The sequence below is a fragment of the Ranitomeya variabilis genome, chromosome 1 (genome assembly GCF_051348905.1).
Source record: "Ranitomeya variabilis isolate aRanVar5 chromosome 1, aRanVar5.hap1, whole genome shotgun sequence".
Taxonomy (NCBI): domain Eukaryota; kingdom Metazoa; phylum Chordata; class Amphibia; order Anura; family Dendrobatidae; genus Ranitomeya; species Ranitomeya variabilis.
Window position 1 is genome coordinate 1,107,924,811 of NC_135232.1, and position 144,179 is coordinate 1,108,068,989.

Here is a 144,179-nt window from a genome sequence, read left to right on the forward strand (position 1 = left end):
TTGTGCAATTTCTCCTGAGTAGGCCGATACCCCATATATGAGGGAAAGCCACTGTTTGGGCGTAATACAGGGCTCAGAAGGGAGGGAGCATCATTTGTCTTTTTGAATGCAAAATTGTCTGGAATCAATGGTGACACCATGACATGTTTGGAGACCCCGTGAAATACCTAAACAGTGGAACTCCCCAATTCTAACTCCAACCATAACCCCAACACAATCCCAACCTTCACCACAAACCTAACCCTAACACACCCCTAACCCTAATCCCAACCATAACCACAACCCTAACCCTAGCCCAACCCTAACTTTAGCTCAACCCTAACTTTAGCCCCAACCCTAACCCTAGCCTCAACCCTAACCCTACCCTAACTTTAGCTCAACCCTAACTTTAATCCAACCCTAACATTAGCCCAACTCTATCCCTAATGGGAAAATGGAAATAAATACTTTTTTATTTTATTATTTTTAAATAACTAAGGAAGTGATAAAGGGGGGTTTGATTTACTATTTTCTTTATTTTGTTCAATGTGATAGGGTGTATCACAGTGATCAAAATGAACCAATAGGAAAAATTTCCTATTCTTGCTAGGTGCCAGGTGGCAAATCTCAGTGGGCACACTGCACATGCGCCCGACATTTTCTTCTCAGAAGGAGACGCTGCTGGCAGGGGGACTTCACAAGGGGTTGCAGGGACTCCGGTGGTACCAGGGGGATCGGAAAATTCAATTTCTTTCTCCTCTGATGTGCAATCACATCAGAGGAGAGAGAAATTAAAATGGAAATTGAACTTTTTTTGTGGTCACCATTATTCCGTTAATAACGGCGATCGCAATATTGGGGTTTGTTAAAACCAACCCAAATCATGTTCTCTTGGGTCTCAGCTACCCCCAGTAGCCGAGACCCCGAAGAAATTCTGACGCTGGGGGCGCTATACACTTATTTCTCAGCGCCATTAAAAAGCTGCGCTTAGGCATAAGTACCCTTAACTGCCTCCATTAAAAGGCGTATCGGCGGTTGTTAATGGATTAATAAATCAATATTACACATGATAATAAGAAATTTTGTAATATATCTTATCAGGGAATTCTGGACAGATTGTTACATTACTGAGACAGAGGACTAGACAGATTGTTACATTATTGAGATCGGAGATGACAGCTGCGACTGATAAGATTCTATGTAGATGGGAAGAGGAAGAAGAGTACAGGCAGAGCTCTAACTGGATACCATCTACATAGAATCTCATCTGTAGCACCTGCCATCTCCTATCTCAGAAATGTAACAATCTGTCCAGTCCTCGGTGGTAAGAACAAGTGACGAGGACCGGAGCGTGAACATTGAGCAGCGGGACTGGCTAGAGAGGTGAATATTGGTTTTAATTTATTTTTCTACATCTAAATTGGCGGAGAATAAATTCCTTGCAAATGGAATTTCCCAGTAAAATCCGGACAATTTGACGAATTTAAATCTTTGCAGATTGGATGATCTCCAGCAGAGATTAGTGTTGAGCAGTCCGATACCGCAAGTATCGGGTATCGGCCGATACTTGCGGGTATCGGAATTCCGATACCGAGATCCGATACTTTTGTGGTATCGGGTATCGGTATCAAAACAACATTAATGTGTAAAATAAAGAATTAAAATAAAAAATATTGCTATACTCACCTCTCCGACGCAGCCTGGATCTCACCGAGGGAACCGGCAGCGTTCTTTGCTTAAAATGCGCGCGTTTACTTCCTTCCGTGACGTCACGGCTTCTGATTGGTCACGTGCCGCCCATGTGGCCACGACGCGACCAATCACAGCAAGCCGTGACGTAATTTTCAGGTCCTCAATGCCTAATTCTAGGCATTCAGGATTTTAAAATTACGTTCCGGCTTGTGATTGGTCGCGTCGCGGTCACATGGGCGACGCGACCAATCACAAGCCATGACGTCACGGGAGGCAGGAAACGTGCACATTTTAAAATTACGTCACGGCTTGTGATTGGTTGCGTGCCGCCCATGTGACCGCGACGCGACCAATCACAGCAAGCCGTGACGTAATTTCAGGTCCTGAATGCCTAATTCTGCATTCAGGACCTGAAATTACGTCACGGCTTGCTGTGATTGGTCGCGTCGCGGTCACATGGGCGGCACGCAACCAATCACAAGCCGTGACATAATTTTAAAATGCGCGCGTTTCCTGCCTCCCGTGACGTCACGGCTTGTGATTGGTCGCGTCGCCCATGTGACCGCGACGCGACCAATCACAAGCCGGAACGTAATTTTAAAATCCTGAATGCCTAGAATTAGGCATTGAGGACCTGAAAATTACGTCACGGCTTGCTGTGATTGGTCGCGTCGCGGCCACATGGGCGGCACGCGACCAATCAGAAGCCGTGACATCACGGAAGGAAGTAAACGCGCGCATTTTAAGCAAAGAACGCTGCCGGTTCCCTCGGTGAGGTCCAGGCTGCGTCGGAGAGGTGAGTATAGCAATATTTTTTATTTTAATTCTTTATTTTACACATTGATATGGATCCCAGGGCCAGAAGGAGAGTTTCCTCTCCTTCAGACCCTGGGAACCATCAGGAATACCGTCCGATACTTGAGTCCCATTGACTTGTATTGGTATCGGGTATCGGTATCGGATTAGATCCGATACTTTGCCGGTATCGGCCGATACTTTCCGATACCGATACTTTCAAGTATCGGATGGTATCGCTCAACACTAGCAGAGATACATTCTATATCTTTTTTTGTTAACATTTAATTTTGAAAAAGGCAAAAAAGTTTTCTACCGATCGTGTTTTCCTCTGTACAGTTCTGAATGTGCATTTATCTCTTGTAGTTATTCCTGTCCTTTATTGTTATTTTCAGTCATCGAGAGAACCTTGATTTTTTGTGATGTCTATACTCGCCTTGAATATTACATGTAAATGTAACCTTTCCTTTTCTTCTGCTCATAACGATTTTTTCTATTTATTTCTAGAGAAAATGTAATTATGCCATTTTCCTTACATCTCACAGTCGTTAACCCCGTCTTCACAAGAGGATCGGAATCTTATGTGTTTTTTTGTTTTCTGATTGTTTAATGTTTAGATAAAAGATAATGCCTTTTGTTACAAAGTACAAATGCTATTACTTAGAAGAATAACGGGATAATGGGCTATATGCTGTGTATTGTATATTTTATATTAGAATTTTTGCTCATTTCTTCCCCTTAACTTTAGGATAAATCTTTCAAAGTAAAGGCAAAGTGTAACTCTCATTTTCTAAAAGTTTTTTCACATTACTTTTACTGCACAAGATTTTTGATCAGTAGTGATCTGGGTCCTAAGACCCACCACCGATAACTCAAAATACCTCTCTAAACCCAGCAGCTCCTCCATGAGGTATGCACATGGAATGGTGCATGGGCTCAATAGGGTTCGTACACAGTTCTGTGAGAGTCAGAAGCATAAGTATAGTAGGTGCTGAGGATGCAATCGGACCCAGTTCCTGTAGCTTAGGGGGATCCAAATGGTCGCTTTGGCTCATATGAAATGACTATTAAAGATCAGTGATAGTTGGGGGCCCTGTTGGAGATTTTTCATTGGGGTCTACGACTTTCAAGATACGCTACTGGTGAGAGTGAATGCACGGACCCATAGACATTATTGAGCTCGAACATCGTTCTGTGAACATAGCTCATTTACAAACTTCAGAGTTGTGTTTTGAGTGATTGATGAGGGTCTCAGGACCCAGACCCCCACTGATAGAAACTCTATGAGGCACCTGTCATTTACAAATACTTTTTGAAACTTATTGATACCCTTTAACAAGAAACCAACACAAAGATAATTTGCATTGGTCCCGTGCCTCCTACTCCTCCTAGCTAACCAATGTGTGGCAAGCATAGCTAAGTCTTTTTTCTTTGCAGTGCTAATATCTTCACTTTTTAAGAACTTAATGGGGGTAACTGGCCCTCCTTAATGATATCTGCTTAGTATGGAGTCTTATTGGCAAATACATGTAAATTAGCTCTTTCTATGGAAAAGAGGAAACAATCTCATTAGACCCATTCTAGTAGAAGGTAAATACTTCATAACTTGCAACATGATTAGAAATATAAGCCAACCCAGACACCAATGTACAGAGAGCTGCTTCGAGGTATTTGCCCCTCATCAGTGCAGACCAAGGTTTGGCTGCCTGCATAAGATGCTCTTGATGGAGCCTTGATGGTTGGATGGGGTTGCCTCACCTTAACGGAGGTTATTTCCTTTCAGATCCTGCTCGACCCCTGCTGCAGGTTGTTAAAACATTTTTTACGAATCGCGCTGAACTCACCTTTCCCAAGGCCACTGTCAAGTTTCCACTGCTGTTTGTGCTGTCAATCATTGGCTGTGGCTCTGAAGTCACATGGTCACAATGAGAAGAGTTTTTCCATCTTCATCGGCAGATGCGCCATTGGGCAGAGTTTCTTTACACTTGTTTCTGGGCAATGCATGTTACTGATGAAGGTCTATTGTTTGGCCTGAAATGTTTGATTTTGGATTACTATCATAAATAAAGACATAATCAATTATTCTTCTGAGTGGAAAGTTCTACATTTACTTCTTATAAACATTTGGCATATTTGAAATTACACAGCTAAGTAAAGACGCTCGAAGGACAACACTTAAACAAAGTTGTTTTTAAGGACATTCTGTCTAAAAATAATTATTTTCTAATAACAAAGTGATTTTTTTCAGGCTCAAAACCTGTGTGCACCCACCCTTAAATGCTTATAGGGAACATGTCACCAGGTTTTCCTAATAAAAAGAATGACAACCACCTTTAAGACTTCTTGTACTGCATTCTAGTAAGCTGTATGTAAGTCCCTAATCCCCTCTGGATATCAAAAAGAAATTCCTTTTATTATGCCCCCATATAGTACGGTCTGGTTCGATGGGCGTCACTGGTCTGGCTTCTGTGCCGCCTCCTCTTCTTCCGCAATCATCGTCCTCCTGAAGGCTGGCTCCGGGCCAGTGCTGTGGGCCATTTCTGACATCTCTTCACCCTGAAACCCCACTTGTGGATGGATATTTTTTCCATGTGTGTTTTGCTCATTCAGCACTTACTTGTGGGCTGGAAGCCTCTGCTACATCTTTGTCCTCAGGACCGGGATTAGTAACACACCCACCAGGAAACCTTGGGTCCATTTCAATAGGTTCGGTTTTACTGTCACATTCCTGCACAGGCGTACTTATTTCTGCCCTGCGGAGGACAAAGGAAAATACTGTAAAGCGCATGCGCCGGCATATTTACGAATCATTGAGGCTTTTTGGCCTTTTCCTGCACATGTATCAACCGCTATCGACAAGTACAGGAGGAGAATCTGTATTTATATATATATATATATATATATATATATTAGTAAATGGCACAAAATGACGTGCCCAACACATTTATTAACCTAAAAATAGAGAGGACAACCCTTTAAGTGTGTCTCATATATCCAATGTGAGAGTATTTTTTACTATAGTGATCAATGTTGCACAGTTTGAAAAAAAATTCAGACTAGATTTGCTTTGAAAGCATTAGCGATAAATTTCACCGGGGTTAGCAGTTTTTGTATGAAGGAATGTAATGGTGGATGTACTTAAACATTTTCGTGTCCAATTGCATGTGTTACTTTACATACTATAGCATTTGATCCATAGATTCCGGATATATTCCCCATTGCTTTGGTGCCCAATGGCAGAAGGAGTTCCAAAATGAATCTATATTTGCCTCTTTATAAAATCATAGGCTTAGAGAGGTAAGACCTTATGATATCCCAATTTTTGGTGCTGAAATGGGCAGAAATATGCTCTATGCATCTCAAACGCCTCAAAAGACACAGAGGAGAATTTCCATACAAATGGTCCCATAAATTAAATAGAAATCAAGTGTCTGTTTTGTAAAAGAAGAACATAAAAAACCTCATCCGGCTTCATTATAATTACCACTAAGTAATCGCTCCTATGAGAATTAAGGGATGTAATTAAAAGATGACACAGTTGGAATAAATGTTAATATAATTTCTACTAATAACGATTTTATGCCTGGTTAGCGGGAGTGAAATGTTTGTAAAATGAAAAATTTAGCAACGTGACAGCTTCAAAGCTAAACCCCTGAGTAAATGACGGCATCTCGTTTATTTCGAGATGAACAGTTACATTTGTTTCCACTTCTCTCTAATCGAGTGTTTGGCGTCTAATCTGCAAGAAAACAATTACATCTGAAACAATAGAGAAACCCGCACTGACTCAAGTGCAACGTCTTCTTCCGATATGAGAGAGCCTCTGGTGATTTTGCTTCATGATCTGTTTGGGGTGTTTAGAACAAAGAGGTGTTTTGCAGAACACATTTTTTGGTTACAGATTGGCTGTACTGACTTTAATAGAAAGAACTACAATATGGAAAAAAATAACCTACAGTATACCTATGAGTATCAAATGTCCATTTATAATATTTCACCAACCTCAAAAGAGTCATAATCAAGCCAAAACCCCAAAGGGTAAATGGGGATAAAAAGGCATGGGCGACAAAATATTTAAAATTATATAAAAGAAGTAACAGGAAGTTTCTCAAACAGGTATTTAGGGACTGGAGAGACAGGAACCAGTGTTGGTGAAAAAATAAAAGTAGCAAATGAAACAATATACTGTATTATATCATTTAAAGTTAAATCCCAAAAGATTATAAGCAGCAATATTCAATGAATTGCCTAGTGCCCAACTATTGCAGAAAAGTATCCATCACATAGGCTAAATGCTCATCCATAACACAGTACATATAATAGTTCATAGTGTAAAGTGCATAAATGCTTTTAAATTATAGCTACTTAATAAAGATTTATTGTTACCTACATCAATGTCTCTTCTTGTTTCCAGGTGCCCACAGTCTAACCCCGTCAGCGCCGTTTCGCCTGAGTGGCTTCCTCAAAATGGTTTGGACACATGCCTCCATTTTGAGGAAGCCAGTCAGGTGAAACGGCGCTGTCGGAGTTGGACTGTGGGCACCTGGAAACCAGGAGATACATATCTTTATTAAGTAGCCATAATTTAAAAGCACTTATGCACTTTACGCTATGAACTATTATATGTAACGTGTTATGGATGAGCATTCAGACTATATGGTGGATACTTTGCTGCAATAGTTGGGCACTAGGCAATTTACTGAATATTGCTGCTTATTATCATTTGGGAATTAACTTTCAATGATATAATACAGCATATTGTTTCATTTGCTACTTTTATTTCTTCACCAACACTGGTTCCTGTCTCCCCAGTCCCTAAATACCTGCTTGAAAAACTTCCTGTGTTACTTGTTTTATATAATTTTAATTATTATTAATAAATATGTAGTTTTATTCAATTTCTCGCCCATGCCTTTTATCCCCATTTACCTTTTGGGGTTTTTGCTTGAATACTACAGTATACCTAGTTCATCGTGAATACTGGTAACCCATTTTGAACAGATGCCACTGAACGTTTAGTCCCAGCAACGCCATACAGTCTCATTGATGCTTTTACAACAGTATAGAATTTTAAACCAAGGCTGATTTTAGACATAGTGTGGCTCCGGGCAAAATTAAAAGTGGTGCCCCAAATGCTAATGTTTTGCACCTCATACAGGAATATTTGGTGTCCAACCACACTTGGGTGTTCCGGTCATTAAATGATCACTGATTGACAATATTCAAGTTGGTCCTTTATTGAAGGCGGACAGATGTCCCAGGAACTAGTAGGAGGTGATTCCCTGGGAAATTGCCCACATTTCTCCTCCCCATCATACCGCCAGAGCTGGCTGTACATGTATGCTCTATGATGGAAGCATGTTTAGAAGCAAATCAATTCATAATTAATAAAATTCAATGAGTTTCCAGGAAATTTTGCAATCAGGCACATCTGGCATTTTTGGGATTCAGTTCACACAAACTAACAAAATAACAACTAACCGACCATCATTTTTACAGGATTTTTTGAGGATCAGGACGGAGTAATAATAATAATAATAATAATTTTTATTTATATAGCGCCAACATATTCCGCAGCACTTTACAATTAAGCGGGGACATGTACAGACAATAAATTCAGTACAAGTTAAGACAATTTAAAAATTTAAACAGTGACATTAGGAGTGAGGTCCCTGCTCGCAAGCTTACAACCTACAAGGAGTATATATATTAAGTAAAAAGTTATACTCACCTCTAAAGGTACCTTCACACTAAACGATTTACAAACGATCACGACCAGCGATACGACCTGGCCGTGATCGTTGGTAAGTCGTTGTGTGGTCACTGGGGAGCTGTCACACAGACAGCTCTCCAGCGACCAACGATGCCGAAGTCCCCGGGTAACCAGGGTAAACATCGGGTTACTAAGCACAGGGCCGCGCTTAGTAACCCGATGTTTACCCTGGTTACCATTGTAAATGTAAATAAAAAAAACACTACATACTTACATTCCGGTGTCCGTCAGGTCCCTCGCCATCTGCTTCCCGCACTGACTGTGTCAGTGCCGGCCGTAAAGCACAGCACAGCGGTGACATCACCGCTGTGCTCTGCTTTTACTTTACGGCCGGCACTCACAGTCAGTGCGGGAAGCGGACGGCGGGGGACGTGTGACAGACACCGGAATGTGAGTATGTACTGTTTGTTTTTTTTACTTTTACAATGGTAACCACAGGGTAAATATCGGGTTACTAAGCGCGGCCCTGCGCTTAGTAACCCGATATTTACCCTGGTTACCATTGTAAAACATCGCTGGCATCGTTGCTTTTGCTGTCAAACACAACGATACACGCCGATCTGACGACCAAATAAAGTTCTGAACTTTCAGCAACGACCAGCGATATCACAGCAGGATCCAGATCGCTGCTACCTGTCAAACACAACGATATCGCTATCCAGGACGCTGCAACGTCACGGATCGCCATCGTTATCGTTGCAAAGTCGCTTAGTGTGAAGGTACCTTTAGTTCTCACCTAACACCTTATGCCGCCTCTGTTTCCTTGTTTTAAAAAAGAAAAAAAAATCACAAAAAGATATTTATTTCTTGCAATGAAGTGAAAAAGAGAAAATGCCCTGAAGACAAAAAAATTGACAAAAAAGACACTTCAGGAACAAAAAACACCCAAATTTCCTGAAGCGTCTTCTGCTTGAGTTTAAGGACGCTTGCAGATCTGATTTTTATGTCCATGCATCAAAAGACATCATGTGCACAAGCCTTGGGTATGTGCACACGTTTTGCATTTTCAATACAAAATGCTTTTAGAGTTCAAAACATCCCGTTCCAATTCTGCAAATTAAATACTGTAGTAACTACATTTTCGTACTGTAAATGCTGTTATAGCATAAAATTTCCAAAGTTGCATTTTGTTTTCAATTTTCTTACATTTCATTTTGAGTAGATTATAATGTAAATTAAACGGTGGTATTAAAAATTACAACTATCTAAAAATAAACTTTCATATGGTAGCAAGTAGGGATTAGGCCGGGGTCACACTTGTGAGTGCAATGCGAGAATCTTGCATCAAGACCCGGCACTGCCGCCGGCACTCTGGACCAGAGCGTTCAGCTGCATGTATTGCTATGCAGCCGCACACTCCGATCCCAAGTGCCGGTGGCAGTGCCGGGTATTGAGGCAAGAGACTCGCATGAGTTTCTCGCATTGCACACTCAAGTGTGACCCCGGCCTTAGGCAACGTTCCCAAGATGAGATTTTGGTGAGTTTTTGATGTTGCAGATTTTCTGCGCCATTTCTGCACCCATTAAGTAAAATAGGTTTCTTGCATTTTTCAAAAATATACAGAGTGGAAAACTCAACAAAAGCTCATCGTGGGAACATAGCTAAGGGTTCATACTGAAGTGTAGTATGGTTCTGTACAAATTCCAAGTCACACAAAGTCACATAGACCCATAGAAACTTATTGGGCCTATATTGTTACATTTACTATTGAAATTTTGCTGTTGGACTCCTGGAATCTGGCATAAAATAATTTGGTGATATTCCATTTCAAGAAACATTTCTTCTAGGGAGGAATACTATTGTAACGCAGTAAAATGTGTGCCATGTGCAAGATTTTTTAACCAATTTGGGACTGGCTGATTTTTTTTTTTTGCTCTTTCGTTTTTCCCTCACCTTCTTCCAAAAGCCTTACCTTTTTTGCTTTTCCATCAATATAAGAATATGAGGGCTTGTTCTTTGCAGTACGAGTTGTTGTTTCGAGTGACACTTTTCATTTTACCATATAAGCTATTGAAAAAAAGAATACATTCCAACTGTGAAATTGTGAAAAAACTTTTGCTTTGCTTTTATAATTATTCTCTAAGGCAGTACAAGTACCATGATACCAAACACTTTTTTGAAAAATGTGTAAAAGTAAGAAAAAAATTTTGATATTTGCATCTAAAAAAAAATTGTTTCCCTCCAATGTGAGGTTTTCTTTTTTTTCCATCAATGAAACTATGTCAAGACTTGTTTGTGCAAAGCAATCTGCAGTTTTCATTGATACCATTTGGGCATTACCGTATGTGACCTATTTATAATTTTTTTTGCATTTTTTGGGGACTATGGTAGCTGAAAAACTCAGTCTTTTATTTTGTTTATATGGTTTTCAACATATTTTTAAAATATGGAAAAAATATATATGAAACTTACCTAGGCACGACTAAGAAATGGTTTGGACTCTACACATGTATTATTTGATTAACATTTTATGATATTTTAAATCTCACATCTCTTTCCATAGTTTAAAAATTGAGGCGTGGATACCAAATAACGATTTGTCAGATGTTTTTGCCTTTTTAATTTAATATAATAATCTTTTATGTATGACTCAAGTACTTAAGAGACCTATGACTACAGGCTTGAATGTTCTAAGTGCCATTTAATATCAAAGGCATTGCCAAACCCACAATGGGCAAGTATTTAATTCACTGACCTTCAATGTTTGAACTTTGCAACCATTCTATGAAGTGATTGGCACAAAGTGAAATACTTGTAGAGAATGTACTGTACTGCTGAGGCTCTTCATCTGCTTGTCTAACATTGCTGGATTGCATGAATTTCAATTTTTCGTGACATTTTTTCATTGAGTGCAGTAATCTTTTTGACTTTTAGGTTATAAATCAATCTATTTCTGTAAAAGTTTAGCTCCTTTTCTGTCTATTATATGAATTTTGAGACAATGTGAAGTTATGCATTTGCTCATGGCCTTTCCATAAGTTTCAGAAAAGATTAGAAGAGTAGATTGTTTGGAAATTGACTATAATGAAAGGCTAATTCTGCATAGTATTATATATTGCAGAACTTTTTGGTTGCCACTCAAAGTAACCAAAAAGTAATTGCTGGTAAATCTAAAGACCCCAGAACATATTTAATGGAGGGGTGACAAACTATACCTCTCCCTTTTCCTGCCTTGACGCTTCAGCTCCATGCCTAGTTCTTTGTTGGCTTGATTCCTCCTTCCAACTCCAACCTTTTCTCTATCTTCAGTCTTCTTCACTCTTTGTCGCCTCTGGACCTCACTCTTCTTCACGAGATGGCATATCGTTCATTAACCCAAGATGGAATGCCCGCCAAGGCCGTGGGGTACTCGGTACCGGATCTGAAACTTAAAGGGATGTGTCATGGCGGCGGCGACCCATTCCGTGGCCCTGGGCTCCCATGTTAAAGGGACAGTCTTTAAAGGGGTTTGTAATATAATAAAAGTTTGTGACGCCACCTGTGGTATCCGGTCAGAGATGACCAACGCTGCTTAAAGGTGTCCACTGGGGTGATGTTATGGCAGCTGGGATGGTGTAGCTTCCCACAGGTGAAGCTGGGTCCCCAGGGCTCCCATGTAGTAGATGAAGATGGTGTAGTAAGAAACAGAGGACATAAGGTTGCAGTCTCTTTACCTCTTTACTTGCATTAAGGCAGCCACAGTCCAGGGTCCTGGATCATGGATGCTGGTGTGGTCTGGCCAGCTTGGAAGCGAATTAGGAATCCCTCTAACCAGGTGGGGTTGGAAGCCTTCCTTCTAGCGCTGTGTTGTTTTAGTCCCTTGCTGCCTTAGGCTTCACACAAGGTCCTCACGTTCTCTCTGTCCCCCTTTAAGTAGGACACTAACCCGTACCACAGGTAACTCGAGCCTTTTTACAGGATCTCTATCACGACCCATGCTCTATGAAATCTAGCTGTCTGCCGGTTTCTGCTGTGGGGCATGAAGTTACCCCCACAACCTCGGTCTTCCGGCTACCGGTATATGTGTTCAGCGTGGAGGAAGCTCTGTCGCAGCTTCTCTCTCCAGCTCTGAAGAATTAACAGGTCCCTAGCAAACAGTTCTAGATTCAGGGATCACTTACACTTGTGTATAATTAATTTGCTCTCACTCTCCTCCAGGAGAATGGAACTTTTTATTCTCCTTTGTCATCCGTGTGCTGTCTTTATACAATCAGTTATTTTACTCAGCAGCTATTAATCTTTTACAGGACCTTTTACAGTTTCCTATACTACAAAACTGTAATGTATTCCTCGCACCCATCCGATATTGGAGTGAAATCGAGTATTTTTTCCTCATGCCAAATACACCATAGAAAAAATATTCAGATCTGCACTGCCGCATTGAATAACATTAGTCACAAGTGTGAGTGAACCCTAAAGCTCAGACACGGGAGTCTATCCAAGATGGTCTAGGTAGATTATGTCATGGCGACATGCCGGGTCACTTGTAAAATCCCACGTGGAATGCAGCCAAAGGCAGTGGCCATAGGAGAATGGGGAAGAGCCCAACCGAGCCAAGACAGGAGCATGTCACCCACAATGGGAGCAGATGTAATGAAGTTCAAGAGATCACCTCACATTATATATTTATTACTTTAAAAGGTTTGTCTGAAATAGAAATTCATTTTCATTCTAAATCTCTCTTTATTTATTGCTCATGAGAAAAAGAATCGGGCAGTTTTGTAGTTGCAAGAAATTTTTGGTTTTAATGAGAATTACAATGCAAAAAGTGAAATTGGTGACGTTTCGGTCAACAAGACCTTCTTCAGATGGATTACATTCAGAGAATTGTAAGGATTAGTATTATGTGGTATATGAGGATTTTGGAGAATGCCTGCTTCAAAAAATGTTTTGAAAACTGGTTAAAAAAACCTCCTTAAATACTCTTTGTGAACAAGAGAACATAGCCTAATATTTATAACCTTTTGCTCTCACCTTAACCGGTAATACTTATAAAGTATTACCATGACCTTTATGATAATGTTAACACATTATTTAAATTGTGCCGTCATCAAGTAAATACATAAATTGATTTGCTTCTGTTTCCTATCTCCCACTTAAAAAAAAAATTCTATTAAAAATATCTTTCATACCCCAGTCCCCTATGAAAACAAATGCTGCAATGGCAACATTTTTGCTAAGGGGCCAAACTTTTTCTATTTACTTCCTGGTATAAATGAAATGGAAAAAAATTTATGTATCAAACAGTTATTAAAATTAAGTACATGCATTATCTATGTAAACATGTCACTTCAATTATATTTACTGTAATAAAATTGTTGCTTGTGATTCACTTAGTAGCGTTCTCAAGTAATTGCATACTATCAGTGTCACATCAATCGTAGGAGAAATATATTTAAATTATTACGACTCTCAAAAATCTAAATTGCCTATATGAAAATATCAGATGAAATAACATCTGGATGGAAGGAATTTAAAGAAAAAAGCTTGCTTTAATTTAATTTCCTACTGTCTTAATATCTCAGGGTTACATATTTTCATATTATACTTGAGATACCGCATTGTAAATGTCTTATTTCTGCTGTTAAGTACCAGTGCAATCTAGATATGGCTCATATTACTCAAAGCATTATTATTATGATCTTCTCTCATCTCCGGATAGATAGAAATTAATGTGTTTACACAAAAAAAAGACTTACCCTGAAAATAAGCCCATAGAGTTGAGCGACTTTTACTTTTTTCAGATCGAGTCGGGTTTCGGGAAACCTGACTTTGTCAAAAGTCGGGTCGGGTGAAATCTGCCGATCATTGCGAAAAGTCGGTGGCCGACTGAAACACGAAACACAATGCAAGTCAATGGGGAATCAAAGTCGGCAGTGAGTGGAGGACAGGAAAACACCTACAGTGCCCATTTTAATGCCAAAAACATCAATTCTTATTACTTAAGCTTGTCAATCTTAATTTACTTTATAATATAGTTAGGCATTGAAAACTGGGGTCATTTGGCATTTGGGGGGGTAGGGCTGGCTCAAGATTTTCGTGGGCCCAGGAAACGCGGAATACGTCACGGCGGTGGAGCAGGGAGAGGTAATTATTTCAACTTTGCAAGTGCTGTGATCCTGAGCAAGCAGGGGGTTGCCCACTCATTGGCACTGGCACAGGGCCCCTCATAGTACGGAGGTGTGTTTGACGGCGGGTGGCGCCTCTGTTGTGAATTCCGTTCTTGGGCTCCCTCCGGTGGTTGTAAATGGCACTTTTGTGAATTCTGCCCTTGGGCTACCTCCGGTGGTTTTAAGTGGAACTGCTGCTCCTTGGATTTAGCTTAGCAGCTGCTTCCACTGATCGTCTCTCCTGCTCTGCTATTTAGCCTGGCACTGATCTTCAGCCAGTGCCAGCTGTCAATGTTTCTTGGTTGGATTCAGATCTCTCCTTGGATTTCCTTGATAGTCGGTCCTGTGCAGCAAAGATAAGTCCTTGCATGTTCATTTGTTTGTTGTGAATTAGACTTTTTTGGCTCCCTCTAGTGGTTACTAGTGATATGACTCTGGGATTTCCTTCCCTCTGTTTGCACCCAGCTGGGTCGTTACTTTAGGGGTGTTGCTATATAAACCTCCTGGAACCTTAGTCCAGTGCCTGGCATCGGTGTTATCAGACACATTCTGTTTGCTCCTGTTTGCTGGTCCTGGTTCGTGCTAAATTAAGCTAAGTCTTGCTTCTTTGTTTTTTGGGTTATTTGTTTGCTATCATTTTTGTCCAGCTTGTACTAAATGTGATTCCTGACCTTGCTGGAAGCTCTAGGGGGCTGGTGTTCTCCCCCCGGGCCGTTAGACGGTTTGGGGGTTCTTGAATTTCCAGTGTGGATATTTTTGATAGGATTTTTTGCTGACCATATAAGTTATCTTTCTATATTCTGCTATTAGCTAGTGGGCCTCTCTTTGCTAAATTCCTAGCTCATTCTTATGTTTGTCTTTTCCTCTTACCTCACCGTTATTATTTGTGGGGGGCTTCTATCCAACTTTTTGGGGTATTTCCTCTGGAGGCAAGAAAGGTCTTTCTTTTCCCTTCTAGGGGTAGTTAGCTCTCCGGCTGGCGTGAGACGTCTAGGATCAATGTAGGAACGTTCCCCGGCTGCTGGTATTTGTGGTGCTAGGATTAGTTATATGGTCAGCCCAGTTACCACTGCCCTATGAGCTGGTTTTCAATATTTACTGACTTAGCATTATTCCTGAGACCCTCTGCCATTGGGGTCATAACAGTATGCCAGGCCAATATTGAATGTTTAAAGCATTGCAGAAGTGGGATAATAAGAAAGGAAATTCTGAGTTGTTTTTTTTTCCCTTCCTTCTCTTCCTGCCCTTTACCTTTGAGTGGCGTGTGCTTGCTGCAGACATGAATGTGCAGACCTTGATTACAAGTGTTGACCAGCTGGCAGCTCGTGTGCAGGGTATACAAGATTTTGTTACCAGTAGTCCTATGTCTGAACCTAAAATACCTATTCTGGAATTGTTTTCTGGAGATCGATTTAGGTTTAGGAATTTCAAGAATAATTGTAAATTGTTTCTTTCTCTGAGACCCCGTTCATCTGGAGATTCTGCTCAGCAAGTTAAAGTTGTTATTTCTTTTTTGCGGGGCGACCCTCAGGATTGGGCTTTCTCGCTAGCACCAGGAGATCCGGCATTGGCGAATATTGATGCGTTTTTTCTGGCGCTCGGATTGCTTTACGAGGAACCCAATCTTGAAATTCAGGCTGAAAAAGCCTTGCTGGCTATTTCTCAGGGTCAGGATGAAGCTGAAGTGTATTGCCAAAAATTTTGGAAATGGTCCGTGCTTACTCAGTGGAATGAGTGTGCGCTGGCCGCAAATTTCAGAAATGGCCTTTCTGAAGCCATTAGGAATGTAATGGTGGGTTTCCCCATTCCTACAAGTCTGAATGATTCTATGGCGCTTGCTGTTCAAATTGACCGGCGTTTGCGGGAGCGCAAAACCGCTAATCCTCTGGTGGTGTTGTCTGAACAAACACCTGATTTAATGCAATGTGATAGAATTCAGACTAGAAATGAACGGAAAAATCATAGACGTCAGAATGGGTTGTGTTTTTACTGTGGTGATTCTACACATGTTATATCAGCATGCTCTAAACGCCTAACAAGGGTTGTTAGTCCTGTCGCCATTGGTAATTTGCAACCTAAATGTATTTTGTCTGTGACTTTAATTTGCTCTTTGTCTTCTTACCCTGTTATGGCGTTTGTGGATTCAGGTGCCGCCCTGAGTCTTATGGATCTGTCATTTGCCAAGCGCTGTGGTTTTGTTCTTGAACCGTTAGTAAATCCTATTCCTCTTAGAGGTATTGATGCTACGCCATTGGCGGAAAATAAACCGCAGTTTTGGACGCAGGTGACCATGTGCATGACTCCTGAACATCGGGAGGTGATTCGTTTTCTTGTTCTGCATAAAATGCATGATTTGGTCGTTTTGGGTCTGCCATGGTTACAGACCCACAATCCAGTCCTGGATTGGAAGGCAATGTCTGTGTCAAGTTGGGGCTGTCAGGGAATTCATGCTGATTCCCCGCCGGTGTCTATTGCTTCCTCTACTCCTTCGGAAGTTCCTGAGTATTTGTCTGATTATCAGGATGTATTCAGTGAGTCCAGATCCAGTGCTCTGCCTCCTCATAGGGACTGTGACTGCGCCATAGATTTGATTCCAGGTAGTAAATTTCCTAAGGGAAGATTATTTAATCTGTCAGTACCTGAGCATGCCGCAATGCGTTCATATATCAAGGAGTCTCTGGAGAAGGGGCATATCCGTCCATCCTCTTCCCCTCTTGGTGCGGGATTCTTTTTTGTGGCTAAGAAGGACGGATCTTTGAGACCTTGTATTGACTATCGGCTACTGAATAAAATCACTGTAAAATTTCAGTATCCTTTGCCTCTCTTGTCGGACTTGTTTGCCCGGATTAAGGGTGCCAAGTGGTTCACCAAGATAGATCTTCGTGGTGCATACAACCTTGTGCGCATTAAGCAAGGTGATGAATGGAAGACTGCATTTAATACGCCCGAAGGTCATTTTGAGTACTTGGTGATGCCTTTTGGGCTTTCTAATGCTCCCTCAGTATTTCAGTCCTTTATGCATGATATTTTCCGGAAGTATCTGGATAAATTTATGATTGTTTATCTGGACGATATTCTGGTTTTCTCTGAAGATTGGGACTCACATGTGGAGCAGGTCAGGATGGTGTTTCAGGTTTTGCGTGAGAATGCCTTGTTTGTTAAAGGCTCAAAGTGTCTCTTTGGAGTACTGTTGTGAATTTACCTTTTGGCTCCCTCTAGTGGCTACTAGTGATTTGACTCTGGGTATGTCATTCATCCCTTGTATGCTCACCTGGGTCATTAGGTCAGGGGTGTTGCTATATAAGCTCCCTGGACCTTCAGTTCTATGCCTGGCAACGTTGATATCAGAGCTAATCTGTAGTGCTCTTGTCTACTGATCCTGGTTCCTGCTTGATTAAGCTAAGTCTGCTTTCTTGCTTTTTGCTATTTGTTTTTGTTTGCATTTTTGTCCAGCTTGCATATTATCTGTTTCCTGACCTTGCTGGAAGCTCTAGGGTGGCTGGTGTTCTCCCCCCGGGCCGTTAGACGGTTCGGGGGTTCTTGAATCTCCAGCGTGGATTTTGATAGGGTTTTTGTTGACCATATAAGTTATCTTACTACATTCTGCTATTAGTAAAGTGGGCCTCTCTTTGCTAAAATCTAGTTCATCTCTGTGTTTGTCATTTCCTCTTACCTCACCGTTATTATTTGTGGGGGGCTACTATCCTACTTTTGGGGTCTATTCTCTGGAGGCAAGAGAGGTCTTTGTTTTCCTCTTCTAGGGGTAGTTAGTCCTCCGGCTGGCGCGAGACATCTAGCGACCAACGTAGGCATGTTCCCCGGCTACTGCTAGTGTTGGCGTTAGGAGTAGATATATGGTCAACCAGTTACCACTGCCCTATGAGCTGGATTTTTGTACATCGCAGACTTACTTGTTTCTCTGAGACCCTCGCCATTGGGGTCATAATAGTTTGCCAGGCCCGTATTAAATGTTAAATGCATTGCAGAAGCGGGATTATAAGAAAGAAAGTTCTGAGTTTTTTTTTTCTCTCTCTCATTTATTTTTCTTTTCCCCTTTACCTCTGAGTGGCTTGTGTTTGCTGCAGACATGAATGTCCAGACCTTGATTACAAGTGTGGACCAGCTTGCTGCTCGTGTGCAGGGCATACAAGATTATGTTATCAGAAGTCCTATGTCAGAACCTAAGATACCGATTCCTGAACCGTTTTCCGGAGACCGATTTAAATTTAGAAATTTCAGGAATAATTGTAAATTGTTTTTGTCCCTGAAACCCTGTTCATCTGGAGACTCCGCTCAGCAAGTAAAAATTGTTATTTCTTTTTTACGGGGCGACCCTCAGGATTGGGCCTTCTCGCTGGCGCCAGGAGATCCGGCATTGGCTGACATTGATGCGTTTTTTCTGGCGCTCGGTTTGCTTTATGAGGAACCTAATCTTGAGATTCAGGCAGAAAAGGCCTTGCTGGCTATGTCTCAGGGCCAGGACGAGGCTGAAGTGTATTGCCAAAAATTTCGGAAATGGTCCGTGCTGACCCAGTGGAACGAGTGTGCATTGGCTGCTAATTTTAGAAATGGCCTTTCTGAAGCCATTAAGAATGTGATGGTGGGTTTTCCCATTCCCACAGGTCTGAATGATTCTATGGCCCTGGCTATTCAAATCGACCGGAGGTTGTGGGAGCGCAAAACCGCTAATTCCCTCATGGTGTTGTCTGAACAGACACCTGATTTAATGCAATGTGATAGAATCCTGACTAGAAATGAGCGGAAAATTCATAGACGCCAGAATGGCTTGTGTTACTACTGTGGTGATTCTACACATGTTATCTCAGCATGCTCTAAACATCTTACTAAGGTTGTTAGTCCGGTCGCCATTGGTAATTTGCAACCTAAATTTATTCTATCTGTAACTTTGATTTGCTCACTGTCATCGTATCCTGTCATGGCATTTGTGGACTCGGGTGCTGCTCTGAGCCTTATGGATCTATCATTTGCCAAGCGCTGCGGATTTGTTCTTGAGCCATTGGAAAATCCTATCCCTCTTAGGGGTATTGATTCTACGCCATTGGCAAAAAATAAACCGCAGTTTTGGACACAGGTTACCATGTGCATGACTCCCGAACATCGGGAGGTAATACGTTTTCTTGTTCTGCATAAAATGCATGATTTGGTTGTTTTGGGTTTGCCATGGTTACAGACCCATAATCCAGTCTTGGACTGGAAGGCTATGTCAGTGTCAAGTTGGGGCTGCCATGGAATTCATGGAGATTCCCTGCCCTTGTCTATTGCTTCTTCTACGCCTTCGGAAGTTCCGGCGTATTTGTCTGATTATCAGGATGTCTTCAGCGAGTCTAAGTCCAGTGCACTGCCTCCTCATAGGGAATGTGACTGTGCAATAGATTTGATTCCTGGCAGTAAGTTTCCTAAGGGGAGACTGTTTAATCTGTCGGTACCTGAACATACCGCGATGCGTTCATATATCAAGGAGTCTCTTGAGAAGGGGCATATCCGTCCTTCTTCTTCCCCTCTTGGTGCGGGATTCTTTTTTGTGGCCAAAAAGGACGGATCTTTGAGGCCTTGTATTGACTATCGGCTTTTAAATAAGATCACTGTCAAATTTCAGTATCCTTTGCCGCTGTTGTCAGATTTGTTTGCCCGGATTAAAGGTGCCAAGTGGTTCACCAAGATAGACCTTCGTGGTGCGTACAACCTTGTGCGCATTAGGCAGGGCGATGAATGGAAAACCGCATTCAATACGCCCGAAGGTCATTTTGAGTACTTGGTGATGCCATTCGGTCTCTCTAATGCACCTTCAGTTTTTCAGTCCTTCATGCATGACATTTTCCGGAAGTATCTGGATAAATTTTTGATTGTTTATCTGGATGATATTCTGGTTTTTTCTGATGATTGGGACTCGCATGTGGAGCAGGTCAGGATGGTTTTTGAGATTCTGCGTGAAAATTCTTTGTTTGTAAAAGGCTCAAAGTGTCTCTTTGGTGTACAGAAGGTTCCCTTTTTGGGGTTCATTTTTTCCCCTTCTGCTGTGGAGATGGATCCAGTCAAGGTCCGAGCTATTCATGATTGGACTCAACCCTCGTCAGTTAAGAGTCTTCAGAAGTTCTTGGGTTTTGCTAACTTCTACCGTCGTTTTATCGCAAATTTCTCTAGTGTTGTTAAACCGCTGACGGATATGACCAAGAAAGGCTCTGATGTAGCTAACTGGGCTCCTGCTGCCGTGGAGGCTTTCCAGGAGTTAAAACGCTGGTTTACTTCGGCGCCTGTTTTGTGCCAGCCTGACATCTCACTTCCTTTTCAGGTTGAGGTGGATGCTTCGGAGATTGGGGCAGGGGCCGTTTTGTCACAGAGAGGCCCTGGTTGTTCTACTATGAGACCTTGTGCCTTTTTCTCTAGGAAGTTTTCGCCGGCAGAGCGAAATTATGATGTGGGCAATCGGGAGTTGTTGGCCATGAAGTGGGCATTTGAGGAGTGGAGTCATTGGCTCGAGGGTGCTAAGCATCGTGTGGTGGTCTTGACTGATCACAAAAATCTGATGTATCTCGAGTCTGCTAAACGCCTGAATCCTAGACAGGCCCGCTGGTCATTGTTTTTCTCCCGTTTTGACTTTGTGGTCTCGTATTTGCCAGGGTCTAAGAATGTGAAAGCCGACGCTCTGTCTAGGAGCTTTGTGCCTGATGCTCCTGGAGTCGCTGAACCTGTGGGTATTCTTAAGGAAGGAGTTATCGTGTCTGCTATTTCTCCAGATCTGCGACGTGTGTTGCAGAGATTTCAGGCTGGTTGGCCTGACTCTTGTCCACCTGACAGATTGTTTGTGCCTGCTAGATGGACCAGCAGAGTCATTTCCGAGGTTCATTCCTCGGTGTTGGCAGGGCACCCGGGAATTTTTGGCACCAGAGATCTGGTGGCCAGGTCCTTTTGGTGGCCTTCCTTGTCAAGGGATGTGCGGTCATTTGTACAGTCCTGTGGTACTTGTGCTCGAGCTAAGCCTTGCTGCTCTCGTGCCAGCGGGTTGCTCTTGCCCTTGCCTGTCCCGAAGAGACCTTGGACACACATCTCTATGGATTTCATTTCTGATCTTCCGGTGTCTCAGGGCATGTCTGTCATCTGGGTGATATGTGATCGTTTCTCCAAGATGGTCCATTTGGTTCCTTTGCCTAAGCTGCCCTCTTCTTCTGATCTGGTTCCTGTGTTCTTCCAGAACGTGGTTCGTTTGCACGGCATTCCTGAGAATATTGTGTCGGACAGAGGATCCCAGTTTGTTTCCAGGTTCTGGCGATCCTTTTGTGGTAGGATGGGCATTGAGTTGTCGTTTTCATCCGCTTTCCATCCCCAGACTAACGGACAAACGGAGCGAACTAATCAGACTCCGGAGGCTTATTTGAGGTGTTTTGTCTCTTCTGATCAGGATGATTGGGTGACCTTCTTGCCGTTGGCTGAATTTGCCCTTAATAATCGGGCTAGTTCCGCCACCTTGGTTTCGCCATTTTTCTGCAACTCTGGTTTCCATCCTCGTTTTTCCTCGGGACATGTGGAGCCTTCTGACTGTCCTGGGGTGGATTCCGTGGTGGATAGGTTGCAGCGGATCTGGGGGCATGTGGTGGACAACTTGAAGTTGTCACAGGAGAAGGCTCAGCGTTTTGCCAACCGCCGCCGCGGTGTGGGTCCCCGACTTCGCGTTGGGGATTTGGTATGGCTGTCTTCTCGATTTGTTCCTATGAAGGTCTCCTCTCCCAAATTTAAGCCTTGCTTCATTGGTCCTTACAAGATATTGGAAATCATTAATCCTGTATCCTTTCGCTTGGATCTTCCGGTGTCGTTTGCCATCCACAACGTATTTCATAGGTCCTTGTTGCGGCGGTACGTTGTGCCTGTGGTTCCTTCTGCTGAGCCTCCTGCTCCGGTGTTGGTTGAGGGCGAGTTGGAGTACGTGGTGGAGAAGATCTTGGATTCTCGTCTCTCCAGGCGGAGGCTTCAGTACCTGGTCAAGTGGAAGGGATATGGTCAGGAGGATAATTCCTGGGTGGTTGCCTCTGATGTGCATGCGGCCGATTTAGTTCGTGCCTTTCACGCCGCTCATCCTGATCGCCCTGGTGGTCTTGGTGAGGGTTCGGTGACCCCTCACTAAGGGGGGGGGGTACTGTTGTGAATTTACCTTTTGGCTCCCTCTAGTGGCTACTAGTGATTTGACTCTGGGTATGTCATTCATCCCTTGTATGCTCACCTGGGTCGTTAGGTCAGGGGTGTTGCTATATAAGCTCCCTGGACCTTCAGTTCTATGCCTGGCAACGTTGATATCAGAGCTAATCTGTAGTGCTCTTGTCTACTGATCCTGGTTCCTGCTTGATTAAGCTAAGTCTGCTTTCTTGCTTTTTGCTATTTGTTTTTGTTTGCATTTTTGTCCAGCTTGCATATTATCTGACCTTGCTGGAAGCTCTAGGGTGGCTGGTGTTCTCCCCCCGGGCCGTTAGATGGTTCGGGGGTTCTTGAATCTCCAGCGTGGATTTTGATAGGGTTTTTGTTGACCATATAAGTTATCTTACTACATTCTGCTATTAGTAAAGTGGGCCTCTCTTTGCTAAAATCTAGTTCATCTCTGTGTTTGTCATTTCCTCTTACCTCACCGTTATTATTTGTGGGGGGCTACTATCCTACTTTTGGGGTCTATTCTCTGGAGGCAAGAGAGGTCTTTGTTTTCCTCTTCTAGGGGTAGTTAGTCCTCCGGCTGGCGCGAGACATCTAGCGACCAACGTAGGCATGTTCCCCGGCTACTGCTAGTGTTGGCGTTAGGAGTAGATATATGGTCAACCAGTTACCACTGCCCTATGAGCTGGATTTTTGTACGTCGCAGACTTACTTGTTTCTCTGAGACCCTCGCCATTGGGGTCATAACAGAGTACAGAAAGTTCACTTTTTGGGGTTTATTTTTTCCCCTTCTGCTGTGGAGATGGACCCAGTCAAGGTCCGAGCTATTCATGAGTGGACTCAACCCACGTCAGTTAAGAGTCTTCAGAAGTTCTTGGGTTTTGCTAACTTCTACCGTCGTTTTATCGCTAATTTTTCTAGCGTTGTTAAACCTTTGACGGATATGACCAAGAAAGGTTCTGATGTTGCTAACTGGGCTCCTGCAGCCGTGGAGGCGTTCCAGGAGTTGAAGCGCCGGTTTACTTCGGTGCCTGTTTTGTGCCAGCCTGATGTCTCACTTCCCTTTCAGGTCGAGGTGGATGCTTCTGAGATTGGGGCAGGGGCCGTTCTGTCACAGAGAGGCCCTGGTTGCTCGGTAATGAGACCATGTGCTTTCTTCTCTAGGAAGTTTTCTCCTGCTGAGCGGAATTATGATGTGGGCAATCAGGAATTACTGGCCATGAAGTGGGCATTTGAGGAGTGGCGTCATTGGCTCGAGGGTGCTAAGCATCGTGTGGTGGTCTTGACTGATCACAAAAATTTGATGTATCTCGAGTCTGCTAAACGCTTGAATCCTAGACAGGCCCGCTGGTCATTGTTTTTCTCCCGTTTTGACTTTGTGGTCTCATATTTACCAGGTTCAAAGAATGTGAAAGCTGATGCTCTTTCAAGGAGCTTTGTGCCTGACTCTCCTGGAGTCACAGAACCTGTTGGTATTCTTAAAGAAGGAGTTATTTTGTCAGCCATTTCTCCTGATTTGCGACGTGTGTTGCAGAGATTTCAAGCTGGTAGACCTGACTCTTGTCCACCTGACAGACTGTTTGTTCCTGATAAGTGGACCAGCAGAGTCATTTCCGAGGTTCATTCCTCGGTGTTGGCAGGTCATCCGGGAATTTTTGGCACCAGAGATCTGGTGGCTAGGTCATTTTGGTGGCCTTCCTTGTCACGGGATGTGCGGTCATTTGTGCAGTCCTGTGGGACTTGTGCTCGAGCTAAGCCTTGCTGTTCCCGTGCCAGCGGGTTGCTCTTGCCCTTGCCTGTCCCGAAGAGGCCTTGGACACATATTTCCATGGATTTCATTGGAAGCTTACTTGAGGTGTTTTGTTTCGGCAGATCAGGATGATTGGGTGACCTTCTTGCCGTTGGCTGAGTTTGCCCTAAATAATCGGGCTAGTTCCGCTACTTTGGTTTCGCCATTTTTCTGCAACTCTGGTTTCCATCCTCGTTTTTCCTCGGGACATGTGGAGCCTTCTGACTGTCCTGGAGTGGATTCTGTGGTGGATAGGTTGCAGCAGATCTGGAATCATGTGGTGGACAACTTGAAGTTGTCACAGGAGAAGGCTCAGCATTTTGCCAACCGCCGCCGCGGTGTGGGTCCCCGACTTCGTGTTGGGGATTTGGTGTGGCTGTCTTCTCGATTTGTTCCTATGAAGGTCTCCTCTCCTAAATTTAAGCCTCGCTTCATCGGTCCTTACAAGATATTGGAAATCCTTAATCCTGTGTCCTTTCGCTTGGATCTTCCGGTTTCGTTTGCCATTCACAACGTGTTCCATAGGTCTTTGTTACGACGCTACGTTGTGCCTGTGGTTCCTTCTGCTGAGCCTCCTGCTCCGGTGTTGGTTGAGGGCGAGTTGGAGTACGTGGTGGAGAAGATCTTGGATTCTCGTCTCTCCAGGCGGAGGCTTCAGTATTTGGTCAAGTGGAAGGGTTATGGTCAGGAGGATAATTCCTGGGTGGTTGCCTCTGATGTGCATGCGGCCGATTTGGTTCGTGCCTTTCACGCTTCTCATCCTGATCGCCCTGGTGGTCTTGGTGAGGGTTCGGTGACCCCTCCTTAAGGGGGGGGTACTGTTGTGAATTAGACTTTTTTGGCTCCCTCTAGTGGTTACTAGTGATATGACTCTGGGATTTCCTTCCCTCTGTTTGCACCCAGCTGGGTCGTTACTTCAGGGGTGTTGCTATATAAACCTCCTGGAACCTTAGTCCAGTGCCTGGCATCGGTGTTATCAGACACATTCTGTTTGCTCCTGTTTGCTGGTCCTGGTTCGTGCTAAATTAAGCTAAGTCTTGCTTCTTTGTTTTTTGGGTTATTTGTTTGCTATCATTTTTGTCCAGCTTGTACTAAATGTGATTCCTGACCTTGCTGGAAGCTCTAGGGGGCTGGTGTTCTCCCCCCGGGCCGTTAGACGGTTTGGGGGTTCTTGAATTTCCAGTGTGGATATTTTTGATAGGATTTTTTGCTGACCATATAAGTTATCTTTCTATATTCTGCTATTAGCTAGTGGGCCTCTCTTTGCTAAATTCCTAGCTCATTCTTATGTTTGTCTTTTCCTCTTACCTCACCGTTATTATTTGTGGGGGGCTTCTATCCAACTTTTTGGGGTATTTCCTCTGGAGGCAAGAAAGGTCTTTCTTTTCCCTTCTAGGGGTAGTTAGCTCTCCGGCTGGCGTGAGACGTCTAGGATCAACGTAGGAACGTTCCCCGGCTGCTGGTATTTGTGGTGCTAGGATTAGTTATATGGTCAGCCCAGTTACCACTGCCCTATGAGCTGGTTTTCTGTATTTACTGACTTAGCATTATTCCTGAGACCCTCTGCCATTGGGGTCATAACATTGTTGTCCTCTTGCTGTGGACTTAATCATTCAGCTCATTTTATGTTTGCTCTAGTCCAGCTTGTCAGTATTCAATATTCAGTTAAGCTGGAAGCTCTGGGGAAGCAGATTTGCCCTCCACACTGTTAGTCAGGTGTGGAGATTTTTTTGTAAACTCTGTGATGGCTTTTTTTGCTTTTAATACTGACCGCACAGTATTCTTTCCTATTCTGTCTATCTAGTTAGAAGTGGCCTCCTTTGCTAAATCCTGGTTTCATTCTGTGTATGTCATTTCCCTCTCCACTCACAGTCCATATTTGTGGGGGGCTGTCTGTCCTTTGGGAATTTTCTCTGAGGCAAGATAGCTTTCCTGTTTTCATCTTTAGGGGTAGTTAGTTCTCCGGCTGTGACGAGATGTCTAGGGAGTGACAGGAACATTCCACAGCTACTTCTAGTGTTGTGTTAGGTTCAGGAACTGCGGTCAGTAAAGATACCATCTCCTCAGAGCTCGTCCCATGTTGCTCCTTAACCACCAGGTCATAACACGCCTCCCACTGGCAGATACACTTTTGCGTACTATGAGGGGCCCTGTGCCAGTGATGTCGCCAATGAGTATGACCCCCACCTGATGAAGGAACCTGCACTTTCATCTGCACCTTCCCCTTTTGTCCCCGTGTAAGGTGGTATAGTATGCAGGAAGGGGAACCTGACTTCCAGCAGGGTCAGATTCTGGCTGTGTAGAGTGCAAGGGGAATTTAGTGGTCTGGGTCAATATACCAGCAGACTCATCTAGCAGTGGCTGGGCAATGGGCAGGATGAGGAGGAAACACAGATATAGGCCCAAATAACAAAGTAGGCTAAATGTAGTTCAAATGTGGTAACAGGACTAAACAGGCGGCATTGCTTTGTTCAGTGGAGGAAAACTGTAATGAGTGGCAGACACAGTTAGCAGGCCGAAATAATAAAGTAGGCTAATTGCAGTTCAAATGTGGTAACAGGACTAAACGGGCGGCATTGCTTTTTTCAGTGGAGGAAAACTGTAATGAGTGGCAGACACATATAGTAGGCCCAAATAATAAAGTAGGCTAAATGCAGTTCAAATGTGGTAACAGGACTAAACAGGCGGCATTGCTTTGTTCAGTGGAGGAAAACTGTAATGAGTGGCAGACACAGTTAGTAGGCCAAAATAATAAAGTGGGCTAAATGTCTGCCAAAAAAATTGTTCATAAATAAACAGGTGGCATAGCTAGGTACAGGGGTGGGCTCCTCTTCTGAGTAGCAGACAGTGGTTGTAGGTGCAAAATATTAGCTGGTCTAAATGGAGGCCAGGGCCCCTGTATATTTTAACTGTCATCTATAATTTCAACAAATTTGTATTGGCAGTGCCATTGAAGGATTTAACAGCACAGACTACACAGTGGTGGAGCAGGGAGAGGTAAGTATTGCAAGTGGTAGAGCACTGTTCGAGCTGGGGGGAACACTCTCTCGTGGGTGGCGGTACTGGCACAGGGCCCCTCATATTATGATGGTGTGTGACGTTGGTTGTGCACCACCACCGTCAGAGACACTTCATTGTACTATGAGGGACCCTGTGCCAGTGCCGTTGCCCAAGAGAGGGCCCACCCACCTGTCCAGGCAAACGGCACTCGCACGGATGCTTGCGCCAGGTGGTGACCACGGCCCTGTGGGGGGAGTCAGCCCATTTAGGGAGGTATAAAAATGGCCTATGGTGGACATTCAGCAGCTGCAAATGGAGGAATTGGAGAAGTTAGTAAGAGGAGGCCAAAAGCAAGACATTTTTCAGGCAAGCTACGTGTCATAATCATACTACCCCGACCCTTAAACCCTAAACGGGAATGGGCCACACTTCGTCATACTAATCTAACATAACAATCCTTATCACAGGATCAAGAAGTGCTACCAAACACAATTTGTAAAATATAACAATTTCTTTATTTTAATATAAATAACATAAACATTAAAATTGGTGCCTCAAACCAAACAAACCAGAGACCAGGCAGGCAAAGTGGAATGTAATTAGAATTTTCAATAAATAGTAAAATTTATAGGGACATATACATTATAAGTCTAATACCTGACATATTGCAATCTTAATAAATAGTGAGATACTACGCCAAACACATTGACCATATAGCTATTATAGGGAAGGAAAGCACTAGACCCTGAACTTCTGTCCACAAATTATAGCAGGTGCTGAGGTTATAATTAACCTATATCAACCAGACACCCCTCATTAGTCTGTGTTCTCCCTTCAACCACTCACAAAGTATACAGTGCATAGAGTCAGATCCTCCTCATATTACCTCACAGTGAGTCCCACAACCGATTCCACTGCCAAATGACTAGCCGTGCCTCCGGTCCCCTATGCATGTTTCGCTGTTGCTTCTTCCTGGGGGTGTGTCTATGGGCAGGCGTCATGTGAATTTATATAATCCCACAGCCAATCCACTTGACCAGGGAGGAGTTTTATCATCAGGGAACCAATGCATATACAAAAAGGCTGGTATATGGGCGGGGTTTAGATATTAAGGCCGATGTACGGACAAACAAATTAAAATAATCCTCAATAAATATAAGCCACACACCCATAAGAACAGGTGAATATAAGTAGATTTGAATGGCTGCAAGTGCAACGGCACTCACATGTGAGCACATGAATGGTTATAGATGCCCAAAGGCGTTGTACACCAGCGCCGTAGCACAGCCAATCACTACAAGGTAGGCGGAGCCACCAGACTACACCCGCACGGCTGAATGCTTCAGAGTGGGGAGAACCTTCAGCCCACAATGCAGCCAATCAGATCAAAACCGCCCACAAATAGGGCCGAGTGGCTGTCAGCAGGTAAATATCAGATGAATAAATACAGACCCCACAATACCCGGGAAACCAAAAAACCCTCCGGTGGTATATACCACCAACATAAGAGCAAGCCGCTCGTTATAAATAGCTGGGAGAGTGGCGTTGTAATGCAACCAACCAATTACCCAGATGAATTGTACTCCAGTGCCGTAGTACAGTTAATCAATACAGGGTGGGTGGAGCCAAACATTCACACCCACAACATCGCAAGGCCAATTGCTTCAAAGTGGGAAGGACTATAGACCACAGCACGATCGATCCAAAAGTAATCCCAATTCAAGTGCGGCCAATCAGATTAAAATCAAAAGCACCTCGCCACACTAAACATAGCCTACCTAAAAAATGAGCAACCCAGGGAGCTAACCTAAAAATTACCACCGGGGGAACCACATACAGATTGTCTTAAAAATATTTTTCTGCATATTATATAACTCCTATATCCAGGGTGAAATCCATTAAAGTGACACGTGCTTACAGTAAAAAATCCAAAATACTGTACGAATCAGTGACATATATATCTAGAGTGCATAAGGTGATATATCGTGCAGGAAGTGCCCAAACAATGGAACACCACATATGAAAAGTGAGCTTATACCGACATCAAGCTAAAAGGCGAGAACCATCTGCCATCCCCACCTGCAGGATAGGGGACAGCAAAAGGAACACCACCCTGCGAGACATGGCAAAGACAAATAAACAATAACATAATAATAATATAATATAAAAAGTGCCTTATTTATAAAACAAATACAAGTAATCAATCTTTGCATGAAACAACAGTGTAAAAACCCACATCTTTACAACAGTCTCCAACCCTCCCATGGTTGATTATGTGAGTGAATAAATTACTAATGATCATAATGGATTTAACCCTGAAAAGATACAAGAAAATATCCACAATATGTGTAAAATTAATCATTATGATGATCTTCCTCCTTATTTCATTTTTTTATTTCCACTTCTCATTAACCAATAGCCGAAGGATCCATCCTAAGTGGAGCCGAGTCCCCATATCACAGTCCTCCGAAGAAATTCCTCTCAATACCAGATTTGATCGATTCAGCTTACCAGGGCCGGACTGGGACTGAAATTCAGCCCTGGCATTTGAAGTCACACAGGCCCACTTGTCACAAGGTGACTGTATAATATCTTTGTACACTTGTAGGTTAAAAGAAGTGAGGGGAGTGTAACACGACTATATAACATAATTACAGCTGTATCCAGCATTACAGCTCAGTCCCCATAGAAAGTAATACAGCACAGCCCCCATAGACTATAATACAGCACAGCCCCCATAGAATGTAATACAGCACAGCCCCCATAGAATGTAATACAGCACAGCCCCATAGAATGTAATACAGCACAGCCCCCATAGACTGTAATACAGCACAGCCCCCATAGACTATAATACAGCACAGCTCCCATAGAATGTAATACAGCACAGCCCCCATAGAATGTAATACAGCACAGCCCCCATAGAATGTAATACAGCACAGCCCCCATAGACTATAATACAGCACAGCTCCCATAGAATGTAATACAGCACAGCCCCCATAGAATGTAATACAGCACAGCTCCCATAGAATGTAATACAGCCAGCCCCCATAGAATGTAATACAGCACAGCCCCCATAGACTATAATACAGCACAGCTCCCATAGAATGTAATACAGCTCAGTCCCCATAGAATGTAATACAGCACAACCCCATAGAATGTAATACAGCACAGCCCCATAGAATGTAATACAGCACAGCCCCATAGAATGTAATACAGCACAGCCCCCATAGACTATAATACAGCACAGCTCCCATAGAATGTAATACAGCACAGCCCCCATAGAATGTAATACAGCACAGCCCCCATAGAATGTAATACAGCACAGCCCCCATAGACTATAATACAGCACAGCTCCCATAGAATGTAATACAGCACAGCCCCCATAGAATGTAATACAGCACAGCTCCCATAGAATGTAATACATCACAGCCCCATAGAATGTAATACAGCACAGCCCCCATAGAATGTAATACAGCACAGCCCCCATAGACTATAATACAGCACAGCTCCCATAGAATGTAATGCAGCCCAGCCCCCATAGACTATAATACAGCACAGCTCCCATAGAATGTAATACAGCACAGCCCCCATAGAATGTAATACAGCACAGCCCCCATAGAATGTAATACAGCACAGCCCCCATAGACTATAATACAGCACAGCTCCCATAGAATGTAATACAGCACAGCCCCCATAGAATGTAATACAGCACAGTTCCCATAGAATGTAATACAGCACAGCCCCCATAGAATGTAATACAGCACAGCCCCCATAGAATGTAATACAGCACAGCCCCCATAGACTATAATACAGCACAGCTCCCATAGAATGCAATACAGCACAGCCCCCATAGAATGTAATACAGCACAGCCCCCATAGAATGTAATACAGCACAGCCCCCATAGACTATAATACAGCACAGCTCCCATAGAATGTAATACAGCACAGCCCCCATAGAATGTAATACAGCACAGTTCCCATAGAATGTAATACAGCACAGCCCCCATAGAATGTAATACAGCACAGCCCCCATAGAATGTAATACAGCACAGCCCCCATAGACTATAATACAGCACAGCTCCCATAGAATGCAATACAGCACAGCCCCCATAGAATGTAATACAGCACAGCCCCCATAGAATGTAATACAGCACAGCCCCCATAGACTATAATACAGCACAGCTCCCATAGAATGTAATACAGCACAGCCCCCATAGAATGTAATAGAGCACAGCTCCCATAGAATGTAATACAGCACAGCCCCCATAGAATGTAATACAGCACAGCCCCCATAGAATGTAATACAGCACAGCCCCCATAGACTATAATACAGCACAGCTCCCATAGAATGTAATGCAGCTCAGCCCCCATAGACTATAATACAGCACAGCTCCCATAGAATGTAATACAGCACAGCCCCCATAGAATGTAATACAGCACAGCCCCCATAGAATGTAATACAGCACAGCCCCCATAGACTATAATACAGCACAGCTCCCATAGAATGTAATACAGCACAGCCCCCATAGAATGTAATACAGCACAGCTCCCATAGAATGTAATACAGCACAGCCCCATAGAATGTAATGCAGCACAGACTGTTGTGAATTTGGATTCTGGGCTCCCCCGGTGGCCGCTTGTGGAATTGGACTTGTCATCCTCTTTCCTGCTTCACCTGATTCCATCAGTAGTGGGTGTCGCTATTTAAGCTCATTTCTCTGGTGGTTTCTTGCCGGTCAACAATGTTATCTGATGCCTCTCAGTGCTTGTTCCTGCTTCTAGACAACTACTAGATAAGTTGGACTTTTGTCCATGTTTTGTTTTGCCTATTTGTTCCAGTTCACAGCTGAAGTTTTGTTACTGTGTCTGGAAAGCTCTCGTTGATCAGGGATTGCTACTCTGGCGTTATGAGTTAATGCCAGAGTTTAAGGTAATCTCTGGATGGTGTTTTGTTAGTGTTTTTCTGCTGACCATGAAAGTATACTATCTGTCTTCTGCTATCTAGTAAGCGGACCTCAAATTTGCTAAGACTATTTTCCTGCTGCGTTTGTTGTTTCATCTGAACTCACCGTCATTATATGTGGGGGGCTACTGTCTTCTTTGGAATATTTCTCTAGAGGTAAGCCAGGTCTTATATTTCCCTCTGCTAGCTATTTAGGTCTTAGGCCACAGCTGGGCATCTAGCGATAAATAGGAAATGCTACCTGGCTATTTCTAGTTGCGCGGCAGGCTTAGTTCATGGTCAGTATAGTTCCATCTTCCGAGAGCTTGTCCCTCTATAGGCTTGCTATGATCTCTGCCTGCAGAGATCATGACAGTTTGACCGGCCAATAAAGTGTTAAAGACCCAGGTTGAGAAAGGAGAGTTATTAGAAGTCTGCTGGAATTTTTTTTTTTTTTTTTCCTCCAGTCTGCCTTGCTGCAGTCTTTTTTCTCTCTCTCCTCCTAATCTCTGTATGCTCTGTGTGCACCTGACAATAATGGATCTCCAGAGTGTAACTGCGGGTTTGAATAATCTCATCACGAAAGTACAAAATTTACAAGATTTTGTGGTACATGCTCCGGTATCTGAGCCGAGAATTCCTTTGCCGGAGTTCTTCACAGGGAATAGAGCTAGCTTCCAGAATTTCCGAAATAATTGTAAGCTTTATTTGTCCCTGAAGTCTCGTTCAGCTGGAGACCCTGCTCAGCAGGTTAGGATTGTGATTTCCTTGCTCAGGGGTGACCCTCAAGATTGGGCCTTCTCATTGCCAGCAGGGGATCCTGCGTTACGCGATGTGGATGCGTTTTTTCTGGCCTTGGGCTTGCTTTATGAGGAACCTCATTTGGAACTTCAGGCAGAAAAAACTTTGATGGCACTATCTCAGGGGCAAGACGAAGCTGAAGTTTTCTGCCAAAAATTCCGTAAATGGTCTGTGCTTACTCAGTGGAATGAGTGCGCCTTGGCGGCAACTTTCAGAGAAGGTCTCTCTGATGCCGTTAAGGATGTTATGGTGGGGTTCCCTTTGCCTGCAGGTCTGAATGAGTCCATGACAATGGCTATTCAGATTGATAGGCGTCTGCGGGAGCGCAAACCGGTGCACCATCTGGCGGTGTCTATGGAAAAGACGCCAGAAAGTATGCAGTGTGATAGAATTCTGTCCAGGAGCGAGCGACAGAATTTTAGACGGAAGAATGGATTGTGTTTCTATTGTGGGGATTCTACTCATGTTATATCGGCATGCTCTAGGCGTACAAAGAAGCTTGATAAGTCTGTTTCCATTGGCACCATTCAGTCTAAGTTTATTTTGTCTGTAACCCTGATTTGCTCTTTGTCATCCATTGCCACGGACGCCTATGTTGACTCTGGCGCCGCTCTGAGTCTTATGGATTGGTCCTTTGCCAATCGTTGTGGTTTTGATTTAGAGCCTTTGGAGACTCTTATTCCTCTGAAGGGGATTGACTCCACCCCATTGGCTAATAATAAACCACAATACTGGACACAAGTAACCATGCGTATCAATCCGGATCACCAGGAGATTATTCGTTTCCTGGTGCTGTATAATTTACATGACGATTTGGTACTGGGATTGCCATGGTTGCAGTCTCACAACCCAGTCTTGGACTGGAGAGCAATGTCTGTGTTGAGCTGGGGATGTAAGGGTATTCATGGGGACGTACCTTTGGTTTCTATTTCGTCGTCCATTCCCTCTGAAGTCCCTGAGTTCCTCTCTGATTATCAAGACGTCTTTGACGAACCCAAGCTTGGGTCGTTACCTCCGCACCGTGAGTGCGATTGTGCCATAGATTTGATACCGGGTTGTAAATATCCAAAGGGTCGTTTGTTTAATTTGTCTGTGCCGGAACATGCTGCTATGCGGGAATATATAAAGGAGTCTTTGGAAAAGGGACATATTCGTCCATCTTCTTCTCCCTTGGGAGCTGGGTTTTTCTTTGTCTCAAAAAAAGACGGCTCTTTGAGACCATGTATTGATTATCGGCTTCTGAATAAGATCACTGTTAAGTATCAATACCCATTGCCATTGCTTACTGATTTGTTTGCTCGTATAGAGGGTGCTAAGTGGTTCTCTAAAATTGATCTTCGTGGGGCGTATAATTTGGTGCGGATCAGGCAGGGGGATGAGTGGAAGACCGCATTTGATACGCCCGAGGGCCACTTTGAGTATTTGGTCATGCCTTTTGGTCTTTCTAATGCCCCTTCAGTTTTCCAGTCTTTTATGCATGATATTTTCCGCGATTTTCTGGATAAATTTATGATAATATATCTGGATGATATTCTGATTTTTTCTGATGACTGGGACTCTCATGTCCAGCAGGTCAGGAGAGTTTTTCAGGTTCTGCGGTCTAATTCTTTATGTGTGAAGGGGTCTAAGTGCGTTTTTGGGGTCCAGAAAATTTCCTTTTTGGGGTATATTTTTTCTCCCTCTTCCATTGAGATGGATCCCGTCAAGGTGCAAGCTATTTGTGACTGGACTCAGCCCTCCTCTCTTAAGGGTCTTCAGAGATTTTTGGGCTTTGCCAACTTTTACCGCCGATTTATTGCTGGTTTTTCGGATGTCGTTAAACCACTGACTGATTTGACCAGACAAGGCGCTGATGTTGCTAATTGGTCCCCTCATGCTGTAGAGGCCTTTCAGGAGCTTAAGCGCCGTTTTGCCTCTGCCCCTGTGTTGCGTCAGCCTGATGTGAATCTGCCTTTTCAGGTTGAGGTTGACGCTTCGGAGATCGGAGCTGGGGCAGTGTTGTCGCAGAAAGGTTCCGACTGCTCCGTCATTAGGCCTTGTGCCTTCTTTTCTCGCAAATTTTCGCCCGCAGAGCGGAATTATGATGTTGGGAATCGGGAGCTTTTGGCCATGAAGTGGGCGTTTGAGGAGTGGCGCCATTGGCTCGAGGGGGCTAGGCATCAGGTGGTGGTATTGACTGACCACAAAAATTTGATTTATCTTGAGACTGCCAGACGCCTGAATCCTAGACAGGCGCGCTGGTCTTTATTTTTTTTCTCGCTTTAATTTTGTGGTGTCATACCTACCGGGTTCTAAGAATGTTAAGGCAGATGCCCTTTCTAGGAGTTTTGACCCGGACTCTCCTGGTAATTCTGAACCCACAGGTATCCTTAGGGAGGGAGTAATTTTGTCGGCCGTTTCTCCTGATCTGCGGCGGTCCTTGCAAGAGTTTCAGGCGGATAGACCGGATCGTTGTCCGCCTGATAGACTGTTTGTTCCGGATGATTGGACCAGCAGAGTCATCTCTGAGGTACATTCTTCTGCATTGGCAGGTCATCCCGGAATTTTTGGTACCAGGGATTTGGTGGCAAGATCCTTCTGGTGGCCTTCTCTGTCACGAGATGTGCGAGTCTTTGTGCAGTCATGTGACGTTTGTGCTCGGGCCAAGTCTTGTAGTTCTCGGGCTAGCGGACTGCTGTTGCCCTTGCCTATTCCTAAGAGGCCTTGGACACACATCTCGATGGATTTTATTTCAGATCTGCCTGTTTCCCAGAAGATGTCTGTCATCTGGGTGGTCTGTGACCGTTTCTCTAAAATGGTCCATTTGGTTCCTCTGCCCAAGTTGCCTTCTTCTTCTGAGTTGGTTCCTCTGTTTTTTCAGAATGTTGTCCGATTGCACGGTATTCCTGAGAATATTGTTTCTGACAGAGGTACCCAATTTGTGTCTAGATTTTGGCGGGCATTCTGTGCTAGGATGGGCATAGATTTGTCTTTTTCGTCTGCTTTTCACCCTCAGACTAATGGCCAGACCGAGCGGACTAATCAGACCCTTGAGACATATCTGAGGTGTTTTGTCTCTGCTGACCAGGATGATTGGGTTGCTTTTTTGCCATTGGCAGAGTTCGCCCTCAATAATCGGGCCAGTTCTTCCACCTTGGTGTCCCCGTTTTTCTGTAATTCGGGGTTTCACCCTCGATTTTCCTCCGGTCAGGTGGAATCCTCGGATTGTCCTGGAGTGGATGCGGTGGTGGAGAGATTGCATCACATCTGGGGGCAGGTTATGGACAATTTGAAGTTGTCCCAGGAGAGGACTCAGCGTTTTGCCAACCGTCATCGTCGTGTTGGTTCTCGGCTTTGTGTTGGAGATTTAGTGTGGTTGTCTTCTCGTTTTGTCCCTATGAGGGTCTCTTCTCCTAAGTTTAAACCTCGGTTCATCGGCCCTTATAGAATATTGGAGATTCTTAATCCTGTTTCTTTCCGTTTGGACCTCCCTGCGTCCTTTTCCATTCATAACGTTTTTCATCGGTCGTTATTGCGCAGGTATGAGGTACCTGTTGTACCTTCAGTTGAGCCTCCTGCTCCGGTGTTGGTTGAGGGTGAGTTGGAGTACGTTGTGGAGAAAATTTTGGACTCTCGTGTTTCCAGACGGAAACTCCAATATCTGGTCAACTGGAAGGGTTACGGCCAGGAGGATAATTCTTGGGTCAATGCATCTGATGTTCATGCTTCTGATCTTGTTCGTGCCTTCCATAGGGCTCATCCTGGTCGCCCTGGTGGATCTGGTGAGGGTTCGGTGCCCCCTCCTTGAGGGGGGGGTACTGTTGTGAATTTGGATTCTGGGCTCCCCCGGTGGCCGCTTGTGGAATTGGACTTGTCATCCTCTTTCCTGCTTCACCTGATTCCATCAGTAGTGGGTGTCGCTATTTAAGCTCATTTCTCTGGTGGTTTCTTGCCGGTCAACAATGTTATCTGATGCCTCTCAGTGCTTGTTCCTGCTTCTAGACAACTACTAGATAAGTTGGACTTTTGTCCATGTTTTGTTTTGCCTATTTGTTCCAGTTCACAGCTGAAGTTTTGTTACTGTGTCTGGAAAGCTCTCGTTGATCAGGGATTGCTACTCTGGCGTTATGAGTTAATGCCAGAGTTTAAGGTAATCTCTGGATGGTGTTTTGTTAGTGTTTTTCTGCTGACCATGAAAGTATACTATCTGTCTTCTGCTATCTAGTAAGCGGACCTCAAATTTGCTAAGACTATTTTCCTGCTGCGTTTGTTGTTTCATCTGAACTCACCGTCATTATATGTGGGGGGCTACTGTCTTCTTTGGAATATTTCTCTAGAGGTGAGCCAGGTCTTATATTTCCCTCTGCTAGCTATTTAGGTCTTAGGCCAGAGCTGGGCATCTAGCGATAAATAGGAAATGCTACCTGGCTATTTCTAGTTGCGCGGCAGGCTTAGTTCATGGTCAGTATAGTTCCATCTTCCGAGAGCTTGTCCCTCTATAGGCTTGCTATGATCTCTGCCTGCAGAGATCATGACAACAGACCCCATAGAATGTAATACAGCACAGCCCCCATAGACTATAATACAGCACAGCTCCCATAGAATGTAATACAGCACAGCCCCCATAGAATGTAATAGTGTTGTGATTTTGCTTTTTGCTCCCTCTAGTGGTCATTAGTGATTTGACTCTGGAGCTTCTGTCTTTTCCTATATCCTCACCTGGGCTGTTAGTTCAGGGGCGTTGCTATATAAGCTCCCTGGACCTTCAGTTCAATGCCTGGCATCGTTGAAATCAGAGCTAATCTGTTGTGCTCTTGTCCTATGATCCTGGTTCCTGTATTTCAAGCTAAGTCTTCTTCTTTGCTTTTTTGCTTTTGTTTTGTTTGGTATTTTTGTCCAGCTTGTTCCAATCTGTATCCTGACCTTTGCTGGAAGCTCTAGGGGGCTGGTGTTCTCCCCCCGGACCGTTAGACGGTTCGGGGGTTCTTGAATCTCCAGCGTGGATTTTTATAGGGTTTTTGTTGACCAGATAAGTTATCTTGCTATATTCTGCTATTAGTAAGCTGGCCTCTCTTTGCTGAACCTGGTTCATTTCTGTGTTTGTCATTTCCTCTTACCTCACCGTTATTATTTGTGGGGGGCTTGTATCTTGCTTTGGGGTCCCTTTCTCTGGAGGCAAGAGAGGTCTTTGTTTTCTTCTCCTAGGGGTAGTTAGATTCTCCGGCTGGCGCGAGTCATCTAGCGATCCGTAGGCATGATCCCCGGCTACTTCTAGTGTTGGCGTTAGGAGTAGCTATTTGGTCAACCCAGTTACCACAGCCCTATGAGCTGGATTTTTGAATCTCGCAGACTTACACGTTCCTCTGAGACCCTGTCCACTGGGGTCATAACAGTATGCCAGGCCTTGATTAAATGTTTAATGCATTGCAGAAGTGGGATTATAAGCAAAGAAGAAGACTTAGCTTGAAATACAGGAACCAGGATCATAGGACAAGAGCACAACAGATTAGCTCTGATTTCAACGATGCCAGGCATTGAACTGAAGGTCCAGGGAGCTTATATAGCAACGCCCCTGAACTAACGGCCCAGGTGAGGATATAGGAAAAGACAGAAGCTCCAGAGTCAAATCACTAATGACCACTAGAGGGAGCAAAAAGCAAAATCACAACAGTACCCCCCCCTTAGTGAGGGGTCACCGAACCCTCACCACGACCACCAGGGCGATCAGGACGAGCGGCGTGAAAGGCACGAACTAAATCGGCCGCATGAACATCAGAGGCGACCACCCAGGAATTATCTTGTCAGCTATTTCTCCAGATCTGCGACGTGTGTTGCAGAGATTTCAGGCTGATAGGCCTGATTCTTGTCCACCTGACAGACTGTTTGTGCCTGATAAGTGGACCAGCAGAGTCATTTCCGAGGTTCATTCCTCGGTGTTGGCAGGTCACCCAGGAATTTTTGGCACCAGAGATCTGGTGGCCAGATCCTTTTGGTGGCCTTCCTTGTCTAGGGATGTGCGGTCATTTGTACAGTCCTGTGGGACTTGTGCTCGAGCTAAGCCTTGCTGTTCTCGTGCCAGCCTGATGTCTCGCTTCCCTTTCAGGTTGAGGTGGATGCTTCAGAGATTGGAGCAGGGGCCGTTTTGTCGCAGAGAGGCCCTGGTTGCTCTGTTATGAGACCTTGCGCCTTTTTCTCTAGGAAGTTTTCGCCTGCGGAGCGAAATTATGATGTGGGCAAACGGGAGTTGTTGGCCATGAAATGGGCATTTGAGGAGTGGCGTCATTGGCTCGAGGGTGCTAAGCATCGTGTGGTGGTCTTGACTGATCACAAAAATCTGATGTATCTCGAGTCTGCTAAACGCCTGAATCCTAGACAGGCCCGCTGGTCATTGTTTTTCTCCCGTTTTGACTTTGTTGTCTCGTATTTACCAGGTTCAAAAAATGTGAAGGCCGATGCTCTTTTCAGGAGCTTTGTGCCTGATGCTCCTGGAGTCGCTGAACCTGTTGGTATTCTTAAGGATGGTATTATCTTGTCAGCTATTTCTCCAGATCTGCGACGTGTGTTGCAGAGATTTCAGGCTGATAGGCCTGATTCTTGTCCACCTGACAGACTGTTTGTGCCTGATAAGTGGACCAGCAGAGTCATTTCCGAGGTTCATTCCTCGGTGTTGGCAGGTCACCCAGGAATTTTTGGCACCAGAGATCTGGTGGCCAGATCCTTTTGGTGGCCTTCCTTGTCTAGGGATGTGCGGTCATTTGTACAGTCCTGTGGGACTTGTGCTCGAGCTAAGCCTTGCTGTTCTCGTGCCAGCGGGTTGCTCTTGCCCTTGCCTGTCCCTAAGAGACCTTGGACACATATCTCCATGGATTTCATTTCTGATCTTCCGGTGTCTCAAGGCATGTCTGTTATCTGGGTGATATGTGATCGCTTCTCCAAGATGGTCCATTTGGTTCCTTTGCCTAAGCTGCCTTCCTCTTCCGATCTGGTTCCTGTGTTTTTCCAGAACGTGGTTCGTTTGCACGGCATCCCTGAGAATATTGTGTCAGACAGAGGATCCCAGTTCGTTTCCAGATTCTGGCGATCCTTTTGTAGTAGGATGGGCATTGACTTGTCGTTTTCGTCTGCTTTCCATCCTCAGACTAATGGACAGACGGAGCGAACTAATCAGACTTTGGAGGCTTATTTGAGGTGTTTTGTCTCTGCTGATCAGGACGATTGGGTGACCTTCTTGCCGTTGGCTGAGTTTGCCCTTAATAATCGGGCTAGTTCCGCCACCTTGGTTTCGCCGTTTTTCTGCAACTCTGGTTTCCACCCTCGTTTTTCTTCGGGTCATGTGGAACCTTCTGACTGCCCTGGGGTTGATTCTGTGGTGGATAGGTTGCAGCGGATCTGGAATCTTGTGGTGGACAACTTGAAGTTGTCACAGGAGAGGGCTCAGCGCTTTGCCAACCGCCGCCGCGGTGTGGGTCCCCGACTACATGTTGGGGATTTGGTGTGGCTTTCTTCCCGCTTTGTTCCTATGAAGGTTTCCTCTCTCAAATTTAAACCTCGTTTTATTGGTCCTTACAAGATATTGGAAATCCTTAATCCTGTATCCTTTTGCCTGGATCTTCCTGCGTCGTTTGCTATCCACAACGTGTTTCATAGGTCCTTGTTGCGGCGGTACGTTGTGCCTGTGGTTCCTTCTGCTGAGCCTCCTGCTCCGGTGTTGGTTGAGGGCGAGTTGGAGTACGTGGTGGAGAAGATCTTGGATTCTCGTCTCTCCAGGCGGAGGCTTCAGTACCTGGTCAAGTGGAAGGGCTATGGTCAGGAAGATAATTCCTGGGTGGTCGCCTCTGATGTTCATGCGGCCGATTTAGTTCGTGCCTTTCACGCCGCTCGTCCTGATCGCCCTGGTGGTCGTGGTGAGGGTTCGGTGACCCCTCACTAAGGGGGGGGTACTGTTGTGATTTTGCTTTTTGCTCCCTCTAGTGGTCATTAGTGATTTGACTCTGGAGCTTCTGTCTTTTCCTATATCCTCACCTGGGCCGTTAGTTCAGGGGCGTTGCTATATAAGCTCCCTGGACCTTCAGTTCAATGCCTGGCATCGTTGAAATCAGAGCTAATCTGTTGTGCTCTTGTCCTATGATCCTGGTTCCTGTATTTCAAGCTAAGTCTTCTTCTTTGCTTTTTTGCTTTTGTTTTGTTTGGTATTTTTGTCCAGCTTGTTCCAATCTGTATCCTGACCTTTGCTGGAAGCTCTAGGGGGCTGGTGTTCTCCCCCCGGACCGTTAGACGGTTCGGGGATTCTTGAATCTCCAGCATGGATTTTTATAGGGTTTTTGTTGACCAGATAAGTTATCTTGCTATATTCTGCTATTAGTAAGCTGGCCTCTCTTTGCTGAACCTGGTTCATTTCTGTGTTTGTCATTTCCTCTTACCTCACCGTTATTATTTGTGGGGGGCTTGTATCTTGCTTTGGGGTCCCTTTCTCTGGAGGCAAGAGAGGTCTTTGTTTTCTTCTCCTAGGGGTAGTTAGATTCTCCGGCTGGCGCGAGTCATCTAGCGATCCGTAGGCATGATCCCCGGCTACTTCTAGTGTTGGCGTTAGGAGTAGCTATTTGGTCAACCCAGTTACCACAGCCCTATGAGCTGGATTTTTGAATCTCGCAGACTTACACGTTCCTCTGAGACCCTGTCCACTGGGGTCATAACATAATAGAGCACAGCTCCCATAGAATGTAATACAGCACAGCCCCCATAGAATGTAATACAGCACAGCCCCCATAGAATGTAATACAGCACAGCCCCCATAGACTATAATACAGCACAGCTCCCATAGAATGTAATGCAGCCCAGCCCCCATAGACTATAATACAGCACAGCTCCCATAGAATGTAATACAGCACAGCCCCCATAGAATGTAATACAGCACAGCCCCCATAGACTATAATACAGCACAGCTCCCATAGAATGTAATACAGCACAGCCCCCATAGAATGTAATACAGCACAGCTCCCATAGAATGTAATACAGCACAGCCCCATAGAATGTAATGCAGCACAGCCCCCATAGAATGTAATACAGCCAGTCCCCATAGAATGTAATGCTGCACAACCCCCATAGAATGTAATGCAGCACAGCCCCCATAGAATGTAATACAGCACAGCCCCCATAGAATGTAATACAGCCAGCCCCCATAGAATGTAATGCAGCACAGCCCCCATAGAATGTAATACAGCCAGCCCCCATAGAATGTAATGCAGCACAGCCCCCATAGAATGTAATTCAGCACAGCCACCATACAATGTAATGCAGCCAGCCCCATAGAATATAATGCAGCACAGCCCCCATACAATATAATGCAGCACAGCCCCATACAATGGAATGCAGCCAGCCCCATAGAATATAATGCAGCACAGGCCCATGGAATGGAATGCAGCCAGCCCCATAGAATATAATGCAGCACAGGCCCATGGAATGGAATGCAGCCAGCCCCATAGAATATAATGCAGCACAGGCCCATAGAATGGAATGCAGCCAGCCCCATATAATATAATGCAGCAGAGGCCCATAGAATGGAATGCAGCCAGCCCCATAGAATATAATGCAGCACAGGCCCATGGAATGGAATGCAGCCAGCCCCATAGAATGTAATGCAGGCAGCCCCCATGGAATGGAATGCAGCCAGCCCCATATAATATAATGCAGCACAGGCCCATGGAATGGAATGCAGCCGGACCCCCCCCATAGCTCCACAATCCAGTCATCACTCATTGATAAAAAAAAACACTCTACTCACCTCTCTCCTCATGCCCCGCGCTGCTCCGGGCTCCGGTCTCAGCAGTTGCAGTCTGCCCGCCCGGTCACACTGCAGGTGAGCGATGATATGACGTCATCGCGCACCCGCAGTGTCAGCGGCAGGCAGAGTGGGGAATGATGGGAGAGGGGGCGTCAGCGGACGCTCTCTCCTCCATCATTGCATTCAACTGTACTGGCGTCTATGACGCCGGTATAGTTGAATGCGGGGCCGGGAGTGTGCCGACAGCGGGGGGAGTGTGCTGACAGCGGCACACTCGAGCGGCCCACTACTGCCATTGGCCCTTCTGGCATTTGCCAGAACTGCCCGATGGCCAGTCCGGCCCTGCAGCTTACCCAGCCTTATATATGCAATTGTTCAATCATATACTCCTAAAGATGACAAAACAAGCATAACCATAAAAGAATAAAAACATACACAAAATAGGTAGCAAACCTACCACAAACACAATTAAAAACAGAGAGAGATGTGTGAACACTAATCCAAATTCTACAAAAATGCACTGAACCCAAGATTTTCATTGAGACCATTTGGAGCCAGGGTGCCCAGGCGGTATATCCACCGGCGAATTATTGCCCAAGTAGAGAGCCGGTGGATATACCGCCTGGGCACCCTGGCTCCCAATGGTCTCAATGAAAATCTTGGGTTCAGTGCATTTTTGTAGAATTTGGATTAGTGTTCACACATCTCTCTCTGTTTTTAATTGTGTTTGTGGTAGGTTTGCTACCTATTTTGTGTATGTTTTTATTCTTTTATGGTTATGCTTGTTTTGACATCTTTAGGAGTATATGATTGAACAATTGCATATATAAGGCTGGGTAAGCTGAATCGATCAAATCTGGTATTGAGAGGAATTTCTTCGGAGGACTGTGATATGGGGACTCGGCTCCACTTAGGATGGATCCTTCGGCTATTGGTTAATGAGAAGTGGAAATGAAAAAATGAAATAAGGAGGAAGATCATCATAATGATTAATTTTACACATATTGTGGATATTTTCTTGTATCTTTTCAGGGTTAAATCCATTATGATCATTAGTAATTTATTCACTCACATAATCAACCATGGGAGGGTTGGAGACTGTTGTAAAGATGTGGGTCTTTACACTGTTGTTTCATGCAAAGATTGATTACTTGTATTTGTTTTATAAATAAGGCACTTTTTATATTATATTATTACTATGTTATTGTTTATTTGTCTTTGCCATGTCTCGCAGGGTGGTGTTCCTTTTGCTGTCCCCTATCCTGCAGGTGGGGATGGCAGATGGTTCTCGCCTTTTAGCTTGATGTTGGTATAAGCTCACTTTTCATATGTGGTGTTCCATTGTTTGGGCACTTCCTGCACGATATATCACCTTATGCACTCTAGATATATATGTCACTGATTCGTACAGTATTTTGGATTTTTTACTGTAAGCACGTGTCACTTTAATGGATTTCACCCTGGATATAGGAGTTATATAATATGCAGAAAAATATTTTTAAGACAATCTGTATGTGGTTCCCCCGGTGGTAATTATTAGGTTAGCTCCCTGGGTTGCTCATTTTTTAGGTAGGCTATGTTTAGTGTGGCGAGGTGCTTTTGATTTTAATCTGATTGGCCGCACTTGAATTGGGATTACTTTTGGATCGATTGTGCTGTGGTCTATAGTCCTTCCCACTTTGAAGCAATTGGCCTTGCGATGTTGTGGGTGTGAATGTTTGGCTCCACCCACCCTGTATTGATTAACTGTACTACGGCACTGGAGTACAATTCATCTGGGTAATTGGTTGGTTGCATTACAACGCCACTCTCCCCGTTATTTATAACGAGCGGCTTGCTCTTATGTTGGTGGTATATACCACCGGAGGGTTTTTTGGTTTCCCGGGTATTGTGGGGTCTGTATTTATTCATCTGATATTTACCTGCTGACAGCCACTCGGCCCTATTTGTGGGCGGTTTTGATCTGATTGGCTGCATTGTGGGCTGAAGGTTCTCCCCACTCTGAAGCATTCAGCCGTGCGGGTGTAGTCTGGTGGCTCCGCCTACCTTGTAGTGATTGGCTGTGCTACGGCGCTGGTGTACAACGCCTTTGGGCATCTATAACCATTCATGTGCTCACATGTGAGTGCCGTTGCACTTGCAGCCATTCAAATCTACTTATATTCACCTGTTCTTATGGGTGTGTGGCTTATATTTATTGAGGATTATTTTAATTTGTTTGGCCGTATATCGGCCTTAATATCTAAACCCCGCCCATATACCAGCCTTTTTGTATATGCATTGGTTCCCTGATGATAAAACTCCTCCCTGGTCAAGTGGATTGGCTGTGGGATTATATAAATTCACATGACGCCTGCCCATAGACACACCCCCAGGAAGAAGCAACAGCGAAATGTGCGTAGGGGACCGGAGGCACGGCTAGTCATTTGGCGGTGGAATCGGTTGTGGGACTCACTGTGAGGTAATATGAGGAGGATCTGACTCTATGCACTGTATACTTTGTGAGTGGTTGAAGGGAGAACACAGACTAATGAGGGGTGTCTGGTTGATATAGGTTAATTATAACCTCAGCACCTGCTACAATTTGTGGACAGAAGTTCCGGGTCTAGTGCTTTCCTTCCCTATAATAGCTATATGGTCAATGTGTTTGGCATAGTATCTCACTATTTATTAAGATTGCAATATGTCAGGTATTAGACTTATAATGTATATGTCCCTATAAATGTTACTATTGATTGAAAATTCTAATTACATTCCACTTTGCCTGCCTGGTCTCTGGTTTATTTGGTTTGAGGCACCAATTTTAATGTTTATGTTATTTATATTAAAATAAAGAAATTGTTATATTTTACAAATTGTGTTTGGTAGCACTTCTTGATCCTGTGATAAGGATCGTTATGTTAGAGAAGCTACGTGTCAGCAGGGGAAGGTGGGGCAAAATAATTTGAAATCAATGATTGGTTCATTTTAATGAAGGTTAGATCATCAACATTTTGGGTAGCCAGACGTGTCCTTTTTGCGGTCAGTATTGAACCAGCAGCACTGAAGACTCTTTCTGATAGCACACTAGCAGCAGCGCAAGCGAGCACCTGTAATGCATACTCTGCCAATTCAGGCCAGGTGTCTATTTTAGATGCCCAGTAATCAAAGGGGAATGACCTGTGAGGGAGAACATCGATAACGGAGGAAAAGTAGTTTGTAACCATACTGGACAAATGCTGTCTCCTGTCACTTTGAATCGATGCAGCAGTACCTGTCGTGTCAGCGGTCATTGCGAAATCACTCCACAACCTGATCAGAAAACCCCTCTGTCCAACGCCACTTCGGATTTGTGCTCCTCTAACACTTTTGCCATGTTGCCCCCTACAGCTCGTGTGAGAACCATCACCGCCACTGTGTGCTGGGAATGCATGAACCAAACGGTCTACAAGAGTTGCTTGTTTGGTAGCCAATATTTGCTCAAGTGTGGCATGTGGCATGATATTTTGTCATTTTCCTTTATATCATGTATCCAGGAGGCAGGCCAACCAGTAATAGTCATCAGTCATCATTTTGATAATGCGGGGATCTCTTTTTAGGATACGCAAGGCATAATCAGCCATGTGGGCCAATGTTCCAGGTGTCAATTCACTGCTTGTGCTGGGTTGAGGAGCACTTTCTTGCAAATCAACATCACATGTGTCCCGCAAAAACCCTGTACCTGACCTTGCAACGCCACCAGTTTCTATTGCCCCCTGAGAAGCATCCTCCTCCCATAAATATTCATCCCCATCATTCTCCTCCTCCTCCTCTTTGTCCGCCACCTCATCCAGGAGAGTTCCCTGAGCAGACAATGGCTGACTGTCATCAAGGCTTCCCTCCTCCTCGGCTGCAGACGCCTGCTCCTTAATGTGTGTCAAACTTTGCATCAGCAGATGCATTAGTGGGATGCTCATACTTATGGTGGCGTCGTCTGCACTTACCAGCCGTGTGCATTCCTCAAAACAATGAAGGACTTGACAGAGGTCTTGTAGCTTCGACCACTGCACACCTGACAACTCCATGTCTGCCATCCTAGTGCCTGCCCGTGTATGTGTATCCTCCCACAAATTAATTACAGCACGCCTCTGTTCGCACAGCCTCTGAACCATGTGCAGTGTGGAGTTCCACCTTGTTGCAACATCGATTATAAGGCGGTGCTGGGGAAAATTCAGCGATCACTGATGGTTCAGCATACAACTGGAGTGTACGGGCGACCGGCGGATGTGCGAGCAAAGTCTTCGCACCTTCAGGAGCAGGGCTGGTAACTCCGGATAATTTTTGTGGAATCACTGCACCACCATGTTCAAGGTGTGAGCCAGGCAATGTATGTGTTTCAGTTCTGAAAGGGCTATGGCAGCCATAAAATTCCTTCCGTTATCACTGACAACCTTGCCTGCCTCAAGATGTACACTGCCCATCCATGACTGAGTTTGTTGCTGCAAGTACTCGGCCAGTACTTCTGCGGTGTGTCTGTTGTCGCCCAAACACTTCATTTGTAACACAGCCTGCTGACGCTTACCACTAGCTGTTCGATAATGGGACACCTCATGTGCAACACTGGCAGCTGCAGATGAAGTGGTCGTGCGACTGCGCTCTGTGGATGAGCTTTTGCTTCTGGAGGAGGAGGAGGAGGGGTAGCGAACGCCTACAGCCAACTGTTTCCTAGACCGTGGGCTAGGCAGAACTGTCCCACTATGGCTGTCCCCTGTGGACCCTGCATCCACCACATTAACCCAGTGTGCCGTGATGGACACATAACGTCCCTGGCCATGCCTACTGGTCCATGCATCTGTTGTGAGGTGCACCTTTCTACTGACAGATTGCCTGAGTGCATGGACAATGCGGTCTTTGACATGCTAGTGGAGGGCTGGGATGGCTTTTCTTGCAAAGAAGTGCTGACTGGGTAGGTCATAGCATGGTACTGCGTAGGCCATCAGGTCTTTGAAAGCTTCGCTTTCAACCAACCGGTAGGGCATCATCTCTAACGAGATTAGTATAGCAATGTGGGCGTTCAAACCCCATGTACGCAGATGAGAGGATGAGTACTTTCTTTTCCTAACGAGAGTTTCTTGTAGGGTGAGCTGGACTGGACAGCGGCATATGGTGGAACTAGCGGTGTTGGTGGTGGACATTGTGGATTGAGAGAGGGTTGGTGATGGTATTCTTGATGTTGGCCTACATACAGTGTTTCCTACCAATAACCTTGTGATTCCCTGACTGCTTTGGCCTTGTGACGATACCTCCACATTTGCTGCTGGTGGTATCTTAACCGGTGGGCTTACAGTGAGAGAAGCAATGTAGCATTGCTGACTACCTTCATTCTGAGCAGGTGCACCAACGGTACGGGATGTTTCTTAGTTAGTCCAGGCTTGCAAGGGCATGCTGGTTCAATGTCTAAGCATGCACGTTTTATTTAAATTTTGAAGATTCTTCCCTCTGCTAAAGGTCTTTGAGCATTTCTTACAGATAACTTTTGACTGATCATTCGGATCTTGGTTAAAAAATTGCCACACTACACTCTTCCTACTATGGAATACCTTTTCAGGCATTGCACGCTGTGTACTTTCACCGGATGGCCACGCTGTCCTAAAACTGTTTTTGTTTTTGACACACGTTTTTGGCCTGATACGGGCCTGCCAAATGACAGCTGTTGCGATGTAGATAGCTGCTGCGGATCATCCTCCTCCACTTCTGAGCTACTGGCATCGGTACCCTCTTCTCCCAATGGCTGACAATCTGGGTCAACAACTGGGTCATCTATCACCTCCTCTTCAATGTCATGTGCACCTTCCTCTGTGTCACCGTGTAAGGTGCTATAGCGTTCAGGACGGGGCACCATAGTCTCATCAGGGTCAGATTCTGGCTCAGTACACTGCGAGGGCAATGTTGTGATCTGAGTCAATGGAACAGCATAATAATCTAGCTGTGGCTGTGGATCAGTGCACTCCATGTCCGATTCATCTTGTAATGGGCAGTTAACAATTTCCCTTTCTAACCCAGGCATGGTATGTGTAAAGAGCTCCATGGAGTAACCTGTAGTGTCGCCTGACACATCCTTCATTTTTGGTTTCGGTGAAGGACACAAGGAAACGTCTTGTTCCTGACCGGGAGCATCCACTGACGACTAGTGTTGAGCATTCCGATACCGCAAGTATCGGGTATCGGCCGATACTTAGCGGTATCGGAATTCCGATACCGAGATCCGATACTTGCCGCGTATCGGATACCGGAATCGGAAGTTCCCAGATTCAAACTGCACAAATTCAGCCTATGAGAATGATTCCAAGTGTGGGCACATCCTGTTCAGCATGGAGGGCATGAAACTACTGGCATGGCTGTGATTGGCTGCTGAAATGATGTCATGCTGCAGTTTAAAAGTCGCTGGCGCCATTTTGCGCTCACTCTGCTGTGAATTCAGTTAGTGACAGGACGCTGTTTGCTGACTGAGGGCCAGTTTAGAGATAGCGATTTGCTTCTTTGTGCTTTTCAAAGGCTAATTTAGCAACCGCTGTGTTCACCTACTATTCACCTTGCTTTTGCCTTGTAGTGCTGTTTTCACAGCGATCTGCAAGGTCTGTGTGTGTGTGTGTGAGTGCAGCCCACTCTCTAGTCTGAGTGCAGCCACATAGGCCATCCATAGCTGGTTGTATTCAGTTCAGGGAGGGTGGTTCATTGCCTCATACTGTTTTTTTTTTTTTTTCAAGTAGTGTAGTCTGCTGCTCATTTTTTCAAAAAAATCCTATTAGTGTCTTTCCACCCGTCTCCAGCTAACTTGTGGAAAAACACTACATAGGATAAAGTAGAGGAGGGTTTTTGGGCCTTGCAGCACCGTTTACGGCTGTCTGTACGGTCTCCGTGTGACTGCAGCTCGCCCTGTAGTCTGTGAGCAGCCATAGCCTGGTTGTCTCCAGCTCAGGGTTCTTCACTGCATCATACCGTAAAATCAATTTTCCTTTTGTTTTAAGTAGTGCAGGCTGCTGCACATTTTTTCAAAAAATTCCTATTAGTGTCTTTCCACCCGTCTCCAGCTAACTTGTGGAAAAACACTACATAGGATAACGTAGAGGAGGGTTTTTGGGCCTTGCAGCGCTGTTTACAGCTGTCTGCACGGTCTCCGTGTGACTGCAGCTCGCCCTGTAGTCTGTGAGCAGCCATAGCCTGGTTGTCTCCATCTCAGGGTTCTTCACTGCATCATACCGTAAAATCAATTTTCCTTTTGTTTTAAGTAGTGCAGGCTGCTGCACATTTTTTCAAAAAATTCCTATTAGTGTCTTTCCACCCGTCTCCAGCTAACGTGTGGAAAAACACTACATAGGATAACGTAGAGGAGGGTTTTTGGGCCTTGCAGCGCCGTTTACGGCTGTCTGCACGGTCTCCGTGTGACTGCAGCTCTCTCTGTTGTCAGTTCAGTCCCCAAAAAATAAATAAATAATAAAGTTCACCAAACACACCAGTGACACCACTTAACATTTGTGTAGGCCACATTAGCTCATATTAAAGTCTAGTCCACACTTTATAAAAGTAGTGTTTCTTATACCTGTTAGGAGTTGTTCAGGAATAAGCACACAAAGCCGTTAGTACTTTTCTGCTTATCTTTATCAGTCAACCAAGATGAAGAAGGCAGTGAGTAAGGCACGTGGGCGTGGGCGCGGAGCAGGGAGAGGACGTGGGGATTCTGTGCCTGCTGCGGGCACCGGTGACTCATCAGCACCCACTTTCACCAGGGAACAGTCCTTCATGCGCAGCTTTGTCGCAGAGCGCCATACACCGCTGCTGCGTGAAGAACAAATTGAAGCCGTTGTCGGATGGATGGCAGCTAATGCATCAACTTCAATTAGTGCCACATCCTCTCAGACACAGAGCACTGGAGAGCAGCCATCTGTCTCTTCACCACCTGCCAAATTGGCCAGGCAGACAGAGAGCCCAGGACAGGAGCCATCTCTACTTCTGTTCTCTGAATCTCTTGACTTGGAAACAGGGGGCCAGCCAAGCAGCATTGGAGAAATGGAAGAAGAGGCAGGGTGCAGTGATGCCCAACAGCTTTTTCTCTCTTCCTCTGAAGAGGCGGGTGGGCCAGTGCTTCCGGTCACCACATCGCAGGCCGCATCCGCTGATGATGACACTCAGGTGCCACTTTCTGGTGCGTGCTCTGCTGTTGAGACTACCCAGGAGGAGCAGTTGGGGGCAGAGGGTAGTGTAGATGTTGAGGTCCTTGACCCATCTTGGCATGAGGGACAGGAAGGTGGTGGGAGCAGCTCTGAGGAAGAGATTCCCCGTACGGCCCAAAGAGGGAGAGGGAGGGGGAAGACTGCGGATCCTGCAGCCTCCGCTTTGGCACCCGTTAGGATCATGTCTCTTCCAAAAGCCAAAAAGGGCGCTCCCAAGACTTGCAGTGCCTGGTCCTTTTTTCACACAGTTGCAGATGACATTTGCTATGTCAAATGCAAGGTGTGTCATCACAAAGTCAAAAGATGTCGAAATGTCAGCAACCTCAATACCTCCAACATGTGGAAACATGTGTGCACCAGGCATGCGGCGGAGTTAGAAAGACACACTGAAGAGCTAGGCCAACCAACAGCGGCAGCTACCACTTCTTCAGCTCGTGTTGCCTCTTCCTCCAGCTCACACGCAGCTGGTTCGGCTTCCTCCCAGGATCGCCGTGGAAGAACCTCTGGCCCTGTTGTCCAGAGACCCGCTGTAATTCCACCCACAGCGCCACTTTCCCAGTCATCCACACACTCCCAGCCCAGTCTACAGCCATCAGTAGTACAGGCATGGGAGAAAAGGCGGCCTTTTTCGTCAAACCACCCACGAGCACAGGCTCTGACTGCAGGCATTGCCAAACTTCTGTCACTAGAAATGCTGTCATTCAGGCTGGTGGAGACTGACAGCTTCCGTGACTTGATGTCATTGGCAGTCCCACAGTACAATGTGCCCAGCCGCTTTTACTTCAGCAGGCAAGCCGTCCCTGCCCTGCACAAGCATGTGGAGGGACACATAAAACACGCGCTACTGAATGCCGTCAGTAGCAAGGTCCACCTCACCACCGATGCGTGGACCAGTCAACATGGACAGGGGCGATACCTTTCCATCACTGCCCATTGGGTTAATGTCGTTGAGCCGGGTACAGATCGTGCGAGTGGCGCAGGACGTGTCCTGCCCACTCCAAGGACTGCAGGAATCCATTCTGTACACATTGACTCCTCCTCTTACACCAGTTCCTCAGAATCATCGCTGCAGGAGCTGTCACAGTCCACCTCCACATGGACCCGTGATGAACGTTTACCTGTTACGACCGACATTAGCACAGCCGTGGCCAAACGTCAACAGGCCGTCTTGAAATTAATTTCTTTGGGGAATCGAAGCCACACAGCGCAGGAGCTCTGGAATGCCATCAAGCAGGAGAGCGGTGTGTGGTTTGTGCCAGCGAATCTCCAGCCAGGCATGGTAGTGTGTGATAATGGCCGAAATCTGGTGGCAGCTCTGGGCCTCGGCAACCTCACTCACATCCCATGTCTGGCACATGTGCTCAATTTGGTCGTGCAGAGTTTTTTGAGGGACTATCCGGATCTTGATGCACTGATGCACAAGGTCCGCCTAGAGTGTGCTCACTTGCGGCGTTCCAGCACGGCAAAAGCGCGCATTGCGGCTCTGCAGCGCCGACACCACCTGCCGGAACATCGCATCATATGTGACCTACCTACAAGGTGGAATTCCACGTTACATATGTTGGAGCGGTTGTGTGAGCAGCAGCAAGCTGTAATGGAGTACCAGCTGCATCAGGCGCAATGAAGTCGCACTCCGCACCGTTCAGACTTCACAACCACAGAGTGGGCCACTATGAATGACGTCTGCCAGGTTTTGCGTCCCTTCGATTATTCCACACGGATGGCGAGTGCAGATGATGCACTAGTCAGCATGACTGTCCCCCTTATCTGCCTGCTTGAAAAATCACTGCAAGCGCTAAGGGATGATGTTGTGGAAGAGGTGGAGGATGAGGATTCAACATTTCCATCATCTTCTGGACAGTCAGCGCCACGTGGTTCCTCACAAACGCGTAGGCAGGGGACAGTTTGTGAGGAGGATGAGGAGGAGTCAATGGAGGAGGAAGACATCCGTCCACAGGAGGGAGTTACACAATTGTCCAGTAGTCAGTGTGTACAGCGAGGGTGGGGTGATGACGAGTGGGCAGAGATCACGCCTCCAGCAGGGGACAGCGTTTCTTGGCCAGTTGGCAGTCTGCAGCACATGGTGGATTACATGCTGCAGTGCCTGAGAAACGACCGCCGCATCGCCCACATTCTCAACATGTCTGAATATTGGGTGTTCACCCTCCTCGATCCTCGCTACCGGGACAACGTAGAAAGCCTCATCACACCGTTGAACCGGGAGCGAAAAATGCGGGAGTACCAAGACACACTGGTGAATTCCATCATCTTCTCCATTCCAAGTGAGAGAAGTGCTGCTAGTGCATTACAAAGCAGCTCAGTGCATCCAGGCAGTGGTGGAGGCTCTGCACAAAGAGGGAGCAGAAGCAGTGCCTCTGCCCAAGGCAAGAGCAGTATGGCCCAACTGTGGCACAGTTTTCTGTGCCCGCCACAAAAGTCAACACCATCACAGACGGCTCCAGTCAGCAGGAGGCAACGGTTCCATCAGATGGTGACAGACTACATGTCTTGCCCTCTTGCTGTACTCCCAGACGTCTCTTCACCTTTCAAGTTTTGGGTCTCAAAGCTGGATACATGGCCAGAGCTAAGCCAGTATGCATTGGAGGTGCTGGCTTGCCCTGCGGCTAGTGTATTATCGGAACGCGTCTTTAGTGCTGCAGGTGGTGTACTAACTGACCGTCGCATGCGACTATCCTCCGATAACGTTGACCGGCTTACTTTCCTGAAAATGAACAAGGCCTGGATCTCGCAGGAATTTGCCACTCCTCTTCCTGATTAAATAATTAGGTGACTGTCTACGTTATCCAGGTCTCCTGTTGTGTTCATCTTTCTACCACCTGAACTTAAATTCCTGGGCTCCAACACCGCCAGTTGAGGCTCAGAAGTGCCGTCTGCACAGTCAAAACATACGACCCAGTGTTATTGGGTTTCAGTAACGTCAGCTGATCCCCAGCTGTGCAGCCGGCAATGTGTCCTGCGACCGCCACGCTGACACAACAACTGAAATGTAAGGGAACCTGTCCCCCCCCAAGGCGTTTGTTACTGAAAGAGCCACCTTGTGCAGCAGTAATGCTGCACAAGGAAAAGGTAGCTATTTTTGTTTAGCTCCTTGCACACGCAGAACTTAACACTTATAAAATGTGTCCACTGATACCGTAAAATCGTCCCGGAGGTGGGACTTTCCTTCGTAATATGACGCAGCACAGCTGTCATTCCTACCCCCTTGGCGCTGTGCCCCGGCTCCTCAGCGTTGTTTAAATCTGTCACGGAGCCTGCGCTGTTATGTTATCCCTTGGCCAGGCACACTTAGCGCTGCCCATCTTCTGACATCATTTGGTGTCAGGCTGGCTGCGCCTGTGCGGCCGCGCTGGCCGAGAGCCCTCCTCGCATTGTCTTCTGATTTCATCCCACTGGGGGCCTGAGATCCATGGACATGCGCAGTGCATATCTGAACCTCCGCCTCTCACTCATCTCCCTACGCCTTCTTCAGACTGTGCGCCGTCAGTTGATCCCTAATAGCATGCCACGGCCGTGACGCCGCACAGTCTGAAGAAGCCGTAGGGAGGGGAGTGAGAGGCGAGGATATGCACTGCGCAAGGCCACGGATCCCAGGCCCGCGGTGGGATTACATTAGACGACACTGCGAGGCGGGATCTCGTCCAGCGCGGCCGCACAGGCGCGGCCAGCCTGACACCAAATGATGTCAGAAGATGGGCAGCGTTAAGTGTGCCTGGCCAAGGGATAACATAACAGCGCAGGCTCCGTGACAGATTCAAAAAACGCTGAGGAGCCGGGGCACGGCGCCAAGGGTGTAGGAATGACAGCTGTGCTGCGTCATATTACGAAGGAAAGTCCCATCTCCGGGACGGTCTCACGGTTTCAGGGGACACATTTTATAAGTGTTTAGTTCTGTGTTTGCAAGGAGCATAATGAAAAGAGCCACCTTTTCCTTTTGCATCTTTTGTGCTGCACAAGCTGGCTTTCAGCTACAAATGCCTTGGGGGGGGGTTAAAGGTTCCCTTTCGACTTTCTCCAATCAGGCTTCGGCCTACATTGTGTTCCTCTGCTTCTCCTGCTGTCCCTGGGCTCCAACACCGCTAGTTGTTGCCTGGTAGTGCTGTACGCACAGTCCCAACAGTCCCTCCTCTGTTATTGGGGTTCAGTAAAGTCAGCTGTTCCCCAGCTGTGTGTGTGGCAATCCCTCCTATCTCCCCCACCTCCTCCTCCTGTCCCTGGGCTCCAACACCGCTAGTTGCTGTCCAGAAGTGCTGTACGCACAGTCAACAGTCCCTCCTCTGTTATTGGGGTTCAGTAACGTCAGCTGTTCCCCTGCTGTGTGTGTGGCAATCCCTCCTATCTCCTCCACCTCCTCCTCCTCCTCCTGTCCCTGGGCACCAACACCGCTAGTTGCTGTCCAGAAGTGCTGTACGCACAGTCAACAGTCACTCCTCTGTTATTGGGGTTCAGTAATGTCAGCTGTTCCCCAGCTGTGTGTGTGGCAATCCCTCCTATCCCCTCCACCACCTCCTCCTCCTCCTCCTGTCCCTGGGCTCCAACACCGCTAGTTGTTGCCTGGTAGTGCTGTACGCACAGTCCCAACAGTCCCTCCTCTGTTCTTGGGGTTCAGTAACGTCAGCTGTTCCCCAGCTGTGTGTGTGGCAATCCCTCCTATCTCCCCCACCTCCTCCTCCTCCTCCTGTCCCTGGGCTCCAACACCGCTAGTTGCTGTCCAGAAGTGCTGTACGCACAGTCCCAACAGTCCCTCCTCTGTTCTTGGGGTTCAGTAACGTCAGCTGTTCCCCAGCTGTGTGTGTGGCAATCCCTCCTATCTCCCCCACCTCCTCCTCCTCCTCCTGTCCCTGGGCTCCAACACCGCTAGTTGCTGTCCAGAAGTGCTGTACGCACAGTCAACAGTCACTCCTCTGTTATTGGGGTTCAGTAATGTCAGCTGTTCCCCAGCTGTGTGTGTGGCATTCCCTCCTATCTCCTCCACCACCTCCTCCTCCTCCTCCTGTCCCTGGGCTCCAACACCGCTAGTTGTTGCCTGGTAGTGCTGTACGCACAGTCCCAACAGTCCCTCCTCTGTTATTGGGGTTCAGTAACGTCAGCTGTTCCCCCTCTGTGTGTGTGGCAATCCCTCCTATCTCCCCCACCTCCTCCTCCTCCTCCTGTCCCTGGGCTCCAACACCGCTAGTTGTTGCCCGATAGTGCTGTACGCACAGTTCCAACAGTCCCTCCTCTGTTATTGGGGTTCAGTAACGTCAGCTGTTCCCCTGCTGTGTGTGTGGCAATCCCTCCTATCTCCCCCACCTCCTCCTCCTCCTCCTGTCCCTGGGCTCCAACACCGCTAGTTGTTGCCTGGTAGTGCTGTACGCACAGTCCCAACAGTCCCTCCTCTGTTATTGGGGTTCAGTAACGTCAGCTGTTCCCCTGCTGTGTGTGTGGCAATCCCTCCTATCTCCCCCACCTCCTCCTCCTCCTCCTGTCCCTGGGCTCCAACACCGCTAGTTGCTGTCCAGAAGTGCTGTCCGCACAGAGCCAAACACCTCGCCAATGTGTTAGTGGGGTTCAGCACCGCCAGCTGTTCCCCTGCTGTGTATACGGCAATGTGTACTGCGACCGCCATGCAGGCACAACAAGTTAAATTTAAGGGAAACTGTCCCCCCCCAGGCGTTTGTTACTGAAGGAGCCACCTTGTGCAGCAGTAATGATGCAAAGGGAAAAAGTGCCTCTTTTCGTGGTGCTCCTTGCACATGCTGAACCTAACACTTATGAAATGTGTCCCCTCCTACCGTGATACCGTCCGATAGGTGGAACTTTCCTTTGTGATATGACGCAGCACAGCTGTCATTTCTACCCCCTTGGCGCCGTGCGCCGCCTCCTCAGCGTTGTTTGAATCAGTCCCGGAGCCTGCGCTGTTAGGTTAGCCCTTGGCCATGCACACATTTTGCGCTGCCCGTCTTCTGACATCATTTGGTGTCAGGCTGGCTGAGCCTGTGCGGCCGCGCTGGACGAGATCCCGCCTCGTAGTGTCTTCTGATTGAATCCCACTGGGGGCCTGAGATCCATGGACATGCGCAGTGCATATCTGAACCTCCACCTCTCACTCATCTCCCTACGGCTTTTTCAGACTGTGCGGTGTCAGCTGATCCCTAATAGCATGCTACGGCCGTGACACCGCACAGTCTGAAGAAGCCGTAGGGAGGGGAGTGAGAGGTGAGGATATGCACTGCGCATGGCCACGGATCCCAGGCCCGCGGTGGGATTACATTAGACGACACTGCGAGGCGGGATCTCGTCCAGCGCAGCCGCACAGGCGCAGCCAGTCTGACACCAAATGATGTCAGAAGACGGGCAGCGCAAAATGTGTGCATGGCCAAGGGCTAACCTAACAGCGCAGGCTCCGGGACTGATTCAAACAACGCTGAGGAGGCGGCGCACGGCGCCAAGGGGGTAGGAATGACAGCTGTGCTGCGTCATATCACAAAGGAAAGTTCCACCTACCGGACGGTATCACGGTAGGAGGGGACACATTTCATAAGTGTTAGGTTCAGCATGTGCAAGGACCATAATTAAAAGAGCTAAGTTTACCTTTTCCAGCATTAGTGCTATACACGATGGCTCTTTCAGCTACAAACGCCTGGGGGGGGTTAAAGGTTCCCTTTCAACTTGCTCCAGTGAAGGCTTCGGCCTACACTCTGCTACCTCTCCTCCTCCTGCTGACCCTGGGCTCCAACACCGCCAGTTGGGGCCCAGATGTGCTAGTGCACAGAGAAAAACACCAGCCAATGTGTCAGTGGGGTTCAGCACCGCCAGCTGTTCCCCTGCTGTGCAGCCAGCAACGTGTCCTGCAACAGCCACGTAGACACAAGAACTGAAATTGAAGGGAACCTGTCCCCCCTCCCCCAGGTGTTTCTATGTTTTACAGCCACCTTGTACGACAGTAATGCTGCATGTGTGCAAGGTGGCTCATAAACTTATTCTCCTCGCACATGTGGAACTGAAAGCACATCTAAAATGTGTCCTCTGTGTGACCATTTAACCGTCCCAGAGGTGTGACTTTCCTTTGTAATGACACGCTGCAACCCCCTTGATAGTGCTGCCCGTCTTCTGGCATCATTGTTTGGCTGCCTGCGCGTCTGCGGCCGCCCTGACCCACACAACGCCCCTCGGTCTCTTATTTATTTGGACTGCGAGGGTGTGATTGATGGGCATGAGCAGTGCATAAGTTCGCCTGTCCCTCATCTCCTTCCGCCTTCTTCAGACTGTGCGGCTTCATGGCCGTGGCATGCGATAAAGGATCAGCTGACGCCGCACAGTCTGAAGCGGGTGTAAGGACCCGAGTGTGAGAGGCAAACATATGTACTGCGCCAGGCCATGAATCCAAGCCCCGCAGTGTTTTAACTATGTAAAGACACTGCGGGGCTGGGATTCATGGTCATCGCAAACCGCAACGGCCGACATGAAATGATGTCAGAAGACGGGCAGCGCATGGCCAAGGGATAACGCAACAACGCAGACTCCTGTACTTCAAAATGCGATGCTCAGGAGGCCGCACCAAGGTGGTATTTTTGCCAGCTGTGCTGCGTCTCATTACGAAGGGAACTCCCGCCTCCAAGACAGATTGACTGTATAAGGGCCAAAATGTTGTACGTGTTTCATTCAGCTTGTGCAAGGAACAAAATTAAAAGAGCAACCTTTGACTTGTGCAGCACTACTGCTGCATAAGGCGTGGCTCTTCTAGTTTGTAACACCTGAGGGGGGGTTAAAGGTTACCTTTAAAATTGGTTCAATTAGGCTTCGGCCTACACTCTGCTCCCCCTGCAGAGCCTGGGCTCCAACGCCGCCAGTTGGTGCCCCGAAGTGCTGGCTGCACAGAGAAAAACACCTCGCCAATGTGTCAGTGGGGTTCAGCACCGCCAGCTGTTCCCCTGCTGTGTAGCCGGCAACGTGTCCTGCAACAGCCACGCAGACACAAAGCTGCCGCCAGTGCAGGCTTCGGCCTACACTCTGCTCCCTCTCCTCCTGCTGACCCTGGGCTCTAACACCGCCAGTTGGTGCCCGGTACTGCTAGCTGCACAGAGAAAAACACCAGCCAATGTGTCAGTGGGGTTCAGCACCGCCAGCTGTTCCCCTGCTGTGTAGCCGGCATCGTGTCCTGCAAAAGCCACGCAGACACAAGAACTGAAATTGAAGGGATCCTGTCACCCCACCCCCAGGTGTTTGTATGTTTTACTGCCACCTTGTACAGCAGTAATGCTGCATGTGTGCAAGGTGGCTCATAAACTTATTCTCCTTGCACCCGTGGAACAGAACACATCTACAATGTGTCCCCTGAGACCATTAAAACGTCCCTGAGGTGTGACTTTCCTTTGTAATGACATGCAACAACCCCCTTGGTAGCACAGCCCTTCTTCTGACATCATTGTTTGGCTGGCTGAGCCTATGCGGCCGCCCTGCCCGACACAACGCCCCTCGGTGTCTTATTTATTTTGACTGCGAGGGTGTGATTGACGGGCATGAGCAGTGCATATCTTCGCCAGGCTGTCACTCATCTCCTTCCGCCTTCTTCAGACTGTGCGGCTTCATGGCCGTGGCATGCAATAAGGGATCAGCTGACGCCGCACAGTCTGTAGCAGGTGTAAGGACACGAGCGAGAGGCAAACATATGTACTGCGCCAGGCCATGAATCCCAGCCCCGCAGTGTGAAACACTGTAAAGACACTGCGGGGCTGGGATTCATGGGCATCACGAACCGCACCAGCCGACATTAAATGATGTCAGAAGACGGGCAGCGCATGGCCAAAGGATAACGCAACAACGCAGACTCCTGTACTTCAAAATGCGATGCTCAGGAGGCCGCACCAAGGTGGTATTTTTGCCAGCTGTGCTGCGTCTCATTACGAAGGGAACTCCCGCCTCCAAGACAGATTGACTGTATAAGGGCCAAAATGTTGTACGTGTTTCATTCAGCTTGTGCAAGGAACAAAATTAAAAGAGCAACCTTTGACTTGTGCAGCACTACTGCTGCATAAGGCGTGGCTCTTCTAGTTTGTAACACCTGAGGGGGGGTTAAAGGTTACCTTTAAAATTGGTTCAATTAGGCTTCGGCCTACACTCTGCTCCCCCTGCAGAGCCTGGGCTCCAACGCCGCCAGTTGGTGCCCCGAAGTGCTGGCTGCACAGAGAAAAACACCTCGCCAATGTGTCAGTGGGGTTCAGCACCGCCAGCTGTTCCCCTGCTGTGTAGCCGGCAACGTGTTCTGCAACAGCCACGCAGACACAAAGCTGCCGCCAGTGCAGGCTTCGGCCTACACTCTGCTCCCTCTCCTCCTGCTGACCCTGGGCTCTAACACCGCCAGTTGGGGCCCGGTACTGCTAGCTGCACAGAGAAAAACACCAGCCAATGTGTCAGTGGGGTTCAGCACCGCCAGCTGTTCCCCTGCTGTGTAGCCGGCATCGTGTCCTGCAAAAGCCACGCAGACACAAGAACTGAAATTGAAGGGATCCTGTCGCCCCACCCCCAGGTGTTTGTATATTTTACTGCCACCTTGTACAGCAGTAATGCTGCATGTGTGCAAGGTGGCTCATAAACTTATTCTCCTTGCACCCGTGGAACAGAACACGTCTACAATGTGTACCCTGAGACCATTAAAACGTCCCTGAGGTGTGACTTTCCTTTGTAATGACACGCAACGACCCCCTTGGTAGCACAGCCCTTCTTCTGACATCATTGTTTGGCTGGCTGCGCCTCTGCGGCCGCCCTGCCCGACACAACGCCCCTCGGTGTCTTATTTATTTTGACTGCGAGGGTGTGATTGACGGGCATGAGCAGTGCATATCTTCGCCAGGCTGTCACTCATCTCCTTCCGCCTTCTTCAGACTGTGCGGCTTCATGGCCGTGGCATGCGATAAGGGATCAGCTGACGCCGCACAGTCTGTAGCAGGTGTAAGGACACGAGCGAGAGGCGAACATATGTACTGCGCCAGGCCATGAATCCCAGCCCCGCAGTGTGAAACACTGTAAAGACACTGCGGGGCTGGGATTCATGGGCATCGCGAACCGCATCGGCCGACATTAAATGATGTCAGAAGATGGGCAGCGCATGGCCAAGGGATAACGCAACAACGCAGACTCCTGTACTTCAAAATGCGATGCTCAGGAGGCCGCACCAAGGTGGTATTTTTGCCAGCTGTGCTGCGTCTCATTACGAAGGGAACTCCCGCCTCCAAGACAGATTGACTGTATAAGGGCCAAAATGTTGTACGTGTTTCATTCAGCTTGTGCAAGGAACAAAATTAAAAGAGCAACCTTTGACTTGTGCAGCACTACTGTTGCATAAGGCGTGGCTCTTCTAGTTTGTAACACCTGAGGGGGGGTTAAAGGTTACCTTTAAAATTGGTTCAATTAGGCTTCGGCCTACACTCTGCTCCCCCTGCAGAGCCTGGGCTCCAACGCCGCCAGTTGGTGCCCCGAAGTGCTGGCTGCACAGAGAAAAACACCTCGCCAATGTGTCAGTGGGGTTCAGCACCGCCAGCTGTTCCCCTGCTGTGTAGCCGGCAACGTGTCCTGCAACAGCCACGCAGACACAAAGCTGCCGCCAGTGCAGGCTTCGGCCTACACTCTGCTCCCTCTCCTCCTGCTGACCCTGGGCTCTAACACCGCCAGTTGGGGCCCGGTAATGCTAGCTGCACAGAGAAAAACACCAGCCAATGTGTCAGTGGGGTTCAGCACCGCCAGCTGTTCCCCTGCTGTGTAGCCGGCATCGTGTCCTGCAAAAGCCACGCAGACACAAAGCTGCCGCCAGTGCAGGCTTCGGCCTACACTCTGCTCCCTCTCCTCCTGCTGACCCTGGGCTCTAACACCGCCAGTTGGGGCCCGATAATGCTAGCTGCACAGAGAAAAACACCAGCCAATGTGTCAGTGGGGTTCAGCACCGCCAGCTGTTCCCCTGCTGTGTAGCCGGCATCGTGTCCTGCAAAAGCCACGCAGACACAAGAACTGAAATTGAAGGGATCCTGTTGCCCCACCCCCAGGTGTTTGTGTGTTTTACAGCCACCTTGTACAGCAGTAATGCTGCATGTGTGCAAGGTGGCTCATAAACTTATTCTCCTTGCACACGTGGAACGGAACACGTCTACAATGTGTCCCCTGAGACCATTAAAACGTCCCTGAGGTGTGACTTTCCTTTGTAATGACACGCAGCAACCCCCTTGGTAGCGCTGCCCATCTTCTGACATCATTGTTTGGCTGGCTGCGCCTCTGCGGCCGCCCTGCCCGACACAACGCCCCTCAGTGTCTTATTTATTTTGACTGCGAGGGTGTTATTGATGGGCATGAGCAGTGCATATCTTCGCCTGTTGTCACTCATCTCCTTCCGCCTTCTTCAGACTGTGCGGCTTTATGGCCGTGGCATGCGATAAGGGATCAGCTGACGCCGCACAGTCTGTAGCAGGTGTAAGGACCCGAGCGAGAGGCGAACATATGTACCGCGCCAGGCCATGAATCCCAGCCCCGCAGTGTGAAACACTGTAAAGGCACTGCGGGGCTGGGATTCATGGTCATCGCGAACCGCACCGGCCGACATTAAATGATGTCAGGAGACGGGCAGCACTAACAGCGCAAGGCCAAGGGATAACACGACAGCGAAGACTCCTGTACAGCAAATAACGACGCTCTGGAGGCCGCGCCCAGCACCAAGGTGGGATTCTTGACATCTGTGCTGCGTCTCATTAAGAAGGAAACTCCCGCCTCCAAGACAGTTTTGATTGTTTAAGGGGCTAAATGTCATACGTGTTTCATTCAGCGTGTGCAAGGAACAGAATTTAAAAGAGCAACCTTTGACTTGTGCAGCATTACTGCTGCCCAAGGCGTGGCTCTTCTAGTTTGTAACCCCTGAGGGGGGGTTAAAGGTTACCTTTAAAATTGGTTCAATTAGGCTTCGGCCTACACTCTGCTCCTCCCGCAGATCCTGGGCTCTAACGCCGCCAGTTGGTGCCCCGAAGTGCTGGCTGCACAGAGAAAAACACCTCGCCAATGTGTCAGTGGGGTTCAGCACCGCCAGCTGTTCCCCTGCTGTGTAGCCGGCAACGTGTCCTGCAACAGCCACGCAGACACAAAGCTGCCGCCAGTGCAGGCTTCGGCCTACACTCTGCTCCCTCTCCTCCTGCTGACCCTGGGCTCTAGCACCGCCAGTTGGGGCCCGGTACTGCTAGCTGCACAGAGAAAAACACCAGCCAATGTGTCAGTGGGGTTCAGCACCGCCAGCTGTTCCCCTGCTGTGTAGCCGGCATCGTGTCCTGCAAAAGCCACGCAGACACAAGAACTGAAATTGAAGGGATCCTGTCGCCCCACCCCCAGGTGTTTGTATGTTTTACTGCCACCTTGTACAGCAGTAATGCTGCATGTGTGCAATGTGGCTCATATACTTATTCTCCTTGCACCCGTGGAACAGGACACGTCTACAATGTGTCCCCTGAGACCATTAAAACGTCCCTGAGGTGTGACTTTCCTTTGTAATGACACGCAGCAACCCCCTTGGTAGCGCTGCCCGTCTTCTGACATCATTGTTTGGCTGGCTGCGCCTCTGCGGCCGCCCTGCCCGACACAACGCCCCTCGGTGTCTTATTTATTTTGACTGCGAGGGTGTTATTGACGGGCATGAGCAGTGCATATCTTCGCCTGTTGTCACTCATCTCCTTCCGCCTTCTTCAGACTGTGCGGCTTCATGGCCGTGGCATGCGATAAGGGATCAGCTGACGCCGCACAGTCTGTAGCAGGTGTAAGGACCCGAGCGAGAGGCGAACATATGTACCGCGCCAGGCCATGAATCCCAGCCCCGCAGTGTGAAACACTGTAAAGGCACTGCGGGGCTGGGATTCATGGTCATCGCGAACCGCATCGGCCGACATTAAATGATGTCAGGAGACGGGCAGCACTAACAGCGCAAGGCCAAGGGATAACACGACAGCGCAGACTCCTGTACAGCAAATAACGACGCTCAGGAGGCCGCGCCCAGCACCAAGGTGGGATTCTTGACATCTGTGCTGCGTCTCATTAAGAAGGAAACTCCCGCCTCCAAGACAGTTTTGATTGTTTAAGGGGCTAAATGTCATACGTGTTTCATTCAGCGTGTGCAACGAACAGAATTTAAAAGAGCAACCTTTGACTTGTGCAGCATTACTGCTGCCCAAGGCGTGGCTCTTCTAGTTTGTAACCCCTGAGGGGGGGTTAAAGGTTACCTTTAAAATTGGTTCAATTAGGCTTCGGCCTAAACTCTGCTCCTCCCGCAGATCCTGGGCTCTAACGCCGCCAGTTGGTGCCCCGAAGTGCTGGCTGCACAGAGAAAAACACCTCGCCAATGTGTCAGTGGGGTTCAGCACCGCCAGCTGTTCCCCTGCTGTGTAGCCGGCAACGTGTCCTGCAACAGCCACGCAGACACAAAGCTGCCGCCAGTGCAGGCTTCGGCCTACACTCTGCTCCCCCTGCTGACCCTTTGCTCCAACACCGCTAGTTGGGGCTCTAGGAAGATAAGCTTGAATTGGTCCCCATCCTGGTTCCAGCACCGTCAGCTGGTTCCGGGCAGAGCCTTTGGCTTAGGTGCCTCCTTCTGGGTATCCGAGTTCCACCAACGTCAGGTGGTCCTTGGTAGTGCTTTCAGGCACGGGTACCTCCTGCTTAGTAACCGGGTTCCAGTAACGTCAGCTGGTCCTCGGTAGTTCCATTGGCTCTTGGACCTTCGGCTACCCATCCGGGTTCCAGTACCGTCAGCTGGTTCTTGGCAGTGTCTTTTGCTCTTGTACCTTCTGCTCCCCATCCTGGTTCCAGTACCGTCAGCTGGTTCCGGGCAGAGCCTTTGGCTTAGGTGCCTCCTTCTGGGTATCCGAGTTCCACCAACATCAGGTGGTCCTTGGTAGTGCTTTCAGGCATGGGTACCTCCTGCTTAGTAACCGGGTTCCAGTAATGTCAGCTGGTCCTCAGTAGTTCCATTGGCTCTTGGACCTTCGGCTACCCATCCGGGTTCCAGTACCGTCAGCTGGTTCTCGGCAGTGTCTTTTGCTCTTGTACCTTCTGCTCCCCATCCTGGTTCCAGTACCGTCAGCTGGTTCCAGGCAGAGCCTTTGGCTTAGGTGCCTCCTTCTGGGTATCCGAGTTCCACCAACGTCAGGTGGTCCTTGGTAGTGCTTTCAGGCACGGGTACCTCCTGCTTAGTAACCGGGTTCCAGTAACGTCAGCTGGTCCTCGGTAGTTCCATTGGCTCTTGGACCTTCGGGTAGCCATCCGAGTTCCAGTTCCATCAGCTGTTTCTCGGCATTTTCTCAGCCTTCTTGTACCTTCTGCTACATTTCCAAGTTCAAGACCCTAAAGACGACGACCCGGAAGACCACCCCTAAGATGACGACGACACCAGAGACAACGACCACTGAGATGACGACGACCCTGGAGACGATGACCCTGAAGACCACCCCGATGACGACGACCCCGGAGACGACGACCCTGGAGACGACGACCCTGGAGACGACGACGACATGGGAGACCGAGAAGCAGAAGAACAAGAGGCTGCAGAACAAAGAGCAGAAGAACATTAAGCATAACACTAAATATCAGAGCAAAAGATATTATCTAAATTATAAGCAGAAGAAGACTAAGCAGTGTATGGGGGTGAGTCCGTTCCTCCTCGTGGTGCCCCTGGATAAAGCTTGATGCTGCAGGCCAAACTGAATGCGGAAAAATGTAACTCTTTTGTGACAGGCAAAACAGAAGGTGTAATCTTCAAACTTTTATAGATAACAACTACGGGAATGCCTGTCACAAATAAGAATATGATGAAGAAGTTGAATATGAAGAAGATAATAGTTAAATAAAAAGAATATGAACAATGTAAAAAAAAAAAAATTATAGGTAGAAGAAGAATAAGATGAATAAGGTGAAGATAGTTGATGTCAAAGAAGCTGATGATGAGGATAATGAAGAAGAAAGTGTGGGAGAAGTAAAAAAGAAGGTGAAGGGCGTGGAAGTAGTGAAACATCAATATCTGACAAAATAATAAAAAAAAATAACATAGTCAAAATCTTTCTAACGCCGAACGTCATAAAAAAAAACAAAAAAACCTGCTATTCTATTTGTTTGGGCTAAACCTCTGTGCCTTTAATGTCTCCGCCACCTCCCCCAATACATCCTACATTATTCTTAGTTGTTTTCCTTCATGTAGAATTAACCTACAAGGAAAGAAAGGGTTTATTTTAATTCCGATATTTTCGTCCCATTGACTTGCATTGGGATCGGGTATCGGTATCGGATTAGATCCGATACTTTGACGGTATCGGCCGATACTTTCCGATACCGATACTTTCCGATATCGGAAGGTATCGCTCAACACTACTGACGACTCGCTGCTTTTATATTTGGAACTTTCTGAAGAGGAGGTGAAAGAGCTAGAGGCTGAGTCAGGAAGGAAAGCCAAAACTTTTTCCTGCTGCTCCGGCTTTAAAAGCTGTTTTCCTACTCCCAGATAAGGGAGCCTTCGAGGCCTTGTGTAGCCAGATGATGACGCTGGCTCAACAGCTCCAGCCTTAGGTGCTATTGTGCTTTTTCCACTACCACCAGATGCACCACCACCACCATCAGTACCAGCTGCCAACCACCGCCCACGGGCTCTTCCACCAGACTTCCTCATTTTTTGGAAAATCTAACCAAAATAACAGCCGTTATATGGTACTGTAAAACAAGGTAGAAGGTGTATATAAACTTGTTGAAAATTTAAATCTCCCTTTCTTTGGGGGGAGACTGAACCAAAACTCAGGCCCTGTGCATAAAACAACACAATGTAAGTGGCAGAAAGTGGCTGACTGATATACGACAAACTAACAGGACAGAAGTATATCCACTTTGTGAGAATTTGAATCTCCCTTTTTTGGGGGGGAGACTGAACCAAAACTCAGGCCCAGTGTATAAAACAACACAATGTAAGTGGCAGAAAGTGGCTGGCTGACATACGACATACTAATAGGACTGAAGTACATCCACTTTGTGAGAATTTGAATCTCACTTTTTATTTTGGGAGACTGAACCAAAACTCAGGCCCAGTGTATAAAACAACACAATGTAAGTGGCAGAAAGTGGCTGGCTGATATACGACAAACTAACAGGACTACAGTATATCCACTTTGTGAGAATTTGAATCTCACTTTTTTTGGGGGGGAGACTGAACCAAAACTCAGGCCCAGTGTATAACACAACACAATGTAAGTGGCAGAAAGTGGCTGGCTGATATACGACAAACTAACAGGACTACAGTATATCCACTTTGTGAGATTTTGAATCTCACTTTTTTGGGGGGGAGACTGAACAAAAACTCAGGCCCAGTGTATAAAACAACACAATGTAAGTGGCAGAAAGTGGCTGGAAGATATATGAAAAAATACAAGGACTGTAGTACAATTTCAATCTCCCTACAATGATCTCAGGACAAGTATTTCAGCAATAGAAAGGACTGCTGCACACAAAAGTGTGGACAGATAAATGAGATAACTGTGCAGAAAGGAGCAACAGAATTTTTGCTTTTAAAAAAGCAGTTGGTTTGCACAGCGGCGTGCAAACAGCAATGCAGCTATCAGGGAGCCTTATAAGGCAGCCTAAAAAGCTACAGAGCTGATGCACAAAAATATAGCCTCCACTGTCCCTGCAAAAAAAAGGTGGTGTTGGACAGTGGAAATCACTACAGCACAAGCAGTTTGTGTGGTTAATCTTCCCTCTCTAACTATATCCCTTCTTCTGATGAAGCTGCAGCGACCTCTCCCTATGCTCAGATCGGCAGAAGTAAGATGGCGGTCGGCGTGCACCCCCCTTTATAGCCCCTGTGACGCCGCAGAAAGCAAGCCAATCACTGTCATGCCCTTCTCTAAGATGGTGGGGACCGAGACCTATGTCATCACACTGCCCACACTCTGTGTCCTCCTTCTTTGGCTGAAAAATGGCGCTGAAAGCATCATACGAAACGCGACTTTTGAGAGCAGATCGCCGACCTCATGGCCGATCCCACACTAGGACCGGGTCGGGTTTCATGAAACCCAACTTTGCCGAAAGTTGGCGATTTTTGAATTTGTCCGATCCGTTTCGCTCAACCCTATAAGCCCTAGCATGATTTTACAGGATTTTTGAGCATGCTCAAAATATACTCAAAAAAATAAGCCATAGTTACAGTCAGCACCAGCACTGGGAGGTTAACTGGGCAATTGCCCAGGGCCCCCAGTCTCTTAGTGTCCCCCAGTGCTTCTATTCTGAGGTGAGCACTGCTTAAAGACCTTTGGTGACATCACAGTCATGTGACAATAATGTCACTAAAGGATCTTTAATTGTAGAAGTCTAGAGGAACTGAAGAGGAGACAGGCTGGTACCGTATGTGCAGTGTAGGTATGTACTATGTACATACAAGTGTATGTATGTTCCATGTGCATATAAACGTGTATGTATGTGCAGTGTATGTATATACATATGTATATGCAGTATGTGTATTTGCTGTGTGTGCGTATATACACATGTATGTTCAGTGTGTGTATATGCATGTTTATGTGCCGTGTGTATATAAACATGTGTATGTGCAATATGTGTTTATACATGTGTATTTGCAGTGTGGGTATATACATGTGTATGTGCAGTGTGTGTATATACAGTACACATGTTTATGTTCAGTGTGTGTATACATGTGTATGTGCTGTGTGTATATACATGTGTATGTGCAGTGTGTATATGCATGTATGTGTGCAGTGTGTGTGTGTATGTGCTGTGTATGCGTATATACACATGTATGTGCAATGCATGTGTAAGGAGGGGGCAGGGAACCTAACGTGCCTCCTCTCCCTTGGATACTGTTCCGATAATCATGTGTGGCACCCTGACAGTTATTCATGTTCACTAATGCTAATGTAATGTGCGGTTCCCTAATGTTCATTAATGTGTGTCATGTATTGTAATGTGATGCATTTGTTATATGCTGTGTGTAAGCTAAGGGACAGTATATGACCATAGGGGGATTAGAATAGAGGGGGCACATTAGAGATAGAGAATAGGATAGATAAGAGTATTAGTTTAGGCACAGGCAGCAAGGAGTTAAGTAGATGGGAGGGGCACAGAGCAGAGCAGCACAGAACAGGGAGATATAGGCCAGACACTTCCTGGTTCTGTCAGACATACGGGCAGTCTGCCCAAGGGGCAGAACGCATACAGTGAGACAGTTACAGGCTGTGGGGATAAGTCTGCAGATGACAGTAAGGGTCCCCCCGGCTGAAGAATAGTGCAGTTGAGCACCAGCGCAACGGGACTATCCCCAAGAAGGATCTGAGGTCTAAGATTGGGGCGGGAGCTGCTGAGATGGTGTTCCCGGCACCTTTCCCTATAGGAACCAGATAAGGGACTGACATGGAGCTGGTGATGCTGAAGGTATGGATGGGACACTAACTGTTCAAAGATGCTGCCCGGATGGCAGAGGAAAGGATAGCGCAGACAGGACAGAGTCTGGCTAGAGGTATGGCCGTGAACGCCGAGAGTAAAAAGAGAGGAATGACAGAGATACTAGAGTCTGCCCTTGTGGCAGAGGAAGGGAAAGTACAGGATACTTTGCCGTGTGTGGACTGCGCTGCTGATGTGAAGAATGGAGATAAGAAGATGTCTCTGTGTTTGAACTGTGCTGTCTACGAGATGAATATGCTGCTGTCTAGTAAAGTTAAGCTATTTGAAAAATACATAGTCTCTGAAGTGACTTGCAGAGCTCAGGAATGGGGAGCTGACATGGCAGCAGCTGAGGGGAATCTGACAGAGCCTGTGCGTGTGCTGTGGTGCATGCTGCACATGCAGTGCAAGGGACTATATCTTTTCATGTACAAGGTGCCGGGGTGCTCACTGACTGTTGCTTAGTGAACTCACCCACGACTACCACCCCATGCCACCTTGTTACATATGTACAATGGGTACGGAAGATATTCAGACCCCTTTAAATTTTTAATTCTTTGTTTCATTTTCGCCATTTTGTAAATTCAAAAAAGTTAATTTTTTTTCACATTAATGTACACTCTGTAACCCATCTTGACTGAAAAAATCAGAAATGTAGAAATTTTTGCAAATGTATTAAAAAAGAAAAAACAAAATATCACATGGTCATAATTATTCAGACCCTTTGCTCATATTTAAGTCACATGCTGCCCATTTCCTTCTAATCTTCCTTGAGATGGTTTTACTCCTTCATTGGAGTCCAGATGTGTTTAATTAAACTGATAGGACTTGATTTGGAAAGGCACACACCTGTCTATAAAAGACCTCACAGCTCACAGTGCAAGTCAGACTAAATGAGAATCATGAGGTCAAAGGAACTGGCCAAGGAGCTCAGAGACAGAATTGTGGCAAGGCCAAGATTACAACAGTACTCAAGGTTCCTAAGAGCACAGTGGCCTACATAATCCTTAAATGGAAGAAGTTTGGGACACCAGAAGTCTTCCTAGACCTGGCCGTCCAGCCAAAATGAGCAAGCGTAGAACAAAAGCCTTGGTGAGAGAGGTAAAGAAGAACCCCCTAGATCACTGTGTCTGAGCACCAGAGATGCAGTAGGGAGATGGGAGAAAGTTCCAAAAAGTAAACTATCACTGCAGCCCTCTACCAGTCGGGCCTTTATTGCAGAAAAGCCCAATGGAAGCCTCTCTTCAGTGCAAGACATATGAAAGCTAGCATAGAGTTTGCTAAAAAACACATGAAGGACTCCCAGACTATGAGAAATAAGATTCTCTGGTCTGATGAGACAAAGATAGATCCTTTTTTGTGATAATTCTAAGCGGTATGTGTGGAGAAACCCAGGCACTGCTCATCACCTGCCCAATGCAATTCCCACTTCGAAACATGGTGGTGGTGGCAGCATCATGCTATGGGGGTGTTTTTCAGCTGCAGGGACAGGATGACTGGTTGTCATTGAAGGAAACATGAATGTAGCCAAGTACAGAGATATCCTGGATGAAAACCTCTTCCAGAGTGCTCTGGACCTCAGACTTGGTCAAAGGTTCACCTTCCAACAAGACAATGACCCTAAGCACACAGCTAAAATAACAAAGGAGTGGCTTCAGGTCAACTCTGTGACCATTCTTGACTGGCCCAGCCAGAGCCCTGACCTAAAGCCAATTGAGCATCTCTGGAGAGACCTGAAAATGGCTGTCCACCATTGTTCACCATCCAACCTGACAGAACAGGAGAGGATCTGCAAAGAAGAATGACAGAGGATCCCCAAATCTAGGTGTGAAAAACTTGTTGCATCATTCCCAAGAAGACTCTTGGCTGTACTAGCTCAAAAGGTGCTTCTACTCAATACTGAGCAAAGCGTCTGAATACTTATGACCATGTAATATTTCAGTTTTTATTTTTTAATAAATTTGCAAAAACTACTACATTTCTGTTTTTTTTCAGTCAAAATGGGGTGCAGAGTGTACATTAATGAGAAAAAAAATAAACTTTTTTGAATTTACCAAATGGCTGTAATGAAACAAAGAGTGAAAAATTTAAAGGGGTCTGAATACTTTCCGAACCCACTGTAAATACATGTATGTATCTGCAGTGTGCATATACATGTGTAAGGGTTTATTTTTTGCGTGCCGAGCTGACATTTTTATTGATACCATTTTAGGGACGATATGATGTTTTGATCCCCTGTTACTGCATTTAATTGCAATGTTGGGCAACCAAAAAAATGTAGTGCTGGCATTTAGATTTTTTCTTAGGCCTTTTTACCAATCGCATTAATTGTTTTTATATTTTGATAGATCAGACATTTCTGAATGCAGCGATACCAAATATAGGCTTTTTTTTTCTGTTTTATTTTGAAAGAGGCAAAGGTGAGGTGGTTTGAACTTTTAGAATTTTTTATTTTTGTATATTTTTGAAACTTTTTTTTTTCTACTTTTTACTTGCTTCATTAACCCCTTTATGAGACTTTAAACTGCAATCTTCCTATCACTTGTGCTACACATAGCAGTGTAGCAGAAATCATCATCTCCTGTGAACGACGGCCACCCAACAACCCCCAGCAAGGACAAGCATGGGTTCTTCTGCAGATCCCCAGTTGTCATGTCAGCCCACTGGTATCTCATAATCATGTGACAGGGGCATCCGGTTTGGGCGAGTTAAATGCCGCTGTCAACCGCTACTGTTAAGGGCACATAACAGCTGATCAAATCATGCTAATCAAATTAGCTGTCATGTGCCAGAAAATATGCGGGCTCAGTGCTGGAGCCCAAATCAAAGGTCAGAACACGATCTATGATGTACCTATATATCATAGATCTCAAAGGGGTCAAAACGATTATGGTGATACCAAACTTGTGCAATTTTTTAAAATTCTTTTAGTTATAAGAAAAAAAGAGTAGTTTTGATTATGTCACAACTTTAAGTTTTTGGTGGATGGAGCTGTTTGAGGGCTTATTCTTGTGGGGTGAGACATGTTCTTTGACACTATGTTGGGATATACTGTATGTAATATTTTGATCACTTTTTGCAGAATATTGTGGCAGAAAAAAACTGCAATTTGGGCGCTTTGAATTTTTTTCCTTACGGCTTTTTTTGATTGAGTTGATTAATTCTATATCTTAATAAATTGGAATTTCATCAAATAAAAATTTTATGGACATGACAATACCATGTATTATTATTATTATTATTATTATTATTATTATTTATTATTATTATAGCACCATTTATTCCATGGCGCTTTACATGTGAGGAGGGGTATACATAATAAAAACAAGTACAATATTCTTAAACAATACAAATCACACCTGGTACAGGAGGAGAGAGGACCCTGCCCGCGAAGGCTCACAATCTACAAGGGATGGGTGAGGATACAGTAGGTGAGGATAGAGCTGGTCGTGCAGCAGTTTGGTCGATCGGTGGTTACTGCAGGTTGTAAGCTTGTCGGAAGAGGTGGGTCTTCAGGTTCTTTTTGAAGGTTCTGATGGTAGGCGAGAGTCTGATGTGTTGTGGTAGAGAGTTCCAGAGTAGGGGGATGCGCGAGAGAAATCTTGTATACGATTGTGGGAAGAGGAGATAACAGGTGAGTAGAGAAGGAGATCTTGTGAGGATCGGAGGTTGCGTGCAGGAAAGTACCGGGAGATGAGGTCATAGATGTATGGAGGAGACAGATTGTGGATGGCTTTTTTATGTGTGTATGTGCTCATATCTCTATGTTTACTGGGTGAAAAGGTGAGGAATACAACTTTAATTTTTTTCTTTAGCTTTTTTTGTTGCTTTTTACTGTATTTTTTAGTTTCCTTAGTGGACTTGAATCTTCAATTGTCTGATCGCTTGTACTGTACACAGCAATACCACAGTATTTCTGCATATAGCGTAAAAATCATGGTCTCCTTTAAAGCTGGGTTTCAAGGAAGCTGTATAATGATTTTCAACAGACCACAGGCCTTCATTCAAACCCATAGGTGGCGAAGACTTACAGCCGCATTAATCAGGTAAACAATCACAGGCAGAGCCCAGCTCCACCTGCATCTGTTAGATGCAGATTCCGACTATGTGTCACAGCCATTATCTGCCAGCTATGAGGCTACACCCGCTCCCGACTTCCTGCGTATATGTACAGAGGATCTTGGTAAAAGGTTAAATTGAACATTTTAGAGATATTGGACATTACTTGAATCTAAACAAAATTATTTCTTTTTCCATTTCTTAGGTTTCCATTTTTTCAGCTCATTTATTTTTTTTAGCTTTATTGACATTTTGCCAATGTAATTTTAGCAGTTATCAGCTCTTCACTCACATCAGATTGTTTCAGGTCATAGCAGATCAAAAAGCAAGTTAAATATTAAAAAAACAAGAAGAAAAATGCTGGCGCTAACACTCAAATTAACGAAAAAATTGGATCAAACAAAAAATATCCATATTATAATAATTACGTCTTACAATGAACAATGAAACCGGCTCTCACCACCGGCAAGTTCAGTAAAAGGCATTTTATTTCAATTACACATCGTGCGAGCCTGAAGAAGCTTGTGCTTACTCGAAACAGCTATTACTCATTGCCTGTAATCCTATGACTGGAATAAAGTGCATTTTGCTGAAATTGTCAGTGGTGAGAGCCCCTTTCCTTGTGCTCTTCTAAATTCAGAAATTAAATGTAAGCATTAGCCTGGTTGCCATTAAAAATGAGCATTTTATATCAGTAGATCCACCACAATCCTTTCTTAAAGGGCTTTTTCCCAAAATCTAAATTTTTTCCTTATCCATCTAGAACAGGAATATAGAACTCAGAGAATGGGGCTTTGGAGGTGGCCAGTCTTGAATGAAGGGGGAGATGCGCATGCTCCTCTCAACGAAACTGCCAGAAATAGTCAAGCACTGTACTTTGTTTTCTCTGGAAGTCCCACAGGGAATGAAAGGAGCAAAAATAGAGCATGTCTTATACTTTAAATTTTTGGGGTGTCCTAGCAAATGGACCAGCTACTTATTTCCTATCCAGTGGATAGGGAATAAATTGTGATTCAGGGGAACCATTTTAGACAAGAAGCAGAAAAAATCTAAGCGTGAACGTAACTGAGCATTATCAAGTCAGACAAATATCAATATTGTTTTCTATCTTTTAGAGCCGAGTATATGACGATTCACAGGACAATTGTACAGCAGCCTTGTTGTTGGCTTATAGCCACTGTCCAAAGCCATCTTGCCCTTCTCCTAAATACTGGCATCACTGGGACCTCTTCCGAAAAGTAGACCCAGCTCAACATCTCCGCGTCTTGCTGCAATGATGACAACTTACCAGGTATACATGTCTGGAGAGGCGCCTGGGATTCTAACAGGTAGGAAGATGTTTGCAAGGCTCTGGTCAATAGACATTAACTACTGACCTGGTTTCTAAACCACGGTCATGCCTATTTTTTTGATCATCTCGGAAACCTACCCTGTTAGGAAATGCAAATAAATAAAGTATCTGGAACTCTCCCATGTATTAGCAAGGGCGAAAATATGCTATCTTACTGCATCTCTAACTTTGGCCCACCTGGGGAATCCATGTATCACATGGTGGCCTATTCCTTGGTATAAACAGCAATAAGGAACATACTTTTCTATGGGTATTGTAAAGGAAATGTTTGCCTAACCATCACACCGAGGCAATAAGAATTGAACAATTTAAGGGGACAAACAACAAACGTTCAGTATTTTCGTTGGCCATTTAAAGGTCTAATACTTGTAACAACTTGAAATCCAGCATTATGTTTTGCTATTTTTGCTGCTAATCTCAAAAAATGTATTTGTTGAAGTCTAGACAAAAACCTTTCTGTAATGCAGATAAAAATGTGACATCTAATAGTGTTATATGTTTCTGGACAAGTTCAGACAAATGATTTAATCAGGCATGAAATAGATTCTTGTAGCTGTGTCAGTTCAATGGATATTATGCAAATTCCAAATTCATCAGTGTCAAGACATTGTGCAAAACAACCAATTAAAACTGAAAAGCAAAAAATAAGGATGTAACAAAAAGTTATACAGATAAACAAATTAAAAGTTCAACTTACTGTGAATGTTCTGAAGTTCAGAAGTTAATCTTTACAAAAAAAATCAGAATGTTGGATTTGTGGATGATAATGTCATTTCTGTATCCAGATGTATGAATATCATACATATTACATAAGTAGTCCATTGGAAATAAAACTTGAAAATTGTAAAATTAAAACATCTACTGTAAATTTATTTTTCAGTTCTGTCTCAGAATCACAAGACCCTCATCCAACAGTCATGTTAGTAGTCGGTAGCTACTGACCAGAGACCTGAAACTTTAACCTACCTGCTGGCATCCTCAAATGCTTTTTCTGATTAGTTGGCCTGATGCAATGTCATTCATGTGTCATGCCGCAATGATAACATTGTTCTGGACCTACTAAAAAAAAGAGATTGTGGGATGCTGGCGGGTAAGGGGAGATTGCTAGGGCTCCAGTCCGCCAGTCATACACTACAGACATGGCCACAGGACCGATGTTCTGTGAATCTTTTTGCTCAACACTGCTCACTTACAAATACTATTGTTTTAAATTGGGTTGTATATACTTTTAAGAAAGTTTTCTGATAGCACAAAATGGTGCAAAAATAATCACTGTTCATCAGTTAAATATCCTATTGCTGTAGCAGGGCCACTCCAGTAGCCTTCACCATTCAGTAATGATTTTAAGTCTATTATTCATCAGCTCACAGCAGCAAATTGCTTTCCTCCGTGGCCATATGTCGAGAAGGGTTGTCAACCATTCAGAAATTCCGAGACAGTCCCTACAAATAGGGCACTTTTTTCTGTAAAGAAAATAAAAGTTTAATGCATCCATGATTTTTTTTGAAGCTGGAGAAACTTGTACAGACACTTATGCCAATGTTTATCACCCCCTCAAAGTTCACAGAGAATGCAGCTAATGTCTCCTGTAAGGCAGAAACTTTCTCATCAAGAAAGTTCAACATAAACGTCTTAATTTTCAAACTTACAAAATAAATCCAGAACTTTTGTCCTCCTGTTCGTAGCCAGAATGTCCCTATTAGTCCCTTACCATGGATGACTGCACCACCCTATAATCCGAAGGTGTGATAAAGTCTTGGCTCAAGTCAGGCACGGAGAGCTTGTTTGTTGGACTCTCTATGCATGTATCGTGACTAGTGTTGAGCGATACCTTCCGATATCGGAAAGTATCGGTATCGGAAAGTATCGGCCGATACCGTCAAAGTATCGGCTCTAATCCGATACCGATACCCGATCCCAATGCAAGTCAATGGGACGAAAATATTGGAATTAAAATAAACCCTTTCTTAACTTGTAGGTTCATTCTACATGAAGGAAAACAACTAAGAATAATGTAGGATGTATTGGGGGAGGTGGCGGAGACATTAAAGGCACAGAGGTTTAGCCCAATCTAATAGAATAGCAGGATTTTGTTTTGTTTTTTATGACGTTCGGCGTTAGAAAGATTTTGACTATGTTAATTTTTTTTTAATTTTGTCAGATATTGATGTTTCACTACTTCCACGCCCTTCACCTACTTTTTTACTTCTCCCACACTTTCTTCTTCATTATCCTCATCATCAGCTTCTTTGACATCAACTTCTTCACCTTATTCATCTTCTTCTTCATCTTCTACCTATTTTTTTTTTGTTACATTGTTCATATTCTTTTTATTTAACTATTATCTTCTTCATATTCAACTTCTTCATCATATTCTTATTTGTGACAGGCATTCCCGTAGTTGTTATCTATAAAAGTTTGAAGATTACACCTTCCATTCTGCCTGTCACAAAACAGTTACATTTGTCCGCGTTCAGTTTGGCCTGCAGCATCAGGCTTTATCCAGGGGCACCACGAGGAGGAACGGACTCACCCCCATACACTGCTTAGTCTTCTTCTGCTTATAATTTAGATAATATCTTTTGCTCTGATATTTAGTCTCATGCTTAATGTTCTTCTGCTCTTTGTTCTGCAGCCTCTTGTTCTTCTGCTTCTCGGTCTTCCAGGTCGTCTTCGTCTCCAGGGTCGTCGTCTCCGGGGTCGTCGTCATCGGGGTGGTCTTCAGGGTCATCGTCTCCAGTGTCGTCGTCATCTCAGTGGTTGTCGTCTCTGGTGTCGTTGTCATCTTAGGGGTGGTCTTCCGGGTCATCGTCTTTAGGGTCTTGAACTTGGAAATGTAGCAGAAGGTACAAGAAGGCTGAGAAAATGCTGAGAAACAGCTGATGGAACTGGAACTCGGATGGCTACCCGAAGGTCCAAGAGCCAATGGAACTACCGAGGACCAGCTGACGTTACTAGAACCCGGTTACTAAGCAGGAGGTACCCGTGCCTGAAAGCACTACCAAGGACCACCTGACGTTGGTGGAACTCGGATACCCAGAGGGAGGCACCTAAGCCAAAGGCTCTGCCCGGAACCAGCTGATGGTACTGGAACCAGGATGGGGAGCAGAAGGTACAAGAGCAAAAGACACTGCCGAGAACCAGCTGACGGTACTGGAACCCGGATGGGTAGCCGAAGGTCCAAGAGCCAATGGAACTACTGAGGACCAGCTGACGTTACTGGAACCCGGTTACTAAGCAGGAGGTACCCGTGCCTGAAAGCACTACCAAGGACCACCTGACGTTGGTGGAACTCGGATACCCAGAAGGAGGCACCTAAGCCAAAGGCTCTGGCCGGAACCAGCTGACGGTGCTGGAACCAGGATGGGGACCTATTCAAGCTTGTCTTCCTAGAGCCCCAACTAGCGGTGTTGGAGCAAAGGGTCAGCAGGGGGAGCAGAGTGTAGGCCGAAGCCTGCACTGGAGGCATTTGTAGGTCTGTTGTGTCTGCGTGGCTGTTGCAGGACACGTTGCCGGCAACACAGCAGGGGAACAGCTGGCGGTGCTGAACCCCACTGACACATTGGCGGGTGTTTTTCTCTGTGCAGCCAGCACTTCGGGGCACCAACTGGCGGTGTTAGAGCCCATGATCTGCACGGGGAGCAGAGTGTAGGCCGAAGCCTAATGGAACCAATTTTAACCCCTTACTGACCTCGGACGTACTATACCGTCCGAGGTCAGCTCCCCTGCTTTGATGCAGGGCTCCACGGTGAGCCCGCATCAAAGCCGGGACATGTCAGCTGTTTTGAACAGCTGACATGTGCCCGCAATAGGCGCGGGCAGAATCGCGATCTGCCCGTGCCTATTAACTAGTTAAATGCCGCTGTCAAACGCAGACAGCGGCATTTAACTACCGCATCCGGCCGGGCGGCCGGATATGACGTCATCGCCGACCCCCGTCACATGATCGCATTAAAATGTAATAACGGGCGATCAAAAGAACATATCTGCACCAAAATGCTATAATTAAAAACGCCAGCTCGGCACGCAAAAAATAAGCCCTCACCTGACCCCAGATCACGAAAAATGGAGACGCTACAAGTATCGGAAAATGGCGCAATTTTTTTTTTTTTTTTGCAAAGTTTGGAATTTTTTTTCACCACTTAGGTAAAACATAACCTAGACATGTGAGGTGTCTATGAACTCGTACTGACCTGGAGAATCATAATGGTAGGTCAGTTTTAGCATTTAGTGAACCTAGCAAAATAGGCAAGCAAAAAACAAGTGTGGGATTGCACTTTTTTTGCAATTTCACTGCACTTGGAATTTTTTTCCCGTTTTCTAGTACACGACATGGTAAAACCAATGATGTCAATCAAAAGTACAACTCGTCCCGCAAAAAATAAGCCCTCACATGGCCAAATTGACGGGAAAATAAAAAAGTTATGGCTCTGTGAAGGAGGGGAGCGAAAAACGAAAACGGAAAAACGAAAAATCCCAAGGTCATGAAGGGGTTAAAGGTAACCTTTAACCCCCCCTCAGGTGTTACAAACTAGAAGAGCCACGCCTTATGCAGCAGTAGTACTGCACAAGTCAAAGGTTGCTCTTTTAATTTTGTTCCTTGCACAAGCTGAATGAAACATGTACAACATTTTGGCCCTTATACAGTCAATCTGTCTTGGAGGCGGGAGTTCCCTTTGTAATGAGACGCAGCACAGCTGGCAAAAATACCAACTTGGTGCTTGGCGCGGCCTCCTGAGCATCGCATTTTGCTGTACAGGAGTCTGCGTTGTTGTGTTATCCCTTGGCCATGCGCTGCCCGTCTTCTGACATCATTTCATGTCGGCTGGTGCGGTTCGCGATGCCCATGAATCCCAGCCCTGCAGTGTCTTTACAGTGTTTCACACTGCGGGGCTGGGATTCATGGCCTGGCGCAGTACATATGTTCGCCTCTCGCTCGTGTCCTTACACCTGCTACAGACTGTGCGGCGTCAGCTGATCCCTTATCGCATGCCACGGCCATGAAGCCGCACAGTCTGAAGAAGGCGAAAGGAGCAGAGTGACAGCCTGGCGAAGATATGCACTGCTCATGCCCGTCAATCACACCCTCGCAGTCAAAATAAATAAGACACCGAGGGGCATTGTGTCGGGCAGGGCGGCCGCAGAGGCGCAGCCAGCCAAACAATGATGTCAGAAGAAGGGCTGCGCTACCAAGGGGGTTGTTGCGTGTCATTACAAAGGAAAGTCACACCTTAGGGACGTTTTAATGGTCTCAGGGGACACATTGTAGACGTGTTCTGTTCCACGTGTGCAAGGAGAATAAGTTTATGAGCCACCTTGCACACATGCAGCATTACTGCTGTACAAGGTGGCTGTAAAACATACAAACACCTGAGGGAGGGGGGACAGGTTCCCTTCAATTTCAGTTCTTGTGTCTGCGTGGCTTTTGCAGGACACGATGCCGGCTACACAGCAGGGGAACAGCTGGCAGTGCTGAACCCCACTGACACATTGGCGGGTGATTTTCTCTGTGCAGCTAGCAGTACTGGGCACCAACTGGTGGTGTTAGAGCCCAGGGTCAGCAGGAGGAGAGGGAGCAGAGTGTAGGCCGAAGCCTGCACTGGCGGCAGCTTTGAGTCTGCGTGGCTGTTGCAGGACACGTTGCCGGCTACACAGCAAGGGAACAGCTGGCGGTGCTGAACCCCACTGACACATTGGCGGGTGTTTTTCTCTGTGCAGCTAGCAGTACCGGGCCCCAACTGGCGGTGTTAGAGCCCAGGGTCAGCAGGAGGAGAGGGAGCAGAGTGTAGGCCGAAGCCTAATGGAACCAATTTTAAAGGTAACCTTTAACCCCCCCTCAGGTGTTACAAACTAGAAGAGCCACGCCTTATGCAGCAGTAGTGCTGCACAAGTCAAAGGTTGCTCTTTTAATTTTGTTCCTTGCACAAGCTGAATGAAACACGTCCAACATTTTGGCCCTTATACAGTCAATCTGTCTTGGAGGCGGGAGTTCCCTTCGTAATGAGACGCAGCACAGCTGGCAAAAATACCATCTTGGTGCTTGGCGCAGCCTCCTGAGCATCGCATTTTGATGTACAGGAGTCTGCGTTGTTGCGTTTTCCCTTGGCCATGCGCTGCCCGTCTTCTGACATCATTTCATGTCGGCTGGTGCGGTTCGTGATGCCCATGAATCCCAGCCCCGCAGTGTCTTTACAATGTTTCACACTGCGGGGCTGGGATTCATGGCCTGGCGCAGTACATATGTTCGCCTCTCGCTCGTGTCCTTACACCTGCTACAGACTGTGCGGCGTCAGCTGATGCCTTATCGCATGCCACGGCCATGAAGCCGCACAGTCTGAAGAAAGCGGAAGGAGCTGAGTGACAGCCTGGCGAAAGATATGCACTGCTCATGCCCGTCAATCACACTCTTGCAGTCAAAATAAATAAGACACCGAGGGGCATTGTGTCGGGCAGGGCGGCCGCAGAGGTGCAGCCAGCCAAACAATGATGTCAGAAGAAGGGCTGCGCTACCAAGGGGGTTGTTGCGTGTCATTACAAAGGAAAGTCACACCTCAGGGACGTTTTAATGGTCTCAGGGGACACATTGTAGACGTGTTCTGTTCCACGTGTGCAAGGAGAATAAGTTTATGAGCCACCTTGCACACATGCAGCATTACTGCTGTACAAGGTGGCTGTAAAACATACAAACACCTGGGGGAGGGGGGACAGGTTCCCTTCAATTTCAGTTCTTGTGTCTGCGTGGCTTTTGCAGGACACGATGCCGGCTACACAGCAGGGGAACAGCTGGCAGTGCTGAACCCCACTGACACATTGGCGGGTGTTTTTCTCTGTGCAGCTAGCAGTACTGGGCACCAACTGGCGGTGTTAGAGCCCAGGGTCAGCAGGAGGAGAGGGAGCAGAGTGTAGGCCGAAGCCTGCACTGGCGGCAGCTTTGTGTCTGCATGGCTGTTGCAGGACACGTTGACGGCTACACAGCAGGGGAACAGCTGGCGGTGCTGAACCCCACTGACACATTGGCACTGCTAATGTCCATGGATCACAGGTCCGCAGCGGGATTAAATCAGAAGACACTACGAGGCGGGATCTCGTCCAGCGCGGCCGCACAGGCGCAGCCATCCTGACACCAAATGATGTCAGAAGACGGGCAGCGCTAAGTGTGCCTGGCCAAGGGATAACATAACAGCGCAGACTCCGGGACAGATTCAAACAACGCTGAGGAGGAGGCGCACGGCGCCAAGGGGGTAAGAATGACGGCTGTGCTGCGTCACATGACAAAGGAAAGTTCCACCGACCGGACGGTTTAACCGTGTGAGGGGACACATTTCAAAAGTGTTAGGTTCAGCATGTGCAAGGAGCACCACGAAAAGAGGCACTTTTTCCCTTTGCATCATTACTGCTGCACAAGGTGTCTCCTTCAGTAACAAACGCCTGGGGGGGACAGGTTCCCTTAAATTTAACTTGTTGTGCCTGCGTGGCGGTCGCAGGACACGTTGCCGTATACACAGCAGGGGAGCAGCAGGCATTACTGAACCCCACTAACACATTGGCGAGGTGTTTGGCTCTGTGCGGACAGCACTTCTGGACGGCAACTAGCGGTGTTGGAGCCCAGTGACAGCAGGAGGAGGAGGAGGTGGAGGAGATAGGAGGGATTGCCACACACACAGCTGGGGAACAGCTGACGTTACTGAACCCCAATAACAGAGGAGGGACTGTTGGGACTGTGCGGACAGCACTTCTGGACGGCAACTAGCCGTGTTGGAGCCCAGGGATAGCAGGAGGAGGAGGAGGTGGAGGAGATAGGAGGGATTGCCACACACACAGCTGGGGAACAGCTGACGTTACTGAACCCCAATAACAGAGGAGGGACTGTTGGGACTGTGCGGACAGCACTTCTGGACGGCAACTTGCAGTGTTGGAGCCCAGGGACAGCAGCAGGAGGAGGAGGTGGAGGAGATAGGAGGGATTGCCACACACACAGCTGGGGAACAGCTGATGTTACTGAACCCTAATAACAGAGGAGGGACTGTTGGGACTGTGCGGACAGCACTTCTGGACGGCAACTAGCGGTGTTGGAGCCCAGGGACAGCAGCAGGAGGAGGAGGTGGAGGAGATAGGAGGGATTGCCACACACACAGCTGGGGAACAGCTGACGTTACTGAACCCCAATAACAGAGGAGGGACTGTTGTGACTGTACAGACAGCACTTCTGGACGGCAACTAGCGGTGTTGGAGCCCAGGGACAGCAGCAGGAGGAGGAGGTGGAGGAGATAGGAGGGATTGCCACACACACAGCTGGGGAACAGCTGACGTTACTGAACCCCAATAACAGAGGAGGGACTGTTGGGACTGTGCGGACAGCACTTCTGGATGGCAACTAGCGGTGTTGGAGCCCAGGGACAGCAGCAGGAGGAGGAGGTGGAGGAGATAGGAGGGATTGCCACACACACAGCTGGGGAACAGCTGACGTTACTGAACCCCAATAACAGAGGAGGGACTGTTGGGACTGTGCGGACAGCACTTCTGGATGGCAACTTGCGGTGTTGGAGCCCAGGGACAGCAGCAGGAGGAGGAGGTGGAGGAGATAGGAGGGATTGCCACACACACAGCTGGGGAACAGCTGACGTTATTGAACCCCAATAACAGAGGAGGGACTGTTGGGACTGTGCGGACAGCACTTCTGGACGGCAACTAGCGGTGTTGGAGCCCAGGGACAGCAGGAGGAGGAGGAGGTGGAGGAGATAGGAGGGATTGCCACACACACAGCTGGGGAACAGCTGACGTTACTGAACCCCAATAACAGAGGAGGGACTGTTGGGACTGTGCGGACAGCACTTCTGGACGGCAACTAGCGGTGTTGGAGCCCAGGGACAGCAGCAGGAGGAGGAGGTGGAGGAGATAGGAGGGATTGCCACACACACAGCTGGGGAACAGCTGACGTTACTGAACCCCAATAACAGAGGAGGGACTGTTGGGACTGTGCGGACAGCACTTCTGGACGGCAACTAGCAGTGTTGGAGCCCAGGGACAGCAGGAGGAGCAGAGGAACACAGTGTAGGCCGAAGCCTGATTGGAGAAAGTCTAAAGGGAACCTTTAACCCCCCCCAAGGCGTTTGTAGCTGAAAGAGCCAGCTTGTGCAGCACAAAGGATGCAAAAGGAAAAGGTGGATCTTTTCATTATGCTCCTTGCAAACACAGAACTAAACACTTATAAAATGTGTCCCCTGATACCGTGAGACCATCCCGGAGGTGGGACATTCCTTCGTAATATGACGCAGCACAGCCGTCATTCTTACCCCCCCGGCGCCGTGCCCAGGGTCCTCAGCATTGTTTGATTCTGTCTCGAAGCCTGTGCTGTTATGTTATCCCTTGGCCAGGCACACTTAGCGCTGCCCATCTTCTGACATCATTTGGTGTCAGGCTGGCTGCGCCTGTGCGGCCGCGCTGGCCGAGAGCCCGCCTCGCAGTGTCGTCTAATGTAATCCCACCGCGGGCCTGGGATCCGTGGCCATGCGCAGTGCATATCGTCGCCTCTCACTCCCCACCCTACGGCTTCTTCAGACTGTGCGGCGTCACGGCCGTGGCATGCTATTAGGGATCAGCTGACGGCGCATAGTCTGAAGAAGCCGTATGGAGATGTGTGAGAGGCGGAAGTTGAGATATGCACTGCGCATGTCCATGGATCTCAGGCCCCCAGTGGGAGGCGGGCTCTCGTCCAGCGCGGCCGCACAGGCGCAGCCAGCCTGACACCAAATGATGTCAGAAGAGGGGCAGCGCTAAGTGTGCCTGGCCAAGGGATAACATAACAGCACAGGCTTCGAGACAGAATCAAACAACGCTGAGGAGCCGGCGCACGGCGCTGGGGGGGTAAGAATGACGGCTGTGCTGCGTCACATTACGAAGGAAAGTCCCACCTCCGGGACGGTTTTACGGTATCAGTGGACACATTTTATAAGTGTTAAGTTCTGCGTGTGCAAGGAACTAAACAAAAATAGCTACCTTTTCCTTGTGCATCATTACTGCTGCACAAGGTGGCTCTTTCAGTAACAAACGCCTTGGGGGGGGGACAGGTTCCCTTACATTTCAGTTGTTGTGTCAGCGTGGCGGTCGCAGGACACATTGCCGGCTATACAGCTGGGGATCAGCTGACGTTACTGAAACCCAATAACACTGGGTCGTATGTTTTGACTGTGCAGACGGCACTTCTGAGCCTCAACTGGCGGTGTTGGAGCCCAGGAATTTAAGTTCAGGTGGTAGAAAGATGAACACAACAGGAGACCTGGATAACGTAGACAGTCACCTAATTATTTAATCATGAAGAGGAGTGGCAAATTCCTGCGAGATCCAGGCCTTGTTCATTTTCAGGAAAGTAAGCCGGTCAACGTTATCGGAGGATAGTCGCATGCGACGGTCAGTTAGTACACCACCTGCAGCACTAAAGACACGTTCCGATAAAACACTAGCCGCAGGGCAAGCCAGCACCTCCAATGCATACTGGCTTAGCTCTGGCCATGTATCCAGCTTTGAGACCCAAAACTTGAAAGGTGAAGAGCCGTCTGGGAGTACAGCAAGAGGGCAAGACATGTAGTCTGTCACCATCTGACGGAACCGTTGCCTCCTGCTGACTGGAGCCGTCTGTGATGGTGTAGACTTTTGTGGCGGGCACAGAAAACTGTGCCACAGTTGGGCCATACTGGTCTTGCCTTGGGCAGAGGCACTGCTTCTGCTCCCTCTTTGTGCAGAGCCTCCACCACTGCCTGGACGCACTGAGCTGCTTTGTAATGCACTAGCAGCACTTCTCTCACTTGGAATGGAGAAGATGATGGAATTCACCAGTGTGTCTTGGTACTCCCGCATTTTTCGCTCCCGGTTCAACGGTGTGATGAGGCTTTCTACGTTGTCCCGGTAGCGAGGATCGAGGAGGGTGAACACCCAATAATCAGACATGTTGAGAATGTGGGCGATGCGGCTGTCGTTTCTCAGGCACTGCAGCATGTAATCCACCATGTGCTGCAGACTGCCAACTGGCCAAGAAACGCTGTCCCCTGCTGGAGGCGTGATCTCTGCCCGCTCGTCATCACCCCACCCTCGCTGTACACACTGAGTACTGGACAATTGTGTAACTCCCTCCTCTGGACGGATGTCTTCCTCCTCCATTGACTCCTCCTCATCCTCCTCACAAAGTGTCCCCTGCCTACGCGTTTGTGAGGAACCACGTGGCGCTGACTGTCCAGAAGATGATGGAAATGGTGAATCCTCATCCTCCACCTCTTCCACAACATCATCCCTTAGCGCTTGCAGTGATTTTTCAAGCAGGCAGATAAGGGGGACAGTCATGCTGACTAGTGCATCATCTGCACTCGCCATCCGCGTGGAATAATCGAAGGGATGCAAAACCTGGCAGACGTCCTTCATAGTGGCCCACTCTGTGGTTGTGAAGTCTGAACGGCGCGGAGTGCGACTTCTTTGCGCCTGATGCAGCTGGTACTCCATTACAGCTTGCTGCTGCTCACACAACCGCTTCAACATATGTAACGTGGAATTCCACCTGGTAGGTAGGTCACATATGATGCGATATTCCGGCAGGTGGTGTCGGCGCTGCAGAGCCGCAATGCGCGCTTTTGCCGTGCTGGAACGCCGCAAGTGAGCACACTCTAGGCGGACCTTGTGCAGCAGTGCATCAAGATCCGGATAGTCCCTCAAAAAACTCTGCACGACCAAATTGAGCACATGTGCCAGACATTAGATGTGAGTGAGGTTGCCGAGGCCCAGAGCTGCCACCAGATTTCGGCCATTATCACACACTACCATGCCTGGCTGGAGATTCGCTGGCACAAACCACACATCGCTCTCCTGCTTGATGGCATTCCAGAGCTCCTGCGCTGTGTGGCTTCGATTCCCCAAAGAAATTAATTTCAAGATGGCCTGTTGACGTTTGGCCACGGCTGTGCTCATGTCGGTCGTAACAGGTAAATGTTCATCACGGGTCCATGTGGAGGTGGACTGTGACGGCTCCTGCAGCGATGATTCTGAGGAACTGGTGTAAGAGGAGGAGTCAATGCGTACAGAATGGATTCCTGCAATCCTTGGAGTGGGCAGGACACGTCCTGCTCCACTCGCAAGATCTGTACCCGGCTCAACAACATTAACCCAATGGGCAGTGAGGGAAAGGTATTGCCCCTGTCCATGTTGACTGGTCCACGCATCGGTGGTGAGGTGGACCTTGCTACTGACGGCATTCAGTAGCGCGTGTTTTATGTGTCCCTCCACATGCTTGTGCAGGGCAGGGACAGCTTGCCTGCTGAAGTAAAAGCGGCTGGGCACATTGTACTGTGGGACTGCCAATGACATCAAGTCACGGAAGCTGTCAATCTCCACCAGCCTGAATGACAGCATTTCCAGTGACAGAAGTTTGGCAATGCCTGCAGTCAGAGCCTGTGCTTGTGGGTGGTTTGATGAGAAAGGCCGCCTTTTCTCCCATGCCTGTACTACCGATGGCTGTAGACTGGGCTGGGAGTGTGTGGATGACTGGGAAAGTGGTGCTGCGGGTGGAATTACAGCGGGTCTCTGGACAACAGGGCCAGAGGTTCTTCCATGGCGATCCTGGGAGGAAGCCGAACCAGCTGCGTGTGAGCTGGAGGAAGAAGCAACACGAGCTGAACAGGTGGTAGCTGCCGCTGTTGGTTGGCCAAGCTCTTCAGTGTGTTTTTCTAACTCCGCCGCGTGCCTGTTGCGCACATGTTTCCACATGTTGGAGGTATTGACGTTGCTGACATTTCGACCTCTTTTGACTTTGTGATGACACACCTTGCATTTGACATAGCAAATGTCATCTGCAACTGTGTCAAAAAAGGGCCAGACACTGCAAGTCTTGGGAGCGCCCTTTTTGGCTTTTGGAACATACATGCTCCTAACGGGTGCCAAAGTGGAGGCTACAGGTTGTGCAGTCTTCCCCCTGCCTCTACCTCTTTGGCCCGTTCTAGGAATCTCTTCCTCGGAGCTGCTCCCACCACCTTCCTGTCCCTCACGCCACGATGGGTCAAGGACCTCATCATCTACACTACCCTCTGCCACCAACTGCTCCTCCTGGGTAGTCTCAGCAGCAGAGCATGCACCAGAAAGTGGCACCTGAGTGTCATCATCAGCGGATGCGGCCTGCGATGTGGTGACCGGAGGCACTGGCCCACCCGCCTCTTCAGACTCAGAGAGAAAAAGCTGTTGGGCATCACTGCACCCTGCCTCTTCTTCCATTTCTCCAATGCTGCTTGGCTGGCCCCCTGTTTCCAAGCCAAGAGATTCAGAGAACAGAAGTAGAGACGGCTCCTGTCCTGGGCTCTCTGTCTGCCTGGCCAATTTGGCAGGTGGTGAAGAGACAGATGGCTGCTCTCCAGTGCTCTGTGTCTGAGAGGATGTGGCACTAATTGAAGTCGATGCGTTAGCTGCCATCCATCCGACAACGGCTTCAATTTGGTCTTCACGCAGCAGCGGTGAACGGCGCTCTGCGACAAAGCTGCGCATGAAGGACTGTTCCCTGGTGAAACTGGGTGCTGAGGAGTCACCGGTGCCCGCAGCAGGCACAGAATCCCCACGTCCTCTCCCTGCTCCGCGCCCACGCCCACGTGCCTTACTCCCTGCCTTCTTCATCTTGGTTGACTGATAAAGATAAGCAGAAAAGTACTGACGGCTTTGTGTGCTTATTCCTGAAAAGCTCCGAGTCCTAACAGGTATAGGAAACAATAATTATCTAAAGTGTGGACTAGACTTTAATATGAGCTAATGTGGCCTACACAAATGTAAAGTGGTGTGTTTGGTGAACTTTATTATTTATTTATTTTTGGGGGGCTGAACTGACAACAGAGAGAGCTGCAGTCACACGGAGACCGTGCAGACAGCCGTAAACGGCGCTTCAAGGCCCAAAAAACCTGCTCTACTTTATCCTATGTAGTGTTTTTCCACAAGTTAGCTGGATACGGGTGGAAAGACACTAATAGGAATTTTTTGAAAAAATGTGCAGCAGCCTGCACTACTTAAAACAAAAGGAAAATTGATTTTACGGTATGACGCAGTGAAGAACCCTGAGCTGGAGACAACCAGGCTATGGCTGCTCACAGACTACAGGGCGAGGTGCAGTCACACGGAGACCGTGCAGACAGCCGTTAACGGCGCTGCAAGGCCCAAAAAACCTCCTCTACTTTATCCTATGTAGTGTTTATCCACAAGTTAGCTGGATACGGGTGGAAAGACACTAATAGGAATTTTTTGAAAAAATGTGCAGCAGCCTGCACTACTTAAAACAAAAGGAAAATTGATTTTACGGTATGACGCAGTGAAGAACCCTGAGCTGGAGACAACCAGGCTATGGCTGCTCACAGACTACAGGGCGAGCTGCAGTCACACGGAGACCGTGCAGACAGCCATTAACGGCGCTGCAAGGCCCAAAAAACCTCCTCTACTTTATCCTATGTAGTGTTTATCCACAAGTTAGCTGGATACGGGTGGAAAGACACTAATAGGAATTTTTTGAAAAAATGTGCAGCAGCCTGCACTACTTAAAACAAAAGGAAAATTGATTTGACGGTATGACGCAGTGAACAACCCTGAGCTGGATACAACCAGGCTATGGCTGCTCACAGACTACAGGGCGAGCTGCAGTCACACAGAGACCGTGCAGACAGCCGTAAACGGCGCTGCAAGGCCCAAAAAACCTCCTCTACTTTATCCTATGTAGTGTTTATCCACAAGTTAGCTGGATACGGGTGGAAAGACACTAATAGGAATTTTTTGAAAAAATGTGCAGCAGCCTGCACTACTTAAAACAAAAGGAAAATTGATTTGACGGTATGACGCAGTGAACAACCCTGAGCTGGATACAACCAGGCTATGGCTGCTCACAGACTACAGGGCGAGCTGCAGTCACACGGAGACCGTGCAGACAGCCGTAAACGGCGCTGCAAGGCCCAAAAAACCTCCTCTACTTTATCCTATGTAGTGTTTTTCCACAAGTTAGCTGGATACGGGTGGAAAGTCACTAATAGGAATTATTAGAAAAAATGAGCAGCAGACTACACTACTTGAAAAAAAAAAAAAATAGAACAGTATGAGGCAATGAACCACCCTCCCTGAACTGAATACAACCAGCTATGGATGGCCTATGGCTGCACACAGACTAGAGAGTGGGCTGCACTGACACACACACACACAGACCTTGCAGATCGCTGTGAAAACAGCGCTGCAAGGCAAAAGCAAGGTGATTAGTAGGTGAACACAGCGGTTGCTAAATTAGCCTTGGAAAAGCACAAAGAAGCAAATCGCTATCTCTAAACTGGCCCTCAGTCAGCAAACAGCGTCCTGTCACTAACTGAATTCACAGCAGAGTGAGCGCAAAATGGCGCCAGCGACTTTTAAACTGCATCATGACATCATTTCAGCAGCCAATCACAGCCTAGCCAGTAGTTTCATGCCCTCCATGCTGAACAGGATGTGCCCACACTTGGAATCATTCTCATTGGCTGATTTCGTACAAATTTGTGCAGTTTGAATCCTGTGAACTTCCGATTCCGGTATCCGATACGCGGCAAGTATCGGATCTCGGTATCGGAATTCCGATACCGCTAAGTATCGACCGATACCCGATACTTGCGGTATCGGAATGCTCAACACTAATCGTGACTGTGACATAGCCGCAACACATGCAGCTGATCGGCCGGAGCGATCCAGGAAGATTCCCTCTGCAGCTTGCCAAATAAGAGGGAACCCAAGCAAATTCGCTCATCTCTAGTTCTGGCAAATTCAAGCGATCTGTGACTCAATCTGTGCCATAAAATAACTCCTAAAGTGGCTCATAAAATGTACGCTGTCATGTTAGGGTCTCACAGGCCAAGGTGACCTATTGTGAACCAAGACACCAATGAAGCAGATTCCTGAGGATGTATGTGTTATTAACCTCTGCAGAAGCTTGTTTCAAACTGCAAAGAAAGATTCAGTCCATATAATGAAAATAAACTGTGCATGCTTATATGGGGGGATGAGGAATGGGGCAAGTGAACATAGCTGATTTAATAATCGGCCCACCATACCTCAGCACTAATGAAATGTATAAATAGGTTTTATGCCCATAATAGATATATACCTGATGAAGGCCGTATAGCAGAAACGCATTGTGTTTTAACCTTCTGTATGTTTTATTCTCTCTAACAATGCCATGTTAGAAGCTTTTTTTATCATTAAAAGTTTTTGGCACACTTTATTAGATCCTTGCTATCTTGGGTGGTAGCACCATCCTCTCCACTGGATTTTACTGATGCCCTTGATAGACCTATTATACAGAGAATATTAGTTATATGACTTGTTCACTATATCTTCAGATTCCAACAGAAGCACATAAATAGCGGTTTCATGTGAGGCACATTAGTTATACAGTATCAAGCAGTTACACTGATTAGCTGCCACTGACCCACCAACTTCTCAGATAAAACTTTTCTTTTTTTTCTGCTGGCAGTCCACTCGCAGTGTACTGTACAATCTGTGGTCCAACTTGGCAGTCATTCTTTAAACCCCAAAGCCAACTTTATTATTCAAGACAACACATTTTAAGACTGGCCCCCGGTGAGAGTGAGACACGTAGGATGAATGTCGGCCATTTCATGCCTGCCTGCGCTTCAATGAGTTCTGCGCTATCCATTCAGCCAATTTTAAAATGCAATGTCTTGAATAATGTCTTTTTACATCAACTAAGGAATTTGCCCCTCAGACCGTGTGGGGACATCATAACAGAACCAGACCCCAATCAGAGGACAATAAAACATTCACACTCCTTATCTATGAACTGTTCCAATATTTATGGACACAACTGTTTGTCGCTCACATAATGGTAATTCTGCTTCACGTCACCTGTCTTATCTATGGCATTTTTCTGTGCTGTGTTGTGCATGAATATGTGATTCTTCAGAATTTCTATAAGTCTATGCCTGATGAAGAGACCTGTGTAGTCTCGAAAACTTGCAATTTGTTACCATCTTTTCAGTTAGACATTAAAAGGTATCAACCACTGAGGACTCTCAATTCTAAATATTTTTCTTCCCTGGATAGAGTGAATCATCAGTTACTACTGAAGTGAAGAGAGTGAAGCCAGTCACAGGGAGTGCGACAAACTGGGCCTGTGGCAATTTTAATTGCAGCAGGGACCTAACCACACATAAATGCAGCCTTAAGCCTACGAGAGGATTTACATTAGTTAGATAGGATCCCAGCAAACAAGAGATCGCCTTGTCGTTGGCTGATGGGCATACATGAGTTGGCCAAATTATGTGCTAAGCGTCTTCATTTTTTCTTATTATCTAGAGCAGTAATGCAATTAAAAATTCATATATTTCATGTTTCCATGCTATAGCACTAGGAATGCAACTTTATTTGTTCCTTTATTTTTATAACATGGACTGAATCATTCATTGATCTTGCTTTTCATCTGACGTTCCTGAGTCTTCTGATAGTAAGCATACTGAGGGGAAATATCTACTGCAAACACATGCCAAGAGGAGTCCATGCCACTGTTGCCTAGAGTCGCACAGAACACCTGGGTTGGTGTGATCCTTACACAGCTACAGACTCATGGAGAAGCAGGTGTGATGGCATGGGGGTGCTTTGATCTGGTTTGAACTTACTGGGACTATCATTTGCGTTGCAACAGGACAATGACCCCAAAAAACTCCAAGCTAGGTAAGGGCTATGTGACCAAGAAGGAGAGGGATGGATTGCTCTGATTGATGACAAGGCCTCCACAATCACCCGATCTCAGACCAGGTCAGATAATATGGGATGGGTGGAACCATAGAGTGCAAGCAAAGCAGCTAACAAATGTTCAGCGCCAAAGGGAACTCTTTTAAAAATGTTTTAAAGCAATCTCAGGTGGCTGTCTGATGGAGATGCTTGAGAGAATTTCAAGGGGGTGTTAAGTTATCAGAATAAAAGGGGTGGTGCTTTTGTAGGGAGGAGAACCAAGTTGATGGTCTCTCCTGCGTATCTGGGCCACAACCATCAGGGCTGTCAGCAGTGTTGCAGGGGGAAGAGATTACTGACTGGAACAGCACAGGGGATCTGACTGATGGGGGCAGGTTGGACTTAAATAGCAGTTTGAGCGAGAAGACAGGACACTTGGCAGGGACCAAGCTTGTGAGTAGTAAGATGGTTAACTCCCTCTTCACGGACCCACGCCCGCTAGCTGTGACTATACCCCCAGCTAGCCAGACTGCCCACGCTTCCAACCCTCAGCCCAGAGACTCTCCCTTACCAGATAGTGACCAGGATAAAGTACAGACCTTCGCTCCGCTCACCACCGCGCTTAGTCCCATCTTTGTGGTGCCTGCTGGGGACCGGCCTGTGCCTGTGGCTGTGTCTGCTGGACTGTGTGCTCATACTGGGCCTTGCTCACTGAACTCTCTGTTTCCTCTTCTGTGCCGCTGGCCATCACCTCTGCCTCACCGTGCGCAAGGATCAGGAGATCACGTGCCGAAGAACACGGAGGATTCGTCATCACAAGGAGAAAGTGCATTGCTCATCTGCGGGACCGGATCAGAGACATCTCGCGCCGCCTGAGTCACCTCCGTGGGATATTCCACCCACCTTCCTCCTGCTTGTACCATTATTGTTCTTATACATAAAGAACCTATTAACCCTTCTTCTGCCTCCTGTGTGTCACTGCATCCTACGCACCTGCTAGCATCCTACAAGTGGCGTAGTTGGCAGGATCCAGTACAATAGCTTGCAGACGGCAGACCAAGCAGTTGGGGGTGGCCCCAGGACTAGCCTTTCCTTGGGGGCCATGCTGAGTAATTTGCCCAAGTTCACGGGGAGCAACACTATGCTTTGGAGCTGGACTGAGCACCACAGTGGCATGATGAAAAAGCACCCCATGACCCCTGCTCTGGAGGCTGAGGTGGCCATTATGGCCCTGGACGGAGAAGCCTGGGATTCAGTAATGTTACGGACTCCATGAAACCGTGATACCTTTAATTAAGGTTCTACAGAACTTGGAGGAGACCCACGGGGACCCCACCGACATAGGGGAACTGAGAACATGACTTTTAAGTAGGATGCAGAAGGAGGGGGAGATTGTGACCCAATATATGAATGCCTTGCAAGAGCTACACACTGCAATTATTAGGAAAGACGGTAGGGGAGTAGGACCCACAGACATAATGCTACGAGACCTCCTAGTGACAGGATTGAGAGACGTGCTGGCAAAACAAGCCCTGCGAGAACGTGTATGGATGAAACCCCAAATGAATTTCCCTGAAGTAGGAAGTGAGGCACGCATGCATGAACAAGAGCAGGGGGTGACAGTCCTGGTGGGGAAGGCCCAGAGCGTGGGGGTGTCTGTAAATGCTTTTGCTGAACCCCAGTGGGTAGAAGAACTGAGAAGAGAACTTCTGAGTGTGAAAGTAGAACTGGCTGACATCAAGAGGAAAATGGAGGCTACCAGTAACCCTTCAGAGGGCAGGTAGTGCCCTGAGCCCCGCCATGACTCCATAATACTTTTCCAGCCGAGGCTTATCACGTGTTATAACTACGGAGAGAGCGGATACATTGCACGGGAGTGCACTCGCCGTGGAAGAGTGACGTCTCGTCGCTCAATAAACTAGAGGGCTCCAAGCCAGGGGGACGCTGCCCAGAGCCAGAACAAGTAAGGAAGAGTAGTGGAAGTCCCGCAAGTTTAGTTTCAGCATGCCCCCTGATATGGGCAGAAATGGACGGACGTGCAGTGCGATGCCTGGTGGACACGGGCTCGCAGGTGACAATGATGCCAGAGGCTTATTACTGGAAACATTTTCCACGGGCAAGCTGACCCGAATGGGGCTCTGAAATAAAGTTAATGGCAGCCAACCAACTACCCATCCCAGTCACAGTGGTGGTATGGATGCAAGTATCCATCTGTGGAAAAGACCTGGGATGGAAAGGCGTGGTACTGACACAGGGAGAGGTGAACTATGAACCCGGACTGTCACTGAACTCCATCTCAGTGTCAGAACCTCATTACATCAAGGAAGGCCAACCCATATGGGAACAAATGTGGGCTGAACTGGCCAAACTCGAACCCGCTCAGGTACGACAGGTAGAAACAATGCTGCTGGGGAAGTATAAGGAAGTCTTCGCCCTCCACGAAGATGATTTTGGCTGCACTGTGGCCATTGCGCACAAAATACCAACTTAAAGTGCCGCGCCTATACGAGAGCGTTACCGACAAATTCCACCACAGTTGTACCAGGATGTGAAAAACATGCTGAATCAGATGTTGCAGACCGGTGTGATCCAAGAGAGCCAGAGTCCGTGGGCTGCCCCAATCGTGTTGGTGCAAAAGAAAGATGGCACCTTGCGGTTTTGTGTGGACTACTGAAAACTTAATGCATGTATGGTGAGGGACTCGTACCTGCTGCCCCGGATTGAGGAGTCCCTGTCTGCTCTGGGGAAAGTCAGGTTCTTCTCTACACTGGACCTCACCAGCAGCTACTGGCAAGTCCCCATATCTGAACAATTTCAAGCAAAGACTGCCTTCATTCTTCCCATGGGTCTATATGAGTTCAACCGCTAGGCCTAGCCAACGCTCCTGGAACTTACAAACATCTCATGGAGAGGTGCCTGGGGGACTTGAACTTTGAGTCGACACTCATCTATCTGGATGACATTATAGTCTTTGCAGCTTCATTTGAGGAACATCTGCAATGCCTGGAACAAGTGTTGGCCCGCCTTCAGAAGCACGGACTAAAGGTGAAGCCCCAGAAGTGTCATTTGTTCCACACACAGATTGAATACCTGAGTCATGTCGTTTCTGCCAAAGGGGTGGAACCCTCCAGAGAGAAAGTCGCCGTGATTCAAGACTGGCCCACACCGTGAAAGGTGTGCGGGCGTTCCAGGGACTGACTGGTTATGACAGGTGGTTTGTGAACAATTTCGACTGGCCAAGCCCTTACAGGAACTGTTGAAAAAGGTACCCCCTGGTAGCAAGAACTGGAAAATATGTTGGCAAGAGCCTCAAGAAGAAGCCTTTCAAGATCTCAAAAGGGCACTCACCGAAGCTCCCACCCTGGCCTGCCCAGATTTCTCTCAACCGTTCATTTTCCACACTGACGGAAGTCTGCTGGGACTTGGGGTTGTGTTGTCGCAGATGCAGGACAGAAGAGAGAGGGTAATCGCTTATGCCAGTCGGTCCCTTCATGATTCCGAACGCAATCCGGATAATTACAATTTTTTTCAAGTTGGAGCTGTTAGCATTGGTGTGGGCTATGACGAAGAGATTCACAGAATATCTGTATGGCTCTGAAGTGCTGGTGCGGACTGATACCAACCCGCTTGCGCAACTGGAGAATGTGATACTGGGGGCCTTGGAACAGCAGTGGGTAGCCAGGATGGCAAAATTCCGTTATAAAATCGCCTACAGGAGGAGGGCACAGAGATGAAGAGCTAGAGGATGAAGAGGTCCCTATAATTTGGAGGTCCACCAGGACGGTGGTGGCAATGCAGGGACAGATACATACCCCAGCCCAAGACGACATACTGGGATGAACTTGAGATAAGTGGGTTCAGGAAGATGGCGAACTGGCTTTACTAAGATGATGTGTGGCTTCTCAGAGACTACCGAGCTCATTGGAATGGGGGACCTTGTCCCCGGAGGAGTTGCAGATCCTACGACAGTGGGAACAGCTATCAATGAAGAACAGATTACTATATCGAAAATCGCAATTGCGGACCGAGCTTAATGTGACCTGGCAAGTCCTCGTTCCAACAACGTCACTCTCTGCATTTGCTGTCGCTGCACATGAGTAAGTAAGAACTTCATTCAACCCTATGGGTGTCCGAAGAGAATTCACTCTGATCAGGGAGCTTGTTTCTTGGGAAAAGTAATGGATGAATTGCACCATCTGTACCAGATTGACAAATCCTGCACCACACCGTACCACCCTCAAGGCAATGGTGCATGTGAACGATTCAACCGTATACTGATCCAGATGTTAAGGACTCTAGAGGAAGATCAGAAGGCCCAGTGGCCAGAATACATTTTGGAACTGGTGTGGGTGTACAATAATTGAATACACTGAACCACGGGATATACACCTTATTCCATTCTGTTCCAGACGGAAAAGGAATCACCGAGTTGGCATTGGATCCAGAAGAGGACTACCCACGGACAGAGGTGTCCTCCTGGGTTCAAGAACATCAACACCACCTGCAGACCTTACACCGGTTGGTCCAGACCAGGTTACAGGAACTAGAACATGCAGAGAGGACCTAGTCCGGAGCCACAGAGTTTTGAGTTGGAGACCATATCTTAGTACGGGAGAAGCGCCCTCGAGACAAGCTGGAAAATCATTGGGAGAAAGACCCGTATTGGGTGAAGAGAAGAGTTAGTCCAGAGGGACCTGTTTACGAAGTTCAACCTCATTGAAGAGAAGATGCCCCCACTCGAATTCTTCATTGGAACATGCTCCATCCCTGCTTGACTAAGAACCCTGTTCGAGTAGAAGAGCCCGAGACTCCTGAAATGGTCCATATGACAGAAGCAGAGGATGAAGAAGGAGGTGAAGGATTAAGCCCTGAGAGGTTAGAACCAGAGGATGGAAGCTCCCTCATGGCTCTTCCCCCACAGCTGGATTTGGCCCCACAAGAGGACTCCACTACTTCTTCTGAACTGAGATGCTCCGAGCGAACAACAGCTGGCAAGCCCCCCGAACGTTAAGACCAAGAGAACTTCATCTGGCAACAATTCGCACAGAGGAAGAGAAGGCGGCCATACACTTCCCGAAGAGTCTCGCCCGTGGAATGGCGAGGAAAAAGAGAGGGGAGTGTAGGGAGGAGAATCATGTTGATGGTCTTTCCTGTGTATCTGGGCTGGAATAGTCAGGCTGTCACCAGTGTTGCAGGGTTAAGAGATTACTGACCAGAGCAGCACAGAGCACCTGACTGATGGGAGCATTTTGTACTTAAATATCAGTTTGAGCGGGAAGACAGGACACTTGGAGGGGACCAAATTTGTGAGTAGTAAGATGGTTAACTCCCTCTTCACTGACCCACGCCCGCTAGCTATGATTATACCCCCAGCTAGCCAGACTGCCGACGCTTCCTACCCTCAGCCCAGAGAGACTTCCTTACTGGGTAGTGATCATTATAAAGTACAGACCTTTGCTCCACTCACCACCATGGAAGCACCGCTTAGTCCCATCCTTGCGTTGCCTGCTGAGGACCGGCCTGTGCCTGTGTCTGCTGGACTGTGTGCTCCTACTGCGGCCTTGCTCACTGAACTCTCTGCTTCCTCTTCTGTGCTGCCGGCCACCACCTCTGCCTCACCATGTGCACGGATCAGGAGATCGCGTGCCGAAGAACCCGGAGGATTCATTGTTGCAAGGAGAAAGTGCATTGCTCATCTGCAGGACCGGATCGGAAACAGCTCGCGCCGCCTGAGGCGCCACCGTGGGATCTTCCATCCGCCTTCCTCCAGCACACAGAGACTGATAAATTAACCTGTTACATTCTATTGAATTTGACTTTCCCCTTATCCTCCAATCACATTCCTTACCCCCTGCTTGTACCATTACTGTTCTTATACATAAAGAACCTGTTAACCCTTGTTCTGCCTCCTGTGTGTCACTGCATCCTACGCACCTGCTAGCATCCTACACTTTGAGGAATCGAAGATTTAACACATATTCTTTGTTTCACATAAGTTTATTTTTCCTTGCTTCCAAATGTGTTTATAAATGTCTATATATGTATCTAAAGCAACATTCTGATGTAACAGTTGTTTAAGATACAATGCGAAGGCCAAATATCTATATTCAGCTCAAAAAGCTTTTTCTTTCTAGTGTGTCTTGGCAGCATAGGATGTCATGACTTTCAGACTATTGCTTTCCCATAGGGTCAAAATGGAATAAAGCAATATTTAACACCTGGACACACACTAGGGAATTTTGACTACTGAACAGACAGATTCAGGCATTCTCTGCCCAGGGCAAACATATTTAGAAAGGTATGTTACCTACCTAAATGGTATGTATCACCTAAAATCACACAAGGCCAACAATGTACGCCATTCTAAAATAGTGCTGACACTTCTAGTAGACATCCGACATGAACACTAAGTCTAGGAGACAAAAAAGAGATGACTATTTTTTTAAGCAATGTATTCATGAAATAGTTATGGTAAAACACTTGACAATTCACGAAACTGTTTTTTATTTTAACTCTGTAGGCTCATAATATGGCTTCTAACTCTTATTCGTATAAGTTCTGTTTAGTGAATAACATCCTCCTAAGCCATCTATATGGGCACGCAGATCATAGGAAGTTAAATAAAATGATACCTTGATATCTGAGAGCTGATGTCTTATTCAAGAGAAATGCACATTTTTCTTATTTGTAGATGAGCTGTTAAGATCTATGCGCCTGACATAGATATCCCCAAGAATCTGCCTCCAGAGCTTATTTGAAAAGGAGGCGTTACAAATGTGAGACATTCTGACAGTCTGCTCTCCTGTTCTACACATCTCACACTGGTAACGCCCCCATTTGTTTGAAATAAGCTCTGGAGGCAGATTCTCAGGGAGATCTATGTCCGGCCCATAGATCTTAACAGCTCAATTACATTTTAAGAAAAATGTGGATTTCTCTGGAGTAAGACATAGAAGATATCAAGGTATAATTTTATTCAACTTTCTATGACCTGCATGCCCATATAGACGGCTTAGGAGGGGTGATACTACTGATAGGTTCATTTTGACGTTTTCAGCAATTCACATCTAATTAAAATAGAAATATTTCCACTATTTCTGTATTTAATTTTACATAAATTGCATATACTTTTCTGCTCTAAATAATATTGTAAAAAATAAAAATCTGATTTAGTTTTTCTTACAAGTTGCTTTTGATTAGTTTTGCTCAACTTAACTTATTGACAGTTTCATTAGCGATTCTTAGTAATTCAACTGCCTTTAGCACAACTGTAGTGTAACACTCGATCTGCACAGTAGCTAGCAAGAGATATTTTAATTTGAAAAACAGATGAAATTGTGCTGTTCACTGAACAATTGCAGACAAACAAAAATGTATTAATACAAACTTTTCTACAGAATAAATAAAAAAAACACTCATAGAGTGTTGGTATGAGTGATGCTGACACCACTATTATAAATTGCATAGTGAGGGGGTGTTGCTACAAGTTTTTCAAGTGCTTTCAAGTTACACCTATAAATGGCCATAAATATGCAATGCAGGAAAAAAAGATTATCAGAACATTTTATCTTTTATGTTTTGTTTATCATATTTTCTTTGTTCTTCTATTCTACTTCTACTTCAAGGCTTCTTTTACACTTACCTGTTTTTTTGCGGTCTGTTATTGCGGGCCTTTTTTGTGGGCTGTATCACCGCAATTTTCAAGGTCTGCCACAATATTGGACAGCAAAAAACTTGTGGATCACCGCTTTTCAGTTTCCCAATACTACAGGTCCTTCTCAAAAAATTAGCATATAGTGTTAAATTTCATTATTTACCATAATGTAATGATTACAATTAAACTTTCATATATTATAGATTCATTATCCACCAACTGAAATTTGTCAGGTCTTTTATTGTTTTAATACTGATGATTTTGGCCTACAACTCCTGATAACCCAAAAAACCTGTCTCAATAAATTAGCATATCAAGAAAAGGTTCTCTAAACGACCTATTACCCTAATCTTCTGAATCAACTAATTAACTCTAAACACATGCAAAAGATACCTGAGGCTTTTAAAAACTCCCTGCCTGGTTCATTACTCAAAACCCCCATCATGGGTAAGACTAGCGACCTGACAGATGTCAAGAAGGCCATCATTGACACCCTCAAGCAAGAGGGTAAGACCCAGAAAGAAATTTCTCAACAAATAGGCTGTTCCCAGAGTGCTGTATCAAGGCACCTCAATGGTAAGTCTGTTGGAAGGAAAAAATGTGGCAGAAAACGCTGTACAACGAGAAGAGGTGACCGGACCCTGAGGAAGATTGTGGAGAAGGACCGATTCCAGACCTTGGGGAACCTGAGGAAGCAGTGGACTGAGTCTGGTGTGGAAACATCCAGAGCCACCGTGCACAGGCGTGTGCAGGAAATGGGCTACAGGTGCCGCATTCCCCAGGTAAAGCCACTTTTGAACCATAAACAGCGGCAGAAGCGCCTGACCTGGGCTACAGAGAAGCAGCACTGGACTGTTGCTAAGTGGTCCCAAGTACTTTTTTCTGATGAAAGCAAATTTTGCATGTCATTCGGAAATCAAGGTGCCAGAGTCTGGAGGAAGACTGGGGAGAAGGAAATGCCAAAATGCCTGAAGTCCAGTGTCAAGTACCCAGTCAGTGATGGTGTGGGGTGCCATGTCAGCTGCTGGTGTTGGTCCACTGTGTTTCATCAAGGGCAGGGTCAATGCAGCTAGCTATCAGGAGATTTTGGAGCACTTCATGCTTCCTGGCACCTGCTCACAGTGCCAAAACCTCTGGTAAATGGTTTACTGACCATGGTATTACTGTGCTCAATTGGCCTGCCAACTCTCCTGACCTGAACCCCATAGAGAATCTGTGGGATATTGTGAAGAGAAAGTTGAGAGACGCAAGACCCAACACTCTGGATGAGCTTAAGGCCGCTATTGAAGCATCCTGGGCCTCCATAACATCTCAGCAGTGTCACAGGCTGATTGCCTCCATGCCACGCCGCATTGAAGCAGTCATTTCTGCCAAAGGATTCCCGACCAAGTATTGAGTGCATAAATGAACATTATTATTTGATGGTTTTTTTGTTTGTTATTAAAAAACACTTTTATTTGATTGGACGGTTGAAATATGCTAATTTATTGAGACAGGTTTTTTGGGTTATCAGGAGTTGTAGGCCAAAATCATCAGTATTAAAACAATAAAAGACCTGACAAATTTCAGTTGGTGGATAATGAATCTATAATATATGAAAGTTTAATTGTAATCATTACATTATGGTAAATAATGAAATTTAACACTATATGCTAATTTTTTGAGAAGGACCTGTATAGCAAAAGTATTGGGGAAAAAAAACAGCGGTCCGCAAAACCGGAAGTCACGGCGCACCGCAAAAACAACCTTCCGTTGTTTTTGTGGCCCCATTGATTTACAATGGAGGCCATGTCTGTAAGCCGTGAAAAATATTGAGCAAGCTCGATATTTTTTTATGGCCGTAAATACGGCTCTCATGGCCATACGCCGTACGCCGCTTCTACGATTTTTCGCAGCCCGTTTTTGCAGCCCCATAGAAATCTATCGGGGCCGCAAAAGCGGACTGCAAAACCACGGCAAGTGTAAGACAAGCCTTAGTAGTAAGTTGGACAGAGCTTGTATTCTTCCATTATTACCTGACTTAGGCTATGTTCAAACATTGCATTTTTGCTGCATTTTTTTCCGCAGGCAAAACCTACTCTTTTGACAGTAAAAAAACAACGTTAAAAAAGCAAGTTTTGCAGAGTGTTTGCCAGGTTTTCGTCAGGGTGCATTTGTCATAAGCTGAAGAAAGGAGTTTAATACATGCAGATTTAGATCAATAATGCAACATAGTTTCACGCTTCAAATTACGTCCTGCAGGGACCTGTGTGTTGAGTAAATAAATTCCGAAAGCCTCTCTATTGCACAGCTTTTCTTCTCTGTCAGAGCTGCGTATATGTTTAGGGACATGTTCAGTCGCATACACCATAAAGTCTGTGGTTTGTCTTTTATGTGGTTTGATGAAATGATTGGAAATATTTGAAATATTACGGTTTGTGGGTTGTTCGAGGTCATATACCGTAAATGTTCCCTTATCCTGTTTTTTTTAGTTTTCTTACTGTAGAACCGATAAACTTTAAGTTACAGATGTGACCTTATATAAAATAAACCACAAATTCGGAATTGCAGCTGAGGAAATTCTTTATTTTGATTTTTTTTTTTAGAGTGCAACACTTGTGGACAACCAGAGGCATAGCTGGGGTTTTAGTTTAGGGGGGCCAAACTTCTGAGTGGGCCCCTAATCAGGTAGCCTTGGTTACAACTATGGTGGCGCACCCTAATAGTTGGATGTAGGAGAACATCAGCAGGTAACTGCGCTATTGCTGAAAATAATTCAAGACCAATATTGATATTACCGCCATATAGTCAGTGGTAGATACCAGTCCTGCATAACATATATGAGATTACAGCACAGTTACAGATGGTGACTCACAGCTAACGTTCTTTCTGATGGAGTCGTTCACTTTTCCCGTCTTTTCCATCTGCCCCAGACTGACATGACAACTTCTTCCAGCCACAACTCGGCTGCAGAGAATACAATAAAAACACATTACACGTCTCTTATTTTCAGCACTGTCCCCAATGGGACTATTCCCAGCCTGCACAAACTCCTCATCCTGCTGATACCCCAATACTGAGCCGCTGCCGTATGTGTCCCTATTACTGCACCTGCTGTGTGGTTCTCTGTGCCCTCTAAATTCTAAAGCAACCCTCTAGAATATAGTAATGCCGGGTGGAAGTGCCCTAGAAAACAGAGCCCACATTTTGCCCCCAAGAAACCTAGAAAGTAGTATTGCCCTCTGTGTGCCCCTTTGACAGTCACAGTAACCTGAGGACCCTGCCCACGAGGGCTCACAATCTACAAGGTATGGGTGAGGATACAGTAGGTGAGGATAGAGCTGGTCGTGCAGTGGTTTGGTCGATCGGTGGTTACTGCAGGTTGTAGGCTTGCCGGAAGAGGTAGGTCTTCAGGTTCTTTTTGAAGGTTTCGATGGTAGGTGAGTCTGATATGTTGTGGTAGAGAGTTCCAGAGTAGGGGTGATGCCCAAGAGAAATCTTGTATGCGATTGTGGGAAGAGGAGATAAGAGGGGAGTAGAGAAGGAGATCTTGTGAGGATCGGAGGTTGCGTGCAGGAAAGTACCGGGAGACGAGGTCACAGATGTATGGAGGAGACAGGTTGTGGATGGCTTTGTATGTCATGGTTAGGCTTTTGTACTGAAGTCTCTGGGTAATGGGGAGCCAGTGAAGGGATTGACAGAGGGGAGAGGTGGGGGAATAGCGGGGGGACAGGTGGATTAGTTGGGCAGCAGAGTTTATAATAGATTGGAGGGGTGCAAGAGTGTTAGAGGGGAGGCCACAGAGTAGGAGGTTACAGTAGTCGAGGTGGGAGATGATGAGGGCATGGACTAGGGTTTTTGCAGATTCTTGGTTTAGGAATGTACGGATCCATAAAATATTTTTGAGTTGAAGGCTGCAGGAAGTGGAAAGAACTTGGATATGTGGTTTGAAGGAGAGATCAGTGTCAAGGATTACCCCGAGACAGCGAGCTTTTGGGACTGGGGAGAGTGGGCGGCTGTTTACTGTAATGGATAGGTTCATTGGGGGGGGGGTCACGTGAGATGGGGGAAGACAATTAATTCTGTTTTGTTCATGTTAAGTTTTAGAAATCTAGCGGAGAAGAAGGATGAAATAGCTGACAGACATTGAGGGATTCTGGTTAGTAGGGCGGTGATATCTGGTCCAGAGATGTAGATCTGTGTGTCATCAGCATAGAGATGTTACTGAAAACCGTGAGATTCTATGAGCTGTCCCAGGCCAAAAGTTTAAATGGAGAAGAGCAGGGGACCTAGAACTGAACCTTGCGGATTCCAACAGATAGGGGGTGAGGTGAGGAGGTGGTGTGTGAATGGGAGACGCTGAATGTTCGGTCACTTAGGTATGACGAGATCCAGGATAGGGCCAAGTCTGTGATGCAATGGGATGAGAGGGTCTGTAGTAATAGGGAATGGTCCACTGTGTCAAAGGCAGAGGACAGGTCCAGGAGGAGGAGGATAGAGTAGTGTCGCTTGCTCTTGGTGGGAAATAGGTCATTGGTAACCTTAGTTAGGGCAGTTTCAGTGGAGTGGTGTGACCGGAAGCCTGATTGTAAGCAGTCAAAAAGGGAGCAGGAAGATAGATGGGAGGAAAGTTCAAGATGGACTTGTAGTTCCAGTAGTTTTGAGGCATAGGGGAGAAGTAATATATGGCAATAGCTAGATACAGAGAATGGGTCAAGACAGGGCTTTTTGAGGATAGGTGTGATTGAGGCATGTTTAAAGCTTGAGGGGAAAACACCAGTTGTTAGTGATAGGTTGAAGAGATGGGTTAGAGTTTGGATGAAGACACTGGCGAGGTTTGGGATGAAGTGGGAAGGGATCGGGTCAAGTGCACAGGTGGTGAGATGCGATCTTGAGAGTGGAGAGGAGAGTTGATCTTCTGTAATGGTGGAGAAGTTGGTTTTCGAGGTGGAGGTCTGGGTAGTTGGGAGGAAGGGCTCTGGGGGTTGTCGACTAAAACTGTCTCTGATGTTCTCAATCTTCTGCTTGAAAAATGAGGCAAAGTCTTCAGCTGAGATGAGTGGGGAGGGAGGAGGTGCTGGGGGACGGAGGATAGAGTTGAAGGTGTTGAATAACTGTTTAGGGTTGATATGAGAGATAAGTAGGTTTGTTTAGCTGTGGCGAGTGTGGTCTTGAAAGTAGTGAGGGACTGTTTTAATGCGATAAAGTGCTCGTTGGAGTGGGATCTTTTCCATTTCCGCTCTGCAGCCCTGGAAGCTCGCCTCAGTTCTTTGGTCAGTCTGGTGTGCCAGGGCTGTCTGTTGATTTTGCGAGCTTTGGTATGTGTGAGAGGGGCAATAGATTCCAAAGCTGCAGCTATTATGGTGTTACACAGAGCGGCAGCATCATCCGCATTGTGTAGGGAACTTATGTCTGTGAGAGGGAGGAGGGATTCAGAGAGTGAATGTAGATCAAGGTGTTTAAGATTTCTGCGAGGGTGTGCAAGTTTGTGGGGTGGGGATTGTAGACAAGGATTGGAGAGGGAAGAGAATGTGAGTAGATTGTGGTCAGAAAGAGGAAGAGGTGAGTTAGAGATGTTAGATAGGGAGCAGAGGCGGGTGAAGATGAGGTACAATGTGTGACCATCTTTGTGAGTGGCTGCAGAAGACCATTGAGTGAGACCGAAGGAGGAAGTGAGAGATAGAAGTTTAGTGGCAGCTGAGAGGGAAGTGTCAATGGGTATGTTGAAGTCGCCCATGATGATAGTGGGGATGTCCGCAGAAAGGAAACGAAGTAGCCAGGTGGTGAAGTGGTGGCTGGCCCTGGGGGGCGGTAAACGACAGCCAGCTGGAGGTTGGTGGGGGATATCCACAGTATAATGCCCCCTCACTCTATAGTACTACCCACACAGTATACTGACCCCTTAGTAGCCTCCAAACTGTTTGATGGCTCCAACACTGTATGACGGCCCCTTCACTGTAATCTCCACACTGTATGATGGCCCCCTCACTGTAATCTCCACATTGTATGATGGCCCCCTCACTGTAACCTCCACACTGTATGATGGCCCCCTAGATATACTCTGTATAGTATAATGCACCAGATAGTCCTCAATACAGTATAATGTACTCCCTATAGGCCTTCATATAGTATAATGCACTTTCTATAGGCCTCCATATAGTATAATGCACTCCTCATATGCCTCTATAGTATAATGCACTACCAATAGGCAGACTCTATATAATGCACCCCCATAGTCAGACTCTATATCGTATAATGCACTCCCCATAGGTAGGGTTGAGCGACTTTTATTTTTATAGGATCGGGTCGGGTTTCACGAAACCCGACTTTCTCAAAAGTCGGGTTGAGCGAAATTGGCCGATCCTATAAAAAAGTCGGGGTCGACCGAAACACGAAACCCAATGCAGTGCAATGGGATACTATGGTTCCCAGGGTCTGAAGGAGAGGAAACTCTCCTTCAGGCCCTGGGATCCATATTAATGTGTAAAATAAAGAATTAAAATAAAAAATATTGATATACTCACCCGTCCAGAGGCCCCTGGACATCGCCGCTGGTAACCGGCAGCCTTCTTTGCTTAAAATGAGCGCGTTCAGGGCCTTCCATGACGTCACGGCTTCTGATTGGTCGCGTGCCGCTCATGTGACCGCCACGCGACCAATCACAAGCCGTGACGTAATTCTCAGGTCCTAAATTCCTAATTCTAGGAATTTAGGACCTGAGAATTACGTCACGGCTTGTGATTGGTCGCGTGGCGGTCACATGGGCGGCCGCGACCAATCACAAACCGTGACGTCATCTAAGGCCCTGAACGCGCTCATTCTTAGGAAGGAAGGCTGCCGGAAAGAAGCCGAGGGTGAGTATATTCCTATTAGGTATATACTCTGTTGTGAATTAGACTTCTTGGCTCCCTCTGGTGGTTATTAGTGATATGACTCTGGGATTTTCTTTCCTCAGTTTGCACCCACCTGGGTCGTTAGTCCAGGGGTGTTGCTATATAAACCTCCTGGATCTTTAGTCCAGTGCCTGGCATCATTGTAATCAGATCCTTTTTGTTTGCTCCTATCTGCTGGTCCTGGTTCGTGCAAAATTAAGCTAAGTCCTGCTTCTTTGTTTTTTGGGTTATTTGCTTGCTCTCATTTTTGTCCAGCTTGTACTAAATGTGATTCCTGACCTTGCTGGAAGCTCTAGGGGGCTGGTGTTCTCCCCCCGGGCCATTAGACGGTTCGGGGGTTCTGGAATATCCAGCGTGGATATTTTTGATAGGGTTTTTGCTGACCATATAAGTTATCTTACTATATTCTGCTATTAGCTAGTGGGCCTCTCTTTGCTAAATACCTAGCTCATCCTTACGTTTGTCTTTTCCTCTTACCTCACCGTTATTATTTGTTGGGGGCTTGTATCCAACTTTTGGGGTCTTTTCTCTGGAGGCAAGAAAGGTCTTTCTTTTCCCTTCTTGGGTTAGTTAGTTCTCCGGCTGGCGCGAGACGTCTAGAATCAACGTAGGCATGTTCCCCGGCTGCTGTTATTTGTGGTGCTAGGATTAGATATATGGTCAGATCAGTTACCACTGCCCTATGAGCTGGTTTTTGTGTTTGCAGACTTAGAAACTATTTCTGAGACCCTCTGCCATTGGGGTCATAACAATACTCACCCTCGGACGCGCCCTGCTTCTTTCCGGCAGCCTTCCTTCTTAAGAATGAGTGCGTGAAGGGCCTTAGATGACGTCACGGCTTGTGATTGGTCTCGGCCGCCCATGTGACCGCTCACGCGACCAATCACAAGCCGTGACGTAATTCTCAGGTCCTAAATTCCTAGAATGAGGAATTTAGGACCTGAGAATTACGTCACGGCTTGTGATTAGTCGCGTGGCGGTCACATGAGCGGCACGCGACCAATCAGAAGCCGTGACGTCATGGAAGGACGTAAAAGCGCTCATTTTAAGCAAAGAAGGCTGCCGGTTACCAGCGGCGATGTCCAGGGGCCTCGGGAGAGGTGAGTATATCAATATTTTTTATTTTAATTCTTTATTTTACACTTAAATGTGGATTTTGATACCGATTTCCGATATCGCAAACATATCGGAACTCGGTATCGGAATTCCGATACCAGATTCAGAAGTTCGCCGACCTCATGGCCGACGCCACACAGGGGTCGGGTTTCATGAAACCCGACTTTGCCAAAAGTCGGCGACTTCTGAAAATGGCCGACCCGTTTCGCTCAACCCTACCCATAGGCAGAAACTATATAGTATAATGAACCCCCATAGGCAGATTTTATATTGTATAATGCACCTTCCATAGGCAGATTCTATGCTGTATAATGCACCCCCAATAATGCACCCCTATATATTTACAAGGTGCCGGAGTGCTCACTGACTGTTGCTTAGTGAACTCGCCCATGACTACCACCCCATGCCACCTTGTTACATATGTACAGTGGGTACGGAAAGTATTCAGACCTCTTTAAATTTTTCACTCTTTGTTTCATTGCAGCCATTTGGTAAATTCAAAAAAAGTTCATTTTTTTCTCTCTAATGTACACTCTGCACCCCATCTTGACTGTAAAAAACGGAAATGTAGAACTTTTTGCAAATTTATTAAAAAAGAAAAACTGAAATATCATATGGTCATAAGTATTCAGACCCTTTGCTCAGAATTGAGTAGAAGCACCCTTTTGAGCTAGTTTAGCCATGAGTCTTCTTGGGAATTATGGAATAAGTTTTTCACTTAACTCTATGCAGGCTTTCATTTGTCTTGCACTGAGTAGAAGCTTCCGTAGGGCCACTCTTCCATAAAGGCTCAACTGGTGGAGGGTTGCAGTAATAGTTGACTTTGTGTAACTTTCTCCCATCTCCCTACTGCATCTCTGGAGCTCAGCTACAATGATCTTGGGGTTCTTCTTTACCTCTCTCACCAAGGCTCTTCTCCCACGATTGCTCAGTTTGGCTGGATGGCCAGGTCTAGGAAGACTGCTGGTGGTCCCAAACTTCTTCCATTTAAGGATTATGGAGGCCACTGTGCTCTTAGGAACCTTGAGTGCAGTGCAGAAATGTTGCTGTAACCTTGGCCAGATCTGTGCCTTGTCACAATTCTGTTTTTGAGCTCTTTGGCCTGTTCCTTTAACCTCATAATTCTCTTTTGGTCTGACATGCACTGTGAGGTCTTATATAGACAGGTGTGTGCCTTTCCAAATCAAGTCCTATCAGTTTAATCAAACACAGCATGACTCCAATGAAGGAGTGGAACCATCTCAAGGAGGATCACAAGGAAATGGACAGTGTTTGATTTAAATATGAGTGTCTGAGGAAAGGGTCTGAATACTTATGACCATGTGATATTTCAGTTTTTATTTTATGAAATTTGCAAAAATTTCTACATTTCTGGGTTTTTTTCAGTGAAGATGGGGTGCAGAGTGTACATTAATGTGAAAAATTGAACTTTTTTGAATCTGCCAAATGTCGCCATTGGTAATTTGCAACCTAAATTTATTTTGTCTGTGACTTTAATTTGCTCATTGTCTTCTTACCCTGTTATGGCGTTTGTGGATTCAGGTGCTGCCCTGAGTCTTATGGATCTGTCATTTGCCAAGCGCTGTGGTTTTGTTCTTGAACCGTTGGTAAATCCTATTCCTCTTAGAGGTATTGATGCTACGCCATTGGCGGAAAATAAACCGCAGTTTTGGAGGCAGGTAACCATGTGCATGACTCCTGAACATCGGGAGGTGATTCGTTTTCTTGTTCTGCATAAAATGCATGATTTGGTCATTTTGGGTCTGCCATGGTTACAGACCCACAATCCAGTCTTGGATTGGAAGGCAATGTCTGTGTCAAGTTGGGGCTGTCAGGGAATTCATGCTGATTCCCCGCCGGTGTCTATTGCTTCCTCTACTCCTTCGGAAGTTCCTGAGTATTTGTCTGATTATCAGGATGTATTCAGCGAGTCCAGATCCAGTGCTCTGCCTCCTCATAGGGACTGTGACTGCGCCATAGATTTGATTCCAGGTAGTAAATTTCCTAAGGGAAGATTATTTAATCTGTCTGTACCTGAGCATGCCGCAATGCGTTCGTATATCAAGGAGTCTCTGGAGAAGGGGCATATCCGTCCATCCTCTTCCCCTCTTGGTGCGGGATTCTTTTTTGTGGCCAAGAAGGACGGATCTTTGAGACCTTGTATTGACTATCGGCTTCTGAATAAAATCACTGTTAAATTTCAGTATCCTTTGCCTCTGTTGTCGGACTTGTTTGCCTGGATTAAAGGTGCCAAGTGGTTCACCAAGATAGATCATCGTGGTGCGTACAACCTTGTGCGCATTAAGCAAGGAGATGAATGGAAGACTGCATTTAATACGCCCGAAGGTCATTTTGAGTACTTGGTGATGCCTTTTGGGCTCTCTAATGCGCCCTCAGTGTTTCAGTCCTTTATGCATGATATTTTCCGGAAGTATCTGGATAAATTTATGATTGTTTATCTGGATGATATTCTGGTTTTCTCTGAAGATTGGGACTCACATGTGGAGCAGGTCAGGATGGTGTTTCAGGTTTTGCGTGAGAATGCTTTGTTTGTTAAGGGCTCAAAGTGTCTCTTTGGAGTACAGAAGGTTCCCTTTTTGGGGTTTATTTTTTCCCCTTCTGCTGTGGAGATGGACCCAGTCAAGGTCCGAGCTATTCATGATTGGACTCAACCCACGTCAGTTAAGAGTCTTCAGAAGTTCTTGGGTTTTGCTAACTTCTACCGTCATTTTATCGCTAATTTTTCTAGCGTTGTTAAACCTTTGACGGATTTGACCAAGAAAGGTTCTGATGTTGCTAACTGGGCTCCTGCAGCCGTGGAGGCGTTCCAAGAGTTGAAGCGCCGGTTTACTTCGGCGCCTGTTTTGTGCCAGCCTGATGTCTCACTTCCCTTTCAGGTCGAAGTGGATGCTTCTGAGATTGGGGCAGGGGCCGTTTTGTCACAGAGAGGCCCTGGTTGCTCGGTAATGAGACCATGTGCTTTCTTCTCCAGGAAGTTTTCGCCTGCTGAGCGGAATTATGATGTCGGCAATCGGGAGTTGCTGGCCATGAAGTGGGCATTTGAGGAGTGGCGTCATTGGCTCGAGGGTGCTAAGCATCGTGTGGTGGTCTTGACTGATCACAAAAATCTGATGTATCTCGAGTCTGCTAAACGCCTGAATCCTAGACAGGCCCGCTGGTCATTGTTTTTCTCCCGTTTTGACTTTGTGGTCTCGTATTTACCAGGTTCAAAGATTGTGAAGGCTGATGCTCTTTCAAGGAGCTTTGTGCCTGACTTTCCTGGAGTCGCAGAACCAGTTGGTATTCTTAAAGAGGGAGTTATCTTGTCAGCCATTTCTCCTGATTTGAGACGCGTGTTGCAGAGTTTTCAGGCTGGTAGACCTGACTCTTGTCCACCTGACAGACTGTTTGTTCCTGATAGGTGGACCAGCAGATTCATTTCCGAGGTTCATTCCTCGGTGTTGGCAGGTCATCCGGGAATTTTTGGCACCAGAGATCTGGTGGCTAGGTCCTTTTGGTGGCCTTCCTTGTCACGGGATGTGCGGTCATTTGTGCAGTCCTGTGGGACTTGTGCTCGAGCTAAGCCTTGCTGTTCTCGTGCCAGCGGGTTGCTCTTGCCCTTGCCTGTCCCGAAGAGGCCTTGGACACACATTTCCATGGATTTCATTTCTGATCTCCCGGTGTCTCAGGGCATGTCTGTCATCTGGGTGGTATGTGATCGCTTTTCCAAAATGGTCCATTTGGTGCCTTTGCCTAAGCTGCCCTCCTCTTCCGATCTGGTTCCTGTGTTCTTTCAGAATGTGGTTCGTTTACACGGCATTCCTGAGAATATTGTGTCTGACAGAGGATCCCAGTTTGTTTCCAGATTCTGGCAATCCTTTTGTGCTAGGATGGGCATTGAGTTGTCGTTTTCGTCTGCCCTTCATCCTCAGACTAATGGACAAACGGAGCAAACTAATCAGACTCTGGAGGCTTATTTGAGGTGTTTTGTTTCGGCAGATCAGGATGATTGGGTGACCTTCTTGCCGTTGGCTGAGTTTGCCCTTAATAACCGGGCTAGTTCCGCTACTTTGGTTTCGCCATTTTTCTGCAACTCTGGTTTCCATCCTCGTTTTTCCTCGGGACATGTGGAGCCTTCTGACTGTCCTGGGGTAGATTCTGTGGTGGATAGGTTGCAGCAGATCTGGAATCATGTGGTGGACAACTTAAAGTTGTCACAGGAGAAGGCTCAGCGTTTTGCCAACCGCCGCCGCGGTGTGGGTCCCCGACTTCGTGTTGGTGATTTGGTATGGCTGTCTTCTCGATTTGTTCCTATGAAGGTCTCCTCTCCTAAATTTAAGCCTCGCTTCATCGGTCCTTACAAGATATTGGAAATCCTTAATCCTGTGTCCTTTCTCTTGGATCTTCTGGTGTCGTTTGCCATTCACAACGTGTTCCATAGGTCCTTGTTGCAGCGGTACGTTGTACCTGTGGTTCCTTCTGTTGAGCCTCCTGCTCCGGTGTTGGTTGGGGGCGAGTTGGAGTACGTGGTGGAGAAGATCTTGGATTCTCGTCTCTCCAGACGGAGGCTTCAGTATCTGGTCAAGTGGAAGGGCTATGGTCAGGAGGATAATTCCTGGGTGGTTGCCTCTGATGTGCATGCGGCCGATTTAGTTCGTGCCTTTCACGCTGCTCATCCTGATCGCCCTGGTGGTCTTGGTGAGGGTTCGGTGACCCCTCCTTAAGGGGGGGTACTGTTGTGAATTAGACTTCTTGGCTCCCTCTGGTGGTTATTAGTGATATGACTCTGGGATTTTCTTTCCTCAGTTTGCACCCACCTTGGTCGTTAGTCCAGGGGTGTTGCTATATAAACCTCCTGGATCTTTAGTCCAGTGCCTGGCATCGTTGTAATCAGATCCTTTTTGTTTGCTCCTATCTGCTGGTCCTGGTTCGTGCAAAATTAAGCTAAGTCCTGCTTCTTTGTTTTTTGGGTTATTTGCTTGCTCTCATTTTTGTCCAGCTTGTACTAAATGTGATTCCTGACCTTGCTGGAAGCTCTAGGGGGCTGGTGTTCTCCCCCCGGGCCGTTAGACGGTTCGGGGGTTCTTGAATATCCAGCGTGGATATTTTTGATAGGGTTTTTGCTGACCATATAAGTTATCTTACTATATTCTGCTGTTAGCTAGTGGGCCTCTCTTTGCTAAATACCTAGCTCATCCTTACGTTTGTCTTTTCCTCTTACCTCACCGTTATTATTTGTTGGGGGCTTGTATCCAACTTTTGGGGTCTTTTCTCTGGAGGCAAGAAAGGTCTTTCTTTTCCCTTCTTGGGTTAGTTAGTTCTCCGGCTGGCGCGAGACATCTAGAATCAACGTAGGCACGTTCCCCGGCTGCTGTTATTTGTGGTGCTAGGATTAGATATATGGTCAGATCAGTTACCACTGCCCTATGAGCTGGTTTTTGTGTTTGCAGACTTAGAAACTATTTCTGAGACCCTCTGCCATTGGGGTCATAACAATACTCACCCTCGGACGCGCCCTGCTTCTTTCCGGCAGCCTTCCTTCTTAAGAATGAGTGCGTGAAGGGCCTTAGATGACGTCACGGCTTGTGATTGGTCTCGGCCGCCCATGTGACCGCTCACGCGACCAATCACAAGCCGTGACGTAATTCTCAGGTCCTAAATTCCTAGAATGAGGAATTTAGGACCTGAGAATTACGTCACGGCTTGTGATTAGTCGCGTGGCGGTCACATGAGCGGCACGCGACCAATCAGAAGCCGTGACGTCATGGAAGGACGTAAAAGCGCTCATTTTAAGCAAAGAAGGCTGCCGGTTACCAGCGGCGATGTCCAGGGGCCTCCGGAGAGGTGAGTATATCAATATTTTTTATTTTAATTCTTTATTTTACACTTAAATGTGGATTTCGATACCGATTTCCGATATCGCAAACATATCGGAACTCGGTATCGGAATTCCGATACCAGATTCAGAAGTTCGCCGACCTCATGGCCGACGCCACACAGGGGTCGGGTTTCATGAAACCCGACTTTGCCAAAAGTCGGCGACTTCTGAAAATGGCCGACCCGTTTCGCTCAACCCTACCCATAGGCAGAAACTATATAGTATAATGAACTCCCATAGGCAGATTTTATATTGTATAATGCACCTTCCATAGGCAGATTCTATGCTGTATAATGCACCCCCAATAATGCACCCCTATATATTTACAAGGTGCCGGAGTGCTCACTGACTGTTGCTTAGTGAACTCGCCCATGACTACCACCCCATGCCACCTTGTTACATATGTACAGTGGGTACGGAAAGTATTCAGACCTCTTTAAATTTTTCACTCTTTGTTTCATTGCAGCCATTTGGTAAATTCAAAAAAAGTTCATTTTTTTCTCTCTAATGTACACTCTGCACCCCATCTTGACTGTAAAAAATGGAAATGTAGAACTTTTTGCAAATTTATTAAAAAAGAAAAACTGAAATATCATATGGTCATAAGTATTCAGACCCTTTGCTCAGAATTGAGTAGAAGCACCCTTTTGAGCTAGTTTAGCCATGAGTCTTCTTGGGAATTATGGAATAAGTTTTTCACTTAACTCTATGCAGGCTTTCATTTGTCTTGCACTGAGTAGAAGCTTCCGTAGGGCCACTCTTCATTAAAGGCTCAACTGGTGGAGGGCTGCAGTAATAGTTGACTTTGTGTAACTTTCTCCCATCTCCCTACTGCATCTCTGGAGCTCAGCTACAATGATCTTGGGGTTCTTCTTTACCTCTCTCACCAAGGCTCTTCTCCCACGATTGCTCAGTTTGGCTGGATGGCCAGGTCTAGGAAGACTGCTGGTGGTCCCAAACTTCTTCCATTTAAGGATTATGGAGGCCACTGTGCTCTTAGGAACCTTGAGTACAGTGCAGAAATGTTGCTGTAACCTTGGCCAGATCTATGCCTTGTCACAATTCTGTTTTTGAGCTCTTTGGCCTGTTCCTTTAACCTCATAATTCTCTTTTGGTCTGACATGCACTGTGAGGTCTTATATAGACAGGTGTGTGCCTTTCCAAATCAAGTCCTATCAGTTTAATCAAACACAGCATGACTCCAATGAAGGAGTGGAACCATCTCAAGGAGGATCACAATGAAATGGACAGCGTTTGATTTAAATATGAGTGTCTGAGGAAAGGGTCTGAATACTTATGACCATGTGATATTTCAGTTTTTATTTTATGAAATTTGCAAAAATTTCTACATTTCTGGGTTTTTTTCAGTGAAGATGGGGTGCAGAGTGTACATTAATGTGAAAAATTGAACTTTTTTGAATCTGCCAAATGGCTGCAATGAAAGAGAGTGAAAAATGTAAAGGGATCTGAATGCTTTCCATGCCCACTGTATTTAATGCATACCCATAGGCAGACTCTGTATTGTATAATGCACTCCATATAGGCAGATTCTATATAGTATAATGCACTCCCATAGGCAGACTCTTTAGCATAATACACCCCCCATAAAAAAATATCCAATATTCACCTCTCCTCCTGATTCCTCAGCTGCTCCGAGTGAACGCACATCTCCGGACATCGGGTGCCGAGTACTGACGTCATTGCTCCTGCTGTCAGTGTCTGCATCATGGACATAAGAAGCTAATAGGGGAATGATGGGAAAGGGAGCTTCTCACTCCCATTCTCATCAATGCGGTAAACTGTTTCGGTATTCAGCCGATACACTTGAACTTGCGATAATAGGTGGGGGGCCCACTGCTAGCACCGCCCCCCCCTGCTCAAGAGCCCCATAGCGGCTGGATGGCAGTGCAGAGACATCGATTCTCCCTGCTCTGCCGCAGAACTTATCTCTATAGGCATGCTGTGCACGCCGATACAGTTACAGTGGCATATCACCGGGTGCACCCCCTCAGAACACGGGGCAACTGGCCCCTCTGGCCCCCAGTAGCTACAATACTGTGGACAACCAATGACGTGAACGAGGATTTTCCTTAGGACAATAAAAAGTTGGTGAAGAAAAGTTTCCAATAGTTGGTGAATGTTCTAAGTAAAGGGAATCTGTCTGCAAGATTTCACCCCCAAACTATTTATATGTGCATGTAACTCTTTCAAAGACAAGTCATGCAATAACTTTACATGGCCAGTCCATTCATCTGTTAATCAGAAATTAGTGTCTGAACGGATATGCAAATGAGACTGAAGAGCTGTTTGGAGATCTGAAGCTGATATCCTTTCATCTCTATTCTCCAACAGACACTTCCTCCGGCAGAGGGAAATCCTACTGACAGATTCCCTTTAATACCTGGCTTTTAGTCTGAGATCTTAGTTTAAAGGAGTTTTCCACTACTGGACAACTCCTTCTCATTCCCCATGTTTGTCCTCATTAAAATAAAATCACCTATACTCACCTATAGTGCTTGCGCCATTCTACCAATACCGGCACTCATGTTCCCTGGGCTCATGTGAGGTTGATATGTCATGTGAGCCCTGCGCCCAATCAGCTCTTGCGTCACTGTCCCCACCTTCGGACATATAAGTAATGGAGAGGAAGTGAGTGACGAACCACAGCCCTCACTTCCTCTTGATCACGTATATGTCCAGAGGTGGGGACAGTGATGCCAGCACTGATTGGGCGCAGGGCTCACATGACATAAGAACCTCATAGAAGCCCAGGGAACGTGAATGCTGACACTACTATGACGGTGCTGGTACAGGAGGTGAGTATAAGCTTTTTTATTTTAACTGGGCCAAACATGGAGAACGAGTAGGGGATCTCCTAGTCATGGACAATCCCTTTAAAAGATGTTAGCTGAAGATCTCCAATAACGTTGACTTAAATTTTATGTGGTGTTATACAAGAGATGACTATTCTCATTGTTATTGTCATGTAGTGGCCATGTGTGCCATAACTACCACGCAAAAATATTTGTCTAAAGTGAGCCAAAGGTAAGCCAACCAGTAGGTGTCTAAAGATGCACCAAATGTAAGTATCAAGCAATATCCACTGTTATAAATTTGGTGCATCTTGGGATGTCCATGTCCCCAAAAATTGGATTCTACTTAAGCTAAGAGATGGCAGGGTTTACTTTTTTTTAACTAGACCCATGTCTACAAAAAACATAGTCATCACTATTTCAGCAAGCAAACTGGTAAACCAGCCTTGATAAATTCTCCTTGTAAGTTTATACTGTCTAAATCTTAGACCTACCGTAATTGGTAAATCTTCCCCATAATTTAGGTCAGGCATATTATGACTGGTATACACTTTCTAAAACCTCTTTATTTTACATATTAATGGCTATTAATATATGACTTTCCCTAGTGAAATAACTGTATTTTTCCTTTAACTGGTCTGGAAACTTCGCATTCACTGACGCAGTAAAGTCGGTCGTGCTCCAGCATCATAAACAATGGTCTCCCATTATTAAGGTATGTTGACATTGTTTTATATGCTTAAAGAATATCGGTCAGCCAAAGTTATTTCGCCTCCGGACAACCATTTTTTAGGTCAGAAACAAAGACTTTTTCATAACTGAAACTTTGTGTATATATATTTCATTTCACATACATATGGCAAAAACAATACCGTTGGGGCTATGAGGTATCGATTCTGAGCTAAATGTCATTTTTCAAAGTCATTATTGACTGGAAATGTCAGCAACACAGAAGGCAACTTCTGTTTATGGAGAGTTGTGTTAGGTTCACATTGTTATAGAGAGAGAGGCATTTATTGATTGCAATCTGCTGAACTGGATGATGGTATGCAACAGCCTATAACACGTCCCTTTATAGAATTTGTTTAACCACACAATGTAAAAGAGGAAAATCAATGCTGGTCCTACCATGGTATAATGCAACCTTTGAAGTATTGAGTTTTCGCTCAATTTTATTTGCAGTAAAAATGTCTTATACGGTATATGTTACATCCTATTTGGAGAAATCATGAGACCAGAAGGTGTCATTACAGGTATTATCCATCTTTTATGTATGATGATTACATCTCTACTTGGATTTCAGCTAAAGAGTAACTTAACCTTTCTATTTTATTTTTTTAATTTTTAGACTGAAAATGTAATTTTCATAAATAGTGTAATGGGATTAATTCTGTGATTTTGCTTCCTTCATGAAGTGGTTGTGCATTACTGTTTTGTTGGAGATCATGCACAATGCAATTTACAAATCTTCGAGTATTGCACGGTATATGGATTGTCCCCAGCCAAATAGTTTCTTCGGCACGCTATAATATCCATTTTCCATATTCGTTAAGCAAAATAGGGTTAATTAACCCTATTTTAATATTTACAGACATTACATTTCCTGCTTAAAGATTAAAAAAGTCTACTTACTCTTTAACCCTTTCATGACATGTGCCATACATTTACTTAAGATAACACACGAGGTGCAGCTATGTGTTGTAGGCTCAGGAGCTGAGCCTGCTCCAAGAATGATGGAGCAAGCTTCCATCACTACTGTATACTCCTTAAAGGGTTTGTCCACTACTAAGACAACTTCTTGATCTAAATGTTTGGCCCCGATAAATTAAAAAAGACTATACTTGCCTCCTGTGCCATTTTCGTTCCAGCGGTGTTGGCACTCGCTCTCCCGGGTGCTTTCTTGTGTTTGTATGACGCATGATGCATTGCAGCCAACCAGCACTGGAGTCACTGCCCCTGTCTTCGTATGAATTGAACATGATGAGGTAGTCAGAGGTCAGCTGCAGCCCGGACTTCCTCTTCATGTTCAACTTGTCCGGTCACGACGTTCAAGTGAGTGTTATGTTGAGTATCATGTTTTTTATATGCTTTTGCTGAATCCTCGCAAATAAAATTTACAAAAATCTAAATTTTCAAAAATGCTAATTTATTATACATTGTAGTAGAATTCAATTTCACTTGAATAAATTTGCTCATCTCTAGTTGTAAATTACGTTAGACACATTTGGTACCGATGCAATCAAACCGATACACAGAATAAAGATTTTAATTATAATTTTCATTATAAGTTATAAGTGCTCCAAAATGATGCCATCGAAGAATGCAACTTATCTTGCCAAATAACAAGTCTCGTACAGCTACAAAAACAATATCTTAAAAGGAATCAAAAATGCATCAAATATGTGAGTCTGCCATCTTATCATCAATGGTTGATGAACAAAGACAAGGGGAACAGTGTAATGAGGAATTCATCTTAATAAGCACAATCATTTCCACACTGGTGAGTATTCGTACAGCGTGCCAACTGCAGAGGAGATGAAGCATTCTCCTGCCACATACAGCCCTTTTAACTCTGTGTGTACTGTGGATATACTCATATGAGGAGAGCTTGTGGCAAGGTTAGTTAGTCAGACCTAATGGAGATAAATCACACAGAACTGTCTCTGACTGAGCAGGCACTCCACTCAACAGCTTTAATTCTTCGCACTATTTATTCACAATATCTCTTTTTCATTTAGGTTTGTTGCTATTTTAATCATGATTTGTGCTCTTAGATTATGTAACAGATTAATTATTCACAAATATCCACATATAATGGCATTCCCGTATAAATAAAAACAAACAACTCAGACTAGAGTGAGATCGAGCATTGAATAGATCCATTAGCTATACATTTTTACTGAAATATAAAGAATAAATAAAAAAAAACTTAAAAAAGCAGAATATCCAACAGGGGACGCTAGCGCGACCAAATAAATATGTATAATCCAATTACTGGGAAATATTAAATGGAAGAAGTATTAGAACATTTTAGGTCATGTGACTACCCTTCCTTGTTGGGGCCGACATATCAGGTATCATGCATGTGAAGTTCCCTTATGTATAGGAAGGACGTGAATAGGTGTCTGGTGTATGGGAGGTATAGCGATAATACCACTAAAAATAGTAGAGGGTATTGTAGTTCCTATGTGGCATTTATAAGTGTAAAATTCCAATTTAGTTACAATTAGTGTTAAACCAAAGACTGGTCAAATAAAATGAATAAATAGGTGCATAGGAAGTTACAACCCACTTGAATTAATGTAGCCTCCCCTTAAACACCAACAATACAATATCATATACTTTTGGAGGATACCTGTATGTGATGGCACAGATGAAAACCCTGAGATGGAGATGGTCATCACTCATGTCCCCTCATCCCGACGCACGTTTCGTTGCCAGCTTCTTCAACAGTTAAGTTTACACCTTTGTATAATTGGTGTAATCTAATATTTAGAACATCACATCAGTCATAAAGTGGTCACTCAAATGGTACAACTGGAGAGACTAAAAGCGCAAATAGGGTCTTATTTGATAACAAAGTGGAGTAAAATATAGGTACACTCTCACCTGATTGGGTTTTTCCAGTCACAACTCCTATAGAAGCATGTAAAGACTACAGTTGGACCACCAAGGAGATTCCTTGCAATATATGAGGAATATGATGGTTCAGAGTCCACACTGTCCATGGTTCAAAGATACGATCACACATGAAGGTGAGGCATGAATGCCTCTTCATCAGGACCAAACTGCTCGGACAATGTGGTTTGGTCCTGATGAAGAGGTTTGAAAACCTTGAAACGTGTAGACCAAATAAGCCACATTCATCCTTCACCTTTGTGTGTGATCGTATCTTTGAACATTGGGTAGCGCGGACTCTGAACCACCATATTCCTGCTAAAATGGTCTCTGTCATTTCAACTTTTCATAAATTAACAGTACAAGTAAATATTATATCATTGAATCCATTTGACGTGAATTGAATTTGTATTGAATTTTTAAGAATTTGTTGAAGAAGGCTACCTCAAACGTTTTAGAAGATCGCATCAGCCAAAGAAAAATTACATAATCATATGGAATGGCCAGATGGGCTTCACCATTATGCTTTGCATCTGTCAACACATGGTACAGTACAGCCAATTAGGAAGTACTATCGCAGTATGTATAAAATTGGACCTGTGGAAGTTCGAATTTTTTGGGTTCAACTGAACTTCAGTCAAAAGTTCGATCCGGGATTCTGAACTGTACTTGAATTTGAACCTGAACCTGAACTCCATAGAAATCAATTGGCACCCAAACTTTGGAGCTAGAAAATCTCTCTCTCTCCCGAAGTGTACAGCAGAGCTCCATGAGAAGTCTATATTCAGAGTTAAGGACCAAAACCCAATAGTTCGGGTTTAATCATCTTTAAACATTACGGCTTACAGCTTAGCCATAAAGATAGTGATAGTAAACCAAAAAACGCTGAAGAAACTGTTCAGATAGTGTGTGTTACAGAACAGCAGTGAAAAAAGATTAATGTGTGAGAAATAGAAAATAATACAGATTTCACTGATAGAGAGATAGATGGGAGAATCCCTGTGTCTGCGAGGCAGGACCAGGGAACAACACACGTCTGGCAGCTGCTGATTGCGTAATCAGTGTTATAATGCTTCTGCAATGAAATTATATTTGCAAGACTGGGCAAATGAAGGCTTTGTAGAGCTTTAAATTCACCGTGAATTTTGAGATAAGCTGAAAAATTAGAATTTCAAAATATTCACCCATCGTTAAGAAGAATATACCTTTTTATCTAAATATTTCTCTGTATCCACTTATGAGCCACCACACTGCCCCCTCAATCCACCTCTTGACGTCATCATTTATTCTCAACATGAACTCTAAGGCTACTTTCACACTAGCGTTAACTGTAAAAAGTCTCAAAACGTCTTTTTTGCCGAAAAAACGGATGCGTAAAAAAAGTGAAAAACGGTGACAAACGTATGCCACGCATACAGCATTTCGACGGATACGTCGCAAATCCGCTAAACGTTTCCGTTCAAAATACTGGATGTGTTGCATACGTTGCATACTTTTTTACCATCCATTGCATCCGTTTTTCCGACAGATCCGTTTTTAAAATGGGAGGCTCCCAAATTTGATTGGCTACTGGAAAATATGGAAAACTATATAGTTACTGTTTTTACAGCCCATCTTTGTGGGTTTTAGTTTTGTGGCAGCGATGGAAGGTGTTCTTGGGAGGATTGCGAGTTTGGTTACCGACGTTATCTTTGAGACGAATCGCCTGGATATCATAGTGCGGGAGAAGGAGGCGGCAGCGGAAAGGCGTAGGATGCTTCTGCAGCAACGGAGACAGAGACGACTGTGGATTCATCCGATTAATGAACTACGGATGACCCGGGGTGTCCAGTCCACTCTGTACCTGGAGTTGCGGCACAATCCACACAAATTCTATAACTACGTGCGGATGAGGCTGGAAAATTTTGACTTTTTGCTTGCAAAAATGGAGGATGTCATCCGAAGACAGGACACAAGGATGAGGCTTGCCATCACACCGGCGGAGCGGCTGATGGTGACCCTGCGGTAAGCCTCTATTTTTTTCTGTCATTGGTCATTTTTTATGTTATATTACATGCTGCAGACAATACTGCGCTGACATACTGCGCACTGTTTTCTGCAGCATGTAATTTTGGTTTTCTTTGCGGCCATTCCACTCCTTTTTTTAAATGTCATTGCTGATATTGAATGTTCTATAACAGACTGCAGAAAATACTGCGCTGAAATATTGCGTTGCAGTTTGTGTTAACTTACCGATACACGCTGTTGCTGTGGAGGAGGGCTGTCAGAAGAGGACATTGTTGCGGTAGCAAGGCTGGCGGCTGTGATCCTGGTGTCTCTGTAAGTTAAAAGACACTTGCAATCTGCTCTACACATTGAAGCAGCAGATTTGGGGTCTTCAAAACTTACTTTTAAAGATTTGTGGCTGTGGTCCTGGTGGGCTGCTCAGTGGATGTGGTCCCTGGTGTATCTGTAATAAGTATAATGGATTTATAATTAGACCACCCTCCGAAGTAGGCAATGTTTAAAGATAAACACCCTGCTAAAATGATGTGAGAAATGTTCATTAAAGGTGAACACCAAAACCAAAAAAAAGAGGTACGTTATACCATTCATTTCCATGTCCCTAAAAAAAAAATTTTGAAATGTGAACCCACCATGCAAAAATATATTTGCCACATTTTATTTTAAAAAATCACCTCCCCCCAAAAAAAACCTTTACAGTATAACCTTTATTAAAAAATAAGCCCTCAACCAACTCTGTATTGTATGTGTAACCATTGGTACATACACCAGTTTTAAATTTACCTTTATGAAATGATACTACGGACATTTTTTTAACAAACATTTTATTATTTTCTTTTTTTTTCTCTCTTTTTTTTTAAATCACAATTAGGAGCTGAAATGCTCTTTATTTTAAATACAAGTACATCAACTGCAAATGGTTTTAACAGTAAAATAAAATCAACACTTTTAAATAGAAAAAAAAACCACACTCACACATTCAAACCACAAGCTGCAGACCACTAGACTTTTAAAAAATACATCAGATTTAAAAAAAAAAAAAAACACATTTAAACCACATGCTGCACAGACCACTATACAGTCAATACATCAGAAAAAGGCAATTAACCAATTAAAGCATGGACAAATGCACATGCAATCAACAAGACGCACACAAACATGCATGGTATGTGTCCACATTCCGGAACGCATCAGGATTTGGTCAGGATTTTCCATCAGTATTTGTAAGCCAAAACCAGGAGTGTAACAATTAGAGGGAAAGTATAATAGGAAAACAGGCACACTTTTGCTTTTATCACCCACTCCTGGTTTTGGCTTACAAATACTGATGGAAAATCCTGACCAAATCCTGATGCAATCCTGAACATGGACACATACCCTCCCACATGAACAGGCATAAGATTGGCAAAGGCATAATAAGGTGCAGGCACATGAAGACATACTTACAAAAGCACACAGCCGTACAAAAATACACACACGCACGCACATAAGCTTTATGCAAATACACAAGCAGCGCCCCAGAGTCCTGGTCGTTGCAGTAATGTCGCTCTGCCACTAAGGGGAGTGATGTTACGTCTGATTGCACTAAAGGAGTTTCTCTGACCAGGTAACACTCACACTACACTTCACACTCCGGCCACCAGGGGGGGTGGTTCTATCTAGTAGGCCACTCCTCACACTCTGGTAAAACTGGGGGTTAGACAGGAAGACAGAGAGAGAAGTTACTGGGAAGAGCTAGTGAGAGGACCTGTCAGGGATGGGATCCTGGCAGACTCCTAAGAGCAGAACTAACCAGTGAACAACGGGAATACAGAAAAGAGGCATTAGGACCAGAAGGAGTCGTGCTGTTAGACCGAGGCAACATCCTTCTGAGGCGCAAACAGTCGGTGGCCGGAACGCCGAGCAAGTAAGAGACTCTAAGTACTACTGCAAACCACGACCGGACAGCCAATTATAGGTTGGCTGTCTCACACAAATCACCTAAGCAGACAACGGAAGCAGCTGTGGGAGAGGGGCGACTCTAGGGTCCCGGAAGAACTCCAGGCCTACCCCGTCATACGGGTGCGTCCTACCATATCACCTGGGGGACGGAGAGAGAACGAACATCAGAGACAGACACAGCAGTTGTGAGGACTATCCCGGGGTGCTTAGCAGGGAAGAACTACAACACCCAGCGCTAGAAGGTAGACACTGATTCCCACCTGTAAAGAGAACTCCTGATGTGCCTTTGGACCGGCCGGTCTCTGACAGCCCTGTTGACAGCGCTCTGGACTGAGGATTCTTAAACCTTCAGTAAAGAGGTAAAGAGACTGCAACCTGGTGTCCTCGTTATTTACTACGACCTACACTGCACCGCGATATCACCACCATTTACCACCACCTTTCACTGGACGCCCCTCAGCAGGGTCACGGACCGGGTCTAGCCACCGTGACAACCCCAGAAGAGAGATTCAGAGGCCCGGTACCGGGTACCCCTCGGCCCTGTGGCAGTGGGGGCGCTCCACACATATGTACAACAAAGGCAGAAAGATGAACCCAATCAGAAGACGCATACACACACACACATAAAAAAGGCTGACAATCCTTTGGCTGGAGCTGCAGGTCTTCACAGTGGCTGGCATCATGGTGGATCTGGACTCTAGCATGGCACTGGCTGGTGCAGGACGATGGCAGGCCTCAGGTTCTCTTCAGGTTTTAAGCTCTTGCTGTAGTCAGTAGTACCTCATACACACAGAAATGCACAGGCACACAGATGCACACAAAAATTGCAATACTCACACTGGCTCTATGGTGGCTGGAGTCTTGTGGCTGGAGTCCTGTGGCTGGCTCCTTCCTGTGGCTGGCTCCTGTGTCAGGCTGGGGTCTTGTGGCTGGGGTCTTATGGCTGGGGTCCTGTGGCTGGCTAGGGTCTTCTGGCTGGCTGGCTCTTGCTGGCAGTCTTCTCGCTTGGTCTTCTTGCAGGCATATGTGGGGTTGAAGGCCCAGGCCAGGTTTATATAGATTTGGGGGTGTCTGGCCAATTGGCAACAAAATCCTGCTTCTGAGCATGCTCAGTGTGAAAAAAACGTATTGCAGCGCTGTATTGCGTCGTACGACGTGTCCCGACGCATCCGTCGCTCATAGGCTTCCATTGCAGCCAACGACGTATGCTGCAGGATACGTCGCGACACGATTTTTAGGCGTAGACAAAAAACGTTACAATCAACGTTTTTTGCCGACGACGTGTCGCCAAATTTCGATGCATATGTCGTAAAACGGACACGACGTATGCCAATCCGTCGCAATACGTCGCCAATACAAGTCTATGGGGAAAAAACGCATCCAGCAAAAACGTTTGCTGGATGCGTTTTTTCTGAAAAAAGACGTTTTGAGACGGTTTACAGTTAACGCTAGTGTGAAAGTAGCCTTAGGTTTCTCCTTGAGAAGAGAGACAAACCAGACCTGGCTTGTTACTCTCTACAAAGATAAACATTACCCCTTAGATCTCTGTCTTATGCCTCTCACCTTGCCAAATCAGATCTTATACTTTGCCCTGATAATAAATAATCTTTTATTTTTAAATAGCGCTTACACATTATCATCGCTGTCCCCGATGGGGCTCATAATCTAGATTCCCTATCAGTATGTCTTTGGAATGTGGGAGGAAACCCAAACACTTGGAGAACATACAAACATACAGATGTTGTCCTTGCTGGGATTTGAACTCAGGACTCCAGCGCTGCAAGGCGGCAGTGCTAACCACTGAGCCACCGTGCTGCCCCCGTGAGGGGCAATACCACAAAAAGCTGTCTGCAAATTGAAATCCTGAGCCATATGTCAAGGCTTATTAAAGGGTTGATATAGACTTTAAGGATTTCTACTTCCAATAAGTGGCACTAGAGTTCAAGTTATTTTTCTCTCTGAAGATGCAATTTGCATATTTAATATAACGGAACATGCAAAGTTGAAGTTGGTGTCTAACTACACTTTTTTGTACCATGATATCTTGACAGATCAAGGTGCGTGTTTAACCCTTTCCCAACCTTGGACATATCCATACCTCCAGGTCTCTAGGTACTTTCGACGCCCACCAGGGCCATGGGGTACTTGGAACCGGGCCCGACAGTTCTTTGGGGATGTCACAGGGCCGTGACCCCACTCCGTGGCCCTGTGCGTGAAGTAAAAATGATGCAAGGGGAAAAGTTATGTGGGATTGGTTCGTGACGCCATCCAAGGTGTTCGGCAAGGGATGGCCGAGGCTGCAGTTCAGATCCACCGGGACCGATGGTGATGCAGAAAAGATGGTACAGCTCCCCACAGGTAGAGCAGGGCCCCAGGGCAGATATGATTTAAATGTGTTGATGGTGACTCTTGCGGTACAAGGCAGGTGACGCCATAACTAATTCTGAAGACTCAGTGGGGTGCAGTCCTCACACAGTTCTGGGATACAAACACCAGCCGGGTGCCTTGCCGGGTCTGTGGTCCAGCCAGCTCTCAGGTAATTTGGGGTGCACTTTTCCAGGACCCCCTTCTTGTGTACCTTTCCTGGTCGTCGCTCTGCACTGACTCTCACCCTCCTGCCCTGCGCCTTACACACAGTGTCCCAAGCCAGCAGCCTCCGGTCCTGTCGGGTGACATCTTCCTGGTCTCCTTGACCTTATGTGGCTGCTTTTTCAGTGAATGTGTGTAGATTTTGGCTGTGACACATACAGATACCACAGCCTCCGGTTTGCAAGCTGAATCCTACAGTCTTTCCACTAGTCTGGGGCTGGTCCCCCACTGCGACCTGGTCCATCCACCCGACTACGGTCGGCGTGGATTCAGGCACCATGGGTGGATTCTTTGCTTCCTTGACCCCTAGGACCCCTTCTCTCTCCAGCTCTTTTTCTCTCACTCCTCTCACTTCTCTCACAGACTGACTCTGACTGACTCTGACTCTGCCCACACCTTCTACCTAATTCCCCCTCGAGCCTGAGATGGGGCTTTTGAGTAGGACTCACAAATTTAAAAATCATGTTGTACTTTTAGACAATCCCATTTCAGCTTGCATTTGAACCTGACCAACCTATCTGTGTAGATCTCACTATGTAATATGCTACTATCTACAAGGATAGTACCTAGGATAAAAAGCAAAATAAGCATATACCCTGCAGTAAGTAACTTAGTAAATACTGATAGTACATGTAAAAAGCATAGGGTACTTAGTATACACTATTTTTATCAAAAGAGCATAAAAACCATCCCACCATGACAAGTCATACCCAATCAGGATGGTACCAAAACCTTGTAGGTCACCTCCCTTCATGTCAACAGGCCTCAAAATGGATGGGGCTAAAGGGGAATGGCTCCTTCTTTTTGGGATGTGCATTTTGAGTATATACACAGTACAGACCAAAAGTTTGGACACACCTTCTCATTTAAAGATTTTTCTGTATTTTTAAGACTATGAAAATTGTGTTATATTCAATTATGTTGAATAATCTTTGTTTTCAGATCATTTGACAGTTGTTTTGAGGAGCCCATGATGCCACTCTTCAGAGGAGATTCAAACAGGAGAACAAGTTGCGAGTGGCCACTTTAAGTAGCTTTTCTTATGATTGCATACACCTAGCTATGAAGTTCAAAGCTCAATGAGGTTACAAAACCAAAAAAAGTGCTTTAGTAAGTCAGTAAAAAGTACGTAGGAGTATTTAAAACAAGAAAATGATAAGGGTGCTCATACTTATGCACCTGTCAAATTTTGTTTGAATGCAGATTGCACATTTTCTGTTAGTACAATAAACCTCATTTCAAGGCAGAAACATTACTGTGTCCAACAGTTATTAAATATATGAAACTGAAATAGCTGTTGCAAAAAAAACAATTTTTATAACACATTAAGCTTAAGATTAATAGGGGTGCCCAAACTTTTTCATATAATTGTATGTATCGTGTATACTCGAGTATAAGCTGACCCAAGTATAAGCCGAGGCACCTGATTTTGCCACGAAAAACTGGGTAAACTTATTGACTCGAGTATAAGCCAGGTATGTATTGTCCCCTCATCCCTATCCTGGTATACATGGCTCCCCGGTCCCTGTCCTTGTATGCAGGGTCAGACTGGCCCATCGGAGATTCTCCGGAGGGCCGAGGCACTGACACCTGCTGGCATACTGGCAAGCAGCTGCCTAGGGCCTCCACTGCTCCAGGGGCCCCAGCCCCTGATAGTGACACACCCAACAGCTATGGGGACCCTGAGTCAAGGGGGCCCACCAGTGCCAGCAGAGCAGCAGCTGGAGAAAGGAGCCTGTCCCAGCTGCTAAAGAGAAATGAGTATTCATGCTTCCCCATGCCCCATGGGCGTGGAGAGGAGTGAACATTCATTTGACTTTAATAATGGGCAGTGTTAGCGGCAGGCTGAGGCTAACACTGTCTGCATGTAAAACCTGTGTGGCTGCATCAGGGCCCCAAAGGTGGGCCCCTGCAGGGTGGCTGATCCTTAGGGCAATTGGTGGGCAGGGAGCGATCCCGGCAGCTTGGCAGTGGAGCAGAGCTGCAGGGATCCGATGCTATCCTGCTTCCTGCTCCCTGCCTGTCGCTTCCTGTCTGATACAGCACAGCTGAATGATGTCATCATTCATCGCATGGCAGTTTCAGACAGAAAGCTGCAAGCGACGAAGATGCTGCTGGGATGTGCTGCGGGGAACGTTCGGAGAGTGGTGCTATGTGTCTCTCTGGGTGCTGCACTATATTCTATGAGGGGGCTGCATAATATTCTATGAGGGAGGCTACAATATATTCTATGAGGGAGGCTACATATATTCTATGAGGGAGGCTACATTATATTCTATGAAGGGGGTTACTGTATATTCTATGAGGGGGTACATTATATTCTGAAGGGGCTACCTCAAACCCAACCCCTGCTACATAATTAATGCCATCAGACGTACTATTATGCCAATGGCAGTATCCCCTGCTTTGATTTGGGCTCCGGTGGTGAGTCCACCTCAAAGTCGGAACATGTCAGCTGTTTTGAACAGCTGACATGTGCCCGCAATATGCGAGGGTGGAATTGTGATCCACCCGCACCTATAAACTAGTTAAATGCTGCTGTCAAATTCTGACAGCGGCATTTAACAAGCACTTCCGTCTATCCTGCCGGAAATGCATGCATCGGTGACCCCCGATCGGGGGAGCCGCAAATCATGCAGCTGCGGGGACACAAACATAATCTACAAGCACGCCCAAGATACTCGGAGAACACTGGAGCATGCTCGGAAAACTTGAGTAACGAACACACTCGCTCATCACTTGACCTGACTCCTGAGATCACCACCAAAAATTCAAAACATTGTTCCCAAACACTCACTTCAGCAAGTAGAGGCGCTGAGTTCTTGCATGACTGTTTTGATAAATTAGTGGGGGTATGTAACATATGAAAAAAAAATAGTAAATGTAGATCCACTTGACTGTCTACCCTTTATATGGATATGGATGTATGCATGCCACAAACAGTCATGAATATCTTGATACTGTCCCAATCTCTCGATTTTTTAGTAATAATTTGGGCAAATTCGGGCATGTCATCAGCAAAAAAGAGACAGTCTCTTGGTTTGTTTGCAGGGGGAATACGACTTAAATGTTCCTATTTTGCCAAACAAGATCAATATTAGTATGTATGGAATTATCAATAAGAAAAAAAAAATATTGACTTGCTGAAAACAAAGTTGTCTTTTGTTGCAACTTTGGGGAACCTTAATAACCCAGAACCTTGACCCACTGGGGAATCTTCTGGTACCTTGGTGAACTCTGGTCAGTTTCTGCTATTGAGCCAAAGGCTTATCAGGCATTCCTAATTCCGCTATAGTCTTTGCGTGTGAAAATATTTTCCACATTCAAGTAGTACATCCGTCCTAAACACTTTGCAGCTTTGACATAATAACTAATTACTTTCTTATATAGTAAATGAACAGCAAGTATTTTCTTCCTGTGGAAAGAAACATGATGGAAATTCTATGGGCACAGTCCAGTGAAAACAAGACTTTCCTTGCATTGTTTTCCACAACCATACATCTCACTAGATGTTGGTCCCTCACCACAACAAATAGAGACTTAATAAATATGTTGGTACGTAGAATAGGAAAAGGGAGCAATGCATCAAGTGGATTTATCTCCGATAAAACCTTAAAGGGAATCTGTCACCTCGGAATATGTAATTTACCTACAAATATAGGGTTAATCTGCAGGGAAATAGTGTTACAGTGATGTCTGGCCACCTTAATGAAAAGTGGGGCTACTGGTAGAAAATTAACATTTTTTTCCTGTGAGCAACCAGATATCAGGGGTACAACAGTCTCCGCTCACTATAAGAACACCCCTACACTTTCATGGACAGCAAACTCTGTGACCCATCTGTGCAGAGTGAGCTGTCAATAAACGTCCTGGGGCGTGCTTCCAGCCCACAAGATAGTGAGTTCTACGGGCGGTGGCTGTAGCCACTCCATGCCCCCATGGCTGAAAGATAGCAGCTTGCTGGAGGAAATAAGTTTATTTTCTACCAGTAGTCGCACTCTCAACAAGGTGGCCTGGCAGCAGTTTAATACCACTCAGCTACAGACTAACCCTATATCTACAGGTAAATATTGTTTTCCAAGGTGACAGGTGCCCATTAAGCGTTAGGCATTAGGTTATGATGTTACTCCTGTGAGAAATGACCGTAAGAAACCTCTGCAGTCTCATTCTCACAGTCACATAATCGCTGTGAGCCAGGCCCACGAGAGAAAGAATGCACAGATTTCTAGTAGTCATTTCTCACGTGTGTAACGTCACCCATGAAAGAATACCTCGAATAACCTCTGCAGCCACTTTTTCGCAGTCATGGCTCATGGTCGATAACGTTTCTGATGTAGGTGCCTTTAGGGAAACCGGTGTATGACATGGTACCTAGTTGGATGTCGTCAGATCTGCAGATATTTTTTTAAAATTTATAAATGGATAAACCTGACAATGTGCAGAGGAGTCTTCTTCACTCAAATGAAATGTTTTTTTCATGTGTGTGTATTTTTTTCTTTTAATTTACTGGGTAAGTAATGGGGTTGTCTGATAGACGCCTATCCATTACTAATTTATGGGCTTGATGTTTGCTCACAATAAAAAGCAGACATCAACCCCAAAACCATTACCCCACCCCACTTGCCAATATACCAGGGCAAGCGAAAGAGCCAAGGATAAGCACCAAAATTGGCGCATCTAATGGATGCGCCATTTCTGGGGACAGCTGGTGTTATTAATCTAGGAGGAGTCCAATATGCATATCCCCTTCCCAATCTATTAAGATCAGCTCACAGCTGTCTGTTTAGCCTTTGTTGACTAGTAAAAATAGAGGGGAACCCCACATCATTTTTTTTTGTGGTCCCCCCTTTTTAATAGCCAGTAAAGGTTAAACAGACAGTGGTGAGCTGTTATTAATAGGCTGGGAATCTTTATGGATATTGGCTCCTTTACAGAATAATAACACCAGCTCCCAGCTTTCCCTCAGCTGGTTATTAAAAATAGGGGGCACCCCATGTCATTTTTTTTTTTTTGTTAGCAAGTACCATGAAATACACACCCAAGGTAACCTTAGTTCACAGCCTCCAGGTGTTCCACCAGCTGGAAACTCCAGCAACCTTTACGTGTCCTTCAAAAGTTCCCATGAGGTTTCTGGGCCTCACAGCTGCCAGGAGACCAGGTGGCTGTATACTAAGGTTACCTGAGTTCACAGACACAGAGTCTCAAGACAGCTCGAGTGCCAGACTGTTGTGATTTTGCTTTTTGCTCCCTCTAGTGGTCATTAGTGAATTGACTCTGGAGCGTCTGTCTTTTCTTATTTCCTCACCTGGGCCGTTAGTTCAGGGGCGTTGCTATATAAGCTCCCTGGACCTTCAGTTCAATGCCTGGCATCGTTGAAATCAGAGCTAATCTGTTGTGCTCTTGTCCTATGATCCTGGTTCCTGTATTTCAAGCTAAGTCTGCTTCCTTGCTTTTTGCTTTTGTTTTGTTTGGTATTTTTGTCCAGCTTGTTCCTATCTGTATCCTGACCTTTGCTGGAAGCTCTAGGGGGCTGGTGTTCTCCCCCCGGACCGTTAGACGGTTCGGGGGTTCTTGAATCTCCAGTGTGGATTTTTATAGGGTTTTTGTTGACCAGATAAGTTATCTTGCTATATTCTGCTATTAGTAAGCTGGCCTCTCTTTGCTGCACCTGGTTCATTTCTGTGTTTGTCATTTCCTCTTACCTCACCGTTATTATTTGTGGGGGGCTTGTATCTTGCTTTGGGGTCCCTTTCTCTGGAGGCAAGAGAGGTCTTTGTTTTCTTCTCCTAAGGGTAGCTATTTGGTCAACCCAGTTACCACAGCCCTATGAGCTGGATTTTTGTATCTCGCAGACTTACACGTTCCTCTGAGACCCTGTCCAAAAGACATTTGAAAATCTTGTATATTTATAGTGTGTTCACTATTAATGACCACGTCAGTGAATGTATTATCTGAAAACAAAAAAGACTTGTTATAGTTTTGTCTTTAAATCAGTCTGCATTGTATAGAAACAGTATCTAAAAGGTGTGATAAATTACATAGGACACACGGAATACACCTGTGATTAATGAGGCATTATACTATTGTTGCATGAGAAGTAGAACCACTGTGAAGGGAGATAACCCAGTAAAATTATTGCCTGGTGCAATGCAATTAACTTTCCTCTTCCTTCTCAAGTGATAGGTGATTATGAAGAACTGTCCCATTGTGCTCCAAATAATAACTATGAATGAGATAATGCGAAAAACATTTCTGCCAAAAGGGAGCTTCACCTCTTGCAATGGGGAACAATACAGCCTGCGTACAGTAATTTGGAGCATGGCTCCTTTACGATACTCAGGAGACTCCTTCCGCTGCCTAAGGAAGAAATACAGAAACATAAGACTTAAAGAAAAGCCTTTCTGCTCTTAGACCAGTGATTTATGAGGTTCTACATAGACTTGAGTAGAGCAGGTTAATTGCTTTCTTGGTTTCATTGGGTGCCTTTATAGTTACTAATATTAATAAAGGATTTGGATCGGACTTGTAATTGGGGTCACTGAGCATCCTACGTAGAACGTATTTACACTAATGATTTGCTGTGGGACACTTTTTAATAAATGAGTATACATTTTTACAGTAAAAAATCTTACATATCTATCTATCTACAGTGTTGCGTAAAAGTTTGGGCACCCCTGGTCAAAATTACTGTCATTGTGAAAGCTTAAGCAAGTAGAAGATGAAATGATCTCTACAAGGGCTTAAGTTACAGATGACACATTTCCTTTGTAGTTTTGGCAAAAAATATATATCTTGATCGTTTACATTTCAAAATTACAAAAAGGAAAATGGGCCAATGCAAAAGTTTGGGCACCCTGCATGTTTAGTACCTAGTGACACCACCTTTTGAAAGTATCACAGCTTGTAAACACTTTTTGTAGCCAGACAAGAGGCTTTCAAGTTTTGTTTGAGGGATTTTCATCCATTCTTCCTTGAAAAATTCTATAAGTTCTATGAGATTCCTGGTTTGTCATGCATGCACTGCTATTTTGAGGTTTAGCCACAGATTTTCAATGACGTTCAGATCAGGTGACTGTGAGGGCCATTGTAAAACCTTCAGCTTTTGCCTTCTGAGGTCATCTATTGTGGATATTGACTTGTGTTAAGGATCATTTTCCATTTGTAGAAGCCATCCTCTTTTTAACTTCAGCGTTTTTACAGATGGTGTTATGTTTTAATCAAGAATTTGTTGAAATTTCATTGAATCCATTCTTCCCTTTACCCATGAAATGTTCATCGTGCTATTGAGTGCAGCATAACCCCAAAGCATGATTGATCCACCCCCATACTTAATGGTTGGCGAGATGTACTCTTCCTGAAATTCTGTGGCCTTTTGATCATTGTGGCCAAAGAGTTCTATTTTAACCTCATCGGTACACATGATTGGTTTCTAAAATGCATCAGGCTTGTTTAGATGTTCTTTTGCATACTTCTGTTTCTGAATTTTATGGTGAGGATGCAAGAGAGGTTTTCTTCTGATGACCCTTCCATGAAGGCCATATTTGTGCAGTAGAACAATAAACCACAACTCCAGAGTCTGCTAAATGTTTCTGATGGTCTTTTGCAGTCAAGCGATGGTTCTCATTTGCCACTCTACGAATCATACAAGTAGCTCTCACTGAAATTTTGCTTAGTCTTCCAGACCTTATCTTGACCCCCACTGTTCCTGTTATTTGACATTTCTTAATTACAATTCAAACTGAGGAAAGGGCAACTTGAAAATGCTTTGCTATCTTCTTATAGCCTTCTCCTGCTTTGTGGGCCTCCACCATTTTCATTTTCATAGTGCTAGGCAGCTGCGAAGAAGATCTCATGGCTGCAGTTTTTTCGCACAAGGCTAGAGGAGGTTGGGTTTTTATAAAGATGGGACATTTGCCTTTCCTAACGGTGATAGTGAACCAGCCATAGACCTAATTAAGATCTGAAACCTTGTCAAAGTTATCTAAGCACATAAATCTCCAAGGGTGCCCACATTTTTCAACCTTTCATGTTCCTTTTTGTCATTTTTAAAATGTAAAAAAATGACAATTTTTTTTGCCTAAAATACAAAGGAAATGTGCCATCCTTAACTTTACGCCTTTTAGAGATCATTTCATCTTCAACTTGCTTAGCTGTTATTGTTCACAATAACAGTAAGTTCAACCAGAGGTGCCCAAACGTTTATATGCAACCAAATTTATCTATGTAAAAAATAGAGGCAGCATTCCAATATAGAAAAATATTTAATTGCCCATAATGGCAATGGTGACATATTTCAGTTAAATGAGAACCTTCCTCATTTGGACCGTAACGGTGCCATTGCACACTATCTATCTATCTATCTATCTATCTATCTATCTATCTATCTATCTATCTATCTATCTATCTATCTATCTATCATCTATCTATCTATCCATCTATCTAATTAGATACAGTCCTTTAGGGTGTATTTACCTGGCATATTCCGTTTATTATTCCTGTGATTCTTTTCCTCTCTTCTGTAAGGGGAAAGATAAATTTGAATATATACAGTATTTTTTGCTTTGTTTTTTCTACATTGTTTGAAAACTGAGCTTTTCCAGAAATCACGGTCCATGACTTATCCTATTCAGAAGAAGCTACAGATGTTTTGCAGGCTTTCTATTTTTTTTTTCAATTCTTTATTTATGACTTTTTAACAAAAGTTACATGTAACTCACATTATAACATATCTTATAAAGAGTTATTGTTTGTAAATACAAGTGAGTTTATGCATATCAAAATAAACAATATAACAAGGTAACCAAATGAAACAAAAGAACAGGTGTCACTATAATCCGACATTGGCGTAAGACCAACAAATGCGTGCAAAATTACAGCCAATTTTAAATAGTAGGAAAAATTTTTTCATCAAGTTAAAATTAATAAACTTATTTACTGATAAGGAATCAGGGAAGGGAGTCCTCATCATTTTGGCACAGAAGGGGATCTTCCCTAAGGTGGGCCTGATCACCGTAGTAAACAGGAAGAAATTAAAGCTAGATGATCTAATCTTTTCCAGTCCAGTTGGTCCAACGGGACCAAGTCTTTAAGAAGCGGTCATGAGAGAAAGTTTCCCAGCTTGACAATTCTTCTAAGCGAAAAATATCCCTAACCTTTGCTATCCAGTTCACCAGGGTTGGTGGGGTTGTTTATTTCCATTTCAAGGCAATCAAATGTTTTGCTGCTCCCAAAAGTAAAGGTGGAAGATCATGTTTCTTAGGTTTAAAGTTTGGCGTGGGAAGGGACAAGAGTACTTCTGGAGCAGTAAGATCTGATTTCAACACGCCCATTGCCCTCATAGAATTATTGATTTGATGCCAGAAGTACTGGAGTTTCTGACAAGACCAAAAAATGTGAGTTAGTGTACCCCTAGATGACTTACATCTCCAGCAAAGTGGAGAATCAGCTAGGCCTAAATGAAAAAGTCTCTCCGGGGTAAAGTACCACCTTGACAGTATTTTATACGCAGATTCTTGGAGTAAAATGCATCTACAAAAGACGTGGGAGTTCGAACATATCCTCTGTATGTCTTGAGATGATAAGGAAATTCTAAGTTCAACCTACCAAGAATGCAGGAATATTGATTTAGTATTCATTTTAGAGCTTAGAAGGTTAACATAGACTTTCGAAAATAGTCTCGGGATAGGTGGTTTAATTTTCATCAGTAAATCCAACCAAAGCCGCTCAGAAGGTGAAGTGGATAATGTTTTGACTTGTGTCATGAAATGTGACACATGTATCTGTTGGAGAAAATTGCGTGGACGCTTTGCAGCATCTGAGGGCCATGAATTATAACAAGGTATCTTATTATTTAGTAGATGAGAGATTGGTTTATTCAAAAGAGAGGACCAAATACTGTAGGGGTCAGTGAATTCCAGATCAAAAATATATGGGATCAGGCCGATTGGAATTTTATCCAGGAAAAGACCAGAAGGTGGGTGGTTTGGAATTTCATTAAAGCTAATTTTTGAAACAGGGTGATTGGTGCATAACAATTTTCCTAAATCTTGGCCTAATAATTGTGTTTCAATATGTGCTTGTGCATTTTGATCAACCAAATGAGTTAGTTTTATCCATCTGGCTATATGTATGGCATGGTAATAAGATATAAGATCCGGAAGGCCCAGACCCCCAAGTTGCTTCGGGAGGATAAGTGTCTTAAAAGGTAATCAAGCTTTTTTAGATTTCCAGATACATTTTTAAATAATTTTATTTAGTGTGTTAAAGAAAGATTTCGGGAGTGAAATGGGGACCATGTACAATTTAAATATATTAACTCTACCCATCCAAGATAGGAAGGGCAAATCGAAAGAGGTGAGAAAGCTTCTAATGTTTTTCAGGAGGGGGATAAAGTTATGTAGGAAAAGAGAGTTTGGATCTTTGGAGATAAAAATTCCTAAATATTTAATTTTATCTTTAGGCCATTTAAAGGACGTAGAATTTTTGAGCGAGTGAATATCTGACATTTCCGCTGATATATTGAGGGCTTCAGACTTATCAAGGTTGATCTTAAAATTAGATGGTTCCCTGAATAATGAGAAGGTCTGCAACAACTTTGGGAAAGCGGTCCCTGGGTTGGAAATCAACAATAAGAGGTCGTCCGCAAAGGCCGCCGCTTTTATTTCTAACTGGTTGATTCTAACTCCCCTAATATCACTATCCAGCCTAATATATTGTGTAAGTGTCTCCATGACCAAAATAAATAGGGAAGGGGAGAGAGGACAACCCTGGTACCATTGCGTATCTTAAAAGACTCTGATAAAATTCCATTAATTCTAACTTTAGCCGTAGGTTGGGCATACAAGGACATTATAGCTTCAATAAAGGGAGCAGGGAAAGCAAATTTCTGCAAGACACATACCAAAAAATGCCAGCTTATACGGTCAAAAGTCTTCTCGGCGTCAGTAGAAAGAATCGCGAGGGGCTGATCAGTATGTTTTGCATAGGAGATGGCCTGTAGAATCCTAGTGGAATTATCTTTACCTTTTCTACTTTGTACAAACTCAGCCTGGTCGGAATGGACCAGGTCTGCCAATACCAGATTAATCCTAGTTGCCAATATCTTGGCCCACAATTTAACGTCTGTGTTAAGCAATGATATAGGACGGTAACTGCTACACAGGGTGTCGTCTCTCCCCTCCTTGGGAATGATTGTGATATAGGCTTCTAAAGTCTGGGGAGGAGGAGTTGTGCCCCATAGAAAGGAGTTGAAGAGCTCAACCATGCGCAGGATTAAAACATCTGCAAATTTTTTGTAATAAATAATGGGAAAACCGTCTGGGCCCTGGGATTTCCCGTTCGGGATTTCCGCTAAAGTGTCTTTCACTTCCTGGATTGTAACTTCTTTCAGGAGTATAGCTTGACCAAAGGGGAAATCCCAGGCAGAGAGAGTGAGGCGAGAAAATTGTGGATGCTCTGTGCAGCCTTATGGGGGTCCACCATGGAAACCGGTGTATCTAAGTTATACAAATGAGTGTTAATAATTTTGAAAGGCTTTAGCTATGTCCTTTGATTCGCTAAGTCTAACGTTTCCGTTTAAACGAATCTGTTTTATAAAGTTTTTCTCATTTTGTTTTTTAAGCATTCTGGAAGTAAGTTTACTACCTTTGCTGCCGTGCATATAGATTTTTTGTCTGCATCGTGCAAACATTTTTTCAGTATTAAGGTTTAATAAATCCTTAAGTTGACCACGCAGGGAGGACAGGTCAGGTAAGGTACGTTCAGACCTATCTTTCTTGTGAAACCTTTCCATCAAGCTAATTTGATGTAAGAGAGAGGAAATTTCTTTATCTCTCTCGTTTAATGTGAGCACTTAAAGCTATTAATTCACCCATGAGGACTGCCTTATGGGTTTCCAAAATGATGGGGGTAGTGTCCTTTTCCACTATATTTTCTCTGAAAAATCTAATAATAGAAACTTTTAATTGAGATATATGGTTCATATTGTCTAATAGGGATTAATTTAGTCGCCACGTCGGAACAGCTCGGGGGAGAGAGGTGATACGTAATTTCAGAAAGATTGGTGATCTGCAATTGTGATAGGGCCTATTGAAGTGTCTTCAATTAGTGAGATAGATGAAGATTGCATCAATATATAATCTAGTCTTTGGTAAGAGTTATGTGCTGTTGAGTAAAAGGTATAGTCTATTGTAGTAGGGTATAAAATTCTCCATGGGTCAATCAGATTTAATGAGTTTAGGTTGTGTAAGATGTTTTTTCTCTCATTTAATGATATTGAAGACTTTCCATTTGATGTATCAAGGTGCGGATTTAATGTCAAATTGAGGTCTCCTCCCAGAATCAAAAGAAGCTCTTTAAACAAAGCCAGTGTGTCTAAAGCCGCAGATAACCAACGCGCTGGTCCCTTGTTATGGGGGCATATAGATTCCCAAATGTATTCATGGTGTTGGCTAAAAAACCTTTCACGAAGATATATCTTCCTTCTGAATCTGCTAGGGAGTCTTTTAAAGTGAAAGGTAACCCTTTTTTAAACTCCCTCCCTACTAACTCCCTTTGCTGCTGAGGAAGAGCAACTATTGAACCAAATAGAATAGCGAGAAAATGAAGTGTTAGGAGCTCTGCCTACCTTAAAATGTGTTTCTTGGAGGAAAAAGAATCTGTGCACCATTTTTTCATAATAATGTGAGTATTTGACTACACTTTGCAGGAACGTTAATACCTTTTACATTGAAGGAGGCCACGTTGATCGAGTCTCCCTGGTTCTTTTCAGCCATTGGCATGTGAAACAATGAGTCCTAATGCCAGAAGTGTACACCTGAGGTAAAATAACAGATTAATCAACATAGAACTATATACGAAAACATTCTCATCTTTGGCAGGGGGGGGGAATAGATACCCTAACATTAAAGATGAGACATAGTTGATCCAATCAGCAATCAAAGAAGGTTAAATGGAATAAACAACCCAAAAAATCCCTCATATAAATTTGAGCTCAACAAAATGACTTCCCCCTCTTCCACCCTCCGAGATACCAATGTTAATAAACAATACAGTTATTAATGGGGTGAAAGCACAGATGAGAGGTCTCTGGAGCCTTGTTTAAGTCTAAGGAGCCTCGAAAAATACCACTCTAGCAAGTAAAACTCTAAAGCGAGTTCGGATCTGACAAAAGCGCCACAAAATCTTTTCATGTTAAATGCCGTTTGAAGGAATTCTTCTTGACTTTTGGAGAATCGGATTTCTTTTTTGTGGACCACTCTGTTTGCCTGTCAAGCTTTGGAATGTCTAGCCCAAGATCCATAGGCATCCAGGAAGGGACTTAAATAGGATTGATATGCAATAAGTCCCAAGAGTTCTCTAAATCCTCCGGAGTTCGAATGGTAATCTGACGGCCATCTTTGGTGATCCCAATACCAAATGGGAAGAGCCATTTAAATCTTAATCCTTTAGCTACTAATATTTCTGTCAGCGGTTTTAGAATTCTTCTCTTGGACAGAGTGGATGGAGAGATGTCTTGAAAAATTTGAAAATTCATATCCCCATACATCAATGGGGATTTCTCTCTGGCCCCTGCTAAAATTGCTGCAGTATCGAGTAGCTGAGAAGTCCACAAATTATATCCCTAGGTGGTTCAGAGACTTTAGGTTTTGGTCTAAGCGCTCTATGGACTCTTTCAATTATAACAGTATCTGCTGTTTTAGAACCTATAACTGAAGGTCACAGAGGAATTAGGGAGTATGTTGGTTTTGACAGCCAGGTATTTCTTGACTGTCTTTAAAAGTGCCTGTTATGAGCTCCCCCGGTGGCACTATAATCCCGCTCAAATAAAATTCTAGCTGCAGTGAAGCACAACACATCCAAGACATTGAGGGACAGTCCATGCCAGGTGTCCAGCTTTGAGACCCAATAGTTGAAGTTCACAAAATAATTAGGGAGTGGGCTGGTTTGAATGGCCAGGTATTGCTTGAACATCTTTAAAAACGTTCCCCTCTTTATCAAAAATAGTCGGTCATCAGGGGCTGGATGCTGAGCTGGTGTCATGAAATTGTCCCAGGCCTTTGACAGTGTACCCCTGCCTCTGCTGTGTCTCACCTCTCTTCCTTGGTTGGTTAAAAAAGCATGCTCCCTACCTACCTCTGGCGCTTTCTGATGGGAAATTTTTCAACATATTTTCCACAATGTCCTTTTGGTATAGCATCCTTTTAGAAGACCTCTCTGCTTCAGTAAGGAGAGAAGCAAAATTCTCCTAGCGCTGGTCTAGCAGGGTGACCATCTAGTGCGACTTTCTGGCCAAGATAAAGATAACGTACGGGTTCCGGAAAAAACAGCCGTACATAAAGTTGGCTATATGTGCCTAGTTCCCTACAGCCAACATTTCTCTGTCTCCACCATGATGGCAACTCTCCATCTCCTCCTTTTCCTCCCTTTCTTCCTTCTCATTCCCCTCCTCAGCCCATCCATGTAGGAGAGAAGGGAAGAAGCTTGCATGGGTATTAGCCTCTGTTGCGCCAGCCACCATCTCCTGTTCCTCCTCCTCAGCCTCTACTACCTCATTGTTACCCAATCCACGCTCAGCAGATGAGATCAGGGCTGCTTAGTATCTCCCTGTCTTATGTCTTCCTCCATCACTACCTAGTCCGCATGTATAACTTCATGTTTATTTGTGAGCAGCGACTGTTTAAGTAGGTACAGAAGCAGGATCATTGCACTGACAATGGCATCAACACTGCTCACCACCTTTGTGGACTCAATTTCTTGGAGCACTGCACAGATGTCAGACATCCATGCCCACTTTTTAGTTGTTATGTGTGGAGGCTAACCAGAGCTGGTATTCCACAACTGACCTTTGCTGCTCAAAAAGTGTTGCCAGTAGTGTTGAGCGATACCGTCCGATACTTGAAAGTATCGGTATCGGAAAGTATCGGCCGATACCGGCAAAGTATCGGATCTAATCCGATACCGATACCCGATACCAATACAAGTCAATGGGACTCAAGTATCGGACAGTATTCCTGATGGTTCCCAGGGTCTGAAGGAGAGGAAACTCTCCTTCAGGCCCTGGGATCCATATTAATGTGTAAAATACACACTCAACACTAGTTGCCAGCATGAGCAATGTGTAGTTCCAGTGCGTGGTCATGTCGCATACCAGTTGGTGAGTTGGCACTTGCATCCGCCGCTGCAGCACTGCCAGAGCTGTGGCAGCTGTAGCCGACTTGTGGAAATAGGTAGTGATTCATTGTATCTTGACCAGAAGTTCTGGCAAATCTTTATAGGTTCTTACAAACAGCTGAACTACCATTTTGAGCACTTTTGCCAAGCATTGTACATATGTGACCTTGCCAAGATTCATAGCCGCCAACAGATTACGCCCAATATCACAGGAGACCATGCCTGGTTGGAATTTCAGTGGCAATAGCCACAGATCTGTATGATATTTTATTCCTCTAAGTAATTTAGTCACAGTGTGCAGTTTGTCTCCAAGACAAATTCGCTTCAACAGAGCCTGTTGCCGCATTGCTTAGCCAGTGCTGCAGAGCTTCTGGCTATAGTGGATGACATGCTCTGAGATAACAAATCATTGAAAAAGGATGAGGGGGTGCAAGAACTGATGTTTGAGGTGGAGGAAACCCTGATAAAAGTAGGGCCAGCATTCCTCGACATGGGGAGCACATGTGCTATGCCAGGGTGAGACTCGGCCGCAGCCTCAATAATGTTTACCCAGTGTGCCATCAGCGAAATATAGCATCCCTGGCCCCATGCATTTGTCCCTGTGTTGGTCATTAAGTGAACAATACCACTCACTGCATTGGTAAAGGCACAGGTAATGTTTCTGGACACATGCTGGTACAAAGCGGGGACACCACTCCTGGAGAAAAAGTGGCAGCTGAGGACCGAGTACCAAGAGACGGCTGCCGCGGTGAGTCGGCAGACATCCTTCATGTCAACAAGCCTAAACGGTAACATTTCTACAGCAAGCAGCCTGGACATGTGCGTTTTCACCTGTGAGTGGGTGTCTGAAAAACTTCTCTTTTGTGCCAAGGCCTGGTGTATGAACAGGTGAACACTGTGCTTAGACAAGGAATTGGAAGTACTTAATGATGGTGGATTAGAATATGCAAGAGCAGGTGCAAGGCAAGAGACATCGGTGCCAGTGTCATGAACAGAGGATTGACAAGCACCTAGCAGAGAGGGAGAGGCACTGGTGTCACTCACTGGCACCATTTGTTGACCCTAGCCTTCGGCCCAACAAGTCAGTTCCTTAGATGACATGTGCCTGATCATGCTGGTGGTGGTTAGGCTCTTAGTGGTCAGGCCCCTGTTGATCTTGGCATGGCACAGTTTGCAAATAACCATTTTTTTTGTCTCAGAGTATCCTTTAACCCCATTCTGTGATTGGACGTACTATTCCGTCCATGTGGGGTGGGCCCTAATTCCCAAGGACAGAATAGTACGTCCAGCGCGATCGGCCGCGCTCAAAGGGGGAGATGGCCGATCGCGGCCGGGTGTCAGCTGCCTATCGCAGCTGACATCCGGCACTATGTGCCAGGAGCGGTCACGGACCGCCCCCGGCACATTAACCTCCGGCACACCGCGATCAAACATGATCGCGGTGTGCCGGCGGTACAGGGAAGCATCGCGCAGGGAGGGGGCTCCCTGCGGGCTTCCCTGAGACCCCCGGAGCAACGCGATGTGATCGCGTTGCTGCGAGGGTGTCTTACCTCTCCTCCCTGCAGCAGGCCTGGATGCAAAATGGCCACGGCATCCGGGTCCTGCAGGGATGGAGGTGGCTTACCAAGTGCCTGCTCAGAGGAGGCGCTTGGTAAGCCTGCAGCGCTGGAACTCAGATCGGTGATCTGACAGAGTGCTGTGCAAACTGTCAGATGAGCGATCTGTGATGTCCCCCCCTGGGACAATGTAAAAAAGTAAAAAAAAAAATTTCCACATGTGTAAAAAAAAAAGAAAAAAAAATTCCTAAATAAAGAAAAAAAATATATATTATTCCCATAAAAACATTTCTTTATCTAAATAAAAAAAAATCAAACAATAAAAGTACACATATTTAGTATCGCCGCGTCCGTAATGACCTCACCTATAAAACTATATCACTAGTTAACCCCTTCAGGGAACATCTCTGTGGACTCAAATATGGAAAAATTATA